General features: G+C 41.3%; 1 protein-coding gene and 1 pseudogene across 1 annotated transcript; both read left to right on the top strand.

The window, feature by feature from the left end:
- Nucleotides 1-33,999: 33,999 nt before the first annotated feature.
- On the top strand, nucleotides 34,000-132,207 carry LOC124620093 (annotated as a pseudogene).
- A 41-nt stretch (nucleotides 132,208-132,248) lies between these two features.
- Nucleotides 132,249-133,349, top strand: LOC124620092. Its single transcript, XM_047146761.1, has one exon. It carries the CDS (start codon nucleotides 132,249-132,251, stop codon nucleotides 133,347-133,349), a length of 1,101 nt encoding a protein of 366 aa, XP_047002717.1.
- The last annotated feature ends 10,830 nt before the right edge of the window (nucleotides 133,350-144,179 follow it).

Genomic DNA, 144,179 nt, shown 5'->3' with positions numbered 1-144,179 from the left:
AACCATCATTATTAACAGACGAATTTGACAAAACAAGTGCACAAAATTGGGAACAACTCAAACACAAGATTATCAAAACAGCTCAAGATCAAATTCCTTTACGAAAACACAAGAAACATGCTTGGTGGAATGAAAACTGTGATCATGCAATCAAAGCCAGACAAGAGACATTTAAAGCATGGAATAGCAACAAGACAGAAGACACATATGATACATTCCTGACAACTAGAAAAGACACTTCAAAACTAATTAGACAAACAAAAAGACAATATGAGAATAGTCAACTCTTAGAAATTGAAGAAGATTTTCAGAAATACAATACCAGAAATTTTTATGAAACTTTTAAAACCAAAATAAAGGGGTACCAACCCCAGAATCTTTGCTTCAAGAAGGAAAATGGACAGTTGGCTCTTAACAACCAAGAAAATTGCAAAGAACTTTCTAAATATTTTAAGGATCTTCTAAATTGCCCCGAGCCCACAGAAAGATTTCCACCAAAAAGTCCCCAACAATGCAATCCAGTTTCACTTGCACCAAATGAAGAGGAAATCATTAAAGAAATTCATAGGTTGAAAAACAACAAAGCATCTGGTGAAGATGGAATTGTTGCAGAACTTTTAAAGGCAGCTGGTCCAAAAACCGTTAAAGAAATTACTTCAATCATGCAAAACATTTGGCAAACTGAAAAAATTCCTGATGAATGGAAAACCGCCTTGATTCACCCACTTCATAAGAAGGGAGACAAAACTGATGTTAATAATTACTGAGGAATTTCTCTTCTTCCAGTCACATACAAAATCCTCTCTCAATGTCTTCTGAACCGAGCACAACAACAACTTGAATGGAAAATTGGCGAATATCAAGCAGGTTTCAGGCCAAATAGATCTTGCCCAGAACAGATTTTAGTCCTCAAACTAATTCTCAGACATCAAAAAATTTACAAAAAAAACTAGTCTGTACCTTTGTAGATTTTAGAAAGGCTTATGACTCAGTGGATCGTGAATCTCTTTTCCAAATTGTGAAAGAACAAGGCCTGGATCCTAAAACCACGGCAATTATCAGAGACACGCTAACTGGTACAAAATCAAAAGTAAAGTTCAGAGGAGAAATTTCAGAATCCTTTGAAATAAAAACAGGCGTGAGGCAAGGTGATGGACTCTCTCCGTTGCTATTTAACTGCGTTCTAGAAAAAGTAATACAAGAGTGGCGCGAACGAAAATTAGAGTTCAAAATTGACCAACCAGTGAAATTAGGACGAACAAATATTCGAATAGACTGTTTGGCCTTTGCAGACGACTTGGTTATTCTAACGCAGGACATCCAAATTGCTCAGAAACAAATAGAAATTCTTAAAGAAACAGCAGAAAGAGTAGGTCTCCAAATCTCATTTGAAAAAACACAGTATATGACTAGCAACAAACTGGCACCCAAACTTTTGGAAACTAAGTATGGAAAAATCAAAAGAGTTTCGCAATTCAAATATTTAGGTGAAACAATCTCAGAGACTGGTCTAGAAAAAATTGGAAATGAAATTCGTTGTCAAAAGATGGAGACAGCTTTTAGACTTACAAAAGACATCTACAACAAAAAATGTCTCTCGAGGTACTCTAAATTGAGACATTACAACACGGTCATAAAACCAGAGTGCCTTTATGGGGCTGAAACGCTAATTTTAAACAGAAAAAAGGACATTCAAGAAATCCAAAAAAGAGAAAGAAAAGTAATCAGAAAAATTCTAGGTCCAAAATATACTGAAGAAGGAACAGACAGGCTAAGAGCAAATAGTGAAATTCAACAATACACCAGCATATATTCGGATATGAAAAAACGCAGATTAAAATTTTATGGGCATATTAAAAGAATGGATGCTACCAGACTAACTAAACAAGTAGTGGAATTCTACGGAAATCGAAGTAAAGCTAAATTTGAGACAATAAAATGGATTGCTGCTATAAAAGAGGACATGAAAGAGGCAGATATAAAACAAGATGAAATTCAAGACAGAAAATTATTTGGGCAAAAAATTCATGACTGGGTAGTTGGTCAAGCTGAAAAACCAAAGAAAACTGGAACCACATGGTCTGATGAAAGGAAAAGAGCTCATTCCGAGAGAATGAAAACAATTTGGGCAGATATATATATATTCCACAAGCCACCGTACGTCACGTGGTGGAGGGTACCCTGTACCGCTAGAAGTCATTTCCTTTCCTGTTCCAATCGCAAACAGAGCGAGCAAAAAATATTTATTGTTGTGGCGTAGCAAGACAGCCACGCCACGGAAGTACCCGAAAGGCACGCGTTCTTGATGAGACAATTCATACGATAACTAGCAATTGCTATGGCGCCTTGCTAGGTCGTAGCCATTGACTTAGCTGAAGGCTATTCTAACTATTGGCTCGGCTAATGAGCAATGCTTCGTCCATGTAGTCGCTAGCAAAGTCGTCCGTACAACTGGGGCGAGTGCTAGTCAGTCTCTCGAGACCTGCCTTGTGGTGGCGCTCGGTCTGCGATCCCTGACAGTGGCGACACGCGGGTCCGACATGTACTAATGGACCGCGGCCTATTTAAAGCTACCATCTAGCAAGTGTGGTGTCTGGCGGTGACACCACATTTATCTATATGCCTCCTCATGAGTAATTTCTAATATCTTCATGGCCCTTAATCGCAACATATGTTGGCGGCAGTAGAATCATTCGCTAGTCAGCTAAAAATGCTGGTTCTCTGTATTTTCTCAACAGTGTTCTTCGAAAAGAACATCACCTTCCCTCCAGGGATAATCATTTGGGTTCCTGAAGCATCTCCTTAACACGTGTTGATCGAACCTACCGGCAGCTAATACAGCAGCCTGCCTTTGAATTGCTTCAATGTCGTCTTTCAGTCCGCTCTGGTACGAATCCCAAACGCACAAGCAGTTTTCATCAATAGGTCACATATGTGTCCTATGTGTGGTCTTCTTTACACATGAACCACACTTTCTTATAACTCTCCCAATAATCCGAAGTCGACAATTCGCCTTTACTACCAGAATCCTCACATGCTCATTCCTATTCCTATCGCTTGACATCGTTATGCCTAGATATTTATACAAACTGACTGTTGCAAGCTTCCTGATTTCTTTTGTAATCAGGACTTTAATAAAAATGGCACAGGTAATGTTAAACAGAACACGAGGAGGAGGTGTGATCTAAATAACAATAGATTTATTGATTTTTAACATCACAAGACAAAAAAATGGCTAAAGAAACGTCACACAAACATTTTTATTTGACAAACACTTTCACTAATATGGGGTCTATAGTGGACGAAGTGATCAGCTGGGGATCAACACACGGCACTAACCAGAACACAAATCTCTTCATCTGACATCATACACATGAATCCAGGGAATGGCAAAAAACTACGCCTCAGTCAAGTACCTATACTCACTATTCTTTAAAGAAAAATATGGTACCAAAGAACAGGGTGCTGAGAAGCATATACCGGAGCTCTCCGCCAAAGCAGTGAATACTTTACCCTCCTGCTAGTCAGGGCGGCACACCACGACGCGTTTAGCGACTGAAGTCATGGACGGCAGCAATCTGTTATTAATGGCGCGTGCCCGAAAAATGCAAGTATGGGGTCTCGCGTTCGGCTAATTCGCAGTGCAGGTACTTCCCTATGAGCCTCTGAAATCCCGGTGGATCCCAGAGTGCGGGTGGAGCCGTTTGCTGGTCTGCCAAACCAATTTGACTCCGTCCCATGACTATGCGGGATGGAATGTGTCAAATGTTTAGACGGCCAACTGAAAACAAATAAGTACACCCATACATCACTTGTTGTGTGAGTGATGCTAGAAGCAGCACCTCTGATTGTTCAGAAGGTGACTGGCACAGACTCTAAGTGGCACACTAGCGAAGTACACAAGTTTCACCATTTAGGTAAATACCAGCAGTTCTTTACTTATGAAGCGCCAGTACAAGAGTGACCTCTTCTCTTTCTCTCCGCTTTCCTCACCAACTCAGTACCAAAGCAGATTTACATCTTAGACTAATCCTACTTTATCACAAGCTAGTGACGAGCTGGAGCGCCGCATTCGAAGAGGGGAGACTGCCCCTTGGTCTGTATACACAGATTTGACCAATCAGAGACTTTAAAGTTAGTTGGGAGAGAAGAAAAAAAAATCAACTTTGCAGCTTCCTTCCCACATGGTTATGCCGCATCTTTTGCTAACAACATGACGTGGATGGAACCACAGCCCTCAATAAAAAGATTGTTATCTCCCCTGTTGCATCCATTTCGAACTTTCCAAAGAATGACCATAAACTCGCTAAAAGCCTCGTGCCTTCACAAATATGTTTCGTAACAGAGTCTGGACGTCTGGGCGCCAGTGACCTGTCCAACGGAAATTCGAAGAAAGCCCACAGTCGTCTCATCGGCTTCCTGCCTAACAAGGGCCCATCCTATGCTTCATTGCCGGTCTTCAATGCTCTGCCCATTGTGGCGGCGACTCCTCGGCTCCAGTCAGCCTACCTGGACGTGACCGCCGACCGACTGGTGCCATCCTACGTGTCTGCACAATGAGACCGCGGAACTCGGCAGTCTGCAGATGTTTTCACCCAGGTTTCGCAGAAAAATTCTCCCCTCGGTCCTCAGCTGCCGTACACTTTCATTGCAGTCATTTAAATCGGCACCCTATTCCTTTGAACGCAGGTAAAGCTAACCGCTATTCCTTCACTAGAGCACACAAGCAAGAGCGTTAACTACTGCCCACCATTTCATCATGGTGTATGAAGTCAGATCGTATCTAGGTATAGCAACCAAGTAATAAAGATCAACTCCCCTAAGAGCATTACGCACCTGAACACTGTATTAGAAGTGAGAGTGCCCTGCAGTCTCTCACACTGTGTCAAGCAGTACTCTACAGTGGTCCATCTGAACATCACAGGTTGGTTTTTCCAACTCCTCCGCGTTAACTTAGATTTTCCTACATCTACAGTTAACTGCGATTCATCAGACCAGTTAGAAAATTTGTCTAAGTCATCTTGTATCTTCCTACAGTCACTCAAACTCGATACCTTACCGTATATCACAGCATCATCAGGAAACCTGGAGACAGCTGGCCCCCCCTCCGCCCCCCCCCCCCCCCGCCAGCCAAATCATTTATGTACCAGGCGATCAAAAAGTCAGTATAAATTTGAAAACTGAATAAATCACGGAATAATGTAGATAGAGAGGTACAAATTGACACACATGCTTGGAATGACATGGGGTTTTATTAGAACCAAAGAAATAAAAAAATTCCAAAAATGTCCGACAGATGGCGCTTCATCTGATCAGAATAGCAATAATTAGCATAACAAAGGAAGACAAAGCAAAGATAATGTTCTGTATAGGAAAGGCTCAATATGCCCACTATCATTCCTCAACAATAGCTGTAGTCGAGGAACAATGTTGTGAACAGCACTGTAAAGCATGTCCGGAGTTATGGTGAGGCATTGGCGTCGGATGTCTTTCAGCATCCCTAGAGATATCGGTCGATCACGATACACTTGCGACTTCAGGCAACCCCAAAGCCAATAATCGCACGGACTGAGGTCTGAGGACCTGGGAGGCCAAGCAAGACGAAAGTCGCGGCTGAGCATACGATCATCACTAAACGACGCGCGCAAGAGATCTTTCACGCGTCTGGCTATATGGGGTGGAGCGCCATCCTGCATAAAGATCATACGTTCCAGCAGGTGTTTATCAGTCAGGCTGGGGATGACGCGATTCTGTAACATATCGGCGTAACTCTAACCCATCACGGTAGCAGTTACAAATCCAGAATGACGCATTTCCTCGAAGAAAAAAGGCCCGATAACGGCAGATGTGGTAAATCCAACCCATACCGTGACTTTCTCGTCGTGCAGTGGAGTTTCCACGACAGTTCTAGGATTTTCGGTAGCCCAAATTCTGCAGTTGTGGGCGTTGACAGACCCTCGCAGCGTGAAATGAGCTTCTTCGGTCCACAACACGTTACTCAACCAATCGCCATCTTCCGCCATCTTTTGAAACGCCCACACAGCAAATGCCCTCCGCTTTACTAAATCGCCAGGTAACAGTTCGTGATGCCGATGGATTTTGTACGGATAGCATCGGAGGGTACGCTTAAGTGCCAACCAAACAGTAGTGTATGAAATGCCTGTGCGATGTGCGACTGCACGAGCGCTGACTTCCTCGTGCATAGACGAACTCGCTACAGTCTCCATTTCTTCCTGAACTGTCTCAGCAGCATTATGCTTTGTGCTCGGTCAGCAACTACGGGGTCTATCGTCTCAACAACCCGTGGCTTCGAACTTCGAAACCATTCTCGCCGCAACTGCATTTGTCAACGGATCTTTACCCGTTCGAATCCCCTTCCTATGGCGATAGGATCGTAACGCTGAACTAGCACATTCCCCATTCTGATAATACAGCTTCACTAAAAGCGCCTTTTCAGGTAACGTCAACATGCCGCGACTGCTGGCGCATCTGATTCTCTCTCTCATTGCAGCTCCTTTTATACACGATTGTCATGCGCAGTCACTGACGTTTTGCTGTCCAGCGCCATCTGTCGGACATTTTGTGAACTTTGTTTTTATTTGGTTCTAATAAAACCCCATGTCATTCCAAGCATGTGTGTCAATTTTTACCTGTCTATCTACATTATTCCGTGGTTTATTAAGTTTTCAAATTTATACTGTCTTTTTGATCACCTGGTATATATAAAACAACAGCTGTCCTATTACACTTCCATGGGCACTCCTGACGATACCGTTGTCTCTAATGAACACTTGCCGTCGAGGAGAACATACTATGTTTTAAAACTTAAGAAGTCTTCGAGTCACTCACACATTTGTTAACTTATCCCATATGCTCATCAACAGCCTGCAGTGGGTACCATCTCAAATGCTTTCCATAAATTTAGAAATATGCAATCTGCCTGTTGCCTCTCATCCATAGTTCGCAGTATATCATGTGAGAGAAGGGCAAGCTGAGTCTCACACGAGCGATGCTTCCTAAAACCAAGCAGATACGTGGACATGAACTTTTCAGCCTCAGAAAAATTTTTGTATTCGAACTGAGGATACGTTCAAGGATTCTGCAGCAAACCAAAGTTATGGATATTGGTCTTTAATTTTGTGGGTGCGTTTTACATGGATACCTCCTAATAACTCGTCGAGCCTCCTTCTTCCCGTGTAGTGCAGTAACTCGACTTGGCATGGGCTCAACAAGCCATTGGAACTCCGCTACAGTAAAGTACAGCCATGTTGCCTCTACAGCAGTCCGTAATGTCGAAAGCGTAGCCGGTGCAGGATTTTGTGCAGGAACTGACCTCTCGATTATGTTCATGAATGGCTGAAAATGGTGTCCAGGTAGCTGAGAATAACCGATTCCCGCCAGAGGACGCAGTTCATTCCATGTAAGCACAGCACACACCATTGAGGAATTACCACGAGTTTACTTAGTGCCTTGTTGACAACTTGGGTCCGTGGGTTCGTGGGGTCTACCATAAGCTATTACCATCTAAACTGGGGGCTTATCTGACCAGGCTACGGTTTATCAGTCGTCTAGGGTCCAACCGTTATTGCCACTAGCCCAGCAGAAGAGCTGCAGGTGATGTGCTATTAGTAAAGGCACTCGCGTCGGTCGCCTGCTGCCATAGCCCATTAATGCCGAATTCGGCCACACTGTCCCAACGGACACGTTCATCGTACGTCCAAAATTAATTTCTGCTGTTATTTCAAGTACCTCTGCTTTTCTATCAGCACTGACAAATCTATTCAAACGCCGCTGCTCTCAGTCGTTAAGTGAAGGCTGTCGACCACTGCGCTGTAACACTCTTAACATTGTGGATCTCGGAATACTGAATTCCCTAACGATTTCCGAAGCTGAATGTCCCATGGGTGCAGCTCCTGCTGCCATTCTGCGTTCAACGTCAGTTAATTCCAGTTGTGCGCCCACAATCACGTCGGAAACATTTTCACACGAACCAGCTGAGTAGTAATGACAGCTCCGCCAGTGCACGGCCCTTCTATACCTTGTGTATGCGATATTACCGCCACCTGTATATGTGCATCTCGCTGTCGCACGGCTTTCGTCACCTCAGTATATAGTGCAACATATCATTTGAAATAGTGTTATCATGTTCCTAACTTATATCACATGGTAGTGCCAGAAAGTGAGCACAGGTGTGGACAGAAATATGGAAACAGCACCAGAAATGCACGCATTGACATAAATGCAGACGCTACGAAAGACTGCAGGTTACGCTGTACATTGTTCTCAATACGCTGCAACACATAGTTCTGTGTAGTTCTGAGTACGTTATGTCGAAGCTAACACACAAACCGTCAGCTGTCAAACACCAAACGTTGTGTGTAGATGGAGCATCAACCAAAACACCGATTCAGTTTGTGCAGTGTGCTGTCGTGCAGTAGAAGATGTGTAAACGGTAAACGGTAATTAAAAGCACCAACAGAACTACGGAGTATAGGGAAACCATATCTGTGAAATATAGACGCGAATAGTACTGGTAGGTGAGATGCTACAGCATCAGATGATTGTGCTGAAGGTCCCGATTTCCCTACCCACTACTAGCGGTTTTTTAAACGCGTGAAATTGTTATGTGGGAGAACATTTTTATGACCTCCAGAAGGATGTTTCGGAGTTTGTAGCAATGTTTTTTTGTCTGTCTGCTTTCGATTCCTTAGCTGAAAGTAGCAAACCTGTAGCGTACATTTATGTAGATAACAGCACACCTATCTGTACAAACGTACTCTACGGGTTTGCTACTTTCAACTAACGAATCGAAAGTAGATTATCAAAAGAACATTGCTACAAACTCTGAAACGTTCTCTTACAGAAAAATGCTCTTCCATATAACAATTTCACGTGTAATCTGTTTAAAAAAATCATTAGGTTTCGAACTCATTACCTTTATTTCAACGATCTGACACTCTGACCACTCACCTACCAGAAGCTTCTTCGAGTGCCAACGGTTTTCCTACACCGTATTAGGCATGGTAATGCTTTTGTTTTGCGGTGTTTCATATTTTTGTCCACCCCCCGCACCTGTTAAATTAGTTTCCCATTTAGCCTTATTTCAGAACGTAATAGGTACTTTCCTTTAAAAGCTATAAATTTAGTTTTATTTTCTGATATTTTTAAATTATAGTGTTTTCCTACAAGTCCAAGCGATACAGAGCAAACTGTAAATCATAGTCCATCTTTTGTAAAATTATTGGGTTACCAGATAAGAGTACGGTATTTAAATGTGTATTTTTAGGTATTAGTGATATTTCCGGTGTTTGTTTCCTGTTTATAATATCTAACAATGTCATCATTACAGTGTATATTAAATAAAGTGGGCGAGAGATTGCCGCCTAGTCGCACTCCTGTGTTAATTGCTACTGGTCCTGGTCTTTCTTTCCCTGTATCAACTAAAATTTCGTTATTTCAATACAAACTTCCTATCACAGGTATTAAATGTTTAGGATAATATCGTCCTTCCATTATATTTCACAGAAGATACCTATCCACTCTATCGGAGGCTCTTTCATAATTTGCAAATCCAATATAAGTCCTCGGCTTATGTTCTCGTCTCTTTTCAGTTATCTGCCGCTCTGTTGTAATATTGTCACTGCGTGATCGTCCATTTCTAAAACCATTTTATTCCTTCAGCAAGTGTGTGTCATTTTTTTCAGTTTGTTGTTAATTATTCGTGAGCAGAATTTGTAACTGGCGTTCAACAGAATTATTCCTCGCTAATTTTCGCGAAGATTTCTACTTCCTTTTTTATGGAGTGATATAACTTCCTCCGCTCTCCGAGAGTCACTTGTCGTCATCCGTCATCCATGTTCATCATTCACTTATTAAACGAATGTTGGAAATGGAACACTTTGACTTCTAATATTGATCCTCCATATAAGTTTTGCGTTAATATTATTAGGACTGATAGTCCGTTAGACCTTTTTGGCCACTTGAGCAAGTTGGTCAGGGAACAGGATTCTTTTCGTGAATGCTGCTGAACCTTCCCTCGAGATATTAGGTTTATTAACAAAACATTTACTACAATAAAGCTTCCATTTATTGCTACTTATGGTACACATTAGTAAAACTTCAGCTCGTTAACAAGATTCAATTAAAGGAAACACAATGAAGTAAATCCTAGTAACATTAAAACACAGTAAAATAATCAAAGGTATTAGCCTACGGCTATCTTTTCTTCTTTTCTTAATAAAAAATCTCAATTTCGTTTAACTGTTTGATTATCAAGCCACATAAGACATCTGACTATTAAACAACTTTCATGACACCTCTGTCCGTAATATGAAGTTACTGCTACAAATTCAAGCCACTCAATCAAAATTTTAATCGTCAGCAAACATCCACAAACGACCTTGCCGGATAGGCTTCTATCATTTTTAGGTAGTACCCCACATCAGACTTTATAAATACCAATCTAAGAATTATACACTGGCGTTAATTAAAGCTTCTAATCACTGACAGATGTCCCCAGTAATGTTAAAGAAATACGAAGCAGAAAAAAATATTTCTAGAAGTTAAAATCCCGTAAAATTTGGGTACCACCATTTACAGAACTGCAGCAAGAAAATGCACCATTCCGTGCCTGGACAAGAGTGGTCCAACCTGCCCCAGGCCGCTTGTATTTACAAACAATTCCGTGCTAGAATGAGATTTTCACTCTGCAGCGGAGTGTGCGCTGATATGAAACTTCCTGGCAGATTAAAACTGTGTGCCCGACCGAGACAATTTTAATCTGCCAGGAAGTTTCATATCAGCGCACACTCCGCTGCAGAGTGAAAATCTCATTCTGGAAACATCCCCCAGGCTGTGGCTAAGCCATGTCTCCGCAATATCCTTTCTTTCAGGAGTGCTAGTTCTGCAAGGTTCGCAGGAGAGCTTCTGTAAAGTTTGGAAGGTAGGAGACGAGGTACTGGCAGAAGTAAAGCTGTGAGTACCGGGCGTGAGTCGTGCTTCGGTAGCTCAGATGGTAGAGCACTTGCCCGCGAAAGGCAAAGGTCCCGAGTTCGTGTCTGGGTCGGGCACACAGTTTTAATCTGCCAGGAAGTTTCATATCAGCGCACACTCCGCTGCAGAGTGAAAATCTCATTCTGGAAACATCCCCCAGGCTGTGGCTAAGCCATGTCTCCGCAATATCCTTTCTTTCAGGAGTGCTAGTTCTGCAAGGTTCGCAGGAGAGCTTCTGTAAAGTTTGGAAGGTAGGAGACGAGGTACTGGCAGAAGTAAAGCTGTGAGTACCGGGCGTGAGTCGTGCTTCGGTAGCTCAGATGGTAGAGCACTTGCCCGCGAAAGGCAAAGGTCCCGAGTTCGAGTCTCGGTCGGGCACACAGTTTTAATCTGCCAGGAAGTTTCATATCAGCGCACACTCCGCTGCAGAGTGAAAATCTCATTCTGGAAACATCCCCCAGGCTGTGGCTAAGCCATGTCTCCGCAATATCCTTTCTTTCAGGAGTGCTAGTTCTGCAAGGTTCGCAGGAGAGCTTCTGTAAAGTTTGGAAGGTAGGAGACGAGGTACTGGCAGAAGTAAAGCTGTGAGTACCGGGCGTGAGTCGTGCTTCGGTAGCTCAGATGGTAGAGCACTTGCCCGCGAAAGGCAAAGGTCCCGGGTGTCTCGGTCGGGCACACAGTTTTAATCTGCCAGGAAGTTTCAATTCCGTGCTAGAACGCGTGCTAATGCACAGAGTATAGAACAAACAGAGAGGTGAAATTATTTAACTGGAATGACTTACACTTCCATATGTACCCCTTATTACCGCCTGAAACGTGCGTAGTGGACAATAACACAGGGAACCAGAACAGTCTCATACCTATTTTTACAAATTTTAACATGGCGTCTAGATATGTACACGGTGCTAAAAAAGTTTCTATGTGAATTTCTAAACTTAGCGAAGAAATTTATATTTCCTGCTTGAACCGGCCGTAAACGGAGATTAACGGTGTCAGTTAGAAGACAGGAATATTTGGAGGGCCACAAATTCAAAATTCAGCGGCTACAGCGAAGGCACTGTGAAATATTTGTAACGATCCGCAGCACAGTTCAGTGTTCCAGCTCACCGTAGTATCTGTCATTCAGAGCTGCCACAGAACGCTCCGCAACTCACAAGGACGTCCGCACACTCCGTCTCACCAAACCAAGGCGCCTCATGTGGTGCGCAACGCTCTCTTAAGGCCGGTTCCCACTAGAGCGCGGCAGCGCGGCGTGCGGCAACGGCAGCGGCAAGCGTTTTCCGCTTTGACGCGGCGGCTCGCGGAATTGGCGTTCTCATCTGGAAGCGGCAGACGCTAGCGGTAGCCAATGACGGACAGCTACTGAGGTACGGGTCGGGACCCACTGAAACTCCCGGTGCGTTTGAAAAACTATATCTTACACCTACATGGAGGTAAGACGAAGTTGGGTGAAGACATACCAATTTTTCATTTTCTGTACAATGTACTCTTTCACATATTCCATTATGCATGTTTTCTCATTTCACCATAAACAGATTTCGTGACTACCGTTCATCATTGTTCACTATCTAGCACATTGCTTAAGAATCATGAAAGAATAATACATATTTGGAACAAAGTTTCCGAAACCAGATTTTAAATTATAAGACATTTCCCGATGCAGACGCAAACCTACAATACTTTATTAGTTACGAGCTGCAGTTTACAACTAAAGAGACAGTAAATGGTAGCAAATGAAGGAAATGAAACTTGAATTAGTCAAGACCCACAGTTTTTCGATAACCTTAAAGTTATCGTAATGCAACGACTGACTGAAACAGGGGAAGGAATACGCTAGAATACGAATGGATATCTTTGAGAGAAGAAGTGGTGAATGCAGCAGAGTATGAGAACGGGAAGAAGGTACAGTAGAAATCGTTAGATAAAACGTGAAATATTAAATCTGACAAGAGGGAAAAATATAAAAATGCAGCAAATAAAGTAGGCCATTGGAAATAGAAATATCTAAACATGACGTTGACAGAAAGTCCAAAATTGCAACGTCATTTTGCACTTGGAAAACATAAGGGAATGAAAATGAGAAAGGACAAAGAAAACTTTGCTCAAAGGAGAAGCAACTGTCAAGAACTCATTTGGCAAGACAGAACTAAGCAAATAAGAGAAGGCTAGATAGTGGAAGGAATATGTAGACAGGAGAGGGGGAGGGGTTGTACAAACTAACATAAGTACAATGTTAGATTCCTGTGAGATGTCTGAACACGCAAGGCAATACTGATCCTACCACTTAACAAAGTAGACACACTAAAGAACAGCGAAACTGTGTTTATAGCATTTGCATGTTTAGATAAAGGTTTTGACAATCTTAATTAAAACATTCTTTGAAGCTCTGGAGATGTCTTCGATAAAACACAGGGACACAAGATTATCTACAACTTGTACAGAAACCAAACTGCATTCCTAAGACTTCAATGACTTGAAAGGGAAGCAGTAATTGAGAAGGCAGAAGTAGAGAGGATATAAAATGAAGACTGGATAGCAAGAAAAGCGTTCTGAAAAAGAAAATTTGTTCACATGCAATATAAATTGTAATGATTGGGTACTATTTTACGAAGGTATTTGTGTGGAGTGCAGCCTTGTAAGTGAAACGTGGGCGATGAACAGTTCTGTCGAGAAGACAATGGACACTTTCAAAACGTGGTGATCAATAAGAATGCTGAAGATTAGATATGAGGATCGTGTAACTAAAGAAGAGGTACGGAATTAAATAGAGTAGGAAGAGGAAATTACGGCACAACAAACCAAACAGGAAGGGGCATGAGGTGAACACACTGTAGTTACGGCTTCAAATCAGTGTTTTCGGTAAAATGTCTACAGCTACTGACAGAAGAAAAAAGAGCGAACATGAAAATGTGCTTATGTTCCATAATCTAAGTTTTAGTTCAACCTTCAGCATGTGACCAGGTGAGGGGAAACGTATATGTCCGCCAAAAACTCGATTCACTGTAAGTAATCAGTTATGCATTTAAAACAAAACTGAATCATTCCAGATTCCAGATTCCACCGAAAACGCCTTAAAGTAAAAGGCGAAACGCGTCTTGAACCACTAAAGTACACTCGATAAAGAAAAAAAAAACGTTTGTTACTTACCAAAGGAAATAATCAGTAGCTGTAGATACTTGGCAAATTACATCTTATGACATACCAGGAAATTAGTTTCTGTTTAACTTCTCATTCCACACGCTATTAAATGCTGTTTAAAAAAAATCATCTATCCCTTCTGAAAATCTGTAGTTTCTTTCGTATCTCGGTAGATAAACAGATTTTGGATATTTATCATGCGACGAAATACATGACTTTTTACAAGTAATCGTTTGCAAAAAAACGCTTTTAGATTTCTTGAACCGTTTACGAAATTTGCAGTTGATACAACCACATGGTTTACAACGAGCAGGACGAAGTATGGGTCGCGTCGCGAGCGACCGCGCGCGGTCACCGCACATTTTCGTCCGCTGACATATCATTCAATATCTCGAGAACGGTGATAGCTATCGTTCTGCTCTCAGCTTTAAAAGCAATTTCGATATGTTGACTAAATTTCATACGCAACAATGTATTACCTAAAATGAACTGTACGCAAAGTCCACGCAATGCGTTTTTACCTCTGCACACTCATTAAAATTTCGTGTAAAGGTTTACGTAAATGCGATACAGCAAGTAACCACGACGAATATCGAAAAGAAATTCGGTCCTTTATCGAGAGAAGATATCAGGCTGTAACATGCCCAAGAATCAAATTTTTCTACCAAATAGTTTCCTTGGAATCGGATGATAAGTATTTCATAGCTGCCGCCGCGTCCGCGCCAGCGGTTCGGCGATAGTTCTTGTGGCCCGGGGTTGCGTACCTGACGTCACGCTCAGCGCGTTCTGTGATTGGCGGCGCGCACCTGGGGCGCGTCACGCGGCAGCGGAAGCGGCTCGACATGGTCAAACCGCGACGCAGAGCCCGCCGCGCCGTGCCGCTGACGCCATTTCCATGGCAACCACGCCGCTGACGCGCGGTTTTGACGCGTGGCAGCCCTAGTGGGAACCTGCCTTTAGTGGCCGTTCATCGCAGTGACTCCACGCCGCCACAGAGCCACTGCCGCCACTATAGCTCCCCGCGCCTCCCCGGCGCAGCTTCCGGCTATGATCGTTTCTGTAAACCCAGAATCTAATATGTAGGAATCAACATGGATTCTGGAAACAGCTATCGTGTCAGACCCAACTCGGTTTATTTGTTCATGAGACCCAGAAAATATTATATACCGGCTCCCAGGTAGATGCCATTTTCCTTGACTTCCGGAAGGCGTTCGATACAGTTCCTCACTGTTGTCTGATGAACAAAGTAAGAGCCTACGGAATATCAGACCAGCTGTGTGGCTGGATTGAAGAGTTTCTAGCAAACAGAACACAGCATGTTGTTCTCAATGGCGAGACGTCTACAGACGTTAAAGTAACCTCTGGCGTGCCACAGGGGAGTGTTATGGGACCATTGCTTTTCACAATATATATAAATGACCCAGTAGATAGTGTCGGAAGTTCCATGCGGCTTTTCGCGGATGATGCTGTAGTATCCAGAGAAGTTGCAGCATTAGAAAATTGTAGCGAAATGCAGGGAAATCTGAAGCGGATAGGCACTTGGTGCAGGGAGTGGCAACTGACCCTTAACATAGACAAATGTAACGTATTGCGAATACATAGAAAGAAGGATCCTTCATTGTATGATTATATTATAGCGGAACAAACACTGGTAGCAGTTACTTCTGTAAAATATCTGGGAGTATGCGTACGGAACGATTTGAAATGGAATGACCATATAAAATTAATTGTTGGTAAGGCGGGTACCAGGTTGAGATTCATTGGGAGAGTCCTTAGAAAATGTAGTCCATCAACAAAGGAGGTGGCTTACAAAACACTCGTTCGACCTATACTTGAGTATTGCTCATCACTGTGGTATCCGTATCAGGTCGGGTTGACGGAGGAGATAGAGAAGATCCAAAGAAGAGCGGCGCGTTTCGTCACAGAGTTATTTGGTAAGCGTGATAGCGTTACGGAGATGTTTAGCAAACTCAAGTGGCAGACTCTGCAAGAGAGGCGCTCTGCATCGCGGTGTAGCTTGCTGTCCTGGTTTCGAGAGGGTGCGTTTCTGGATGAGGTATCGAATATATGCTTCCCCCTATTTATACCTCCCGAGGAGATCACGAATGTAAAATTAGAGAGATTCGAGCGTGCACAGAGGCTTTCCGGCAGTCGTTCTTCCCGCGAACCATACGCGACTGGAACCGCAAAGGAAGGTAATGACAGTGGCACATAAAGTGCCCTCCGCCACACACCGTTGGGTGGCTTGAGGAGTATAAATGTAGATGTAGATGTAGATGTACTTCTGCCGCTCTCTCTGTAGTCCGCTGTCCAAGAAAAGCTCAACCACGAGGCAAGTGTCCACAAGACACCTACTAGCGATATCGCTGGCTTCGATCGTGGTCAAGCAAAATCGATTGGGAGTCGTCAGATATCAGGTCCTGTTTATCGTTTCCTCATTTGCTCTAATGCTTCTTGTATCTTCTCCAATGTAATTTAGTCATATTGTTCTTTGTCCTGGTCTGTTTTCTTTAGTTCAGTTGTATCACTGTATTCTACAAATAATGACTGATACTGTTTTGTCCAAGTTCTTTGTCTATTATGCGCGATCGTGCAGAAGCATTTTCCTGTTTGTTATTTCCGGAGAATACTACACAAGAATTCTTGGTGAGCTTCTCTCACTACTTTTTTAGCATAGCTACGTTTTACCTTACACTGCGCTATTGTATTGTGCTATACAGGTTGGTCCATTGATAGTGACCGGTCCAAATATCTCACGAAATAAACGTCAAACGAAAAAACTACAAAGAACGAAACTCGTCTAGCTTGAAGGGGGAAACCAGATGGCTCTATGGTTGGCTCGCTAGATGGCGCTGCCATAGGTCAAACGGATATCAACTGCGTTTTCTAAAATAGGAAACCCCATTTTCATTACATATTCGTGTAGTACGTAAAGAAATATGAATGTTTTAGTTGGACCACTTTTTTTGCTTTGTGACAGATGGCGCAGTAATCGTCACAGACGTATAAGTACGTGGTATCACGTAACATTCCACCACTGCGGACGGTATTTGCTCCGTGATACATTACACGTGTTAAAATGGACCGTTTATCAATTTGGGGAAAGCTCGATATCGTGTTGATGTATGGCCGTTGTGATCAAAAGGCACAACAGGCGTGTGCTATGCATGCTGCTCGGTATCCTGGTCGACATTATCCACGTGTTCGGATCGTTCACCAGATAGCGACGAAGCGTCATTCACCAACAACGGTAACGTAAACCGGCATAATATGCACTATTGGGCAACGGATAATCCACGATGGCTGCGAAAAGTGGAACATCAGCGACCTTGGCAGGTTAATGTACGGTGCGGCATTATGGGAGGAAGGATAATTGGCCCCCATTTTATCGATGGCAATCTAAAAGGTGCAATGTATGCTCATTTCCTACGTAATGTTCTACCGATGTTACTACAAGATGTTTCACTGCATGACAGAATGGAGATGTACTTCCAACATGATGGATGTCCGGCACATAGCTCGCGTGCGGTTGAAGCACCATACCATGGCCCGCACGTTCACCGTATCTGACGTGGCTGGATTTCTCTGTGTGGGGAAAGTTGAAGGATATTTGATATAGTGATCCGCCGACAACGCCTGACAACATGCGTCAGCGAATTGTCAATGCATGTGCGAACATTACGGAAGGCGAACTACTCGCTGTTGAGAGGAATGTCGTTACACGTATTGCCAAATGCATTGAGGTTGACGGACATCATTTTGAACATTTATTGCTTTAATGTGGTATTTACAGGTAATCACGCTGTAACTGCATGCGTTCTCAGAAATGATAAGTTCACAAAGGTACATGTATCACATTAGAACAACCGAAATAAAATGTTCAAACGTACCTACGTTCAGTATTTTAATTTAAAAAACCTACCTGTTACCAACTGTTCGTCTAAATTTGTGAGCCATATGTTTGTGACTATTACAGCGCCATCCATCACAAAGCGAAAAAAGTGGTCCAACTAAAACATTCATATTTCTTTACGTACTACACGAATATGTAATAAAAAATGGGGGTTCCTATTTTAAAAAACGCAGTTGATATCCGTTTGACCTACGGCAGCGCCATCTAGCGGTCACGATCAATGGACCACCATGTAGATTAGTAGTGTTAGTTTTTCGTTTCTCTTTAATTGAATCTCCTATATCTGTAATTCCATATTTAGGTATCCATTGTCCTCCTAAATCTCTTTTTCTTCCTTATTACCTCCGTCCCACTTGGATCACGCAGGGTGTTATGTTCCGTATTTGTACTACTTTCTGTAAATTCATTTTGGAAATACTGTACGAGTAGCGGCTGAAGTAGACTTCTTACATTGTCATGTTGCAAAAGGCAGACTTCGTAAACTTCGCCTTCGAATTTACTCCTCGTAATTGTTTCTTCCACCCAGTAGTCAGGTTTACCTTGACAATCACCAGAAAATGACCCATCTCTATGTCGCTACGTATATGTACTCTTACGTTTTGTACTAGCCCACCTGCCTGTTCACTAAGGCATAGTCAATAATGGATCTATGGCCTCTTGCGTTCCATGACAATTTCTGAACACAGTGCAGAGAAAGATGAAACACAAAATAGGGGAACACAGTTGCGTGGCCCATTGGGAAACGGAAAGAGACAGAAGCGTACCTGACACAGGATGGAAGAAATTCCTTAAATGTCTGACACAGGGCTGGAACTCTCAGCTGGTCGTAGGTTGTGTTCCAAAAATGAACAGCATATGGACAGAAGTGCTGACACTTTCTGTGGGACCTGACCATCATTTTGCAGGACAATGCTACAATGCTCAAGCATGTACAGTGCAAGCTGTTACTGATTTGTTTGACTGATGGGGCTGCTAAGTGCTCTACCACCTACTGCATTCCCCTGACTTAAGCCCTCCCCCCGTATGTTCAACTCGACTTCTAAGCTGGAAACACTTCATGGCATTTGCTTCAGAACTGCTACAAATTCATCGCGTAATAGACTGCGCCGCTCGAACTGTCAACACAACTGGCACTGCTAAGAGTATCCTACGACTTCCACATCGCTGGCAACGGGTTATACACAATGCTGGTGACTACTCTGAAGGTAAGTAACACATTGAACACGTATCTGTTTTGCACGAGCTGTAAATAAACAGTTGCCACTATTGAAGTTCCAACCCTCGTACATTAACCTTTGGGAAAAAGTTATGAAGGCGATTTGACAAAGTACTTCAGCGTTTTGTTAAATGCCACTTGGCACTGAATTCTCCACAGAATACAGGTTAGCTTGTTCCAGAGACAGACAGCAGCGAAAGAGTGTGAGTTCACGAATATTTTTATTTCATGTATGGGCATGGCTAGGATAACAGACAGACTAGGTATTATCTTTCGGTTTTGATGGGATGACTGGGAATTACTACGGCCTGCTGAAAAGTAATGTCTCCGAATTTTTTATGTGAAACGTCTTAAAGCTTGTCAAATGAAACAAATGCTGATAACATTCTACATCTTAATTCTTCTTATCTGTATATTCACAGTGCTCTGCCGCCAGAGGGTTCCGAATTGTAGCATGTAACATGGTGGTGTGCAATGTAACTCTGTCGGTGCATGAGAAACAGCGAACTATAATCGTGTTTCGAATTCGAATAGTTCGTCCGCGCAGCACGACAACGCCAGACTACACGAGATCGCTGCGATATTTGCAACAATCCGACGCCTTGGACTTGTCATCGATCATCCTCCATACAGTCCTTGACTTGGCTGCGCCCCATGTTCATAATTTTTCCCGAAATTTAAATAACGCCTTCGGAGTGTTCACTTTGATAGTGGTGACACGGTGGCGCCGTCAACATAGTCAAAAGTTCTACTGTGACGGTATCTACAAAGTGGTCTCTCGTAACGAAACATTTGTTCGTCGCCAGCGTGACTACGTTCAGAAATAAATATGTAGAGATGAACAATAAAGATGTACGAGGATTACCTAGAAAGTAATGCACACATTTTTCTCCAACAATTCTTTATTGAACATAATGAGAATTACACACACGAAAGAATGGTGTTGTATCTGCACACCCTACTTTTCCACGTAATCTCCATCCCATCTAAGGCCTTCCTCCAGCACAAAACTAGGTGGTGGAGCCAGTCCTTCAATGTGTCATTCACCTCCTCAAAATGACTTCGATGAGTGGCATCTTTTAATGGCCCAAACAAGTGGTAGTCCGGGGGGGCTAGGTCAGGGCTGTAGGGTGGGTGGGGTAACACTGTCCAACCCTGTTTTGCGATGTGTTCAGCAGTCCTCAGACTTGTGTGGGGTCGAGCGTTATCGTGTTGCAGCAAGACATCTCCTGGGTTGCTGTGGCGCCGAATCGCCTGAAGCGTGTCTTGAGTTTTGTTAATGTGTTGACATATGCTTCTGAATTAATGCAACCGCCTCTTTGCATCACATCAATGAGAATCACACCTTCACAGTCCCAGAACACGGTGATTATGATCTCACTGGCGGAAGCAGTTGCTCTTAATTATTCTTCTGTGAGGAGTGGGCATGGTGCCACTCCATCGACTGTAGTTTAGTTTCGGGCTCAAAATGGTGAACCCAGGTTTCATCACCTGTCGAAATCCGGGACAAAATGGCCTACCCCTCAGCTTCAAACAGTTGCAACAAATCAGGACAAACGTTTTTACTTCGCGATTTGTGATCCGCCGTTAGACACCGCGGGAACCATCTTGCACACACTTTTCAATATCATAAAATGCAGATAATTGCATCCTTACTTACCTTGCTGACTGAAGATGCAGCGCCAACTGCCGAATCGTAATGCGTCTGACTTTGAGAATAACAACACCAGCTCGCTGCAACATGTCAGATGTGACAGCCGTCGATGGTCTCCCCCACCGCTGCAAATCGTGGAGCTCCGCCGAACCAGCTTCTGATGACTTCACCCTCCGTGCCCATCGACTAACTGTAATTCTGCCGACAGCAGATGCTCCAGAGATTTTGCACAAGCGTTTGTAAATATGCCCCACAGTTTCTTTCTCTGCAGTGAGAAATTCAATGACGGTACGTTGTTTGTAACGGACGTCACCTACAGACGCCATTTTGAAACTGTCCTACAGCTAAGCTCTCAGTCGGAAGTGAGGGAAACTTGGCGCGCTCACTCAGGAGACTTCAAACAGTAAATACATAACATTTGGAATTCGTAGCATTGTTTTCGCCTCAGAAAAAAAAAATGCAGTGAATTACTTTCTGGACAACCCTTGTACAATGGTAACAACGTTTGCTTTCCAGAATGAGATTTTCACTCTGCAGCGGAGTGTGCGCTGATATGAAACTTCCTGGCAGATTAAAACTGTGTGCCGGGCCGTGACTCGAACTCGGGACCTTTGCCTTTCGCGGGCAAGTGCTCTACCAACTGAACTACCCAAGCACGACTCACGGCCCCTCCTCCCAACTTTACTTCTGCCAGTACCTCGTTCTGGAAACATCCCCCAGGCTGCGGCTAAGCCATGTCTCCGCAATATCCTTTCTTTCAGGAGTGCTAGTTCTGCAAGGTTCGCAGAAGGTAGGAGACGAGGTACTGGCAGAAGTAAAGCTGTGAGGACGGGGCGTGAGTTGTGCTTGGGTAGCTCAACTGGTGGAGCACTTGCCCGCGAAAGGCAAAGGTCCCGAGTTCGAGTCTCGGCCCGGCACACAGTTTTAATCTGCCAGGAAGTTTCAACGTTTGCTTTATTTGTAAAGCGTTAAGAGTTTTCACATAAGAGATTCGGAGGAATTACTTTTCCGGAAGCCGTCATATATTCTTGTCCCTGTAGACATGACAATGACAGTTACAGTATACTTACCGGTTAATCCACAGAAATCATAAATCAGTGTATTTTGTGGAGAACCTCTCTGCGAACAACGCAAGTTAACCCGTTAGTGCTCGGTTCAAGGTAGGATTGCTGGCGGTCGGGGCGTTGGGCGCACTTTAAATATTTAGCATTCTGTTACGGCATAGTTCCTTATTTCACTTCCTGGGGAAAACTGGATAGGGGCGTGTTCGTCTTTCTCCCTTTTCCTCTCCTCTGTGTATGTGCTTGCGGGAGTGTATGTGTGTGTGTGTGTGTGTGTGTGTGTAGCAGAAAGGTGTCTGGGACGGGAGTGCTCTAAATCGAGGGCGAGGGGCCGAGGCGCAGTCGGCGAAAGCTGGAAGCTGCTAAATAATGCACGCTTCCATTGCATACAAACACGAGTAGCGAGAACGTAATGAAACAGCGGAAGTAAGGTCGGGGCTCGGAAGTTTCAATAAATAAAGGATTGCGCCCACTTCCGGCCACCTCTGTCTCACCGCCGACGGCCGCTGGCGTCTCACCTCGCTAACGGCGTGCTTTTCCGCTGTTAGAGGCTGATAAAATGCTACGAAAATTCCGCCAACACACAGTACGTCGCAAGGCTGAGTATTAGTCTACGCTAAATATCTTGAAATATTGTCAGCCAATATTCGTCGTTATTAGGCTTTACATCAAACCAAGAGTAACAAGAGGCAGAAATAAAAGATGGAGACGCAAAATGCACCCGTTTTAAATTAGAAGACATGCTATAAGAGACGCATTTCAAACGAAAAAAGACATCGTATGGAAATTTAGAACCAACAAGGAACCGAATATCTTATTTACCACAAATAGGTGCGAATTGAGTTATTACTAATATGAGTGTGCGAGAAAAATAATCTGAAGTCAATTGCTAGTATAGTAGGACACAAAAATTTATGAGGGGTGGTAGTTAATTTCGGAATGAGCACAAAGAGAAACCTAGAGGGAATCAAAGAGATTGAAATAGGGCATAGATGTTATTTGATAGAAACTATGAATGAGCTGCATCAGAAGTTTATCTCACTCACTGTTTGCTATTTACTTTTTGTCCTGTTAATTGCCTAGGATGGATGTCGTCAAATCCAAATTAATTTGGTCCTTCCGTGACACAGCCATGTGTCATACATGAAACTATTTAGTTTACCATTCGGTAATTTTTTTCCTGAAGTGCATTCTGTAAACTACTCTATAGGCTTTTTATTTTAGTTGTACAGATTAAGTCATTCGTATTTCTCTTTAAAAAGTTGACTTTTTCATCTGACTCTTTTCTCCCCCTTTCAAATGTCCGGCTGCAGAATTATTAAGAAGTGAGTAGAGACTAATCAGAATAGGACATCCTAACATCATTACTGAAATTCTAGAAATCAGCGCTAGCGTAACAGCACAGAGTTCCACGAAATTCAAATTACGCCGCACATTTATTCGTGTAATGCACTGTAAATCCAATAATTATCGTCTAAAAGCAGAATTACTGACTTGATTAAATCATCTACATATTTAATTATTTTCTGCTTATTACGTTTCTTTTCCAGTGTTGCAGTGGTACTTGTTATTATGCACACGAGAGTTAATACAATCCAGTGCCGTTTAATTAAGTTACAGACGACCAGAACTAGTCCACGAGGTCGTAGATCAGGAAAGGAAAACAAAAATTATCCTGAAGCCACTTTTCTCATCTATAACCCGATGTGCTTTGTATTCGTGTTGTGAAAACATATCGTGCAACTCTTTTCATTTTACCTATCTAAGCGCCACAAAACAGTTTTTTGAATTTTTTCTTGTATCGACACACAAAGCTGAAGTGTTTCCTGATGTAATTATTTGGAAAATCGTCCTCTCCAGCTTGTCTGCTGTTCATCTAATCGCCTTTGTTTCCACGGAACGTAATCAACTCTTCCCGTCTCGTGACAGGGCATGTTCGGTGCCATGGAATGCGGTACGACGATTTATTCGGCAGATGGCCAGTAATTCCAATTGTAATTAGCCTGTTTAGACACTATTATTTATTCTCCTTGTAAGCTCAATAATGCTTACGTATTACTTAAATTTACCTATTTTAGGTGCACTGTGTCAGAGTAAGGTGGTAATTTAAGGAGATGGGACCTGGATAAACTGACTAAACCAGAGGTTGTACAGAGTTTCAGGGGGAGCATAAGGGAACAATTGACAAGAATGGGGGAAAGAAATACAGTAGAAGAAGAATGGGTAGCTTTGAGGGATGACGTAGTGAACGCAGCAGAGGATCAAGTAGGTAAAAAGACGAGGGCTAGTAAAAATCCTGGGGTAACAGAAGAAATATTGAATTTAATTGATGAAAGGAGAAAATATAAAAATGCAGTAAATGAAGCAGGCAAAAAGGAATACAAACGTCTCAAAAATGAGATCAACAAGAAGTGCAAAATGGCTAAGCAGGGATGGCTAGAGGACAAATGTAAGGATGTAGAGGCTTATCTCACTAGGGGTAAGATAGATACTGCCTACAGGAAAATTAAAGAGACCTCTGCAGAAAAGAGAACCACTTGCATGAATATTAAGAGCTCAGATGGAAACCCAGTTCTAAGCAAAGAAGGGAAAGCAGAAAGGTGGAAGGAGTATATAGAGGGTCTATACAAGGACGATGTACTTGAGGACAATATTATGGAAATGGAAGAGGATGTAGATGAAGATGAATTGGGAGATATGATACTGCGTGAATAGTTTGACAGAGCACTGAAACACCTGAGTCGAAACAAGGCCCCCGGAGTAGACAACATTCCATTAGAACTACTGACGGCCTTGGGAGAGCCAGTCCTGACAAAACTCTACCATCTGATGAGCAAGATGTATGGGGCAGGCGAAATATCCACAGACTTCAAGAAGAATTAAATAATTCTAATCCCAAAGGAAGCAGGTGTTGACAGATGTCAAAATTACCGAACTATCAGTTTAATAAGTCACGGTTGCAAAATACTAACCCGAATTCTTTACAGACGAATGGAAAAACTGGTAGAAGCCGACCTCGGGGAAGATCAGTTTGGATTCCGTAGAAATGTTGGAACACGTGAGGCAATACTGACCCTACGACTTATCTTAGAAGCTAGATTAAGGAAAGGCAAACCTACGTTTCTAGCATTTGTAGACTTAGAGAAAGCTTTTGACAATGTTGACTGGAATACTCTCTTTCACATTATGAAGGTGGCAGGGTAAAACACAGGGAGCGAAAAGCTATTTACAATTTGTACAGAAACCAGATGGCAGTTATAAGAGTCGAGGGACATTAATGGGAAGCAGTGGCTAGGAAGGGAGTGAGACAGGGTTGTAGCCTATCCCCGATGTTATTCAATCTCTATATTGAGCAAGCAGTGAAGGAAACAAAAGAAAAATTCGGAGTAGGTATTAAAATCCACGGAGAAGAAATGAAAACTTTGAGGTTCGCCGATGACATTGTAATTCTGTCAGAGACAGGATAGTACTTGGAAGAGCAGTTAAACGGAATGGACAGTGTCTTGAAAGGAGGATATAAGATGAACATCAACAAAAGCAAAACGAGGATAATGGAATGTAGTCGAATTAAGTCGGGTGATGCTGACGGGATTAGATTTGGAAATGAGACACTTAAAATAGTAAAGGAGTTTTGCTATTTGGGGAGCAAAATAACTGATGATGGTCGAAGTAGAGAAGATATAAAATGTAGACGGGCAATGGCAAGGAAAGCATTTCTGAAGAAGAGAAATTTGTTAACATCGAGTATAGATTTAAGTGTCAGGAAGTCATTTCTGAAAGTATTTGTATGGAGTGTAACCATGTATGGAATTGAAACATGGACGATAAATAGTTTGGACAAGAAGAGAATAGAAGCTTTCGAAATGTGGTGCTACAGAAGAATGCTGAAGATTAGATGGGTAGATCACATAACTAATGAGGAAGTACTGAATAGAACTGGGGAGAAGAGAAGATTGTCTCACAAGAAGAAGGGATCTGTTGGTAGGACATGTTCTGAGGCATCAAGGGATCACCAATTTAGTACTGGAGGGCAGCGTGGACGGTAAAAATAGTAGAGGGAGACCAAAAGATGAATACACTAAGCAGATTCAGAAGGATGTAGGTTGCAGTAGGTACTGGGAGATGAAGTGGCCTGCACAGAATAGAGTAGCTTGGAAAGCTGCATCAAACCAGTCTCAGGACTGAAGACCACAACAACAACAGCGTGTCAGAGTATACTGTCACAGCGCTGTCAGCTTAGCAGACAAGATTCTTAGTAGAATTGAGTGACTCCAAGTGTTTCAGAGAATGATAGGCTTGAGTTAAAACCAATATATATACCTCATAACATAATTTAATGTATTCTGCGAGATGGTAACAAAACATTATTTACTCTCCTTCACTATAAAACTGAAGAAATTTTTCAGTAATGGAAATACAGCTGCGTAACTTTTAAAACCATTCAGGAAGCACTTCTTTTTATTGTGGCAATGTAACGTACAGTTATTTATGATGAGGTTACGGGATCAATTTATGTCCATAATTTTACATTTATAGGTAGTTAAAAGCATTCTCATCTTCTTGTTGGCAAATGAAGATCTAATTAAATTTTTAATGAGCCATATTGAAATTGCAACCTTCAGAGTCACTTTATACCGTAAGGCTTCCACCAGAATGTGAGCCGCATATTATTACTGTTGCAGTATCACATCAGTCATTCAGTACTCTTGTGCAAGATAGAGAGAAAGAATGACGACATACAGACGGAACACCAACAACGAGAGTACTAAGTTACTTTTTTTGGACCATTAATTAGAGTGTTTTGACACCTTTCTGTTATTTAAGGCCGTTAACACCAGTTTAATTCCTTAGTAAGTGGTCCAAAATAGTCTTTGGCTGATTTTTCATGGATCACAATGAAATTTTACCTTTTTAATTAGCTAGTTAGCGACATCAGACAGCAACACAGCATTCATGACGGTAATAACCGAACTGGTAATATAATTACAGTAATACCTAACTCATTTCAAAGGAATGTTGCTGATTGCAGTTACTGCTTTCTTCGAGTTTATTCCCTTTTCTATAAGCTTCATGAATGAATACCAGATTTACCATGGCAATAGTGCAGATGGTGATGGAACTAACTGACGGTTCTGTGTTTCTCAACAGACCATAGTTGTAGGGGAAGTAATTTCAACTATGTTTTGATATAATTGCTGTGTTGTCTTCAACTACTCTGTGCTATGATTTGAAAATTTCACTGCATAGTTCCTCATTCTTACAAATGAAAATTTGGTTATAAACTGCACCAGCAACATTTATTTCTGAATATTGTGACTCAGTACTTTCGGTTATTAAACGGAAAATAGCGTATTATGGAAGAAAATAATTTTTTATAAGTGACATTCAAAAGAGCGTAGAAAAAGCGATAGCCCCTGCAAAGGTATTAACTCATACGAGCAGTATGTCGAGTTGGTACGAGCCCACACGTCTGGTGAGATGACGAATTCTTTGCGCAATGGGAAAGTATTTCAAAAACCTTTGTATCTACACTGCTGAATATAGAATAAGTAATTTCCATACTTATTCAGTAGGCGTCTCGTCATTTATTCTCGGGGAAATTTCTCTTTGATCCAAACGCTTTGTAATTCTGCCCTTGTCTCCGCTTCATTTTCCTTCTTTTACTTCTTTGGTGGCAGACGTCCTTGTCAAGTCTTTAAAATTCACTGAAAACATAAATTCTTCTGCGGTGGAACTTTTGCACCATCGGAGCGAACGCCGAAAGAGAATCGCGAGAGACAATCATTTCAAAATAGCGCTTTCTCAGCTGACTTTTACTCATAGCTGTTAAGGTATGCATTTTAGCACACATGTTTACTGGATATTTTTTCTCTTTTTTTGGTTCATATTACCACTTCCCAAAATATGGAAAGCAAAGAGCTTGTAATAGAAGAGATTTGCTTAACTGTATTGATGATCAGGAACTGCTCATTGCTCTTAAGTCATGCGTTTTAGAGCCCATGTTTAGTTGACTTTATTGTTTAGAATGGTCATTCCTGTCATATCCCTGAAATTGACCATCATTTCTGAAACACCCTTTACAGACAAAGTGACTGAAGCGTTGCTGATAATCATTGGTCAGAAATCTCAGCAGTCACGTCATCCACAGTTTGTGCAACTGCTAATAGAGTAGGAGTATCTTTGGAATGAGTTCAACATGCTGCGCATGTCGAAGAACATCAGACAGGAATTTTTACCTCATTTCAATGTACCGCTGATTGTTTCTCTGTCTTAACACAGCTCACAGTTTTTTATTAGTAGCAACGATGGGATGGAGTTGTATCTGCTACCGATACGTATCGAAATAAGTCGTAGGACGAAATGATGCTTGTCGTAGATAAACACCAGACGGATCAGACTACAATTATCGTGATAATAAAAGGTGGTTTGTGAATGGAAAAGTACGGGTATACAATGTAATAAAGTGTTAATGTCATAGGTATAATTCATGGACGAGATGCTACACCGAAACCATTAATACGACAACTAACGCAGAGAACCGTAAAACGTGGGATCAAGAGCATCAGTCCTGGAAGGCTGATCAGTGGAAACACGTCACATTGGCCGACGTGTCAACGTTTTCGGTATGTGGGACATCGGGCCGTGTCTACCTCTGAAGAACGCCAAAAGAAGGGTACAATCCTGATTGCTTGATTCCAGCGGTTAAGCACGTAGGTGGAAGTGTGATAGTGTGGGCAGCCATATGAAGGTATTCTGCTGGTCCCATCATTACTCTCAAAGGCAGTGTTACAGCGAACGATTACGTGAACATTTTAGGTGATCAGGTGCACCCCGCGATTCAGGTGTTGTCTCCCAACAATGAAGCCATATTTCAGGACTATAATGCACCCATTCACACAGCTAAACTGCACGTCTTCCCTGGCCAACACAGTCCGCGGACTTTAACATTAACGAACCCTTGTGGGGGGTATTGGAGACCAGACTCCGGAGCAGATTTCCGCCTCCCTCGTCACTACAGGAGTCACAAGAGGTTCTGATCAAACAACGGCATAACACTCCACTGCGGACTATACAATCATTATATGCAAGTATTCCAAGAAGAAGCGCAGCTGTATTATGGGCAAATGGGGGTCCAAACCCTTATTAACGAACCAACCCCAAGTAAGTACAGGTGTGCACATTATTTTACCTATCCCCTGTACACTGACCAGAGCGTTAAGCTGCCGTGGACACCACAATACAAACGGCTGCATTCGGCGTTGTTCCGTGACCAGGAAACAAGAACTGCTGTGTATGCATCGCATTATGTACAGTCACGAACTGCGGCTCGGCGCTGACTGGATGACCATTGTTTGCCATTACGAACGGTAAATTGGATTCGTTTTTGTGATCATCTGTGTAATGCCCCCGTACTAGTAAAATGATGGAAAACGACATGGAAGCACTAGGCCCTTATTTTTCAAAGTAACAACAGGTCCCCTTTAAGAAAAATAGGTATGTAAATTCCAAGTTAATTTGCCTTGTTAAGTTTACACACTTGAAAGTGTGCAAAATGGTGAATAACACAGTCACTGAATTACAGTAATAATGAACTTAAGCAAGATGCTAGAAGATAATTTGTAATTCTGGCTTTAAAAAATTATATTTAAAAAATTTAAATAAACCATAAAAATAAAACAAATTAAAACTGAGTATTTGATAAATTTCTGCGAGCGAGCTTAAAACCAAGTATTAGGCACACACCCAAACGATAAATATTAACCATTTAACAAGATATAACAGTTCTTCAGTACGGCTTACTCTAAGGGTTTACACCAAATAATTTAAAACAAGACTTAGAGAAGAGTTACATTATCTATTAACCGGGACAATACCATTGAACGGCAAATTCCCCTTGCGGAAGCAATTAATCATGTAAACGCGTTTTTACCTACAGAAAAGTTTCATTTGGAGTGCATCTCAGATAACATAAGGTACTCATCTTGAGGGCAGACAGTCAGGATACGCAACTCCAAACAAATAGCAAGCCGCGCTAGGAAATGCTCGGGAGCCGTACACACACTCGCAAGCAAGCCAGGCCTATGTGGCAGTAAGCCGCCACAACGGAACGCACTCACGGCATCTTAGTTGGTGCTGTCAACCAAAACCGAACATAAAAATGACTCACTGAATTACACTACTATTGAAAGTTCTTCTTTAACCGAGATTGCCCTTATAGCACCTCTCCAATAAGGCCATGGGTCCTACGAAATAAGCCTTCCAAAAAGTGTGAGGCGTAAAAGAGAACTACTCAAAGGGAGCTGTAAATTCCTCCAGGAAGGAATACAAATAACAACTCGCTAAGGTCTTACCATTACCTGGAGGCCATAACTTAGGAAACTTAAAGGACTGAATAGTAATAATACCAGAGAGTACACCAGCTTGTGAAACACGGTGAAAAAAATATTAAAATTCAGAAACAGCTTGTTCTCTTGCATAGAACAACTTACATACAAGCGCAAAAATTAAGAAAAAAATCCGGGGCCAGCTTATTATCACAAGTCACATTAGAAGCACATTGAACCAGAGCAGACAGGACAATAATTTGGCCCTAGAATCACACAGTCACATCGTAAGATGCGAGCTAGAAGCTATCGATAGTGAGAACCTGAAATGAGACGCTAAAGCTCAATCACGTACACTCTGAACCCGCCAATTACCCATAAAGTTTCTTCTCCACTTATGGGAGCTGCATCTTTTTTGTCAGTCAGTATATTAATGAGACAAGTGCTTGAAAAATTGGGTAGTGCCAACAACAGGGACAGGGGCTGTTAGATTGTATATTTTAGGATGGTTATTACGACGCTACTATTACTATTATCAATCATTGAATGGAGTAACAAGTGTTGCTACTAATTATTCTTGTAGTGAGGAAAGTTTGATTTTTTGGGAATTTTGTTCATGTACGTGTTAGAGGAAAAATATCGAAACAACTAGACATGTATTGCACTTAGATTAGGGAAGTCGAATTAACTCTGCATTGGAAGAATCTACCGCTCATGGAAGTCAATCATCAGTCGACTGATCCATTAGCAGAAGTTTATAAGAAACAAGAGTTAATTTTTTCGACAATGCCCATAGTCCTGCAACGGGTAGGTGAAATTTCGTCAGACCGCTACGGTCGCAGGTTCAAATCCTGCCTCGGGAATGGATGTGTGTGATGTCCTTAGGTTAGTTAGGTTTCAGTAGTTCAAAGTTCTAGGGGACTGATGACCTCAGAAGTTAAGTCCCATAGTGCTCAGAGCCATTTGAACCATTTTTTTTAAGTTTCGTTACAGCAAGTGAATGTGTCTGCAGAGCAGAAAGACTTCAGAAAAGCCTAAGGTATTAGCGATGGAAATTTCGGGAAAAGAAAATTTTATACTCGAGCGAAATTTGTTCAAAGAAAGACGCTGTGTCAGAGCGATTATAAGCTGAAATTTTAGCATTGGAGTCAGCACAGGCGCGTCTGACAGAATTCGTGCAGAAATTGAACAATGAAGTCCTTAAAATCAAACAGGTGCAAAGTTACCATCTGAAACTGTTCGACAGCTCTCAGATTGGGTAAACCATGTTGCTGCCGAACAGGGAAATCAATACACGAACAGTATTGTTTACAACAACAAAAATTTACAGATGAATTAGCTTCCTGCATGTCGGGAAATGACTCATTGATCACTGAAAGAATACATACAAAGTTCCAAGAAGCAATCGGTTGAATGAAAAACGAGGTTACGTCTGAACAGGATCGTCCAGTCAGTTACGCAGAAATGGAACTGTAAAATGAAACGAAAATTAGAATAGCATTTGGAACTGTGGTACAACGCCATTAGTGAGTGTTGTGTACATAGTTCCGCGTAGTCAGCGCGTACACAACTTTCCCACTAGAGCGCGCCCCGCTAAGCACAACAGCGCAGGCGCAGCGCTCGTCCGTCTCCGCTCTACGAGATGGCGCTGCCATAAAGACGGACCAAATTCTGCTTCCGCCGATCCGCGTATTAATATGTAACGCAGCCAATGAGATTGCTGCTAACGTAGAACCTTTTCTCCTCGCGGATCACACTCGCACCGTGATACCTAAACGCGCGAGGTATTACAACGAGTGTACCGACCTCCGATTAGTCAGTCTGCATTAGTCTGCATTAGTCTAGAGTCAAGTTTCAGTCTGTGCCTAATAAGATTATCATATTCCTGTGCATAGCCATGAAGAGAAATGTATAGACACTTTGTCAAGTATCAGAGAGATGTGAGAATAAGGTTAACGTACCAAGACCAAAGGAACTTCAGATTGTCAATTGTAAACAGCATCCAGAATCAAGTTACGTAATATCTATGATTTTTATTATTTTAATAAACATGTGTGAAAATTAATCAAGTTCTGTTTAAAGTTGGTCACCGTCAATCTGCTACTCTAAGCGTGCAAGTGGCATTTCTATCGTCTGACCTAACGGCAGAAGATAAATACGCCACGATAAGACCACGAGACATATTGCTGACACTCGCCTACTTCGTTAGAGCGACAAGTCAGATAATCTGATGGTATGTGTGCCGAAGGTCTTACAGAACGCACACCACAGTAAGCAAATCAAAAACGAGAAAAAATAATTATCTGAGGTAAAGGACTGGCGCATGATAAGCAGGCAGTGGCACAGAGTTCGATGGGTATTCACAATTTTGAACCTACGTGGAGCAAGCTGCAGTGAGGCAATGCGAGATGTTGGCGTTACTGCTCGATGCACCAAGTAATATGGGGCTGCATCCTCGTTACTTCTGTGCTGCTGGAGGAAAATGTGAGCAGACATCGGCAATTGCAGGTGATTTTCTCTCACAAAAGAAATATTCATTTTGATCCAGCGGCCACTATGAATTAAGATAGAAGAATAACAGACATTGGCTGTGAGCTGGCAATGATTCAAATCAACGGGAAATTTGAAAATTTGTTGCGGACCGGGATTCGAACCCAGCTCTCATGCTTATTAGGCAGATGCGCTGACCACTTTTTTCATTTTGTGTAGTATTGTTGGCTGCGTTTGGCAGGGGCGGACGTCATGTGACACCCGGTCCAAGTTCATCGTTGATACTTTCACTCAGTTTCCTTTTATTTTTTATTTTTTTCTTATTACAGAGGCCAGTCTTGCCCTCTGACCGAAAACATGCTGAGCTTCCGCGCTGGCACCACTGAGCCATCCAGGCACAGTGTTCATTGCAACTGCACGGACTACTCTAGCACGCGGCCAATGTGTGTAATTGCATTGTGTTTTAACTCATGTCGCTGTGGGATCAAAATGGTGTCTGTTCTTTTGGACATATATAAGGAAGGTGAGGAGTACCAAAGATCTCTTCAGGGCTGATACACACCAGGTGCGAACTGTTACGGAAATCGGTGAAATGCCGCGAGTAACGAGGATAGTTGACATGGGGCACTGCGTTAGTTTTGTTTGGGTAAGATGAGAATTTGAGTCTGGTGTGAGACGTGTGAGGGTGGTCCATGCATTGTGTCTCGATGGCACAGTGTTCAGTGCATCTGCCCAATAAACAAGAGGCCCGGGTTCGAATCCTGGTCGAACAGAAATCTTCAACATTTCTATTGATTTAAATCAATCCCTGCTCACAGCCAATGTCTGCACTTCCTTTGTGTCTTAATACCTTGTGGCTGCTGATTCAAAATGGCGTCTGTTCTTTTGGACATGTTCGAAAGAATAGACACCACACACACACACACACACACATAGTAAGGCGAGGGCAGCCAGTGATCCCTTCAGTGCAGATGCACACCAGACTCGAACTGTTACAAGAACTGGCGAAAAGCTGCGAGTCAAGAGGATAATGTGTAAGGGGCTGAGTCAAAAATTTGGTTGTTGGGAGGCGTGCTAGGTGACTCCATGCAGTTGCGATGAATACCGTGTCTCGATGGCATTGAAGACTTTGGTAGGTTTTCCGAAAAGGAGGGTTGGGGAGTATTTTGTTTCTACATTTATATTTACATTTATATTTACTACAGTATTAAATGCCTCATCAGACGGTAAAACGCGCAAATGATGCCCTCAAAAAGTTTTTTTGAAAATTTGAAGGAGGAAATATTCCTGTATTTAAAGGCCTCTATAGAGAAGGAGTAACTCTCTTTGGTAACATTTAAAGAGGCAGTTGGAACATGGCAAGAAGATTTTGACAACGGCATTATTCCTCTTGTCGAAGATGAGCAGCCATCGTACATATTATACAGGTTGGACTCAAAATATACATCTGGCTATGGATGGGTAGTCATTAGCTGGTCGCCAGAAGAAGAACTAGCAGAACTCAAATGCACTGAAGTTGGTGTCAATGTTGACTCCAGAAACCAGACTGTGTCAGGAGTTGCCTTTCCCATCACAAAAGATGCTCGGCAAGCTATTTGTGGTATGCTTGATGACGCATACAACTATGTACAGGTAAGGATAGATCTCGCTGAAGAAAAGAAACATCTTGCCACTGCTAGAAATGTTCCTGTAGCTAAATTAAGCCAGAAAGTTATTACTAATAACGCCCGCTATCACTTATACAATTTCAAGCACACTCATGACGCGGATTACATGGAAACCATAGTGTTTCATATATTCAATGCCAGGGTACTAGTTTTCGATAAAGGAGAGAATGTTGTATTCAAGCTGCGAAGGTTCTCTTGTGGAAACGTTGAGACAGATATTGGTCTCTCGGTTACACAAAAGATGAAAATACATTGTCGAGATGAGCTCATGGAAGCTGCATTGTATGATGCAATTCATCCAAAAACAAATCTTCACCAGCTAAAATTCGCAAACCAAAGAGCCCACCAAACGGTGGAACTCCATTCCTAGGAAAATATGGCACATTGGTCAGCGCATCTGCCTAGTAAGCAAGATACAAGGGCTCGAATCTTGGCCCAGCGCAAATTTTCAAATTTCTCCGTTGATTTAAATGAATGCCCGCTCGCAGCCAATGTCCGTAATTCCTTTGTGTCTTAAATAAATGTTCATAAAATTCTGTTCATTTGAGCGTTCTGCAGAGCATTACCGTGTTCCTGGCACAATCCTCAGAAAACAGGTTTTGTTAGTGGTTACAGTGAGGGTCACGCCCTATTCTGGGCTACAGCGGTAGCCGAGTATTACCAGACACAAGACAGATTTGAGAAGTCTTTTGTAGCCAAACACTGGTCTGTGGGGATACAGGAACTACTCAACAGTGAGGATTTCAACACTAATCTGTTTCATGCCCGTCGAGGTAGCGTGTGAAAATACATCAACAAAAGAAGGTGCTGGGATATCGCCATGTCTCACCATGATATATTGAGAATATTAAGGACGAAACGGCCCAGAAACGTAAGAGGAAACTCTTATTTTTTCCCAATACAAATCTTGAGAAATTCCTGTCTGTACTTGAATCCTTTGCCCTCATTCATGGAGGGTGAATATACGGACACATAGTGTAAAATTTAAATACAGCGACACCAAAAGTCACAATTCTGGGCCAAATCAAGATGTAAATCCTACCAAGCTACACACTGTGCCAATAGGGCAGCACAATGGCAATAACAGCGACCATCAGAATCATTATAATCATTCAAGCAGATGCAGACTAAGATTCAATGACAGTAGATACTGCCCTGAACGCGCAAATAGCAGCACACAGTCAGTGGAAAAACTGACATAATGGGCATCAAACTGATGAAAACTGGGGAAATCAGGTTCTTGACAGAAATGTGGCAGAGAAAGGCAGTCGCCCATTTACAGCAGCACTGGGAAACTAATTGCGGTCTACTTGTACCCCGAGATGATGATCACGAAGTGGGGTAAGTGCAGTGACAAATCGATGTAGCTGGTACGATATGACGACACAAATGACATTAGAAATGAATTTCAGTCCGATGCAGTTCATTGTAAAGATCGACACAGAACAACGTCACAGTCGCCGAAACCTGCATATGTGGGTAACAGCCTGACAACAATAATGTGAAAGAATAAAGTTACAAAATGACACAAGGAGCCAGCAGAGAAAAACCATATTAAAACCAGGCCACCAAGTTGGTGACAGCGGACCAGGGAACTGCGTGATAAACTATTCTGCGACGACAGAAAACGCAGCCAATTCGTGAAGCAGCCTGCAGGAGTATTACGACAGAATTACGTTAGCCAGGGCATCACCGACCCATTCCAGATGATTTGGTGCGACACTCTAACCGTGGAAAACATCAGAAATCAGCACGAAGAAGCAGGATATTTGAACTAGCCCGTCATCACTGAACAGTTGAGCAGTGATATAATGTCGAGCCTATGGTACTCTGCGTCACGCCGATGATGCTAACGTTTATGCCTCACAAGACTGCTCACACCTGAGGCAGCTCCACACTTGGCCGCCATCCTATTAGTATGAGAGGAAGTTCCAGATATCTTTGTCCTTGCTGGGGTGCCTACAGTAGACCACTTCACCCCCAACACAACGTCCCTGTAGCTGTTGCAACCACCCACACTCAGTGCAAGATTCTGGGGACTTGAGGCACTGTTAATCTGGGAAATTTAGCAAAACAGTACATATTTCTACTTATTAATTCTTCGGTTGTAGATTGTATTTTACATGTAGATTGGTTCGACAAACGGATGAAAAGATTGATAGTTCTTCTAGGAAATGCCACTTTGTATTTGACTGTGCTGTGGTGAACGTGAAATTCATGAAAACAGTTACTGGCCGAGGTAAATATTACCGAGGCATAGAAATAAAACTGATCAGGAGTAAGACTAGTAGTACACATGGGTAGCACTTGAGATAAGTACCGTTATCTGTGTTAAGGGAGCAAACCGTTAATAAAGTAGATGAATCTAAATATTTAAGCGGTAATCAGCAGTCTGATTTAGCAGGAACTTTTTATCGTATTCAGAAGCCTTTGAAGGAAGGTCTAGTTAAATAGGAGGTTATAATTGCCACCTTCATATCATTCGACATGAAATCTTCTGTTATAATTGCTACTCCATTCCATGGGTAAAATCCCTGACATCACTAGGGTAATAAGCAAATTTGCTGAGTTGGAACGCAACTGAACCATCCATGAGCAGCAGCGAAATCAGGAGGGAATACCAGGCTAATTATAAATGCCCGAGCTGTTAATAAATTAGTAAGATCTTTGTACCTGTCTGGACCCAGCCAGAAGATACCGAGGAACAAATACAAAAATTCCATGGAATTAAATATCTAAGTAGTACAGATCTCTCTACGTCCAGTTCGCAAATTCCTCTATCTGAGGAGTCGTGGAAATATACTTACTTTGTCTATACAGGTAAAAACTATCAGTTGTCCTTCTTCTTAAACGCTAGTTCAGGTGTCTTTAATGCAGAGCCATAACTGTACTGGGTCCAGAGTTGGTTAATAGGGTATCCCTCTTTGTGAACAATGTCTTAATAGCGACAAAAATATGGCAAGATCATACTGAACTTATACACAGTGTATTACGTGAAATTCTGGATGCTGTCGTAAGTACCAACTTATGAAGATCAAAATTCGGATACTAAATTTTTCTTACAGCATATTGAAACCCAAGGAATACATCTGGGCTGCGTAAGAAAAATAATAAATGGGAACTCTATATACAAATCCATTTGAGATTGCTAACGTGCCAAACGATGGACCCTTTTTACTTAGATTCAGCCGACTGCATCCCATGTTGGATCTGAAAAGAAACTTCCAGTAGTGTGCTGTAGGTGTATGTGTAAGTAATTATGTGAAATGTAGAATTATGTACTGCGGAGTGAATATCTGTAACTGGAAGTTTTACCTGTAGCGTGAGAAGTTTTTAACCACTAGACAGGAACTGCTTTACACTTACAAAAGTATGCATTGTACAAGATGTATTTATATGTGGAATGAAGTTTATATGTCTATGTATTGATTAATGTGCATTCCACAGTGAAAGAAATCTAAAACGATTTTTAATTAATTGCTACTAGTAATTTGGTGGACTGTGTTTTCCCTATAGACAGATGAACTTTTGTAAGTAAAGAACAAATTTAATAGAGCCTGGACGCTGGGCAGAGATGTGTGTACATAGGTATAACAATGATTTCTGATACTGATTAAAAGACAACCGTTACTATTACTTGTGGCTATACAGTTACGTTAGCGTTGAATATGATGTAGGCTTTTGAGCACTAGACTGAAAAAGTTATTTTTGGCGCTGCTGGCACATGAGTTGTCTACGTTACTTAAATGAGTACAAATTGCAACAATGAGAAGGTATGAAATGAAATGTGCGTGTGGCTATGGTCTCGAGGACTTAATGATACGTTAAACGTTTTGCTGGGTTTTGAATAGTCTAAATTGAGCAAGGTAATATAAGTTAGGTGCAGTCTTAGTTCAGATTAAACTGATGTTAAAAGTTTTTCTGTTTGACTTATTGTTGACGTCAGTGCATGTCCTATTGTGCCTTGATGCTAGTAACGATGGTATCGAATACAATACGTAATAAGACGTGCGGTATTATTTACTGTGTAAGTTGTTTTACACAAGAACTATCTGGTCGCATTAGGATCCGAGCAAGGATATACATAAGACATCTCTGAAGCAGATGTGCCATATTTTTCATTCATATTTGTAGGCCATACAATGTATTCATGTTAATGTACTAACTCTATTTAATCACACGTATAATCTAAAGTTGCTTCTGGTTTGGAAAGACAGTCTTAAAAGTTGTATTGCGAGGTTGCGATATGAGTCTGTTGGAATTGTATTCTCAGGCGGTCAATATAAACATGCAACCCTTCGTTGATCAGACTACTTGTATGCGTACTGAAATGAGAGTGTGACTGACAGGAATGAACTTAAGCTATGCATGTTTAAAAGCTGAGAATAACACATACCTTCAAGCAGCAACTGTGCTATTGAGGATGAGAGCTTCCCTTGTATGTAATGAATTCGAGGCGACAGTTAAAATATCCAAACAGTGCTGTTAGTGAAATGGTGCGCATTAGGTATTTTCATAATATACAGTCTATAGGTTCTTAAAAACAGCGAAGACGCTATGTGAGTGCGCTTGTACATGGTATGGACAGTACTGAAGTAATATGAATTGTAGGTGCGTTTCGAGTCATAAGATGAACAGTGAACAAGTTAGGAGGAGACTGAGTTATTTATTACATTAGTGAAAAGTTAAGTCACGTAGGTATGATGAGATATCAAGCTGACTTATGAAGAAATACTAGTTCGTAAAAGTACTTATTATAAAATAAAGGGGATAAAGAGATGATAGGTATAAACATCTGTCAGTGGTATTCAAGACTTTCGGGAATTCAGTTTACAAGAGCATAGTTAACATAATTAGTTGTCAGACTCACAGCTACATTTCAAAAGAGGGTCATAAACAGAAAATGCGATCTGTTCTTTGTGTAGGCTGTACTATGCAGGACTACATGATAACCTGAGGACAGCAGGTATTTTCATTTATCTAACAAAAACGTAAGTTGGAACTTTATAGCGTCAGAGGAAACTTGAACAACAGTTCAAGCTTCTTCATCTCCCAGTACCTACTGAAACCTACGTCCTTCTGAATCTGATAGTGTATTCATTTCTTGGTCTCCCTCTACGATTTTTACCCTCCACGCTGCCCTCCAGTACCAAATTTGGTGATCCCTTGATCCCTCAGAATATGTCCTACCAACCGATCCCTTCTTCTAGTCAAGTTATGACACGAATTTCTCTTCTCCCCAATTCTATTCAATACCTCCTCATTAGTTGTGTGATCTACCCATCTAATCTTCAGCATTCTTCTGCAGCACGACATTTCGAAAGCTTCTATTCTCTTTTTGTCTACACTACTTATCGTCCACGTTTCACTTCCATACCTGGCTACACTCCATACAAATACTTTCAGAAAAGACTTCCTGACACTTAAATCTACACTCGATGTTAACAAATTTCTCTTCTTCAGAAACACTTTCCTTGCCACTGCCAGTCTATATTTTATATCCTCCCTACTTCGACAATCATCAATTATTTTGCTCCTCAAATAGCAAAATTCATTTACTACTTTAAGCGTCTCATTTCCTAATCTAATACCCTCAGCATATCCTGACTTAATTCGACTACATTCCATTATTCTCCTCTGGTTCTGTCAGTTTATCCAGATCCCATCTCCTTAAATTCCCCCCTTTTTGCAGTTTCTTTAGTTTTAATCTATAGTTCATAACCAATGCCATTGACAGGGAAATATATTTGAATCTGCCCTGGACGCCGGAAAGTTCAGGGCTTCACAGTGTTCCATTCATTGTCCACTGCTTTTCCTACTGTTTATGAACCATCAACCAATATCGTGGAAGGTAAATCAAAAACTTTTCTACATGCAGATGACACGAGTGTCAGTTTTATAGATGTGGAATGTAACATAGACGTTACGGCAAGAATGGTAGTGTGAAAGGTCAGGTAAGAAACTGATGCATAACTGCAACAACATGGAACTCAGAAGGTAAATTTTACTGTCGAAAGATGATCAAATTGTCAGTAACATCCAACACTTTAATGTTTCGGGACTGTTGATAGATGGAAACCTAATTTGGAAATATCGCTTTCGGGATCCAGTGTATTAACTAGATTTTGCTACGTTTATTATGAGAGTAATGCAATCAACTCTGGTACAGAAATGCTAAACTTCCTTATTTTTCGTACCTAAAACTTATTACATAGAGATTGAATGACGTAACATCCTATTCCATAATTTTATCCTATTTTTCACTACTCATTCTCAATATGGAATCCATGTTATTGTTGATTTACTTTTTCAGAAGTACAGGAAGATTTGTTCATTAACTTGTTCTCATTCATTTGTATGTACTATTATAAATCTTTTTGTTTGTTTTTGAGGTGCTTCCTGTGAAGTATTTAGTGGCTCGTTCCGTGAAATGGTAACTGAGGCTCTCATGGTCCCCACTAACTGCATGAATTAATTTGCGCGGTCTGTTGAATAAAGTTCTTTTCAGTTTTGTGCTTCTTGTTGTTGACATGGTCACACTTTGACACTGCTGCAGACAGACGTCGCGTGTGGTAACATAGAGGATGTGCTGTTAAGCATGCTACCACTTCATACTTGCTGGGGAGCTCTCTAGAAACAAGAGGTGCCTTTCTATCGGTCTCCAGTGACAAATGTTGCCCCTCCGGCAGAGAATCAACAGGCTGTAGCCTCGGCTTCAAAAATGGGTTTGTCGCCGACACAAGGGCTCTCGCAGCCGGCAGGTGTGTGAGATGAGATACTGGCGAGCCGCGGGCGCAGAGTCGCGCAGGTGCGATTATCGAGTTAGCCGGAGGCAATCGAAGCGCGGGCCGTTGCCACCTGTTGCGGTACAGCACACAGAAGCGCCAGAACTCAACTTCCTCGCCCCTCTGCACTCGTGCTGCCGACTGGCAGACGAGGAACTATACTGAGGCACCCCAACCGCAGTGATCGACTGCAGTGGAGTCGTTCAATGAGACTGTAACATAGTTGTCTGTTTATTTCCTACAGTCATTTCAAAATTATGTTTGTCTTATGAGCATGAGACAGATAAAATAATCCACTCCAAGTGCAGACTGCCAAATAATTACCTACAAAATTTATTAGCACTAGTATGGACACTATGTGATCAAAAGTATCTGGACACCCCCAAAAACATACGTTTTTCACATTAGGTGCATTGTGCTGCCACATACTGCCAGGTACTTGTAACCTCCCCCTCACTTATCGACCTTAATGACAGTGAAAAATTAAACCGCGTGTTCTAATGGAAATTTGGAAAAAGCAATCGTCACCGAAGTTAATTTGTTGGTAAAGAGGGAGGAAAGGGTTACATCTAAATAAAAAAAAAAGCAATTGAAATTGGTGGAAATTGATTTTGAGAAAAGTACAAAATTAATAAAGAAAGTAAATGTGCGGTCGTTACGTTAACAATTAATTGGTGTTAATTAGATATTTGAGATTTGGGGAAAATTACGGTCGCCAGTCCTATGGACAACTACTATAATAACTGTAAATGAAAGATTAATGCACATATAATTAGCACTAAAGGCGTGGCAACTGAAGGTTGACACGTGTTGTGTGAAAATTCAATGTTTGTCAGAAGTAATACATTTCGCTACACTCTGACTTAATTTAGCAAAAGAATTAATAAAACCGGAAAATTTAAAGTTAATTTAGTGACTGAAATTAATAGTGAGCTTTGTTTCTGAAGCACTACGAAATTTAGCAAAATAAGGTTAGTCTTGGGCTACCTCAACAATCATTTCAAAAGCTACTTGAAACTACGCAATTTAGAAATAAGAGATTTAACTTCGAACGTGAATTAAATGATTCTGAACAATTAACAATAGTAAAATTTAGTACGTACCAAGCTGAGCTGCAGTCACAGGTAAGCTAAAATATGGTAACAAAACTCGCACTCTTAATTTGTGCTTGTGTAATCTAAATATTGTAGCCAGCTATGGGTACCTTAACTGAACTTTGAAATTAAAGCAGTGAAATCGAATGATGTTACTTTAATGCTGGCGTTTGAATTTCAACGACACTAGGGTTCATTCCGGAAAAGGAAGGGACCCTGCTTGGTAACGCAATTGGGAGAATGAGCAATAAAGGTTCATGCTACGTTGCTGTAATTTAAAGAGGCAAATGGAACAATTTTAAAAGCTGAGGTCTGCTATACAGTTCTAAAACTTCACGTGCTTCCAGTCTTCCTTGTTGGTTGATTGAAGGTTTGAAGCCGTCGATCGAGGAGGTGGCGACAGTCACTCATTGTCGGCTGGATGTTGGCGCGCCTTCTTCTCGATACCGTCACCAGGCGAAACGGGCTCTTGATGTGCACCAGCTAATGCTTCCCGTCGCGACACCGTGTCAGAAACTATCATAGCAAGTCGAGCGCAATTACATGCTGCCAAACCCCGGAAGCGCGGCTACTCGCGGGAGTGTCACACAACACACCTACTCCACCGCCCTACTCCAGCCAGAATCTGCTCTGCCCGCGCTCCACGTGGCCGAGTTCGCACTACCAAAGATCCTAAACACTTTGGTTCTCCACACGACCTATCGATGTAATAGTTCGATAGCATAGTTTTCCCTAAGCCAGACTCTGCGTAAAAATACAAATAATATTTACAAAACAAACCAATTATACGTCGACATAAAACAAATAGTAAAACAATTACCATATATAAAGACACAGAAATGTTATATCTTCAGGTAACAAAATAAGGAAAAAAAATTATAGTACAATAGATGGAAATAGGAGGATATGCATTTCCGGCGTTACATACTCCATATCAGCGACCTCAGTAGTCATTAGACATCGTGAGAGAGCAAATGAGATGCTCTGCGGAATTCACGGCCTTCGAACGTGGTCAGCTGATTGGGTGTCACTTGTGTCATTCCGTCTGTATGCGAGATTTTCACACTCCTAAACATCGCTAGGTCCACTATCTCCGATTCGATAGTGAGGTGGAAACGTGAAGAGACTCGTACAGCACAAAAGCGAACAGGCCGTCCTCGTCTGTTGACTGACAGAGACCGCCGACAGTTGATCAGGGTCGTAAAGTGTAATTGCCAGACATCTATCCAGACCAGCACACAGGCAGTCCAAACTGCGTCAGGATACACTGCAAGTACTATGACAGTTAGGTGGGAGGTGAGAAAACTTGGATTTCAAAGTAGTGCGGCTGCTCATAAGCCACACATCACGCCGGTAAATGACAAATGACGCCTCGCTTGCTGTAAGGAGCGTAAACATTAGACGATTGAACAGTGGAAAAACGGTGTGTGGGGTGACGAATCACAATACATAATGTGGCGATGCGATGGCAGGGTGTGGGTATGGCGAATTCACGGTGAACGTCATCTGCCAGCGTGTGTAGTGCCAACAATAAAATTCGGAGGCAGTGGTGTTATGGTGTGGTCGTGTTTTCCACGGCGGGGGCTTGCACCCCTTGTTGTTTTGCGTGGTACTATCACAGCACAGGCCTACATTGATCTTTTTAGCACCTTCCGCCTTCCCACTGTTGAAGAGCAATTGTGGGATAGCAGTCGCGTCTTTCAACACGATCGAGCACCTGTTCATAATGTAAGGCTAGTGGTGGAGTGGTTACACAACAATAACATTCCTGTAACGGACTGGCCTGCACAGAGTCTTGAGGAGAAACATAGAACACCTTTCGGATGTTTTGGAACGCCGACTTCGTGCCAGGCCTCACCGACCGACATCGATATCTCTCCTCAGTGCTGCACTTCTTGAAGATCGGGCTGCCATTCCCCAAGAAACCTCCCAGCACCTGATTGAACGTATGCCTGCGAGAGTGGAAGATGTCATCGAGGCTAAGGCTGGGCCTGCACCATACTAAATTCCAGCATTACCGATGGAGGGCGCCACGAACTTGGAAGTCATTTTCAACCAGGTATCTGGATAGTTTTCATCACATAGAGGATATGTTGCATATAGTGGTTTGTTGTGTGGAATACAAGGTGCATCTGGAATGTTCGGTGAATGGTCTCAAAAAATAAAGGAAACAAGAGTTACAAACGAAGTACCTGTACTGGCTTTCAAAGTACTGACCATAAGGTACACCTCACTTATTGCATCGGTTGTATAGCTGTTGGAAACTGTCAGAAAATCCTTCTTGTGGATTTTATAGCTGCACCTTGCTCACACGTTGTCGGCTATCCACATCATTCCAGGAGATGAGACCTTGTGTGACCAAAACGTTCCAGAGACAAATTCTTACGAATTATCTGCGGCCCACGTCGCCTCTCCGCCCCTTGTTGCCATCATCCGTCTTGATTTTCCTCAACGATCGTAATTTTGCTTACATCGCCTCCTTCACATCACGTTTCCGGTTGCAACGTGATACCTTTCCTTCATCTGGGATGGTATCTACTGAAGTCTCCTATCTGGTATCTTGTCTTCATTTGTGCTATTCACATGGCCAAGCAGCATCAGTTGTATCGTCATTGTCCACGTAACCGCCGTAGAACCCATGCACCATTTTCGTAGATGTGATGAATTGTCCAACCAAAAACCATATAAATGCATCTAGATTCCACTACTACAATCACGGACGATTCTAGAAGTCGGTCAAAGGTGGGGGGGGGGGGGCGGGTTACTGGGGGGAGGAGGGGGTTTGGGTGAATGGAATATCGCTTAACAAAGGAGAGTTGGGGTCCTCCACCGACAAATTGGTAAAATTTGGTGTTGCTTAGACTAGTTTTTGGTAACTGTTTTGGAGTTCGGGTAACAACGTGTCTACAGAATGTGTGTACGAGAAAATAATACAATTTGACCCAGGTGTCCGGCGATTTCGAAGTTTTTGTCTCGGTTCAGCAGTTTACGTGTTGGTAGGCATACCCGGCATATTTAGCTTGCTTGATTATTGTAAGTGGTACTCGTACATTAATATACATCCAGTGTATATTAATAAATAATAAGACGCCCATTTAAGTTAAATTATATTTATTGGTTTAGATAGTAAGTTGTTGCTATTATTCTTTTGTTAAAATGTATTTGAAATACATTGCAACCTATATTGCTACATAATTATAAAAAATATTCGCTGACTTCTGAAATAATTTTATCCAGTGTAATATGATACTCCATTTGGGGGGGGGGGGTATAGCTCCCTTAGCCCCCCCCCTTGACACCACTCCTACCTGCAGTCATATACTCCTTCACCTACCCCACCTCTTCCTGTACCACGAATCCTCAACTAACTACTAGATGGGCTCCTCTAATCAATCAAATCTTTCACCACTTCTGCCTCTAACCACATCGCCACCAAACAAACCACCAAAGTCCGAAGCACTACTATCAGGATAATCATATGCAGTAGTAAACGTAGCACCATCACCAGTTCTGTCACGAACACCATTACCGTCTCTGTTTTCAGTGCCATCGGCCATCACAAGATACCCTCCCTCCCCCCCCCCCCCAAAAAAAAAAACTCAAGCATCGTTTGTGATTCAATCATTCTGTCCGAGACCTCCGAAACGGAATTCCATTGACCAACATCTAAACAAAAACGCAAAGAACATCCAGACGAGACAAGAAGATTTCACTAAATATTATGTGCATTCAACACCGACTTCTTCTTTAGTTTCAACCAACTGCTTCCACGATGTACGTTTACTTACTCTCCAAATCAGACCAATCCAGAATCTTGAAGCTTTAATCAAAGATATTAAAAAGTTTTCACTTGCGAAGTAACTCGCTCATATCATGCTTCATGAAGCTACTGTCCTTATTAAATCCAGAGATCCCAACTTTCGCACAAACCTATTCTGTCAATTTTTCACTCTTGGAAATCATTCCAATCTCTGTGCTTCGCATGCAAAGAAATTCTCTCTTTCACTGGTGCCCAGTGATCCATACTGCCAGGGCCTGGAATGGTAGTGACATGGAGGACATTGTGCAGGAAATTCGTTCTGTTCTTGTTAGGAACATCTGAACAGATGCAAGCGTAATCTGAAATTAATACGAGGCGTATTCCGAAATTAAGGTCGGATTAAGTGCAAAATGGAAGCCACCGTGCAAATTCGATGGAACTTTGCACAGATGTATTGGCCAGGGTCTTTACTGTGCCTGTCGATCGCTTCACCTCGTTCTTTTTAGTTCGGAGTGCAATGTGATCACGCAGAAATGTTTAAAACAACAGTTTCTCCCGCCAAGTATGTGAGTCTGATGAGATTTGGCCTTAAGCTATGCAGCCCACATAACATAAATGGCATGTGTTTCTTTCTTCAAGACAATTTTCAGCCGTATTCTGTTGGGGCAATGAAGACGCTCCTCCAGCGTTTTCAATGGAAAATGTCTGATGACGCACAATACAGCCTTTAATTGGCTCCCTTCGTTGTTCACCTCTGCTCACACGATCCGCTGGCTACGAAGACAACATTTTGGCACAAACAACGAAAGGCAGACCAGCCTAGAGAATTGGCAGAAAGCGCAGGAGGCTGTTTTCTGTGACGAGGGTACTGCAAAGTTTGTAAAAGGGCACGACAGACGTGTAAGTCGGAGCGGTGAGTATTTAGAGAGGTAGTTGGAAGGTGTGGCTAACTGTCGAAAACAAAAAATTTTTGATTTTCACTGTGGTTTTCACGTCGCCACCGATCGGAACTTATTTTCCGAACAGCCCTAGTAACAAATATTACCGAACATCCTTATGTTGCTTCTCTAATGTAGCCACTTCTGCTAAGCAATAACAAAACTTGACAAATAGAGAAATGAAACAGTAGTACACGGAATTACAGAGAAATGAAACAAACGTGTGCTGTAACATGAAAATATCAAAAGGCTACGCTTAACAAAACTCATAAAGTGCTAACCAGTAAAGGCATAGAAACCTGAGTGTTTTTGCACAGTGAAGAAGTCACCGGAATGTCCTCTGCTTAATATTCTGAGCAGAAAACAAGACACGAGGAGTAGCAGGCGTTTGTATGACGGGAAATAAACACTGCAACAGTCGCAATTTATCCTAACTTCGGATGTCAGTTCATCTCTCGAGGGGAAGACAATTTAACCTCTTCTGCTTTTATTAATATCATATCGCGTATATCCATTGTAGTACTGCCAGGGTGAAGCCGAACGTTATTTTAGCAAACAGATTCAGAACTTCGGAGGGCAATTAACTTCAGGTTTGAACAGAGAATCAATGTATGTAGTTAGGAAATTAGCTCATCAGTTCGGTGGAGGACTAGCGAGCGTCGGTGAGCAATTATTGCATCAGGGTCAACAATTCACAGTGGGAAGAGTTTCGTAATGGAAAGTTCAGTAAATAGGTTTAAAATCAATGGGATTTTCATTTCAGTGTGAAAGTATACTCCGAATATTTTAATACTTGTATAATGGTGAGGTCAGACCGTAATATGCGACAATCTGAGAAAATGAGAAATTTTGGCTGAAAGTATGTGAAGTTTAATAGATAATTAAATGTATGAAGCTCACGCTATACGATGTGAAATCATGTTAGCGATTGTTGAAACGATACGAAAGCGAGAAAGAAATCTATCTATATCTGGATCCCGCTCCAGCTACTGTCGGGTCTGGGTGCTGACGAGTCCTATCTATTTGGTTCGGTCCTCCCACCACTTTTCTTCCTTCACTTGCTGCCAGGTCACACCTCTCCTTTCAACAGACATTGTCACTCCCATTTTCCTCCGTGTTCTTGGGCGCCCTCTAGGTCTTTTCCCATCCATCTTTAGTTCTTCCATAATTTTGGGGAGTCTCTGCACATGCATCCTCTTAACATGCCCATTCCATCTTAATCACTTTTTTTTCAGTTCCTTCTCTCGTACTTTCTTCGTTAACGTCCATTCTAATCTCTACATTCCGAGCGGCCTAGGGCGCTGCAGCCATGCGGCTGGTTCCGGCGGAGGTTCGAGTCCTTCCTCGGGCATGGGTGTGTGTGTGTTTGTCCTTAGGATAATTTAGGTTAAGTAGTGTGTAAGCTTAGGGACTGATGACCTTAGCAGTTAAGTCCCATAAGATTTCACACACATTTGAACATTTTGAATCTCTACATTCCTTACTCTGTCCATTCTTGTTTTTCTCATAACTGCTTTGAGAAATTTCATTTCCCCTGCTTGCAGTCTGCTCCAGTCCATTTCTATTATTGTCCATGGTTCGCCACCGTAGGTGACAACAGGGAAGTAATAATTCTTATACATAAGGAGTTTTGCTTTTTCTGAAACTTCCTTATTCCAAATCAAGTGTTTTATTGGTTGGTAGAAATTTCCTCCCTTCTGTAACCTCCTATTAATTTCGTTAGTTATTCTTCCATCCCTAGATATTTCACTCCCTAAATAAGTGAAACTTTCTACCACTTTGAGGGGTTCTCCATTCAAGGTAATATTTCCGTTGATCCCTTTCTCTCTTCCAAGTACCATTACTTCTCTCTTACCTTTATTTATTTTTAATTCATACTTTTTTAATTATTTCCTACTCTCAATAAAATTTACGTACGCTATCGCTATGAATGTTGCGAATCTTTGTTAGCTTAGAAAACATTTGGTATACTTGAATTGTTATTCTAAATAACACAGCGATTATCACTGAATAAAACGCATCTGACTTTATCTGTTGGGCCAGTATTACGCTATCATTTTTTTGGGTCAAAGTTCATGTGCCAAATATTTATGGTGTAAAACGGAAGTTTGACAAATCTCGCCTGTCGTCAAATAAATATGATCAAATCTAGAGCCTCGCCGTAGATTTGATCATAAAAGTCGTTCATATTCTGTTCACTACAATGTGAAATGCAACCTGTTGGAGCGCTGGCGTCGCTACAGCTATTTGACGTCTCTGTGGTGTGTTTGTAAGAATAGGTTCAAAGTCGATGTGTTCCTTCAATTCGTTTTTTTCTTTAGTAAACTTACTTCGACTACATCTACATCTACATCTACATCTATACTCCGCGAGCCACCTTACGGTGTGTGGCGGAGGGTACTTATTGTACCACTATCTGATCCCCCCTTCCCTGTTCCATTCACGAATTGTGCGTGGGAAGAACGACTGCTTGTAAGTCTCCGTATTTGCTCTAATTTCTCGGATCTTTTCGTTGTGATCATTGCGCGAGATATATGTGGGCGGTAGTAATATGTTGCCCATCTCTTCCCGGAATATGCTCTCTCGTAATTTCGATAATAAACCTCTCCGTATTGCGTAACGCCTTTCTTGAAGTGTCCGCCACTGGAGCTTGTTCAGCATCTCCGTAACGCTCTCGCGCTGACTAAATGTCCCCATGACGAATCGCGCTGCTTTTCGCTGGATCATGTCTATCTCTTCTATTAATCCAACCTGGTAAGGGTCCCATACTGATGAGCAATACTCAAGAATCGGACGAACAAGCGTTTTGTAAGCTACTTCTTTCGTCGATGAGTCACATTTTCTTAGAATTCTTCCTATGAATCTCAACCTGGCGCCTGCTTTTCCCACTATTTGTTTTATGTGATCATTCCACTTCAGATCGCTCCGGATAGTAACTCCTAAGTATTTTACGGTCGTTACCGCTTCCAATGATTTACCACCTATGGCATAATCGTACTGGAATGGATTTCTGCCCCTATGTATGCGCATTATATTACATTTATCTACGTTTAGGGAAAGCTGCCAGCTGTCGCACCATGCATTAATCCTCTGCAGGTCCTCCTGGAGTACGTACGAGTCTTCTGATGTTGCTACTTTCTTGTAGACAACCGTGTCATCTGCAAATAGCCTCACGGAGCTACCGATGTTGTCAACTAAGTCATTTATGTATATTGTAAACAATAATGGTCCTATCACGCTTCCCTGCGGTACTCCCGAAATTACCTCTACATCTGCAGATTTTGAACCGTTAAGAATGACATGTTGTGTTCTTTCTTCTAGGAAATCCTGAATCCAATCACAAACCTGGTCCGATATTCCGTAAGCTCGTATTTTTTTCACTAAACGTAAGTGCGGAACCGTATCAAATGCCTTCCTGAAGTCCAGGAATACGGCATCAATCTGCTCGCCAGTGTCTACGGCACTGTGAATTTCTTGGGCAAATAGGGCGAGCTGAGTTTCACATGATCTCTGTTTGCGGAATCCATGTTGGTTATGATGAAGGAGATTTGTATTATCTAAGAACGTCATAATACGAGAACACAAAACATGTTCCATTATTCTACAACAGATTGACGTAAGCGAAATAGGCCTATAATTATTCGCATCTGATTTATGACCCTTCTTGAAAATGGGAACGACCTGCGCTTTCTTCCAGTCGCTAGGTACTTTACGTTCTTCCAGCGATCTACGATAAATTGCTGATAGAAAGGGGGCAAGTTCTTTAGCATAATCACTGTAGAATCTTAAGGGTATCTCGTCTGGTCCGGATGCTTTTCCGCTACTAAGTGATAGCAGTTGTTTTTCAATTCCGATATCGTTTATTTCAATATTTTCCATTTTGGCGTCCGTGCGACGGCTGAAGTCAGGGACCGTGTTACGATTTTCCGCAGTGAAACAGTTTCGGAACACTGAATTCAGTATTTCTGCCTTTCTTCGGTCGTCCTCTGTTTCGGTGCCATCGTGGTCAACGAGTGACTGAATAGGGGATTTAGATCCGCTTACCGATTTTACATATGACCAAAACTTTTTAGGGTTCTTGTTTAGATTGTTTGCCAATGTTTTATGTTCGAATTCGTTGAATGCTTCTCTCATTGCTCTCTTTACGCTCTTTTTCGCTTCGTTCAGCTTTTCCTTATCAGCTATGATTCGACTACTCTTAAACCTATGATGAAGCTTTCTTTGTTTCCGTAGTACCTTTCGTACATGATTGTTATACCACGGTGGATCTTTCCCCTCGCTTTGGACCTTAGTCGGTACGAACTTATCTAAGGCGTACTGGACGATGTTTCTGAATTTTTTCCATTTTTGTTCCACATCCTCTTCCTCAGAAATGAACGTTTGATGGTGGTCACTCAGATATTCTGCGATTTGTGCCCTATCACTCTTGTTAAGCAAATATATTTTCCTTCCTTTCTTGGCATTTCTTATTACACTTGTAGTCATTGATGCAACCACTGACTTATGATCACTGATACCCTCTTCTACATTCACGGTGTCGAAAAGTTCCGGTCTATTTGTTGCTATGAGGTCTAAAACGTTAGCTTCACGAGTTGGTTCTCTAACTATCTGCTCGAAGTAATTCTCGGACAAGGCAGTCAGGATAATGTCACAAGAGTCTCTGTCCCTGGCTCCAGTTCTGATTGTGTGACTATCCCATTCTATACCTGGTAGATTGAAGTCTCCCCCTATTACAATAGTATGATCACGAAACTTCTTCACGACGTTCTGCAGGTTCTCTCTGAGGCGCTCAACTACTACGGTTGCTGATGCAGGTGGTCTATAGAAGCATCCGACTATCATATCTGACCCACCTTTGATACTTAACCCAGATTATTTCACATTCGCATTCGCTAATAACTTCACTGGATATTATTGAATTCTTTACTGCTATAAATACTCCTCCACCATTGGCGTTTATCCTATCCTTGCGGTATATATTCCATTCTGTGTCTAGGATTTCGTTACTGTTCACTTCCGGTTTTAACCAACTTTCCGTTCCTAATACTATATGCGCACTATTTCCTTCAATAAGAGATACTAATTCAGGAACCTTGCCCTGGATACTCCTGCAGTTTACCAATATTACGTTGACTTTTCCTGTTTTTGGTCTCTGAGGACGGACGTTCTTTATCAACGATGATAATGTCAAGGCCAAGGATGGCCTCAGAACCTAAGCGGCAGGCGTCATTCGTTCCGACATGTGCTACTATCTGCAGCCGGTCACACCCAGTGCGTTCAATAGCTGCCGGAAGGGCCTCCTCCACATTACGGACGAGACCCCCCGGCAAGCACACCGAGTGCACACTGGCATTCTTCCCCGACCTACCCGCTATTTTCCTAAGGGGCTCCATAACCCGCCTAACGTTGGAGCTCCCTATAACTAATAGGCCCGCCCTCTGTGACTGTCGGGACCTTGCCGGAGAATCGGCCACTGGCCCAACAGGCGAGGCATCCTGTGGTGGCTCGGAAACGATGTCATCACCACTAGGAAGCACCCCGTACCTGTTGGAAAGGGGTAAGGCAGCTGCCACGCGGCCAGATCCCACCTTCGCCTTTCGGCCAGGCACGCGCGAGCCCACCACTGTCCGCCATTAACCCTGGAGTGATGGCTGACCGGTAAGATGCTCACTGCCGGAAGACGCAGCGACATCAGGGGTTCCATGCGATTCCAAGGCCACCGAAGTAGGCATAGGTCTCACCACAGTTGCCCCAACGCCACTACGAGCCGACGCCTGCGCCTCGAGCTCGATGAGCCTAACAGACAAAGCCTCCACCTGCCCCCGAAGAGTGGCCAATTCTCCTTGCGTCCGCTCACAACAACCACAGTCCCTACACATGACTATGTTTACCCTACAAGCGAACGGTGTACTCGCCTTATTAGCAGCAGGAAATCGAAGTGCTCTCTCACTGGCGGTCTAACCGACACTGAGCTGTTCTAACCAAACAAACAAAAGCCTGTACGATACGAGGGTCGATAGCAACGGCGATACTGTACACTACACTGTTTTTAAAATAAACGGTTGTGTCTAGTAGGCACTCCAACACGCAAGCAATTACAAAAATAAAATAGTAACTACCCAGATAACTGAAAATAAGTTGTACCTGTTTGAAGCTCGCAAAAATGTGTAACAAGCGAACGGTGTACTCGCCTTATTAGCAGCAGGAAATCGAAGTGCTCTCTCACTGACGGTCTAACCGACACTGAGCTGTTCTAACCAAACAAACAAAAGTCTGTACGATACGAGGGTCGACAGCAACGGCGATACTGTACACTACACTGTTATTAAAATAAAAGGTTGTGTCTAGTAGGCACTCAAACACGCAAGAAATTACAAAAATAAAATAGTAACTACCCAGATAACTGAAAATAAGTTGTACCTGTTTGAAGCTCGTAAAAATGTGTAACAAGCGAACGGTGTACTCGCCTTATTAGCAGCAGGAAATCGAAGTGCTCTCTCACTGACGGTCTAACCGACACTGAGCTGTTCTAACCAAACAAACAAAAGCCTGTACGATACGAGGGTCAGTAGCAACGGCGATACTGTACACTACACTGTTATTAAAATAAACGGTTGTGTCTAGTAGGCACTCCAACACGCAAGAAATTACAAAAATAAAATAGTAACTACCCAGATAACTGAAAATAAGTTGTACCTGTTTGAAGCTCGCAAAAATGTGTAACAAGCGAACGGTGTACTCGCCTTATTAGCAGCAGGAAATCGAAGTGCTCTCTCACTGACGGTCTAACCGACCCCACTAGGGTGGGGGGTGAGCAAGGGGCACATTCCATGCTATTAACTGTGTGTTGATGGGCAGGCGGAATATGCTGCAAGCGACTTCAATCACCGGTACAACCATCCACTTCCACATCTGGAAACATCCAGGCAGCTTTTCAGCAAGCCGGAATAGACGACATAGTCACGCTCTAAAATAAAAAATTCTTTCTTAACTTTCAATTCTACTTTGTCTATTTTTGAATTCTGGATGCCACAAGCTAAAAACCGCTTAATCTGTTTCGTACTTTTTATTAATTTTGTAGTTGTTGGAACACTAATCCATTAATTAAATTATTCAAAAATGAAAATAGTTCTTATTGTACGAAACATTTACTTACACATTCCCTCTTCAGTTGTTTATAAATCGCTTTACACGTTTCTGGGATTATTTTGGTTAATGGGCAAGGTGATATTCGAGTGCTGTGTTGTAAACTAGAGTAGCTCTCTCCTCTCTTAGGAAATCACAGTGCCACAGTTTGCCTGTCTTCTGCACGTATACAGTTTCTCAAGAGAGTATGCTGTTTTGTAATATGAGAAGGCACTTTGCTGACTAAATACTGAAATACACTCTCATACATTGCAAGTAATTTATATATATAAAACCTGACGTCCTCCACTTGCAGCTCTCCTAAAAAATTTTGCTCAATGGTTTTTCTATGTCGGCGTAATACATCTGGAAACATCCAGGCAGCTTTTCAGCAAGCCGGAATAGACGACATAGTCACGCTCTAAAATAAAAAATTCTTTCTTAACTTTCAATTCTACTTTGTCTATTTTTGAACTCTGGATGCCACAAGCTAAAAACCGCTTAATCTGTTTCGTACTTTTTATTAATTTTGTAGTTGTTGGAACACTAATCCATTAATTAAATTATTCCCCTTTTTCTGCTGCTTTTATTCCAAATATACATACAATGCAACTGTGGCGCTAGTAACTGCAGCACATAGTAACAAGTTGTTGTTCACCATTTTGAAATCTGACGAAAAATTTGAGGACAGTATTATACCCGTTGTAAGGGGAATTGGAACGCCCTATCCCGGCAATGTTAAGTTTAGTGACTTGGCTTCCCAGTATTTCAGGAACCACTGTAGCCATTGACATGAAACTTTTGCAGGACATTAAGCTATATGAGTCTACTGAACTACAATACTTGCATTTCTGCCTCTACTTGCGGAAATAAAATTTTTTAATTACACAGTTAAAATTTTGTGTACTTTTTTGTACGCTATCCTAAATCATTTTAATTATACATAACATTATATTCTTCTTTTTGTTCAGTAGACTCAGGATATGTATGTTATGACTCCCTGAAAATTTTAATACTCTACTAGAAGTGGTTTCTGAGATTTCGGAAAATTTATATTTTCAGGAACGGCTTCTAAAGTTTCAAAAGATTGTAACTCACTTAGAATATGCTTATTTTTTAAATTTTAGTCACTGAGAAGCACCCTGCACCATACTGTATATCATCCTCTTGATCTTTTTCCAAGTTTTTTCTTATTTTCTTGTTTCTGGACTCCTTAGTGGCCTACTGTGCTGCATACTCTGCTTTATCAATGCGAACCTTGTCCATCCGTTCAAGTACTCTGACGCAGTTTGCTCCAGGATTCATTCCCATATGCTGTATTACTTTCACCCTACCAATGTTGCCATCATTAAAAGCAATAACAGCATCACTGACCCCCCACCCCACCTCCTACTGTAGTGTTTTAATTCCAACAAATACATTATTGGTAAGCGAGTCTCTATAAGATTACTGAACGACTCATTGGGATTTTGAGTCCGACCATGCAGACACTCCTTCAATAATTCAAGATTTTCCAGGCCTCTGTAAATAGGTTTTATGATATCCATTACTGCTGCTGGGATGGAATGTTTATGACTGTATGAACTGTTTGAGTACTGGGCGGCCTAGACGAGCGTCGTCTTCAACTTCCGTCCGGCCTCTTTTAAATCGCGTGAAGCATTCGTAGCACCGAGTAATCGTGATCTCATCGAGCGCTCATCATCGCAGGTTTTCTGCATCATTTGGTGTCTGTGTAACGGTTGTCTTGAGTTTCACGTAAAATTTAATGCAGACGCGCTGCTCCTCTAAGTCTGCCATCAAGAAATTCTAAAGTGTGTGACACAACGTTCTACTCAATACGGCACTGAACAATAACAGACGTGCAGCAACAAAACTTCCGGCAGTTACACATTAAACATAAGCACGTGCAGGGATACCAACCACATATCGCTCCAACACACCATTGACGCGAAATTTGGAATGTTCTGGAAGTTTTTGAACAGACCTCGTATGTCACTCACATTAAACCTCTAAGTTTGTACAGGTATTATTATCGGAAACGCACTCTGACAATCACTGCGCCTGACTGCATTAACTACAACGAATATGAATTTTTTTGCGTAGTGGGCTCCTCGTCTGCTCTGCAGCCTCGTTTTTGTATGAAATAATGACCTGTCTGTAAAAATTAAGTTTCACTCGCCGTGCAATGTGCAATGCGAGACGGGCTTTCATCATTACTCAAAAATATCACTCAGCACACAACTCGCGACGTGAAATGCGAGTGCGCAGCCAAATAAAACCACGAATGCAAATGAAAAATACGGTAATAATCTCATCGACAGAGAAATAACAGAATCGACATTTTACGTTTTAACTGACCTTCATTAACTCATAGCTACAATACAATTTTCCACATTTCTCACACATGAACTAATTCGTAAAATTTAGCATTTATCACTGCAGTGAAGGACAGAACCATATAATTTCATTACAATAAACCTTACAGAAAATTTAAATCATAACCAGTTATAATGATCAACATGCTAAGTAATTACAAATATAACAAACCACGTTACCTTTAAATGTTCTGTTTTCTCATTCATACAATATTATAATCCTTCTGTTTGCTATCTCTCTTTAAACATGGTATTACTAAAACTGCTCTGAGTAATGCTGCCTCCACTTCAGAACAGGCCAGCTTCCATTTCAAACCAAGTACATTAACCACACAGTTGCTACTAGCACTCTCTGTCTCTCCTCTGACAAAGTAAAGCTAATCTTTCTGACCAACGTCTCTGGTTCGAACATAGTTCAGCCGGCCGTAATGGCCTAGCGGTTCTAGGCACTACAGTCTGGAACCACGCGAACGCTGCGGTCACAGGTTCGAATCCTGCCTCGCGCATGGATGTGTGTGGTGTCCTTAGGTTAGTTAGGTTTAAGTGGTTCTAAGTTCTAGGGGACTGATGACCTCAGAAGTTAAGCCCCATAGTGCTCAGAGCCATTTGAACCATTTTTTGAATATAGTTCCAAGGCGTATAATTATATAGCCAATGTCGAAGCGACATTACAATGCCTGAGAGCATTAATCAAATTAACAAATTAACTCGTACTAGTATCGCCTCTGGGTGAAGTTCGACCAGTTGCGCCAGTGGACCTGAGCTGTGATAGCAAAGGTCATGTGTGGTAAAGTGTTTGAAATTTTATCCGCAGAACTGATTGGTGGCAAATGCATTATAGCTACGTGTATCCTTGAAATAATTCTTTGATTTCTCTTTAGCTGTTCTATCATTTGAAGAGAGTTTTTGGTACACTGCGTTGAAAAATTAATTTTGTGTTAATGGAGGCAAACTAACTTTTCCCTTATGATTCGCAATGATTTGTATTACAAAATCTGCACCCTAAATTTATTAAACCGCAATTATATTTCTCAAAATTATTTGGAATTGCGTTAAGTGCACATTTAAATGTATGTTTCAGAACGACAATAGAATTATCGTTAACAACATCTGCATTGTTTGTATTCCTTCCTCTACACAAAAATTGTGTCTGTCTAGCTCTTCGTCTTTCAGTCCGACCCGTTAATGTTCTACTCTGAGGCATAGCCTAAAACAAATATAACTATATTAGTAATAAGGTACGCTGTAGTTACTCAAAATGAAGATATTGAAAATTAGGAACACACTAAATTTTTTGGTGACACCGGCAAACGAACACAGAGTTTGTTCCGATTACTCGTAGGTCGAAGTAAGTGATAAAGTGACTCTAATAAACAACGTTCGATGTCGCCGACGGTAATTACGTTTCGTTTTCCACTGTCGGCAAAAGCAACGACGTACTATTTGCGGCGTTGTAGCTGTCCGGTATAAGTGCGTTACTGAAGATGAGCTACCTGCAGTATATAAACATGAACGTCCCTAGCATGCAGCTTCAAGAAACTTTATTACTTTCGTGCGTCATTTCTACCATAGCACCCGATCGTTACGCGTGGCAGAAGTCTGAAGCACTGTCGGAGGAAAAGAAAAACTTTTCACATGTGTGTCTCTACTTCCTTTGACCTCTCCTAATGGCTATGTGTAAACACGATTTTTCTCTTCTACACATCTGCAGTGAATTTCTATTCGAATTGTGTAAGTTTCATTGGCCTCCTTCTATAATTAATTTTAAAAATCGGTGCTTCAATTTTCGATGCTCGCGTATTAATATTATGATCGTCAAATAAAACAGATACATTACCGTTATGAATGTCCACATTGCTATTACTTTTTCTACGAAAAAATTGTCTCTCTGCGTCTTTCACTCTGATCCGTTGGCATTCTTCTTCTAGGCATACCGGTACCATAAAAAATATAGTTTCCGCATAATAAGGGAAGCTGGAAGTTGTAGTTATTCAAAATGAAGAATTAGGAACTTGCTTGAAATTTTCTGGTAGTGGCAGCAAATGACCACATAATTACTCTTAGAGAAAAGTAAGCAAAATAAGACGCCAATATACAACGTTATTTTCAGACTTCGTTACTGTGATGTGTTGATTTGTACTGCTCACATCATCGACCTGGCAGTTGTACGCATGTTTTACTGCAAATGAACTATGTTAACATGAAAGCCCCTAGAATGCGACTACACGAGATTTTATTACTTTTGTGTGTTATATGTAGCATAGCGCCTGATCGGTGCGCATGGCAGAGATAGGTAGCTCTTCAGTTTTCGATGTTCAGATATTGGAGATTTTCAGGAATGATAGAGGAATGTAAGAGTGTTGAGAGGAGCAAATTTGGACTCTGATCACTACCTCTTCAAAATAAAGCTGGGATTTCTGCCTAGGAACACTAAGAGAACCAAGTCACTCAAGCTTACTAAGTTTGATATAGAGAAACTTCCAACTTGCAACCAGTTCGCAGGAAATTGGAATCACTGGAAAGTAGAGAGTGGGAAGAATTGAGGAAGAACATAGTGAAAGTTGCCACAGAGACTGCACCATTACTGAAACAATAGAGACATGCCTGGTGGACAATTGCCTGTGAGGAAGAAGTGATGCTGGGATAGATGCCCTGGCTGAAGTGGAACACGCAGAAGACACAAGAGAACAGATACAAGTTCATAGAACAATGAAAGTTATCTGTCAGAACCATCAGGCAAGTAAAACGGCAGGTCAAAAAAGACCAACTGACACAACTGGATGACGACTTCAAGAAAAACAACACCAGGAATTTCTACAGAAGTTTTAAACGGAACCAAAGTCACTACAGACAGACAGAGGACCAGATGGGAAGCGCGCCTACAACGATACAGACAACTGCCATCTTCTAGCCACGTACTTCGAGAATCTCCTGAACTGTGAATCAGCTGACACATTCTTTGATTACCAGGGCAGCACCATGCATCCAAACTCGCAACCACCGACGAAAGAAAAAGTAATAGAAATCATCCAGTGACCTAGTGACGGGACCTTTGCCTTGATTCATCCCTTACATATTAAAGGGGACTTGACAGACATCAGTAACTATTAAGGAATATCATTGGTACCTGTCACATACAAAATTTTTTCCGAGGCCTTATTAAACAGAGCCGAACCTCAACTGAAGCCACAGCTAGGGGAATACCAGGCAGAATTTAGAAAAGGACGCTCTTGTACTGAACAGATGCTGAACCTGCAATCAGCGCTACGACAGGAAGGAATGACTGGTAAGAAGTATGTCGTTATTTTCGTTGCCTTCAAGAAGGCATGCGACTCAGTTGATAGACCTACTCTCATGAAGATCATGCAAGAACTAGGGTTATATGAGTAGACCGATGCCTTATCCAACAGACTTTAAGCAACACCAGGTCACGAGTGAGGTTCAGAGCAACCCTCTTCGACTGTGGAAAAGGTAATAAGAGAGTGGCGGAAGGAGTCAGCTCGAGAGGGATTCCAAATAGTATCTCTCTGGAAGATACGTGCAGTGGACTCAGTGTTGATTGCCTGGCATTTGCAGATGACCTAGCACATCTATCACATACAGTATAAACTTCAGTGTAACAACTCAGCGTTCCCAGACAGCAAGCAGCAAGGATTGGGTTCCATGAATCACTTGAAAAAAAGCAGTACATCACGAACATAGGTGAATCTCCTAGTACACTGCATCTAGGCCAGGGAGAGATCAAGAAAACCAACAGGTTTAAGTAGTTGGGAGAATGGCTGGAACCTAATCTATCTGTAGGAACAGCACTAACTCGAGTCAACAAACAAGAGTTGGCATACCAGCTAACCAAGATAACTTATAACAAAAAATGTCTCTCCCGTAACACCAAACTGAAGCTCTACCAGACAGTCATCCGTCTTGAAGCCTTATATGCTTCAGAATGTTTAATACTCAGTAGGAAGGGACTTACTGAAAAGGTTGAAATCCAGGAGAGAAAGATAATGAGGAAGATACTGGGGCCAGTCATGGAAGGCGACAATATTATAAAAGGCGACCCAAGCGAGAGCTCTAAGAGTGCTGTGAAAGAATCAGAGATGTAACTAGGAAAAGATGTCTAACATTTTATGGACACTTTTACAGGATGCATCTTGACATATTGGCCAGCCAGCTTCTCTGTTAGTGGCAAAAGCGGAAGACCAAGTCAGCATGGTTGATGGAAATGGAGAAAGATCGTCAGGAACTTGGAATAATAGAAAGAAACTTGAAGGGTTGGACAGTACCCAGGAAGAAGCTTAGACAAAAGAGGTGCCAGGACAGACTACCAAGAAAGAAGACTGCTGCCCTCTGGACATAGGACAGGAAGGAACAACACATGCCGAGGATACGCAACTAATGGGCAAACATCAAAGCCCACTCCAAACGCAATAGTTGAATGTCGTGGTCCTTAGATGGGCTATACGACATAAGAAGAAGATAGAGATTGTAACACCAGTGTTATGAATGTGAGAGCTTCACTTCCTATTACCACTGTTAAAGACTACGTACACACATTATTTTTGCTTTGTGCACATCCGTGGCAAGGTACCTTTCGAATCATTAAAGGATTGCTGGTCTCATTGTGCAATTCAAATTGAAAATAAGTACTTCAGTTTTCGTGTTCACGTATTAAGATTATGATTTGTGGTCCCTGACATATTCAGTATTGTCATAGCAAATAGTAACGCCAACTTTGGAATGATTATGCCGAAGCCTGTTATTCAATAATTATAATGAAATAGCTACTACTACTACAACTACTACTGCTACTAAGTCATCGTTTGCAAAACTGAAGTGCATGTGACGCTGTTGGTATATATTAGCATATACAATGTGACGCAAGTCCGTTAACATTTGATAATGCACAAATTGATGGAATAATGTAGGCTGAGAGATAAAAATTGACACAAATGCCTGAAACGACATTAGGTTTTATTGAAACCGAAAACGAGTGCAAGAACTGGCCGACAGATGGCGCTGGACAGCAACGAGTCAGTGGTGCTGCCTGACAACCATCGATAAAATGAGCTGTAGGGACATAGGGAGACAATTGCGCCAGCAATCGGGCTGACTTTGTCAGAAAAGGCACTCGTCGTAAAGCTTTACCATCTGAACGCTACTGCAGCTTTACTATCCTATCGCCACATGAAGGGTATTCGAATGGGTACAGGTCCTGTGATAAGTGTCACTGTGAAGAGAGTGATCACTAGGTTCGAAGTCACGGGTTATTTACACGATCGGCTCCGTAGTGGGTGACCTGATACAAATGTTGCTGCTGCTCGGACAGTTCAGGAGGAAATGGAGTGTTCAGCGAGTTCATCTTTTCGTGGGGTATTCAGCGCTCGTAAAGCCGCACGTCGCACCGGCATTCCACACGCTACTGTTTGGAGAGCACTAAGGTGTACCCTCCAATGCTATCTGTACAAAATCCGGCGTCAATATAAACTGTTAGCGATTTTGTGACGCGAAGGTCATTTGCGTTGCGGGCACTTGAAATAAATAGAGGAAGATGACGATTGATGGAAAATCCTAGACCTGCCGTGTATAACACACTGCTGTGGTTTGGACTTACCACATCAATCGTGATCGGAGCCTTTGTCTTCGAGTAAATGCGGAGTCCTGTTTATGTGACAGGTACGACGTCTGTTTTAGAATCACAAGATCCCTAATCTGGCTGATGAAACACCTGCTGGAAGCTACGACTTTTTTAGCGGATGGCGCTCCATTTCATATTGCTACACTCATGAAAGATCTCTTGCACACATAGACCGGTGAGGATCGCGTGCTGAGCCGCCACTTCCGTCACTCATGGACTTCAGGTTACCCGTGTGAGTGTCTCAGGTTACTGAGTAAGCTGCAGTTGCAAGTCTACTGCGTCCGACCACGTCAGGGATGCTACTTAGGGTTGCTACAAGACAACGTTAGACGGCAATTTCTCACTATAATTACAGATACGCTGTACCGTGTTGATTACAGCTTTGTCCCTCGAGTACACATATTGTTGATGAATGATGACCGACATGTTGAGCATTTGTTATAAAGAACATCGTCTTTGCTAAAAATCAGGAGAGCCTCACTGCAGTGTGATAAGACGTTTTATAATATATAGATGTTCTTGTGGATAATGTGAGAAGCTCCATGTGGCTGTTTGCGGATGATGCCGTTGTCCATAAGGAGGTAGCTACGTCAGAAGACTGTATTGAACCGCAGGAGGAGCTGCAAAGGATTGGTGAATGGTGCAGGGAATGGCGGTTGACCTCGACGGAAATAAACGTAGCCTACTGCGCATGCACTACTGTACAATTAAACGTTGGGCGACAAATCGTTGTAAACAGCAATTACCGTAAAATACCTTGTAGTAACCATATGGATTGACCCAAAGCGAAATAACCACACAAAACACGTAGCAGGAAAATTAGATGTCAAGCTGAGTTTCACAAGAAGAATCAATAGGAAACGTAATTCATCGACGAAAGAAGTGTCTTACAGAACACTTCTTCGACCAGTCCCTGAGTAATGCTCATTAGTCTGCGAGACTTATCAGGTTCAATTCGTTGACGGAATTCACAACATCCAACGAAGAGCGGCGTTTTCCGTCACGCGATCGTTTAGTCGGCGGGAAAACACTACGAAGGAGCTCAACTAATGTCCAGCGACAGACGCTACAAGAGAGGCATTGTAATTCATGAACTAGTCTACTAACGAAAGTTCGAGACAGTACCAGGAGGCGCATAACATACGTCTACATCTACATACTTACTTCGCAAGCCACCGTGCGCTTCATGACGGAGGAAACCTTGTACTACTAATAGCAACTTCTTTCCCATTCTACTCGCAAGCAAAAAAATGGTTCAAATGGCTCTAAGCACTACGGGACTTAACATCTGAGGTCATCAGTCCCCTAGAACATAGAACTACTTAAACCTAGCTAACCTAAGGACATCACACACATCCATGCCCGAACCTGCGATCGTAGCAGCAGCGCGGTTCCGGACTGAAGCGCCTAGAACCTCTCGGCCACAACAGCCGGCACACGCAAACAGAGCGAGGAAAAAACGACTGTCCATATTCTTTCATACAAGCCCTAATTTCTATCATCTCTTCGTGGTTCTAATGTGCAAGTTACGCTGTCGGCGGTAGAAAGATTCTGCAGCCAGCTTCAAATGCCGCTTCTTTAAATTTTCTCAATAGCGTTTGGCGAAAAAAATGTAGCCTTCTTTCCGGAGATTCACATTTGAGTTCACGAAGCATCTCAGTAATACGTGAGTGTTGATCGACCGTACCAGAAACAAATCCAGCTGAGGATCCCAAACACTTGAGGAGATGGGGAATCCAGGCACGTTTCCACAAACATCACGGAACGAGCTGAGTAAACTTCTGAGCGTGAAGAACATATTTATGTTTTTAGGCAAGGTGAGAAAATTTTGTTACTCAAATATCGAAGCTCCTTGTGACCATACCTTTTAGAATGGGGAATAGATGAATATACTTTCGTTTGCAGGAACTTATTCTATTTTACAAAGTGCATTTGTATAATATGAAAGCCTGAAAGTTGCTACTGTAATTTCAAAACCAACTAAAACATGGCGATGGCGAACACTTACGCAGTCCTCCTGGGACATGTCCACGCACTGTTTTGCATTGACGTCCTAACTGATACCACGGTGAAGGAAACTTTAAGACAACAGTAGCTGGAAACGAAACTAAAGAAAATAAGGCACAGGAGAATACAAAGCAGAATTTGCTAATAAAGCTATTTGAACCTAATGAGTGTCAAGCAGAAATAATTAATTCTATGAAAACACACAGAGACAAGTGCAAGAAATTACTAGAAGCAAGAACAAGGAAATATGTGACTTGGCTTCTTCTGATGTCAACTTTAGTGTACTGCCCAAAGTTGGATTCTCACGTAGTAGCTCTCCATGCAATCCTGTTTTCTGCCACCCCCTTCAGGTCTGCGTAATCGCCTTTCCCTTTTATGTCGTTCGTCATCTTGTATCTAATGGCTCTGAGCACTATGGGACTCAACTGCTGAGGTCATCAGTCCCCTAGAACTTAGAACTAGTTAAACCTAACTAACCTAAGGACATCACAAACATCCATGCCCGAGGCAGGATTCGAACCTGCGACCGTAGCGGTCTTGCGGTTCCAGACTGCAGCGCCTTTAACCGCACGGCCACTTCGGCCGGCCATCTTGTATCTCCTCCTTGCTCTAAATCTCCTTTCACAAACTTCTTCTTCCAAAGCGTCTGTTACTAAGCACTCTCGTCTTAATGAACGGCCTATTTATTTCTTCATCGTTTCTCTTATAACTCGTAGCATTCTGATAAAGGTGGTGAAAACTGGCATTGTATCTGCTGCTTGAAACGAGGCAACCAATCAAAAGAAATCAAGAAGGGGTCCAATGACTTCCTTATGTGTAAAAGGTGGGTTCACGACGATTATGCCACAGGAAATACATTACTTTCTTGTGCGCATTAATAGCAACTCAGACAATGATGGGGATAAGGGCTTTAATTAACCTTTAAACTTCTCTATAGACATTTACAGTAACAGGTGGAATTGGCCAAAAGATTTGATGACTAGACGAAAAATATTTCTATTTTACCACGTTAATTGGTGAAAACAAGCTTGTAATTTCGTGTACTGCAGATAAACACGTTTTGAAAATTTTGGTACTGGATTTTGTTCACACATTATGTCCCCACTGATGTGTAAACTTGCCCCATGCCCGGCACACGTTTAAGCACTCGACTTGAGCTGAATTCGATCGTTATTAGACTGGCATTCCTAGTCATATGCATTAACTTACCTTTACCTACATTTAAAGCAAACTGCCATTCATCACATCAAATAGATATTTTGTGTAGTCATCTTGTATCCTCCCTCCGTCACTCAGCGACGACATATTCCCGTAGACCGCAACGTGGACTTTTTAGGGATCGGATTTTCATGCAGTGACAGTCCCTTAAATACGTATGCATTTATACACCAAAAAATCAATACTAAGCATATAAAATATGCACGTAACATGTTCGCATAAAATGATGTAAAAGCTGAAATGGAATCGTTTTAGTACAAAAAGGACTTACTTAAATGACTGTGAATCATTCACAGAGAAACGTAAACAAATCATGCAATAGAACTAGTATTTCGTATTAATTTACGGAAAGCTACCGTACTCACAATTAGTTTTCCGCTTCCCTTCTGTTACACTTAAGCATCGCTCTACGTTTTAGGTGTTCGAAAGCAAGCCGTCTACTGTTCTCTCGTAAAACGTGCTTGTGGCTGGAGGAACTTTTCTCTACCTCACAGGAAGAGTGTGTATTAATCATATCCCAAGCTTGCCATTCTTGACTGAAATCGATAGTCTGACGACAGTTTCTTTGTGATCATTGATTGGAATTGTTGTTGTTGTTGTGGTCTTCAGTCCTGAGACTGGTTTGATGCAGCTCTCCATGCTACCCTATCCTGTGCAAGTTTCTTCATCTCCCAGTACCTACTGCAACCTACAGCCTTCTGAATCTGCTCAGTGTATTCATCTCTTGGTCTCCCTCTACGATTTTTACCCTTCACGCTGCCCTCCAATGATAAATTTGTGATCCCTTGATGCCTCAGAACATGTCCTACCAACCGGTTCCTTCTTCTCGTCAAGTTGTGCCACAAATTCCTCATCTCCCCAATTCTATTCAATACCTCCTCATTAGTTATGTGATCTACCCATCTAATCTTCAGCATTCTTCTGTAGCACCACATTTCGATAGATTCTATTCTCTTCTTGTCCAAACTATTTATCGTCCATGTTTCACTTCCATACATGGCTACACTCCTTACAAATACTTTCAGAAACGACTTCCTGACACTTACATCTATACTCGATGTTAACAAATTTCTCTTCTTCAGAAACGCTTTCCTTGCCATTGCCAGTCTACATTTTATATCTTCTCTACTTCGACCATCATCAGTTATTTTGCTCCCCAAATAGCAAAACTCCTTTATTACTATAAGTGTCTCATTTCCTAATCTAATTCCCTCAGCATCACGCAATTTAATTCGACTACATTCCATTACTGTCGTTTTGCTTTTGTTGATGTTCATCTTATATCCTCCTTTCAAGACACTGTCCATTCCGTGCAACTGCCCTTCCAAGTCCTTTGCTGTCTCTGACAGAATTACAATGTCATCGGCGAACCTCAAAGTTTTTATTTCTTCTCCATGGATTTTAATACCTACTCCGAATTTTTCTTTTGTTTCCTTTACTGCATGCTCAATATAGAGATTGAATAACATCTGGGAGAGGCTACAACCCTGTCTCACTCCCTTCCCAACCACTGCTTCCCTTTCATGCGCTTCGACTCTTATAACTGCCATCTGGTTTCTGTACAAATTGTAAATACCCTTTCGCTCCCTGTATTTTACCCCTGCCACCTTTAGAATTTGAAAGAGAGTATTCCAGTCAACATTGTCAAAGCTTTCTCTAAGTCTACAAATGCTAGAAAAGTAGGTTTGCCTTTCCTTAATCTATTTTCTAAGATAAGTCGTAGGGTCAGTATTGCCTCACGTGTTCCAACATTTCTACGGAATCCAAACTGATCTTCCCCGAGGTCAGCTTCTACCATTATTTCCATTCGTCTGTAAAGAATTCGCGTTAGTATTTTGCAGCTGTCACTTATTAAACTGATAGTTCGGTAATTTTGACATCTGTCAACACCTGCTTTCTTTGGGATTATAATTATTATATTCTTCTTGAAGTCTGAGGGGTACTTCGCCTGTCTCATACATCTTCCTCACCAGATGGTAGAGTTTTGTCAGGACTGGCTCTCCCAAGGCCGTCAGTAGTTGTTTTGGAATGTTGTATACTCCCGGGGCCTTGTTTCGCCTCAGGTCTTTCAGTGCTCTGTCAAACTCTTCACGCAGTATCGTATCTCCCACTTCATCTTCATCTACATTCTCTTCCATTTCTATAATATTGTCCTTAAGTACATCGCCCTTGTATAGACTCTCTATATACTCCTTCCATCTTTCTGCTTTCCCTTCTTTGGTTAGAACTGGGTTTCCAACTGAGCTCTTGATATTCATACAAGTGGTTCTCTTATCTCCAAAGGTCTCTTTAATTTTCATGTAGGCAGTATCTATCTTGCCCCGAGTGAGATAAGCCTCCACATCCTTACATTTGTCCTCTAGCCATCCCTGCTTAGCCATTTTGCACTTCCTGTCGATCTCATTTTTGAGACGTTTGTATTCCTTTTTGCCTGCTTCATTTACTGCATTTTTATATTTTCGCCTTTCATCAATTAAATTCAATATATCTTCTGTTACCCAAGGATTTCTACTACCCCCCGTCTTTTTACCCACTTGATCCTCCGCTGCCTTCACTACTTCATCCCTCAGATCTACCCATTCTTCTTCTACTGTACTTCTTTCCCCCACTGCTGTCTATTGTTTCCTTATGCTCTCCCTGAAACTTTGGACAACCTCTGGTTTAGTCGGTTTATCCAGGTCCCATCTCCTTAAATTCCCACCTTTTTGCAGTTACTTCAATTTGAATCCGCAGCTCATAACCAATAGATTGTGGTCAGAGTCCACATCTGCCCCTGGAAATGTCTTACAATTTAAAACCTGGTTCCTAAATCCCTGTCTTACCATTACGTAATCTTTCTGATGCCTTTTAGTATCTCTGGGATTCTTCCATGTATATAACCTTCTTTTATGATTCTTGAACCAAGTGTTAGCTATTATTAAGTTAAGCTCTGTGCAAAATTCTACCATACGGCTTCCTCTTTCATTTCTTCCCCCAATCCATATTCACCTACGATGTTTCCTTCTCTCCCTTTTCCTACACTCGAATTCCAGTCACCCATGACTATTAAATTTTCGTCTCCCTTCACTATCTGAATAATTTCTTTTATCTCATCATACATTTCATCAATTTCTTCGTCATCTGCAGTGCTAGTTGGCATATAAACTTGTACTACTGTAGTAGGCGTGGGCTTCATGTCTATCTTGGCCACAATAATGCGTTCACTATGCTGTTTGTAGTAGCGTACCCGCACGCCTACTTTTTTATTCATTATTAAACCTACTCCTGCATTACCTCTATTTGATTTTGTATTTATAACCCTGTATTCACCTGATCAAAAGTCTTGTTCCTCCTGCCACCGAACTTCACTAATTCCCACTATATCTAACTTTAACCTATCCATTTCCCTTTTTAAATTTTCTAACCTACCTGCTCGATTAAGGGATCTGACATTCCACGCTCCGATCCGTAGAACGCCAGTTTTCTTTCTCCTGATAAAAACGTCCTCTTGAGTAGTCCCCACCCGGAGATCCGAATGGGGGACTATTTTACCTCCGGAATAATGTACCCAAGAGGACGCCATCATTATTTAACCATACAGTAAAGTTGCATGCCCTCGGGAAAAATTACGGCTGTAGTTTCCCATTGCTTTCAGCCGTTCGCAGCACCAGCGCGGCAAGGCCATTTTGGTTATCGTTACAAGGCCAGATCAGTCAATCATCCAGACTGTTGCCCCTGCAACTACTGAAAAGGCTGTTGCCCCTCTTCAGGAACCACACGTTTGTCTGGAATTGGAATTAAGGAAAATAAATTCTGTACTTCCTGGAATACTGTCCTTGTCCGGGATACGTCTTAACTTATTGCGTGAATATCGCTGCTGTTCGTTCTACTCGTAGCAATATAACTCTTCTAACAAATTCCAGCGTTACCACCAACTATGTCGCCACTAAATATTCCGAATTGAACTTTACGCCACACAACACTTCATAGCGACACACTGTAAACTAGTGCTCTCGCAACTGTATAGCAAATAATATCCTTCGGGTAAGGAGGAGTCTTCGATACGAGTCGTTGGCTTCGGCAAGTGACGTAATAAACATGCGACAAACGAGGTTAATATTACGCCTAATGTGACGTCATATATTGATTTCTCCATTGTGATAGAAACAGTGAGTAAAAAAATTAAATAACATTATAAAATAAATAGAAATAAAAAATTAACAAAATCGCAGTACAAAAACTTCGAACTACGAGTATTGTAATAAAAGATATATATAAAGATCATTTCACTACGGATTTACAAGCACTGTAGATGAACTGTTAGAAACTAAATCTAACCATAACAGAGAACTATAACAACGGATATGTGTTGAAAAAGCAAGAAATTATAAAAGTAAAAAATATACATTAATTTTCTCAAAATACAGCTCAAGTAAGGGAAAAAACCATGCTACTAAACGAAAGAGTCGAAACTATCACACATAAATGTAAACTAGAGATACAGTTATAGTCTCAGCGACTTTTACAAAGTTTTATACCTTTGAAAATGGCTTCCATGATACTCGGAAATAATACTTTTGTCGAGAATAACCGTAGCTAATAATATACACTGAACAGCGAAATATTTCTAATAAATAATTCCTAATAAAAAGAGTCATATTCAGAACTAAGTCAAACAAGTATCACAAAACATAAAATTGTTAGTATGCTGTCAGCCAATGACATTATTCATTCGTAGATAATATCAGCTGCAGTTTTCAACTAATAACTCTTAATTGGTCCACATAGTCCAAATTTCGGTGAAATAGTAAGTACAGGTAGAATGTTGCGAAGAGCATCGTATATCACGACAACCGATACATATCTCGCCCAGGTACCGTACATTCGTGTTGACAAGAAAACTGTTGAATTATAACCTAATCAAGAGCAGAGGTTACGCTACAAATCAGCCTGTGACCACAGAAAGCCTTACCGTTGTCAGACTAGTAGGCAATTCACACCAAACTGTGGCATTCCAACCTAACCTGGACCTCAGTCTGTCACCACAGAAAGCTTTTCCGCTGTCACATTCGTTGGCTTCTCCAACTTACAACCAAACTGTTGCATTCCATCCTATCTAACCTAGACGTCGGGTTACGCTACATGTCAGTGTGTCACCATAGATAACTTTTCCACTGTAAGATTCGTCGGCTTTGGCAATTTTCATCCCAGTCGTCACATTTCATCCTAACGTAAGCCCCAGGCTAAACCAGTCCATTATCGTGGTATTAAGCTGGTCTGTTCCCTCACGAGGTAACCGGTCTCTCGGAAATTCGGAACTTCTTCAATAATTCCAAAAAATACACCTCTCTTTCCACTCCATCTTCTTCTCGATATGTACCCAACTGCTATCTACCAAGTCGCTAACACCAACGTCAAACAATTACCAACATCAGCACACAGTGGAAGAGCCACTGCACAGCAAGCCACATAGATAAAACAAATATAAAAATGAAAATTATTGTAACAGGGTACGCACCAGTACTTACCAATAGCAGATTAGTTTCCCCAGTAGGTTGACGTCCAAGAAATCAAGGCTACCTACGAACTATTGAAAAGATCCTAATTCTTGAAAACCAAACGTGGAACAAAATTAACGAAATAAAAGTAAATGCAAAAATTAAAATAAAAAACGAAAAATGCACCTCCCTTCCAAAATAGAAACTTAACTTTCTTTCTTTGGCACATCCTTTCTCCACACACTTTCCGAAAATAACTTAAGCACCGACTTTGTGGAACATTCTTCCTCCAGATACACTAACCTAAATAGCTACGTGGTACTGGAACTTTCCTTTTTCCTCGCTCAATAACACCTTTTATTGCCCCCAATACCCTTCACCTGTGTTTCTAAGTGCCCCGTTTTTTGTCTCTAACTTCAGCAGAATAATTCATAGCCAAATGCACGCACCCAATGTCGTCTAATCCCTTATAACTAGCCCACCCATCTCACATTATGATTGACCCATCTGCTACTCCTGTTTAAAATCTGAAACCTCCTTCTAGTTTTCTTTCTTTAATTACCTTAAAAATAATGTTTGGAGAAGAGAGATTCATTGAAACAACTGCTCCCCTCTCCCCCAGACACACATTGTCCAACAACATCATGCCCCCCGCCCCACTTTTTTTTCAAATTACGATTCGTCAATAATTGTAATAATACTCGGCCCACCACTTTGCCCCTTATCATAACAAAATCGGAACAAACTTTCTGGCAAGACGAATACAAGTCTAAAACAGTTTTTCGGTCTGTTGCTGTGTCATGAGTAGAAAGCCAAATATGAGATCCTAAACAAAGAAATAAGAAAGTGAAAAAATAATTCTCATAAGAAGCCTTGATTTCTCAAACCGTGTCCCTCTACGAACAGACCGCCACACACGATCTTTTGCACAGCGCCTCATACACAAGTCGCTCTTGCGTTTCTTCGAAACACTACACAATGTCATATCTTTGCAACAAACACTATACTCACAACAGCAAACAATTAAACTCCCACTATTTTGCAATCTTCAAAATCAGGAACAGAACTTGGCCCGCATTTGCCTCCATATTTCGCGATGCTACTAATACTTGAAAAGCAATTTCAAATCCCCGCAAAGATTAACAACTTACTTTCTATATAAACCAACGAGATTACAGTCGATAGATTGTAAGACTACACAGAAATTCAATTCAGAATACGTACCACAACGTGACCTCTCAACAGGGATTACGTCATAGGTCAAAGCTGATGGGTACCGTCGGACGTTCCTCTAGACCCGATCCTTGTTTCCGTTCCGACTTTCTGTTCGGACTAATACTGAAGTTCGGTCACTGAAACAAATGCAAAATATCATTCAGAGTACGACATTCTCAAATGACTGAGAAATCCTGACACTAATAAAATGTGTTAAGGGGAGTACCTATATGTATGGATGTTTCCTGCCATGTTCACTTTAGAAAACAATATTTTGTATAAGCATGTCTCATTCAGGATACGTATACAGAAGTTAAACAAGAAACGAGAAAGCTTGCCTGTTTTGTGTACACATCTTTCAGGTTACAAAAGCTATTTTTACGTTTATGTAAATTCATCGCATTCTACGTACAAAGTTTTCGTATTTTCTATGAGTCACACAATATTCATTTTTTTTTTCTTTGGCCAGTTCTTATCACGTAGTTGCACTAGACGAAATCGAATGTGTATGAAACGGCTGCAGTCTCCCCGTCCTTGAGGTGAAACTGCCAGCCTAATCTGTTTGATATTCACGCCCTCTGCCAAACTTCCAGCAGGCGCGTCGCAGGCACATACTTCTTGCGGAATGAGCGGAACCACGTATCTATGGAAACGCTTCAAAGAAATTGGATTATCCAGAAGGGCTTCCCTTATCTTCATTCGGGGCAGATTGGATGGGTTATTTTAGGTATACGCCCTCCTTTCCTTCCCGTTCCGCGCAGGAGGAAGCAGCGGCCACCGCAGGTCGATCGTCTATCGAGCGCTCCCGCATCGCATCGCATCGCATCGCGCCGTATTCCCATGCGCCGGGTTGCGCGCTTTTACACGGCCAGCATACTGTGTAGCTTCAGCAGGCAGCACGGGTAGCCGCTCCATCCAGGGGCTGCACTTATGGAGGCGCGGTTACCGTAGACTGCGCGGGGTCTTCAAGGTGAGTCCTAATTGCACCGACCACATTCTAGAGGTTACTCAGAGAAGTACACTACTGGCCATTAAAATTGCTACACCAAGAAGAAATGGACAAATATATTATACTAAACTGACACATGATTACATCTGGATGCATAGATCCTGAGAAATCTGTACCCAGAACAACCACCTCTGGCCGTAATAACGGCCTTGATACGCCTGGACATTGAGTCAAACAGAGCTTGGATGGCATGTACAGGTACAACTGCCCGTGGAGCTTCAACATGATATCACAGTTCATCAGGAGTAGTGACTGGCGTATTGTGACGAGCCAGTTGCTCGGCCACCATTGACCAGACATTTTCAGTTGGTGAGAGATCTGGAGAATGTGCTGGCCAAGGCAGCAGTCGAACATTTTCTGTATCCAGAAAAGCCCGTACAGGACCTGCAATATGCGGTCGTGCATTATCCTGCTGAAATGTAGGGTTCCGCAGGGATCGAATGAAGGGCAGGGCAACAGGTCGTAACACATCTGAAATGTAACGTCCACTGTTCGAAGTGCTGTCAATGCGAAAAAGAAATGATCGAGAAGTGTAACCAATGGCACCCCATACCATCACGCCGGTTGATACGCCAGTATGGCGATGACGAATACACGCTTCCAATGTGCGTTCACCGCGATGTCGCCAAACACGGATGCGACCATCGTGATGTTGTAAACAGAACCTGGATTAATCCGAAAAAATGACGTTTTGCCATTCGTGCACCCAGGTTCGTCGTTGAGTACACCATCGCGGGCGCTCCAGTGTGTGATGCAGCGTCAAGGGTAACCGCAGCCATGGTCTCCGAGCTGATAGTCCATGTTGCTGCAAACGTCGTAGAACTGTTCGTGCAAATGATTGTTGTCTTGCAAACGTCCCCATCTGTTGACTCAGGAGTCGAGACGTGGTTGCACGATCCGTTACAGCCATCCGGATAAGATGCCTGTCATCTCGACTGCTAGTGATACGAGGCCATTGGGATCTAGCACGGCGTTCCGTATTGCCCTCCTGAACCCACCGATTCCATATTCTGCTAACAGTCATTCGATCTGGACCAACGGGAGCAGCAATGTCGCGATACGATGAACCGCAATCGCTATAGGCTACAATCCGACCTTTGTCAAAGTCGGAAACGTGATGGTAAGCTTTTCTCCTCCTTACACCAGGCATCACAACGTTACACCGGGCAACGCCGATCAACAGCTGTATGTGTATGAGAAATCGGTTGGAAACTTTCCTCATGTCAGCACGTTGTAGGTGTCGCCACGGGCGCCAACCTAGTGTGAGTGCTCTGAAAAACTAATCATTTGCATATCACAGCCTTCTTCTTCCTATCGCTTACATTTCGCGTCTGTAGCACATCATCTTCGTGGTGTAGCAATTTTGATGGCCAGTAGTGTGTTTTAGTATACGCTAATCGTGGTCTCCAGTGGCTCGTTGCAGACTACGAGGGTAGCTTGGAAAAATAAAGATACGAATAAAATTCTTTATTTATTAGCAGATAGGGTACACCAAAATCTGTATCGAAAAACACCTTATGGCGGATGGTAGAGGGTACCTCCTCCCTCTGACAGTATATCTGTTTCCTTTTCCACTCTCAAGAGAAGCGGCTGTCTACGTCGTTCCTCATAAACCCTGATTTACCTTGTCTTCGCCGTCTCTACACTGCTGTTTGTTGGTGGAGGTAGAACCGTTGTGCATTTCATCGCAACTGCCCGTTCTCGAAACTTTCTCAATACTGCTTCGCGAAAAGAACATCTTCTTTCCAGCGATTCCTATTCAAGGTCACCGAAAATTTCATTAACTCTCGTACGTTATTAGAAACCTATGATAACAAGCAACAAATTTAGTGCACGCGTCTGATTGGCTTCGATGTCTTCGTTTACTTCGTCCTGGAGGGCATCCCAGACACTCCAGCAGTGCACAAGGATGGGTCACAAATGTGTCCTGTAGTATATATTCTGTTTATAACGGGTAATCGAATGAAAACGAGACAGATGGAAATAAAAATCTGGATACGTAAGAACAGCACTCGTGCAAAGAGGGTTCCATATAAACTTACTTGTATATCAGATAATTTGTCCCTCGCGAGAATAGACAATTTCTATGTTTTTTGCCTGATAGCAGTACTGATAATGGCAAGAAGAACTATATGAGGTAAATCGCATTGACGTAGAAGCTTAAGATTTTTACACCACTTAGGATCCGTAGGTGAAATAAAATTCAATTTGATCGTCCACCCTTTCGTGAGAAAAAGGGCTGTTAACAAACGGAGAGACAGACAGTCGAATAAAAAATTACAAAGAAAAAGGATTCGGATTATTCAGGCCAAATTAACGTTTCTTGTACTGCGAAACCTTTCATCTTGCCCAATTCCATGACTGTACATCAACGCGAAATATCCTATATGTTTCGATCAGTTTGTATCAAAATATCTGACGTAAATTGTCATACCTTTTGATTGCATTCACTTAAGCTTTAAATTATTTACACCACCAAGGGACCGTAGATCCTAATATGTTACCAGCTTTCATGCTTTCATTTGACTGCCCCTTATATAAAAGCCATAGTTTGCATGAATTCTCCCTGTAAACCGAGGTCGACCAACCGAATTCCGAAATGTAAACTTTCGCGGCTGTAAATCTCACGCTCACTAAAATATTCCGGGCTATTACGCCAGTGTCTGATGAATTCATTATTTAAATCCAACGCTACATCCCCTGCCGTGGAAGACATCTTTAAGGGTGATGGCAGCCGCCTAGCCGAGAGGACGCGCAACAGCAGGTGCAGTACTTATCTGAGAAACAGTAAATTAATTTAGTCTTTGTTTCTTTTCCACATGCTTCTGCAAAGAAGTGAACTACACGTGCGCGTTTTACGGTGCACACTAGTGATTAGAAAATTAATCATAGTTTTTGTTTTTGCTTAAGTCTTGTGAATATCCTTGTGCAGGGCGCCTTCCTAGTGTGAAATTTCCCGTCGCCAGAAACCCCGTCACGCCACTGAGTTTTACTTTTGGCTAGTAGACAGCATACAGTCTAGATTAATGCATCCTAGTCTGAATATTTAACTCGTGCAGTAACTCTTCGGTGAACAGGACTTTTAATAACAGGTATCTGTAAATACATCAACTTCAGTAGAGAAATCTATTTCTGTTTCACCTGCCAGAGTAGTTGAGAGCGCGAATGCGCTGCTTCCTGGACTCAGGGTAGGCGCGCTGGTCCCGGATCGAATCCGCTTGGCAGGTTAACGACGAGGGCCGTTATGCCGGCCAGCTTGGATGTGGTTTTTATCCGGTTTCCCTCATCCCCCTAGGTGAATACCGGACTGCTCCTCACGTTCCGCCGCAGTTACAAGACTCGCAGAAAAAAACGTTCCCACTATTCCATGGCTTACACTGCACGCAGACAGCTAGTGTACACTAATTCCGTCCCAGGGAGTTCGGGGGGGGGGGGGGGGGGGGGCAGGAAGGGCATCCGGCCACCCTCTGCAACTAACGCTGCCAAATCAATAGTGACAAGGCCGACCCCTCACTGCAGCTGGCATAAGGCCTCGAGAAAATGATGAATGAGCTTGCGCTCTAAGAGTGCAGCGAGAAATCTGCACAGCAACGTTTAGTTCTCCTTTGGTATATTTTTGTTTACATTTCAAACTCAGTAGCGCCATTTCAGACCTTATATCTATTTTATACACAGTAGGATATGGCTAGGGTCCGTGCTTGTTGTGACGTATACAAGGAGAGTTGGCTGCTGTCCGTAAACAACTGGAAGCTGCGTAGGCCACCGCCTACAAGCTCCTAGATAATGCTCAAAGTTGCGACGATGTCGGAACGCAAGTCACGAGACATGCGACACCTATGGTGCCTCCTGGTGAGCTGGACATCGCTGCGGCTTCTGATACGCAACGTCTGACCGGTCTGTCCCCCCTCCAGAGCGGGTGGCAGACAGTGGTGGGTTCGCGTGTCACTGGGAGGAATGCGAAAGAGGGAGCAGGCCGTGCGGCTGGCTCCCTACGTCCTAGCAACAGGTACGAGGTGTTACCCAGAGTTGATGATAATTCTGAGCCAGCACGGAATGCTTCTCCCAATGCTAGGTGTATGATAGAACCCCTCGGGGAGATTTCAGGCAAGGCGGGAAAGAACTCCAGTGTGCATTCAGTATGTTTGCCGGGATGTCTCATCTGTGATGTGGAGGAGGCCCTGCCGGCGGCTGTCGAGCGCAGTGGGTGCAACCGCCTGCATGTAGTGGGACATGTCCGCACGAATGACGCCTGTCGCTTGGGTTCTGAGGGCATCCTCGGCTCTTTTCAGCGGCTGGCTGATTTGGTGAAGGCAACTAGCAACGCGCGCGGGGTGCAGGCTAGCTGTCTATTTGTAGCATCGTACCCAGGGTTGATCGCGGTCGTCCGGTTTGGAGCAGAGTATAAGGTCTAAACCAGAGGCTCGGGCGATTTTGTGACGGTTGTTGTTGTTGTGGTCTTCAGTCCTGAGACTGGGTTGATGCAGCTCTCCATGCTACTCTATCCTGTGCAAGCTTCTTCATTTTCCAGTACCTACTGCAACCTACATCCTTCTGAATCTGTTTAGTGAATTCATCTCTTGGTCTCCCTCTACGATTTTTACCCTCCACACTTCCCTCAAATACTAAACTGGTGATCCCTTGATGCCCCAGAACATGTCCTACCAACCGAGCCCTCCTTCTCTCAAGTTGTGCCACAAACTCCTCTTCTCCCCAATTCAATTCAATACCTCCTTAGTTTTGTGATCTACCCATCTAATCTTCAGCATTCTTCTGTAGCACCACATTTCGAAAGATTCTATTCTCTTCTTCTCCAAACTAGTTATCGTCCATGTTTTACTTCCACACATGGCCACGCTCCATACAAATACTTTCAGAAATGACTTCCTGACACTTAAATCTATACTCGATGTCAACAAATTTCTCTTCTTCAGAAACGCTCTCCTTGCCATTCCCAGTCTACATTTTATATCCTCTCTACATCGACCATCATCAGTTATTTTGCTCCCAAATAGCAAAACACCTTTACTACTTTAAGTGTCTCATTCCCTAATCTAATTCCCGCAGCATCACCCGACGTAATTCGACTACATTCCATTATCCTCGTTTTGCTTTTGTTAATGTTAATCTTATATCCTCCTTTCGAGACCATGTCCATTCCGTTCAGCTGCTCTTCCAAGTCCTTTGCTGTTTCTGATAGAATTACAATGTCATCGGCGAACCTCAAAGTTTTTATTTCTTCTCGCAGGATTTTAATACCTACTCCAAATTTTTATTTTGTTTCCTTCACTGCTTGCTCAATATACAGATTGAATAACATCAGGAAGAGGCTACAACCCTGTCTCACTCCCTTCCCAAACACTGCTTCCCTTTCATGTCCCTCAACTCCTATAACTGCCATCTAGTTTCTGTACAAATTGTAAACAGCCTTTCGCTCCCTGTATTTTACCCCTGCCACCTTTAGAATTTGACAGAGAGTATTCCAGTCAACACTATCAATAGCTTTCTCTAAGTCTACAAATGCTATAAACGTACGTTTGTGACGGTATCTGATGTGAATTTCTCGACCTCCGCAGATTTGTAACGTTCCCCTTAATAGTTCAGGCGTGCACTACATGCAGGATGCGGCTACTAGCGTAGCGGAGTACGCGAAGCGTGCAAGAAATCAAATGGCTCTGAGCACTATGGGACTTAGCTTCTGATGCGCTCTGTATGAAAATCACTGGGTGTGCTGTGTGCAGTCTGTGGCTGGTTGGCATTGTTGGAATATTCGCTATTGTAGTGTTGGGCAGCTGGATGTGAACAGCGCGTAGCATTGCGCAGTTGGAGGTGAGTCGCCAGCAGTGGTGAATGTGGGGAGAGATATGGCAGAATTTTGAGAGCGGACGATCTGGACGTGTGTCCATCAGAAAGAGTAAATTTGTAATATTGGATATCATGAACTGACATATATATGATGACTTTTGAACATTATATAGGTAAATACATGGTTTGTTCTCTATCCAAATCTTTCATTTTCTAACTATGCCTATCAGTAGTTAGTGCCTTCAGTAGTTAGAATCTTTTATTTAGCTGGCGGTACTGGCGCTCGCTGTATTGCAATAGTTCGAGTAACGAAAATTTTTGTGAGGGAAGTGATTCATGAAAGATATAGGTTATTGTTAGTCAGGGCCATTATTTTGTAGAGATTATTGAAAGTCAGATTGCGTTGTGTGTCAGTTTAGTGATGATCAGAATAGAGAGAATAAAGAGAGAAATGTCTGAGTACGTTCAGTTTTGCTCAGCTGTTTGAAAATCAAATAACGTAAGAGGTTTATCAGCACTGTAATTGATAAATTTTTCTAAGGCGAAGTGTCACTGCTTAAAGCTAACCAACCTAAGGACATTACACAGATCCTTGCCTGAGGCAGGATTCGAACCTGCGACCGTAGCGGTCGCGCGGTTCCAGACTGTAGCGCTTCGAACCGCTCGGCCACATCGGCCGGTGTGGCGTGCACATAGTGCTCTTTTAGGTTAGATAACCCCACCATTGGGATCAAAGACGATTTGCCTGTTAAATCAGCCTCAGTGACCTCAGGGAATCTTGATCCTCGCAGATCACAGACAGAAAAGATTAATATGATTTTAGTAAACTGCAGGAGCATCTAAAGAAAGGTCCCAGAACTAGTATCGCTTACTGAAAGTTGTGATAGACAGATAGTAATGGGAAAAGAAATCTGGTTGAAACCAGACGTCAATGACAATAAAATCCTAAGTTCAGATTGGAATGTTTATCGTAGGGATAGATTAGTCGCCGAGGGTGGTGGTGAGTTTATTGCAGTAAAAAATTCGATAAAATCGAGCGAGGATATCACGGATTCCGAATGTGAATTAATCTGGGTGAAACTGAGTGTCAAAGAGCAGTGAAAACTGGTGATCGGATGCTTTTATGGATCACCTGAGTGGGGAGCTGTAGTTGTAGAGCGCTTCAGACAGAACTTGCAGAATATCATTAGAAATTTTCCTGATCATGCCGTTGTAATAGGGGGTGACATCAAAATTGGTGCCAGAGACAGGGATTTGTGTGGCATTGTTCTGGATGACTTGTTCGAAATTTACCTTGAGAAAATAGCAGAGAGCCAAGTCGTAAGGGTAGCGTCTTAGACCTACCGAAAAAAAAAAAAAAACCAGACGTGAACTTATCGATCAGTTAGCTTAGAGGAAGTTATCAGTGATCCTAAGGCTGTGACAGCATCTGTGACGACGTGTCCTACAAGGAATGTTAAGAAAGTTAGGAAGATATACTTGCTCAGCAAGGGTGACAGATAGAAATTTGAGAATGTCTCAACAGTCAGCATCAAATATTCGGATATGAGGACGAAGACGTGGAGAACAAATGGAAAAAAATTCAAAGGCATTGTTCAATATGCCCTAGACAAGTATGTTCTGGCTAAGGTTTTAAGGGATGGGAAAGATCCACCATGGCTTAATAGTCGTGTTAGAAAAGCGCTACGAAAACTAAGAGCACTTTATCTCAGTTTCAAGAGAAGTAAAACCCTAGCTGCCATACAAAAGCTGAACAAAGCGAAATGAGCGTAAGGAGAGTAATGAGAGAAGCGTTCAATGATTTTGAAAGTAAGACACTGTCAACCGACCTGAGTAAAAACCCCAAGAGAATTTGATTGTATGTAGAATCAGTAAGTGGGTCAATATCATCTATTAAGTCTCCCAGGGACCACACCGGCACCGAGACGGAAGATAACAGAGAGAAGGCCGAAATACTGAATTCGGTCTTCTGAAGTTGTTTCACCGCGGAAGATCGAAACACTATCCCTCCTTTCAATAGTCGTACGAACGTCGAAATGGCAGATATTGAGATAACCTATCGCGGAGTTGAAAAGCAGCTACAGTCGCTTAGGAGGGGAAAGGCTTCAGGACCAGATGAGATACCTATAAGATTTTATAAAGATTATGGGAAAGAACTTCCTCCACCCCCTTTGTAAGTAGGCTGTTTAGGTTTTTATGTTGGTAACGCCACGTAGCGTTCTGTATGAAAATCACTGGCTGTGCTGTTTGCAGTCTGTGGCTGGTTTGCATTGTTGTTTGCTATTGTAGTGTTGAGCTGTTGGCTGTTAACAGCGCGTAGCATTGCGCAGTTGGAGGTGAGCCGCCAGCAGTGGTGGATGTGGGGAAGTGAGATGGCGGATTTTTGAGAGCGGATGATCTGGACGTGTGTCCATCAGAAACAGTACATTTGTAAGAATGTCATGAACTGCTATACATACTATGACTTTTGAACACTATTAAGGTAAATACATTGTTTGTTCTCTACCAAAATCTTTCATTTGCTAACTATGCCTATCAGTAGTTAGTGCCTTCAGTAGTTTGAATCTTTTATTTAGCTGGCAGTAGTGGCGCTCGCTGTATTTGCAGTAGTTCGAGTAACGAAGATTGTGTGAGGTAAGTGATTTGTGAAAGGTATAGGTTAATGTTAGTCAGGGTCATTCTTTTGTAGGGAATTTTGAAAGTCAGATTGCGTTGCGCTAAAAATATTGTGTGTCAGTTTAGTGTTGATCAGAATACGTAAAGAGCGAAATGTCTGAGTACGATCAGTTCTGCTCAGCTGTATGAAAATCTAATAATGTAAGAGGTTTATCAGCACAGTAATTCATTAATTTTTCTGAGGGGACGTTTCGTATGTCGACCCTTAGCCGAGGATACCTGACTGGAATCTTCAGATTTTTTTCTTGTAGTTTGTGTAATTAGTGTAGCTATTGTTTATTGCTAGCGCGTAATCATAGAGAGAATTTCCTTTGTAGTTGTAGTTTTTCGTTGTTGTACAGTAAAACAGTTGTGGCATGCATGTAGATTTGCACCAAGTACTTCGAGGCTGCGCTTGCAATTAACTAGATATTATTGTCAGTGCTATGTTAATGTGTTTTCTTATTTTGCTCTTCAAATTGTGCTTTTCTGTGTTATTGTGTGAGATATTCTGACAATAATGGCGTGTGAAAAACGTAACACTAGGCTCCAACGTAAACTGAGAAATGACAGTGAAGACGAAAGCAGTGTGTTAGCGCCACCGGTTACTGAATTAACTAGTGTTAAAAGTAGTAATTTGGTAATTGTGCATAGGGAAATGGAGCGGGCGGCAAATTATGGCGTAGACAGTGAAACAATTAGTGAACAGGGAAGCATTATCGATCGATCGGTCGGCAACACCTCGCCTCAGGAATCCGAAATGACAGGACACAATCTCGCAAATACTGTAGATTCAGGTTTTCGGTCCTCACCGTTTTCTCAAATAAGTCAAGGCACATTTTCTGCTTGTCAAAATGTGAATGTTACCGGTGCAAATTCACTGCCAAAAAGCACCGAGGAACATGTTTCAGAGACCAGTGCATTGTTATTACAATTAATACAACAAATGGGACAAACACAGCAAAAGCTTCAAAAGTTAGACACAATGGAACAAAATCTTCGAAAGTTAGACACAATAGAACAAAATCTTCAAAATTTAGACACAATGGAACAAAATCTTCAAAAGTTAGACACAATGGAACAAAATCTTCAAAGGTTAGACACCACACTTGAACAAACACATTAAGATTTAACTACTAAGTTACATAAAATCGAATCGAAATGTCAAAAAGTCTGTAATGACATAAAAACACAAATTTGTGAGCATTTCCAACCTATTTTTTCGCGGCATGAAAATACATTACAGAATCACGAAGCAGCCATAAAAAAACTGCATACTATTGTTCATGAAAATCATGACACCTTGCAAACTAAGATTGACTCAGTTGCATCTACTGATTCGGTTACGCAACTTGCAAAAACTCAGGATAACTTAAAGGACACAGTAGATACGATTTGAACACAAATGGACACTCTGGAACTTGGTTCAGAAAAACACACTGAGGAAGTAAGTTCACTATCGGAGAAAGTAGCCGAACTTTCGGATCAGTTCACTATCTTATCTATAATCTGAATGACACAAGACCTGTAGCCTTCACTGACACAGAAGAGAACGAACAAATTAGGAAATTCAAACAAAATAAGAATCAAAGTAACACGCAACACCAAAGAGAAATCCGGGAAGTACAAGATCAGTTGACACAGATAATACAAGAATTACATACACTCCTGGAAATTGAAATAAGAACACCGTGAATTCATTGTCCCAGGAAGGGGAAACTTTATTGACACATTCCTGGGGTCAGATACATCACATGATCACACTGACAGAACCACAGGCACATAGACACAGGCAACAGAGCATGCACAATGTCGGCACTAGTACAGTAAATATCCACCTTTCGCAGCAATGCAGGCTGCTATTCTCCCATGGAGACGATCGTAGAGATGCTGGATGTAGTCCTGTGGAACGGCTTGCCATGCCATTTCCACCTGGCGCCTCAGTTGGACCAGCGTTCGCGCTGGACGTGCAGACAGCGTGAGACGACGCTTCATCCAGTCCAAAACATGCTCAATGGGGGACAGATCCGGAGATCTTGCTGGCCAGGGTAGTTGACTTACACCTTCTAGAGCACGTTGGGTGGCACGGGATACATGCGGACGTGGATTGTCCTGTTGGAACAGCAAGTTCCCTTGCCGGTCTAGGAATGGTAGAACGATGGGTTCGATGACGGTTTGGATGTACCGTGCACTATTCAGTGTCCCCTCGACGATCACCAGTGGTGTACGGCCAGTGTAGGAGATCGCTCCCCACACCATGATGCCGGGTGTTGGCCCTGTGTGCCTCGGTCGTATGCAGTCCTGATTGTGGCGCTCACCTGCATGCCGCCAAACACGCATACGACCATCATTGGCACCAAGGCAGAAGCGACTCTCATCGCTGAAGACGACACGTCTCCATTCGTCCCTCCATTCACGCCTGTCGCGACACCACTGGAGGCGGGCTGCACGATGTTGGGGCGTGAGCGGAAGACGGCCTAACGGTGTGCGGGACCGTAGCCCAGCTTCATGGAGACGGTTGCGAATGGTCCTCGCCGATACCCCAGGAGCAACAGTGTCCCTAATTTGCTGGGAAGTGGCGGTGCGGTCCCCTACGGCACTGCGTAGGATCCTACGGTCTTGGCGTGCATCCGTGCGTCGCTGCGGTCCGGTCCCAGGTCGACGGGCACGTGCTCCTTCCGCCGACCACTGGCGACAACATCGATGTACTGTGGAGACCTCACGCTCCACGTGTTGAGCAATTCGGCGGTACATCCACCCGACCTCCCGCATGCCCACTATACGCCCTCGCTCAAAGTCCATCAACTGCACATACGGTTCACGTCCACGCTGTCGCGGCATGCTACCAGTGTTAAAGACTGCGATGGAGCTCCGTATGCCACGGCAAACTGGCTGACACTGACGGCGGCGGTGCACAAATGCTGCGCAGCTAGCGCCATTCGACGGCCAACACCGCGGTTCCTGGTGTGTCCGCTGTGCCGTGCGTGTGATCATTGCTTGTACAGCCCTCTCGCAGTGTCCGGAGCAAGTATGGTGGGTCTCACACACCGGTGTCAATGTGTTCTTTTTTCCATTTCCAGGAGTGTATTTCAGAGGACACTCGCGCTCCAATACGGGAAGGTACACCGAATTTTGAGATGGAACCGCCGAAACGACGTAACAATGACCGACATGCGACTCGCCGACATGATGATTTTGACTATAAGCTACACGTGAATTTAAACATTTAAGAATTCTGGCAACGACATTCATCCACAAGCATGGCTCCATCAATTCTCTCATTGTTCTCCTCCCAACTGGTCATTAGATCACAGATTAGAATTTATGTGTGGCTACTTAGAGAATGAACCAGCTGTAAGAATGCGATCGGTCATTCTCGATTGCCACAGTGAAGGAGAATTTTACCATGCCTTCCTCTCAGCATATTGGTGTCAAGCCACACGAGACCGAGTAAAACATAACATCATAGCAACATTTCCAACAATCTGAATTTTCCAGTCTTGTGAAATATTTTGAAGACATGTTGCACAAGAATCAGTACCTGTCAAACCCTTACAGACCCTCAGAACTCATCCGCATTTGCTTAATCAAATTGCCTGAACATTTACGACATATTATTTTGGCAGGACGTTGCAAAGACGACATTGAAGCTTTTCAGGGACTGTTACAAGAATTGGAAATTGATACTGACAATCGCGGAACGCGAAAACAGGAGCACAACAATTACAGGTCACATCCGTCACAATTCCGCGATGACAGAAATAATAAATGGACACGACAAGGCTATTCTTACAACGTAAATCGTGACCAAAACAGACACCATCCGTATGACAACCGTTGGCAGAGTAGTAATAATTACAGGGAAAGATCACCTCTCCGTGGTAATGACTATCACAGAGACAATCAGAAAAACAGACAATATGGGAACCAAAATAATTATTATCAAGGGAAACACAATAACTTCAGACGCAAGGGTCCTCCGCGCAGTTACGACTCAGGGAGAAGTTCTCCACCATGTGACCGACAAGAGATTAATTACAGAAATTACCGACATGACGACAGACGATATAATCATTACGACAGACCTGAATTTCATCGGAACTGGCGAGATTCAAACAGGGTTGGGCCCTCTCGAGAAGGTGAATTTGTAGGAGCTAGGTCTCCTAATCCTAATAACGACGCGCGCCAACAAAGAGACAGACAATGACTCGCACCGCAGGCAGCCGCGTGCGCCGGCTGGCTCAGAGAAAAATAACATAGACGCTAACCTACAGAAAAATTCCAGTATTCTTTACCGACGTATACCGCATGATAATTGCGTTCAAGTTGAAACTCTGGGTACTATGAAGAGTAAAGGATTGCACCACGTTTCACGTGTAAAAGCGTTTATTGAGAGATAATTTGTTTTTTTTAACCTAGTCTTTGCTATAAAATGTTTCACTTTACATTACTAGTATGCTTTGTCAGACTTAGAATCTGTTAGCATGCAATAATGTTGAAGTTAAATATTCAGTCAAGAACCAAGAGATCTTATTTAAACAGAAATTACGAATGCATTGTTGTAGTGAACAGAGGACACGGTGTTATTGTGTGTGTACATTCTTGCTTGTTAATTTCACGATTATGCAATGAATATAAGGCTTACATACTTAGAACATATACTGCTAATGAGATTTTCATGCAACACTTTGGTTTACTTGAAAAGACATTCTTTATTTGAAGTACTTTCTGTGAGATTAAAGATGACTTAGTATTTGGTTTCTTTGACAGCTACACGATTATATCACGATGCTACTAATGTGTGACACAATTTACATTGTTGATTTTGCTGTGTATCTGTTTTACATCTGCACAGTTTTTATGTATTATTCTGGAAAGTAAAACGTTTTAGTAGTAACTTTGTGGTATAGCTACAATGAGACAGCCTTTTCCGTAGCACAACAATACGTTACAGTACAGTACTTTCTTCATCACAGCAATAAGCATAATAACTACGATATCTATACGCAAAGCATTTCACTTTTGTTTATGATGAGGTGTGAGGTGAGTACATTGACTTCAGCAGAACTTTGCTTACAGAGGACGATAACTACGACACTTCCAAAGAATTATCTTACAGCAAGACGCACATTTAGCGCTATAGGACACGCATTTGAGTGTTTAATTTTGTACTTAAAACATTTATTTTTAAAAATTTTTGAATTACAAAGAAAGTTTTCCGTGATACATTTCATTGCATTGCTGTAATCTGTAACACCTGAGGGTATAAATACATTAATCCTTAGGAGGGTACACGCTTACTTTGTGTACCATGTGTTTGGCAAGCACAAGGAGCCCTAGCTTATATGGTATTTGCTTATACAACTTTACACATCGGTACCATATTTCTCTAACACTGAATTACACAGCTATCTGATTATTTAAAAGAGAAACAATTTTTTTTTTTACTATGTCAGTGACACATGTGTACGAAATTACACAGTTGGATAACTTCACACTTATGAAATTGTATTTTGTCTGTACTTCGTGAACTCTTTGTATTTTTTCAGAACCATTGTGATACTATGAGAGCTTTGAATGATGTATTTGGTATGAGATCATGATTTTTAAAGTACGATTGAGGTAGATGATACTACTGAAATGAGAAGAGAATTTTCTTTAGGTTTTGAAATTATTGCAGAAAGCTACGACGTTTTTGAGATTTGGCTGAGTTTTTATGATGTTATTATTATGATGACAATGTGTATTAAGCTGTTGAGGTATGTTTATGATCAATAAGCTGATGCTATATGAGGAATTTGATAATGCTACATATTTATTATTATGAAATATTGAAGAAGTGTCGACGAATATGTATATGTGTAATAAGGTAAGGAATAATGAGTAGTTAACCTCGCTATTGACATTCCTTTGTCGAAAGCATCGCAAATATGACACGCTATTACTTGGAAACATATGATTATACTGTGGAGCACGTACTTTGTGCTACTTACTGAAATGCTTATGAATTGATGGGAAATACTCTTACATCTGCACACTTGATTATGACAAGTGTCTTCACCTTGAAGTATTACTTGGTTCTTTCAATTTGACATCAGTTATTGATTTTCCTACACACGTGGTTCAGGAAAGCAGCAAACTGACAAACAATGTTTTCACAGACCAAGATAAATTCAATGAAATAAAAACTTTTCCTGTTAAGAATGGTCTGTCTGATCATGTTCCACAGCTAATTACAGTATACGATATAGCTCCATACAGTAATGCAAAACATTACCACAAAATAGTGCATTCAGTTAACGATTTAACAATTGAAAATCTTAGAGAAAGCTTGCAACAGCTGGGATAAAGTGTACAGGGAACCCGATGTTAATTTAAAATTTAACCTATTTAATGATAACTTTGTGGGTATATTTGAAAACAGTTTCCCTAAGGAAACAGTGAAGTATAATTGTAAGAAAACATGTAAAAAGCCATGGCTTACTAAAGGGATAAAAATATCTTGTAAACAGAAAAGGGAAATGTATCTTATAGCTAGGAGGAGTAATCATTCTGAAACAGTGAAACATTGTAAAAACTACTGCACTCTATTAAGAAAAGTTATTAAAAAGTCCAGAAATATATGCATATACTAGCAGGGTGCTGTGTACATAGTTCTGCGTAGTCAGCGCGTACACAACTTTCCCACTAGAGCGCGTCCCGCTAAGCACAACAGCGCAGGCGCAGCGCTCGTCCATCTCCGCACTACGAGATGGCGCTGCCATAGAGACAGATCAAGTTGTGCTTCCACCGATCTGCATATAAATATATAACGCAGCCAATGAGATTGCTTCTTACGTAGAGCCTTTTCTCCTCGCGGATCACACTCGCGCAGTGACACATGAATGCGCGAGATATTATAACGAGTGTACAGACCTCTGATTAGTCAGTCTGCGTTGGTCTGTACCAGTCTGCACTACTCTGTACCAGTCTGTATGAGTTCTACATTTGTCTGTACCAGTCTATAGTCAAGTTTCAGTCTGTGCCTCATAAAATTACAATATTCCTGTACATAGCCAAGAAGATAAATGTATAGACACTTTGGTCAAGTATCAGAGATATATGTGAGAATAAGATTAACGTACCAATACCAAAGGAACTTGAGATTGTCAATTGTAAATGGCATCCAGAAGAAAGTTAAGTAATTTTTTATGCTTGTTATTATTTTAATAAATGTGTGTGAAAATTAATCAAGTTCTGTTTAAAGTTGGTCACCGTCAATCTGCTACTCTAAGCGTGCAAGTGGCATTTCTATCGTCTGACTTAACAGCAGAAGATAAACACGCCACGATAAGACCACGAGACATATTGCTGACACTTGCCTACTTCGTTAGAGCGACAAGTCAAATAATTTGATGGTGTGTGTACTAAAGGTCTTACAGTACGCACACCACACCATGACTGCAGCGCCTTACACCTGTCCAAGGGAATCACGTTTTGTGGTAAAGCGGACGTATGAAGGTGGCCGTGTACGGTGTGAAACGTCCGAAATCAAACACCCTACTACAGTAGCCTAGAGGGTCCAGGCCGGAGGAGGGGGTTTGGAGAATATTTTAGTGACATTCCCTGGATTATTTTATCATTCTGGAAGGCAAATGGATCACTACATGTATGCATCTATCCTTGAGGGATAACGTCCACCCCTACATGGAGTTTATTTTTTTATCGGCATCATGACACCTACCAGCAGGACAATGCAACTTGTAACACAGCTCTCATTGTACGTGGGTGGCCCGAAGAGCACCAGGACGAGTTTCCGGCACTCCCCTGGGCACCAGACTTCTCAGATTTAGATCCTCATCGAGAATCTGTGAGACCACACTGATCCAGCTGTTGGCGACATGGATTCTCAACGGAGTAACATACCGCAGCTGTCTACGACACTGCAGTTAGCGTGGCTCTACATCCCTGTCTGTACCTTCCCAACCATCACTGACTGTTACTGCACGTCCTCCAGGGGTTCGCCCTGCAATTGTGGTTACTCATGTATATGAAAGCTGGTTACAGTAATGTGACTGTACCATATATTTTAGAGGCTTCTTACCTTGGTTTTGATTTTAATTAATTATAATGCTTCTTGCATTTTGCCATGACTGAGAGGCATTACTCTATTGCTGAATATCTGTTGTTATTCAGCCACTTGTTGTATCGTAACAAGTTTATATGCCAACTAGCTCTGCAGATGATGAAGAAATTGATGTACTTGAGGACAATATTATAGAAATGGAAGAGAATGTAGATGAGGATGAAATGGGAGATACGATACTGCGTGAACAGTTTGACAGAGCACTGAAAGACCTTAGCCGAAACAAGGCCCTGGGAGTAGACAACATTCCATTAGAACTACTGACGGCCTAGGGAGAGACAGTCCTGACAAAACTCTACCATCTGGTGAGGAAGATGTATGAGACAGGCGAAGTACCCTCAGACTTCAAGAAGAATGTAATAATTCCACTCCCAAAGAAAGCAGGTGTTGACAGATGTGAAAATTACCGAACTATCAGTATAATAAGTGACAGCTGCAAAACACTAACGCTAATTCTTTACAGACGAATGGAAAAACTGGTAGAAGCCGACCTCAGGGAAGATCAGTTTGGATTCCGTAGAAATGTTGGAACACGTGAGGCAATACTGACCCAACGACTTATCTTAGGAGAAAGATTAAGGAAAGGCAAACCTACATTTCTAGCATTTGTAGACTTGGAGAAAGCTTTTGACAATGTTGACTGGAATACTCTCTTTCAAATTCTAAAGGTGGCAGGGGTAAAATACAGGGAGCGAAAGGGTATTTACAATTTGTACAGAAACCAGATGGCAGTTATAAAAGTCGAGAGGCATGAAAAGGAAGCAGTGGTTGGGAAGGGAGTGAGACAGGGTTGTAGCCTCTCCCCAATGTTATTCAATCTGTATATTGAGCAAGCAGTAAAGGAAACAAAAGAAAAATTCGGAGTAGGTATTAAAATCCATGGAGAAGAAATAAAAACTTTGAGATTCGCCGATGACATTGTAATTCTGTCAGAGACAGCAAAGGACTTGGACGAGCAGTTGAACGGAATGGACAGTGTCTTGAAAGGAGGATATAAGATGAACATCAACAAAAGCAAAACGAGGATAATGGAATGTAGTCGAATTAAATTGGGTGATGCTGAGGGAATTAGATTAGGAAATGAGACACTTTAAGTAGTAAAGGAGTTTTGCTATTTGAGCAGCAAAATAACTGATGATGTTCGAAGTAGAGAAGATATAAACTGTAGACTGGCAATGGAAAGGAAAGCGTTTCTGAAGAAGAGAAATTTTTTGACATCGAGTATAGATTTAAGTGTCAGGAAGTAGTTTCTGAAAGTATTTGTAAGGAGTGTAGCCATGTATGGAAGTGAAACATGGACGATAAATAGTTTGGACAAGAAGAGAATAGAATCTATCGAAATGTGGTGCTACAGAAGAATGCTGAAGATTAGATGGGTAGATCACATAACTAATGAGGAGGTATTGAATAGAATTGGGGAGATGAGGAGTTTGTGACACAACTTGAGAGAAGAAGGGACCGGTTGGTAGGACATGTTCTGAGGCATCAAGGGATCACAAATTTAGCATTGGAGGGCAGCGTGGGGGAAAAAATCGTAGAGGGAGACCAAGAGATGAATACACTAAGCAGTTTCAGAAGGATGTAGATTGCAGTAGGTACTGGGAGATGAAGAAACTTGCACAGGATAGGGTAGCATGGAGAGCTGCATCAAACCAGTCTCACGACTGAAGACCACAACAACAACAAGGCTGTTTCCGACATAAAATTTCTGCCATTTTGTTAAATAAAGGTTTCACAATTCTGGTCACTCACCGCCCAACCCAGCCCTACCGCTTCATGTTACGCCATAGGCAAACGTCGAAAGGCTCGATACAGCGGCGTCCCTTGGCTTGACAGCCCCAAGTGACGTTGTTTGCATTGCAACAGCCAATTCCGGGCTCCTTACCTTTAAATTTAAGGTCTCCGTTTGGATACTTTTGCGAAAATTTCGAACACCAACACTAAAAAATATTATATCACTGTAACATTGTTTTCAACAGCTTTCCACTGAAGTTATAAAACTGCGTTCCACTAAAAAAAAAAAAAAGAACATATTTGCTTCACTACCTCGTTTGTTACAAGACAGGGTAGCACGGGCTTCCTTTCTTACTATCATTTGCCGAAAATTATGAGTCTATATTTTGAAAAAGTCTTAAAATGAAAGAGTGTATGTTTTAAGTTAATCCGATCTGTAGATATGATGTTACAAAAGTGCTTCAAAAATTCTGGTGACAGGTTGTATACCAGATAACGAAATAAGTAGGGTCAGATTAACACTTTTCCGAAAATCCTTCGCTTTCGAGTTATCAATGAATGTTTACAATTTGGGTGATTCGAGCTCAACAACTCATAAACTCATAATAAATGTTCAAAATGCCCTCCTCTTTCTTGTAAATACGCATGCACCCGTCGAATCATGGAATTCACATTCACTTTCAAATATTCCCTCACAGTTTCGAATGGTTTCGTAGGATTCCATGGAACTTCGATGAAGAGTTTCTGTACCTGGATGTTGTGCTGCATAGACCAATTGTTTAAGGTTCTCCAGAGATGATAATTAAAGGAGTGAAGTTAGAAAATCGTGCAGGTCATCGAAATGGCTCTTTTTTACCTATTCATTTGTCGTGGTAGATAGGACCTAGTGCACTTTCGAATTCTGAGACGTGCTGGAGCTATCGTGCATTAAATTACTTCTTATTTGCAAGGTGCACATCTTCTGGTTGCTCTTGAAGGACGTTCTGAATGAGTCCCAGCAGACTGCGTCTATAAGAGGTTGTGGGAGAACGTGTGCCGTTACCAGACAGTCGCATGCAGCTCCAGTCCACATATTAATCTTACATTGATGCTGATGTCTGGCCTATACCTGTTGGTTGTAGACATTCGTTATTCCATATGTTCGAAACCTTGCCTCGTCTGAAAATAAAACTGTATATACAAACAACAGACTGACCGTTTATGTAACAAGCCATAGCCAAAAGTTCTCCAATGGTGTGTTATCAGCAGCCGTAAGGCCCTTCACGTGATGCAGATGATACGTCTACATGTGTTCCTTGCTAAGTATCCTCCATGATGAACTTGGAAATGTATCCCATGCCAGGGCACATGTCCTGCGATGGTACCAGGCCCTTCTTCGACAGCCCGTAGAAAGCGCTCTTCCTGGTCAGGCATACGACCAACACACGGCTTCCTCGGTCAATAGTCTGTGGTGCTACGGATCCTGTCTCTGCAATGCGACGGTACACAACACCGAAGGCAACCTCGCGTCCACTAACATTCGTGGTGCCATACCTAAAAATCATGTACGCCTGCTCACGAAATGATTAGCCTGCCGTGTTTGAACGGAGCAGTTTCACTTAGCGCACCATGTGCGGTACATGTACACAATGAACACGTTGTTGAAAGATTAATGGCGAATTTTAACATGTCTCCCGTAAAAAAATTCCATCAAGTATACGGTGAGTCAAACAGGTGCGTAGGTAAGTGAAGTTGTTCCGCTGTACCTGGAAAGCCGTTTGACGTCAAATTTCATTAATAGCTCGAGAACTAAAGATTTTCGGGCATATGTTTCCATTAACTATTTTTTCTTGTTTTGGAATAAGGATCCTGTCCCTAATGTTTGTAAATGTATTTTTGATGCACCCCATATGTAACTGAATAGTAATAATAAACTAAATGGTGTAATCTGGTGTAATCGTTCCCTCCCACACATCACTAGAAAATTTTCAGTCTCTTCATTAGTTTCAAAAGCTTCGAGAGACGTAAGATATACAATTTTTTTTTAATTATCTTCATTTTCTCGTCGTTGTCTGCAGTACGTCTAGGGGTAGTTTCTTGAGGCTGAAATTTTGACATGGTGGGTTCCAGTTGACGTAATAATTGATGAAGTACTTTCTGTTTCTATGACTTTTTTAATTTTATCCCATTCTTCTATATCACATTGACTTCACAATCTCCATTTTCATAAAATCCAAAAATTACATTATTATTGCCAAAATTAAAAACACATTCGTTTCCGTAAGAGGCATGCCCACTACTAATAACTCGTTCTGCGGTACTAACACATTCCAAAGGGTTTGCTAAACAAAAGAGTTTACAAGCTTTCTTGACAAAATAAGAATCATCTCCAACCTATATCATTATTTTGTAGATGAATCCAGAAATTAATTTAATAATTAGCGTTGGATGGTGCAATTAATAATATTATTTTTAAGTATGCTAGATATTTCATAATTTCAAATATTTCTAAAAGAAGAAGAATTTTAGCTATGCAAATAGAGCTAGTAAATATCGATTGTAAACAACTATAGATTTTAAGCTGAAATACAACACATCGTATACAAAATCATATGAAATTCTTTCAATGACACAGCCGAGATAATGTTCACCTATAAGAGATTCGAAAATATCCCTGGTATCGGCTATTTCTATAAAGAAAGGTAATGTTAGAGGAGGGTATCCCACTACAAGGAGTACTCTTAAAATGCTGAGTAGTGTCAGCAGTTGTATGTCTTCCTCATTATACATAACTCTTATTCTGAATTATTAAGCTTATTCTTTACTTGGTTGCATAATGAGTATCGATGGTCAAGCAGCAACCAATGGTTGAGGCGTATGCTGCAGTAAAAATAATCTTTGTCTGCTGGCAATGTTTTATGGATTATCGTAATCGTTGGCGATGTGTCCGCTTTAGGCATAATATTTAACTCACTAATAGCAATCCACAGGCACTTAGCTGTGTGTTTCAGGTATGACCGTAATGGAATTACCGCTATCTCGAGAATACGTTCAGGTTCGTGTCACGTTTACAGTATTGTCGAAGTTTCAATGTGAAGAAATTCCTTATGTGTTATGCCATAATGGATGTCTCCGGATCAAAGAGTTACTTGAATTGGTTTCTGGAGAATGAACAACTTGAAAGATTAAACAAACAAGACTACAAGAGAAAGGATCACAACTAATGGGTAATAACATCACAGGTGAAGGAAACACGGCCCAGAAACTATGTTAACGTCTTTATTTTTTTCTGACTGTTTTGATGTGCCACGACACGAATCCCTCTCCTTTGCCAACCTCTTCATCCCAGAGTAGAACTTGCGATCTATGTCAACAATTAGTTGCTGGATGTATTCCAATCTCCATCTTCCTCCACAGTATTTTCCCTCTACAGCTCCCTCTAGTAAAATGGAAGTTATTCCCTGATGTCCTGTCATCTTGTCCCTTCTCCTTGTCACTGTTTTCCACATATTCCTTTCCTCTTCGGTTCTGCGCAGAACCTTCACATTCCTCACCTTATCAGTCCGCCTAATTATCAACATTCGACTATAGCACCACGTCTCAAATGCTTCGATTCTCTTCTGTTCCGGTTTCCCCACAGTCCCTGTTTCACTACCATACAATGCTGTGCTCCAAACGTACATTCTCAGAAACTTCGTCCTCAAATTTGATACTAGTACATTCTCTTGGCTAAAAGTGCCCCTTTTGCCAGTGGCACTCTACTTTTGAGGTCCTGCTTGCTACGTCCGCCAATGGTTATTTTGGGGCCTAAGAAGTAGAATTCTTTAACTTCATCTATCCTGATGTTAAGTTTCTGGCTGTTCTCATTTCTACTCCTTCTCATTACTTTCGTCTTTCTTCGATTTACCCTCTCCGGCTGGTGTGGCCGTGCGGTTCTAGGCGCTTCAGTCTGGAACCGCGTGACCACTACGGTCGCAGGTTCGAATCCCGCTCGGGCATGGATGTGTGTGATGTCCTTAGGTTAGTTAGGTTTAAGTAGTTCTAAGTTCTAGGGGACTGATGACCACAGATGTTAAGTCCCATAGTGCTCAGAGCCATTCGATTTACCCTCAATCCACATTCTGTACTCATTAGACTGTTCATTCCATTCAGCAGCTCATGTAATTCTCCTTCACTTTCACTCAGAATGGAAATGTCGTCAGCGAATCTTTTCATTTATATCCTTTGACCTTAAAATTTAATTCCACAGCTACACTTTTTTTATTTCCGTCATTGCTTCTGTACAGGTTTGAAAGTAGGGGCGAGAGACTATATCGCTGTCTTACACCCGTTTTAATCCAAGCATTTGGTTATTGGTCGTTCACTCTTATTATTCCGTCTTGGCTCTTGCACATATTGTATATTACCCGTCTCTTCTTATAGCTTACCCCAATTTTCTCATAATTTTGAACACACTGCACCATTTTACATCGTCGAATGTTTTTTATAGGTCGACAGATCCTATGAACGTGTCTTGAATTTTCTTTAGTCCTGCCACTAGTATCAAACGCAAAGTCTCTGGTCCCTTTACCATTCCTAAGGCGAAACTGATCATCATTTAACACATCCTCAATTTTCTTTTTCATTCTTCTGTATGTTATTGTTGTAAGCAACTTGGATGCATGTGCTGTTAAACTGAGTGTGGAATAATTCTCGAACTTGTCTCTTGCAGTCCTCGGAAATGTGTGGATGATATTTTTCCGCAAGTCAGTGGTACATCGCCAGACTCACACGTTCTACACCCAATGTGAATAGTCGTTTTGTTGCCACTTCCCCCAAGTATTTTAGAAATTGTGATTGATTGTTATCTGTACATTGTGCCTTATTTGATTTTAACTCCTCCAAAACTCTCTTAAATTCTGATTCTAATACTTGATCCCCTATCTCTTTCTGTCGACTCCTGTTTCTTCTTCAACCACGTTAGACATATAGTCGCCCTCATAGAGACCTTCAACGTACTCTTTCCACCTATCCGCTCTCTCCTCTGCATTAAACAGTGGAATTCCCACTGCACTCTTAATTTTACCACTGATGGTTCTTTTGACTTTCCTATATGCTGACTCAGTCCTTCCGACAACCATTTCTTTTTCGATTTCTTTATGTTTTTCATGCAGCCATTTGGTCTTAGCTTTACTGCACTTCCTATTTATTTCAGTTCTCAGCCATTGGTATTTCTTTATTTCTAGATTTCCCTCAACCTATTTGTACTTTCTTCTTTCATCGATCAACTGATGTGTTTCTTCTGTTACCCATAGCTTCTTCAGAGCTATCTTCTTTGTATTTATGTTTTTCTTTCCAACTTCTCTGACTGCCTTTTTAAAGATTTCCAGTCTTCTTCAGATGTACTGCGCATTGAGATATTCTTTATTGCTGTACCTGCAGCCTTAGAGAACTTCAAGGCTATCTCGTCATTTCTTAGCACTTCCGTGTCACACTTCTTTGCACACTGATTCTTCCTCACTTGTTATTAAACGTCATCACTACTACATTGCGACCTGAGTCTGTCTCTGCTCCTGGTTACGCCTAACAGGTCAGTATCTGATTTCGGAATTTCTGTCTAACTATGATGTAATGTAACTGAAATCTTCCCGTATCACCAGGCCTTTTCCAAGTATAATTCCCCCTCTTGTGATTCTTGAACAGAGCATTCCCTATTATTAGTTGAAATTTATTACAGAACTCAATTAGTCTTTCTCTTCTCTCATTACTTCTCCCAACCCCATATTCTCATGTAACATTTTCTTCTGGTCCTTCCTCTACAACTGTATTCCAGCCTCGTGTGACTATTAGAGTTTCCTCTCCCTTTACATTCTGTATTACCCTTTCAATATCCTCATACACTTTCTCTATCTCTTCATTCTCAGCTTGCGACGTCGGTATGTGTACCTGAACTATCGTTGCCGGTGCAGGTTTTCTGCCGATTCTGATAAAAACAACCCTATCACTGAACTGTTCACAGTAACACACTCTCTGCCCCATATTCCTATTCATAACGAAGCCTACTCCCATTATATCATTTTCTGCTGCTGTTGATGTTACTCTGCACTCATCTGACCGGAAATGATTGTCTGCTTTCCGTTTCACTTCACTGATACCTACTACATCTAGATTCAGACTTTGCAGTTCCCTTTACAGGTTTTATAGCTTCCCTGCCACGTTCAAGCTTCTGACATTAGACGCCTCGACTCGTCTGCATCTTTGATCATTGCTGATTCTTCCGTCAAGGACAACTAACTGCCCTGAACCTCTTTCCTCTCCTCCGCCCTCTTTGACAAGACCGTTGGCAGAATGAGGTCACCTCTAATGCTGCTGTTCAGTTATGCCCTATACTCATCTGGCCAGAAATCCTTCTCTTCCTTCCATTTCACTTCACTGACCCGTACAATATTTAGACTGAACCTTTGCATCTCCCTTTGCAGATTTTCTAGCTTCCCTACCATGTTAAAGCTTTTAACATTCCACGCCCCGAAACGCAGAATGTTATCCGTCCGCTGGTTATTCTTGCTTTTTCTCGTGGTCACCTGCCCCATGGCAGTCAGCTACCGGAGATCCTAATGGGGAACTACTCCGGAATCTTTTGCAAATGGTGAGATTATCATGACACTTTATTCAATTACAGGCCACACGTCCTGTGGATACACGTGACGTGTCTTTGATACAGTGGTTTCCGTTGCTTTCTGCATTCTCATGCCACTGTCATTCCTGATTCGTCCGCCTTTAGGGGCAGTTTCCCACCCCAAGGACAAGAGAGTGCGCTGGACCTCTGTCCGCTCCTCCGCCCTCTTTGACAAGGCCGTTGGCAGAATGAGGCTGACTTCTTACGACGAAAGTCCTCGTAGCAGTGGAGATTCATGTGCATCTACATTTGCAGGGATGCTCTACAAATCATCCTTAAGTGCATGGCAGAGCCTTTATCGAACCACCTTCACAATAATTCCCTTTTATTTCTATCTCGAGCAGCGTGCGGAGAAAACGGACACCTGTATCTTTCCGTGCGAGTTCCGATTTCCCTTATTTAATCATGGTGATCGTTTCTCCCTTTCTAGGTCGGCGTCGGCAAAATGTTTTCGCATTCGGAAAGTTGGTGATTGAAATTTCGTGAGTAGATTCCGCCGCAACGAAAAATCGCCTTTGTTGTGATGTCCACCCCAAGTCATGCCTTATGTCAGTGACATTCTCTCCTCTATTTTGCGGTAATACAAAACGTGCTGCTCTTTATTGAACTTTCTCGATGAACTCCGTTAATCACATGTGGTAAGAATCCCAGTCTGCGTAGCAGTATTCTAAAAGAGGACGGACAAGCGCAGTGTAGGCAGTCTCCTTAGTAGGTCTGTTACATTTTCTAAGTGTCCTGCCAATAAAACGTAATCTTTGGGTAGCGTTTCCCACAGGATTTTCTATGTGTTCTTTCCAATTTAAGTTTTTCGTAATTGTGATTCCTAGATATTTGGTTGAATTTACGGCCTTTAGATTTGACTGATTTATCGTGTAACCGAAGTTTAACGGATTACTTTTAGCACTCATGTGGATGACCTCAGAGTTTCATAATTATGGTCAATTGCCAATTTCCGCACCGCACAGATATCTTTTCTAAATCGTTTTGAAATTTGTTTTGATCTTCTGCTGACTTTAGTAGACGATAAAGGACAGAACATCGACAAACAAACTAAGACGGCTGCTCAGATTGTCTCCTAAATTATTTATATAGATAAGGAAACGCAAAAGGCCTGTAACACTACCTTGGGGAACGCCAGAAATCACTTATGTTTTAATCGATGACTTTCCGTGAGTTACTACGAACTGTGAAACCTCTGACAGGAAATCAGGTATCCAGTCACATAGAGACAATATTCCACAAGCACGCAATATCAGTACAAGCTGCTTATGTGGTACCGTGTCAAAAGCCTTCTGGAACTCTCGAAATACGGAATCAATTTGAAATCCCTTGCCCATGGCTCCCTTGACGTGGCATCACCCATAACATTCAAAGACCGGAACAGAAATGTGCGGAAGGGCCAGTCCAGTGGATGGAAGGAAACCGCAAAAATCTCTGTGCCTACTTCCCAACGAATCCTACCGGACAAAATTCGGATAGAAATCTCAGTGGTAACTTCTACAGTTTTCCATTTTGGCTCTAACTTGCCCTGTCGGATGATACTCTTAAGAAATGTGGGTAGCTCTTTGCCTACGCTCAGTTCAGGCAGTAAGCCAGCAGGGAACAATAAGATTCAATTGAAAATTGCAGAGACTCCACAAAGAAGAAATAAGACAAGCCACCCTGAATTTCCGTTACAAATAAATGCCCAATTATGCATTCATTCTAAAATTACAGCGCTTGTTTCTGAAGGGAAACACTATAAAAAGTTGCCACAGGATGCTAATGTGAGACGTAGTGAAAAGAGTAATATGTTCAGTGGATCCATAGGCAAGCTTTATCCCAACTCTCCTCCATACGTCCATACTAATATTATAAATGCGGAAGTAACTCTGTCTGTTACCTTTCTACGACTACACTGCTGAACCGACTTTGATGAAATTTTATATGGAGTTTCTTTGAACCCTGAGGTGTGAACGTAGGCCACTTTGTGACGTGTGTAGTGGAGAAGATTTATTAATCTGAGCAATAAGATGCGAATTAGGGAAACATATTTACTCTCTTAAAAACTATTTAGACTCTGACGTTTGAACTTTATGGGTAATGCTCTTTTCACAACAGTTCCCATAAAACGTGACACCATTTTAATGTCACACACAGTATCGACGACCGCATGATCGGCTTCGACTTTGTGACAACGATGAATATAAATATTATTACTCCTCGATTCACTCTCAGCAATTTAAGCTGTTGTATCAGGTTCCTGCTTAACCGCACACTAGGAAGTCGCTACATACTGTATTTGGAAATAAAAAGACAAATGTTTATGAGAAGAAAATACAAATTTTGTTGCTGCTCGTTTTAGTCGCAGCAATTGAAGCTGTACTCTTAGGTTTCTGCCTAACCACACACTCGGAAATCGCTAAATATTTATTTCGTCCTCCGTTCTCAGATCACACTCAATGCAAGAAACATACAATATTGCAGAACATACTTGCATGACATTCATAAGAAAGTAACAGAACGTGATAACTTCCTTAACCTGAAAAAAATACATGTAATGGGATGCGAACCAACTACTTTCGAGTCCAGAAACCACGACGTTATTCATTACACTAGCACTTAAACATTCGATATTTAATTCCGGTCTTGGTTATCGTATTGGATCTTTAAGGCTTGTATCGTTGATGCGTTATTAAGTGACATTTAATGATAATGGTAATGTATTTGTGATGAATTTTCAGTGCTGAAACGGCGAACTGCAAAATAGAAACGAAGTATATTCCGTTCGTAACTTGTAAATTATTGACGATAGTAACTCACTTTAGCGCATCACTCTTATATGAGGGCATTAACTGTCGGTAAATCACTACGTGACATTTTATTATACGAATAATTACAATAAATCGTTCCAAGAATAACGTGTTTGCGTGACTCTGCGATACGCGCGCATGATACCTTGCAAGAGGTCCGTATCGAATGCTAGCCGATCATGCTGTCGCCGATATTGTGTATGTCGTCACAATGAAGGGGTCATCCAAATGGGAGGGAATTCGGTAGACTAGATGTACAAGTATACACAAATAAATGTTTACAGTATCAAGAGAATCGCAAATTGAGCAAGTCAGTTACGATTTTGTCCACCTCTGACTCTTATTCAAGTAGTTATCCGACTTCGTATTGATGGATACAGTTGCTGGATGTTCTCTTGAGGCCTGTCGCACCAATTTCTGTCCAACTGGTGCGTTAGTGAAAATCCCGAGTTGATTGGAGAGCTGTTCCCATAACGCTAAATTGGGGTGAGATCCGACGACCTTACTAGACAAGAAAAGCACCAAGAGAAACAGAAGAAACTCTCGTCATACGCAGGCTGGCATTATCTTTCTGAAATGTAGGTCCAGGGCCGGCCGCGGTGGCCGAACGGTTCTAGACGCTTCAGTCCGGAGCCGCGCGACTGCTACGGTCGCAGGTTCGAATCTTGCCTCTGGCATGGATGTGTGTGATGTCCTTAGGTTAGTTAGGTTTAAGTAGTTCTAAGTTGTAGGGGACTGATTACCTCCGATGCTAAGTCCCATAGTGCTCAGAGCTATTTGAACCATTTTTTGAAAGTCCAGGATGCGTAGAATAACATCAACGTACCGTGGATGTAAACCAAAAGAATGCTACTGTGAAAATAAATGTCACCCCAGACCCTTGCTCTTGCTTGTCGGTGCGTATCGCGGACGAGAGTCGGACTGGTATCCCACCGCTGTCTCGGGCGTCTCTAGACACGTCTTCGGCTCGCTCGCACCCGGCGAGGGTTTCTGCTGCTTGTCTTCGTGTTTGCACAGCACAGCCGTGGGCAGTAAGGTAGAGGAATGTCCTCTCAACTGACAACATTTGGAGCATTGTGCGTCGTGCCCTCCATCCAGCTCGGATGTAGAAGATCTAACGCGCAAGTTATACAAAATTAGGCCCGATGTTCCTCAGGCGGATGCCCAACAACTCTACCAATCAATGACGAACTGGGTAACAGCTTGCATTATTATAACCTTAGGGTGTATGCGATGCAGATAGCTTGAACCCTTAGCGAGAACACAGGCTGCTTTAGAAAATAAGAATAAAATGTGCGTTTGAGAGGACGAAGTAGAAATTGGTACATCTGTTTTTAGGTTAACGAACACAAACCATGTTAAACGTAATTAAATTTGTAGCATAGGCACATGTATAGTGTATAGCTACTTAAATAGCCAATGATTAGATGCGTGCTTCTGTCCAGTCACCGCTCGTTAGTGATACTACGTATGGCGCCACGATGCGCATTGGGTAAACCTATTTCTTTTGCATTTGAGGGGACGAAGTAGAAATTGGTACATCTATTTATATGTTAATGAACATAAACATAGTTAAATGTAATTAAATTTGTAGCATAATCACATGTATAGTGTATAGCTACTTAAATAGCCAATGATTAGATGCGTGCTTCTGTCCAGTCACCGCTCGTTAGTGATACTACGTATGGCGCCACGTTGCGCATTGGGTAAGCTTATTTCTTTTGCCTTTGAAGGAACGAAGTAGAAATTGGTACATCTATTTTTATGTTAATGAACATAAACCATGATAAATGTAATTAAATTTGTAGCATAAGCACATGTATGGTGTATAGCTACTTAAATAGCCAATGATTAGATGCGTGCTTCTGTCCAGTCACCGCTCGTTAGTGATACTACGTATGGCGCCACGTTGCGTATTGGGTAAGCTTATTTCTTTTGCCTTTGAGGAGACGAAGTAGAAATTGCTACATCTGTTTTTTCGTTGATGAATATAAACCTTGTTAAAAGTAATTAAATTCGTAGCATAAGGAAATGTATAGTGTATAGCTACTTAAATAGCCAATGATTAGATGCGTGCTTCTGTCCAGTCACCGCCCGTTAGTGATACTACGTATGGCGCCACGTTGCGCATTGGGTAAACTTATTTCTTTTGCCTTTGTGGGGACGAAGTAGAAATTGGTACATCTGTTTTTTCGTTGACGAACATAAACCTTGTTAAAAGTAATTAAATTCGTAGCAGAAACAAATGTATAGTGTATAGCTACATAAATAGACAATGATTAGATGTGTGCTTCTGTCCAGCCACCGCTCGTCAGTGATACTACGTATGGCGCCACATTGTGCATTGGGTAAACTCATTTCTTTTGCCTTTGAGGGAACGAATTAGAAATTGGTACATCTATTTATATGTTAATGAACATAAACATTGTTGAATGTAATTAAATTTGTAGCATAAGCACATGTATAGTGTATAGCAAATTAAATAGCCAATGATTAGATGCGTGATTCTGTCCAGTCACCGTTCGTTAGTGATAATACGTATGGCGCAATGTTGCGCATTGGATAAGCCTATTTCTTTTGCCTTTGAAGGGACGAAGTAAAAATTGGTACATCTATTTTTATGTTAATGAACATAAAACTTGTTATATGTAATTAAATTTGTAGCATAATCACATGTATAGTGTATAGCTACTTAAATAGCCAATGATTAGAAGCGTACTTCTGTCCAGTAACCGCTCGTTAGTGATACTACGTATAGCGCCACGTTGCTCATTGGGTAAGCTTATTTATTTTGCCTTTGAGGGGATGAAGTAGAAATTGGTACATCTATTTTTATGTTAATGAAAATAAACCTTGATAAATGTAATTAGATTTGTAGCATAAGCACATGTATAGTGTATAGCTACTTAAATAGCCAATGATTAGATGCGTGCTTCTGTCCAGGCACTGCTCATCAGTGATACTACGTATGGCGCCACGTTGCTCATTGGGTAAGCTTATTTCTTTTGCCTTTGAGGGGATGAAGTAGAAATTGGTACATCTATTTTTATGTTAATGAACATAAACCTCGTTAAGTAGAATCAATTTTGTAGCATAATCACATGTATGGTGTATAGCTACTTAAATAGCCAATGATTAGATGCGTGCTTCTGTGAAGTCACCGCTCGTTAGTGATACTACGTATGGCGCCACGTTGCGCATTGGGTAAGCTTATTTCTTTTGCCTTTGAGGGGATGAAGTAGAAATTGGTACATCTATTTTCATGTTAATGAACATAAGCCTTGTTAAATGTAATTAAATTTGTAGCATAAGCACATGTATAGTGTATAGCCACTTAAATAGCCAATGACTAGATGCGTGCTTCTGTCCAGTCACCGCTCGTTAGTGATACTACGTATGGCGCCACGTTGCGCATCGGGTAAGCTTATTTCTATTGCCTTTGAAGGGACGAAGTAGAAATTGGTACATCTATTTTTATGTTAATGGACATAAACCTTGATAAATGTAATTAAATTTGTAGCATAATCACATGTATAGTTTATAGCTACTTAAATAGCCAATGATTAGATGCGTGCTTCTGTCCAGTCACCGCTCGTTAGTGATACTACGTATGGCGCCACATTGCGCATTGGGTAAGCTTATTTCTTTTGCCTTTGAGCGGACGAAGTAGAATTTGGTACATCTATTTTTATGTTATTGAACATAAACCTTGATAAATGTAATCAAATTTATAGCATAAGCACATGTATAGTGTATAGCTACTTAAATAGCCAATGATTAGATGCGTGCTTTTGTCCAGTCACCGCTCGTTAGTGATGCTATGTATGGTGCCACGTTGCGCATTGGGTAAGCTCATTTCTTTTGCCTTTAAGGGGAAGAAGTAGAAATTGGTACATCTGTTTTTTCGTTGATGATATAAACCTTGTTAAAAGTAATTAAATTCGTAGCATAAGGAAATGTATAGTGAATAGCTACTTAAATAGCCAATGATTAGATGCGTGCTTCTGTCCAGTCACCGCCCGTTAGTGAAACTACGTATGGCGCCACGTTGCGCATTGGGTAAGCTTATTTCTTTTGCCTTTGAGGGGACGAAGTAGAAATTGGCACATCTATTTATATGTTAATGAACATAAACCTTGTTAAATGTAATTGAATTTGTAGCATAATCACATGTATAGTGTATAGCTACTTAAATAGCAAATGACTAGATGCGTGCTTCTGTCCAGTCACCGCTCGTTAGTGATACTACGTATGGCGCCACTTTGCGCATTGGGTAAGCTTATTTCTTTTGCCTTTGAGGGGATGAAGTAGAAATTGGTACATTTATTTTTATGTTAATGAACATAAACCTTGATAAATGTAATTAAATTTGTAGCATATGCACATGTATAGTGTATAGCAAATTAAATATCCAATGATTAGATGCGTGCTTCTGCCTCGGCATTGCTCGTCAGTGATACTACGTAAGGCGCCACATTGCTCATTGGGTAAGATTATTTTTTTTGCCTCTGAGGGGACGAAGTAAATATTGGTACATCTATTTTTGTTAATGAACATAAACCTTGTTAAATGTATTTAAATTTTTAGCATAATCACATGTATAGTGTATAGCTACTTAAATAGCCAATGATTAGATGCGTGCTTCTGTCCAGTCGTCGCTCGTTAGTGATACTACATATGGCGCCACGTTGCGCATTGGGTAAGCGTATTTCTTTTGCCTTTGAGGCGACGAAAAAGAAATTGGTCCTTCTATAATGATGTTAATGAGCATAAACCTTGTTAAATGTAATTAAATTTGTAGCATAAGCACATGTATACTGTATAGCTACTTAAATAGCCAATGATTAGATGTGTGCTTCTGTCCAGTCACCGCTCGTTAGTGATACTACGTATGGCGCCACGTTGCGCATTGGGTAAGCTTATTTCTTTTGCCTTTGAGGGGACGAAGTAGAAATTGGTACATCTATTTTTATGTTGATGAACATAAACCTTGATAAATGTAATTAAATTTGTAGCATAAGCTCATGTATAGTGTATAGCTACTTAAATAGCCAATGATTAGATGGGTGCTTGTGTCCAGGCACTGCTCGTCAGTGATACTACGTATGGCGCCACGTTGCGCATTGGGTAAGCTTATTTCTTTTGCCTTTGAGGGGAAGAAGTAGAAATTGGTACATCTGTTTTTTCGTTGATGAATATAAACCTTGTTAAAAGTAATTAAATTCGTAGCATAAGGAAATGTATAGTGTATAGCTACCTAAATAGCCAATGATTAGATGCGTGCTTCGTTCCAGTCACCGCTCGTTAGTGATACTACGTATGGCGCCACGATGCGCATTGGGTAAGCTTATTCCTTTTGCCTTTGATGGGACGAAGTAGAAATTGGTACATCTATTTTTATGTTAATGAACATAAACCTTGATAAATGTAATTAAATTTGTAGCATAAGCACATGTATAGTGTATAGCAAATTAAATAGCCAATGATTAGATGCGTGCTTCTTTCCAGGCACCGCTCGTCAGTGATACTACGTATGGCGCCATGTTGCTCATTGGGTAAGCTTATTTCTTATGCCTTTGAGGGGACGAAGTAGAAACTGGTACATCTGTTTTTTCGTTGATGAACATAAACCTTGTTAAATGTAATTAAATTGGTAGCATAATCACATGTATAGTGTATAGCTACATAAATAGCCAATGTAATTAAATTTGTAGCATAAGCACATGTATAGTGTATAGCAAATTAAATATCCAATGATTAGATGCGTGCTTCTGTCCCGGCACCGCCCGTTAGTGAAACTACGTATGGCGCCACGTTGCGCATTGGGTAAGCTTATTTCTTTTGCCTTTGAGGGGACGAAGTAGAAATTGGCACATCTATTTATATGTTAATGAACATAAACCTTGTTAAATGGAATTAAATTTGTAGCATAAGCACAGGTATAGTGTAAAGCAAATTAAATAGCCAATGATTAGGTGCGTACTTCTGTCAGTTACCGCTCGTTAGAGATACTACGTATGGCGCCACATTGCGCATTGGGTAAGCATATTTCTTTTGCCTTTAAGGGGACGAAGTGGAAATTGGTACATCTATTTTTATTTTAATGAACATAAACCTTGTTAAATGTAATTGAATTTGTAGCATAATCACATGTATAGTGTATAGCTACTTAAATAGCAAATGACTAGATGCGTGCTTCTGTCCAGTCACCGCTCGTTAGTGATACTACGTATGGCGCCACTTTGCGCATTGGGTAAGCTTATTTCTTTTGCCTTTGAGGGGATGAAGTAGAAATTGGTACATTTATTTTTATGTTAATGAACATAAACCTTGATAAATGTAATTAAATTTGTAGCATATGCACATGTATAGTGTATAGCAAATTAAATATCCAATGATTAGATGCGTGCTTCTGCCTCGGCATTGCTCGTCAGTGATACTACGTAAGGCGCCACATTGCTCATTGGGTAAGATTATTTTTTTTGCCTCTGAGGGGACGAAGTAAATATTGGTACATCTATTTTTGTTAATGAACATAAACCTTGTTAAATGTATTTAAATTTTTAGCATAATCACATGTATAGTGTATAGCTACTTAAATAGCCAATGATTAGATGCGTGCTTCTGTCCAGTCGTCGCTCGTTAGTGATACTACATATGGCGCCACGTTGCGCATTGGGTAAGCGTATTTCTTTTGCCTTTGAGGCGACGAAAAAGAAATTGGTCCTTCTATAATGATGTTAATGAGCATAAACCTTGTTAAATGTAATTAAATTTGTAGCATAAGCACATGTATACTGTATAGCTACTTAAATAGCCAATGATTAGATGTGTGCTTCTGTCCAGTCACCGCTCGTTAGTGATACTACGTATGGCGCCACGTTGCGCATTGGGTAAGCTTATTTCTTTTGCCTTTGAGGGGACGAAGTAGAAATTGGTACATCTATTTTTATGTTGATGAACATAAACCTTGATAAATGTAATTAAATTTGTAGCATAAGCTCATGTATAGTGTATAGCTACTTAAATAGCCAATGATTAGATGGGTGCTTGTGTCCAGGCACTGCTCGTCAGTGATACTACGTATGGCGCCACGTTGCGCATTGGGTAAGCTTATTTCTTTTGCCTTTGAGGGGAAGAAGTAGAAATTGGTACATCTGTTTTTTCGTTGATGAATATAAACCTTGTTAAAAGTAATTAAATTCGTAGCATAAGGAAATGTATAGTGTATAGCTACTTAAATAGCCAATGATTAGATGCGTGCTTCGTTCCAGTCACCGCTCGTTAGTGATACTACGTATGGCGCCACGATGCGCATTGGGTAAGCTTATTCCTTTTGCCTTTGATGGGACGAAGTAGAAATTGGTACATCTATTTTTATGTTAATGAACATAAACCTTGATAAATGTAATTAAATTTGTAGCATAAGCACATGTATAGTGTATAGCAAATTAAATAGCCAATGATTAGATGCGTGCTTCTTTCCAGGCACCGCTCGTCAGTGATACTACGAATGGCGCCATGTTGCTCATTGGGTAAGCTTATTTCTTATGCCTTTGAGGGGACGAAGTAGAAACTGGTACATCTGTTTTTTCGTTGATGAACATAAACCTTGTTAAATGTAATTAAATTGGTAGCATAATCACATGTATAGTGTATAGCTACATAAATAGCCAATGTAATTAAATTTGTAGCATAAGCACATGTATAGTGTATAGCAAATTAAATATCCAATGATTAGATGCGTGCTTCTGTCCCGGCACCGCTCGTCAGTGATACTACGTATGGCACCACGTTGCGCATTGGGTAAGCTTATTTCTTTTGCCTTTGAGGGGAAGAACTAGAAATTGGTACATCTGTTTTTTCGTTGATGAATATAAACCTTGTTAAAAGTAATTAAATTCGTAGCATAAGGAAATGTATAGTGTATAGCTACTTAAATAGCCAATGATTAGATGCGTGCTTCGTTCCAGTCACCGCTCGTTAGTGATACTACGTATGGCGCCACGATGCGCATTGGGTAAGCTTATTCCTTTTGCCTTTGATGGGACGAAGTAGAAATTGGTATATCTATTTTTATGTTAATGAACATAAACCTTGATAAATGTAATTAAATTTGTAGCATAAGCACATGTATAGTGTATAGCAAATTAAATAGCCAATGATTAGATGCGTGCTTCTTTCCAGGCACCGCTCGTCAGTGATACTACGTATGGCGCCATGTTGCTCATTGGGTAAGCTTATTTCTTATGCCTTTGAGGGGACGAAGTAGAAACTGGTACATCTGTTTTTTCGTTGATGAACATAAACCTTGTTAAATGTAATTAAATTGGTAGCATAATCACATGTATAGTGTATAGCTACATAAATAGCCAATGTAATTAAATTTGTAGCATAAGCACATGTATAGTGTATAGCAAATTAAATATCCAATGATTAGATGCGTGCTTCTGTCCCAGCACCGCTTGTCAGTGATACTACGTATGGCGCCACGTTGCGCATTGGGTAAGCTTATTTCTTTTGCCTTTGAGGGGAAGAAGTAGAAATTGGTACATCTGTTTTTTCGTTGATGAATATAAACCTTGTTAAAAGTAATTAAATTCGTAGCATAAGGAAATGTATAGTGTATAGCTACTTAAATAGCCAATGATTAGATGCGTGCTTCGTTCCAGTCACCGCTCGTTAGTGATACTACGTATGGCGCCACGATGCGCATTGGGTAAGCTTATTCCTTTTGCCTTTGATGGGACGAAGTAGAAATTGGTACATCTATTTTTATGTTAATGAACATAAACCTTGATAAATGTAATTAAATTTGTAGCATAAGCACATGTATAGTGTATAGCAAATTAAATAGCCAATGATTAGATGCGTGCTTCTTTCCAGGCACCGCTCGTCAGTGATACTACGTATGGCGCCATGTTGCTCATTGGGTAAGCTTATTTCTTATGCCTTTGAGGGGACGAAGTAGAAACTGGTACATCTGTTTTTTCGTTGATGAACATAAACCTTGTTAAATGTAATTAAATTGGTAGCATAATCACATGTATAGTGTATAGCTACATAAATAGCCAATGTAATTAAATTTGTAGCATAAGCACATGTATAGTGTATAGCAAATTAAATATCCAATGATTAGATGCGTGCTTCTGTCCCGGCACCGCTCGTCAGTGATACTACGTATGGCGCCACGTTGCTCATTGGGTAAGCTTATTTCTTTTGCCTTTGAGGGGACGAAGTAGAAATTGGTACATCTATTTTTATGTTAATGAACATAAAACTTGTTAAATGTAATTAAATTTGTAGCATAATCACATGTATACTGTATAGCTACTTAAATAGCCCATGAGTAGGTGCGTGCTTCTGTGTAGTCACCACTCATTAGTGATACTACGTACCGCGCCACATTGCGCGTTGGGTTAACTTATTTCTTTTGCCTTTGAGGGGATGAAGTAGAAATTGGTACATCTATTTATATGTTAATGAACATAAACCTTGTTAAATGTAATTAAATTTGTAGCATAAGCACATGTATAGTGTATAGCAAATGAAATAGCCAATGATCAGATGCGTGCTTCTGTCCAGTCACCGCTCGTTAGTGATACTTCTGTAAGTAGGCTGTTCAGGGTAAGTAGGCTGTTTAGGTTTTTTTATTGGTAACGCTACCTCTGTATGAAAATCGCTGGCTGTGCTGTGTGCAGTCTGTGGCTGTTTTGCATAGTTGTAATACTCGCCATTGTAGTGTTAGGCAGCTGGATGTGAACAGCGCGTAGCGTTCCGCAGTTAGAGGTGAGCCACCAGCAGTGGTGGATGTGGGGAGAGAGATGGCGGAGTTTTGAAATTTGTCATGAACTGCTATATTTATGTATGATGATATCAAATTAAATACATTGTTTGTTCTCTATTAATATCTTTCATTTGCTAACTATCCCTATCAGTAGTTAGTGCCTTCCATAGTTTGAATCTTTTATTTAGCTGGCAGTAGTGGCGCTCGCTGTATTGCAGTAGCTTGAGCAGCGAAGATTTTTGTGAGGTAAGTGATTTGTGAAAGGTATAGTTTAATGTTAGTCAGGGCCATTCTTTTGTAGGGAATTTTGAAAGTCAGATTGCGTTGCGCTAACAAAATATTGTGTGTCAGTTTAAGCACAGTCATGTATAATTGTTCAAAGGGGACGTTTCATATGTCGACCCTTAGCCGAGGATACCTAACTGGAATCTTCTGATTTTTTCTTGTAGTTTGTGTCATTAGTGTAGCTATTGTTTATTGCTAGCGCGTAATTGTAGAGAAAATCTCCTTTGTAGTTGCAGTCTTTCATTGTTGTACAGTAAAACAGTTGTGGCATGCATGTAGATTTGCACCAAGTATTTTGCAGCTGCAATTAACTAGATATTATTTTCAGTGCTATGTTAATGTGTTCTCTTATTTTTGATCTTCAAATTGTGTTTTTCTGTGTTGTCGTGTGAAATACTGTGACAATAATGGCGTGTGAAAAACGTAATACTAGGCTTCAAAGTAAACTGAGAAATGACAGTGAAAATGAAAGCAGTGTGTTAGCGCCACCGAGTAATGAATTAACTGATGTTCAAAGTAGCAATTTGGTAATTGTGCATAGGGAAATGGAGCGGGCTGCAAACAATGGTGTAGACAGTGAAACAGGTAGTGAACAGGGAAGCATTATCGATCGATCGGTCGGCAACAGCTCGCCTCAGGAATCCGAAATGACAGGACACAATTTCGCAAATACTGTAGATGCAGGTTTTGGGTCATCACCGTTTTCTCAAATAAGTCAAGACACATTTTCTGCTTGTCAAAATGTGAATGTTGCCGGTGCAAATGCACTGCCGAAAAGCGTAGAGAAACAGATTCCAGACACTAATACATTATTATTGCAATTAATGCAACAAATGGAACAAAATCAGAGACAAATGGGACAAAATCTTAAAAAGTTAGACACAGTGGAACAAAATCTTAAAAAGTTAGACACAATGGAACAACACCAGAGACAAACACAGCAACAGTTAGACACAGTGGAACAAAATCTTAGAAAGTTTGACACAATGGAACAACACCAGAGACAAACACAGCAACAGTTAGACACAATGGAACAAAATCTTCAAACACGTGAAGATTTAACTACTGAGTTACATAACATTGAATCGAAATGTCAAAAAGTCTGTAATGACGTAAAAACACAAATTCGTGAGCATTTTCAACCTATTTTTTCAAGGCATGAAAATGCATTACAGAATCACGAAGCAGCCATAAAAGAACTGCAAACCATTGTTCATGAAAATCATGAGACCTTGTGGGCTAAAATTGACTCAGTTGCATCTACCGATTCGGTTACGCAACTTGCAAAAACTCAGGAAAACTTAAAGGACACAGTAGATTCGATTTCAACACAAATGGACACTCTGAAACTTGGTTCAGAAAAACACACTGAGGAAATGTGTTCACTATCGGAGAAAGTAGCCGAACTTTCGGATCAGGTCACTAACTTATCTACAAAGGTAGATGATGATCTGAATGACACAAGACCTGTAGCCTTCACTGACACAGAAGAGTATGAACAAATTAGAAAATTCAAACAGAATCAAAATCAAATCAATACACAGTACAAAAGAGAAATCCGGGAAGTACAAGATCAGCTGACACAGGTAATACAAGAATTACGTATTTCAGAGGATACTCGCGCCCCAATACGGGAAGAGGGACACAGAAATACGGAACAGCCACAAAATAATAACACAGGGCATTTCGGAAGTTATGAAAGAAATTGGCAATGTGCACCGAATTTTGAGATGGAACGGCCGACACGACCTAACAATGACCGATATGCGACTCGCCGACATGATGATTTTGGCTATAAGCTGTTCATTACTACACGTAAATTCAAAACATTTAATAATTCTGGCAACGACATTCATCCACAAGCATGGCTCCATCAATTCTCTCATTGTTTTCCTCCCAACTGGTCGTTGGAACACAGATTAGAATTTATGTGTGGCTACTTAGAGAATGAACCAGCTGTAAGAATGCGATCGGTCATTCACGATTGCCACAGTGAAGGAGAATTTTACCATGCCTTCCTCTCAGCATATTGGTCTCAAGCCACACAAGACCGAGTAAAACATGGTATCATAATGATGAAACATTTCGAACAATCTGAATTTTCCAGTCTTGTGAAATATTTTGAAGACATGTTGCACAAGAATCAGTACCTGTCAAACCCATACAGCCCCTCAGAACTCATCCGCATTTGCTTAATCAAATTACCTGAACATTTACGACATATTATTTAGGCAGGACGTTGCAAAGACGACATTGATGCTTTTCAGGGACTCCTACAAGAATTAGAAATTGACACAGACAGCCGCGGGATGCGAAAACAGGAAAACAATCACTATAGGTCACATCCGTCGCAATTCCGCGATGAAAGAAATAATAACTGGACACGACAAGGCAATTCTCACAACACAAATCGTGACCAAAACAGACACCACCCATATGACAACCACTGGCAGAGTAATAATAGTTACAGAGAAAGATCGCGTTTCCGTAGTAATGACTATCACAGAGACAATCAGAGAAACAGACAATATGGGAACCAAAACAATTATTATCAAGGGAGGCAGAATAACTTCAGACGCAACAGTTCGGCGCAGAGTTACGATTCAGGGAGAAATTCTCCACCACATGACCGACAAACAAGAAACTATGTAAACTACCGACAAAACGACAGATGTGAATTTCATCAGAACTGGCGGGATTCTAACAGAGCTGGGCCCTCTCGGCAAGGCGAATTTGTAGAAGTTAGGTATCCTAATCCCAATAACAACGCACGCCAACAAAGAGACAGACAATGACTCGCGCCGCAAGCACCCACGTGCGCCGGCTGGCTCAGCGAAAAATAACATAGACGCTAACATTAAGAAAAATTCCAGTATTCTTTAACGACGTATACCGCATGATAATTGCGTTGAAGTTGAAACGCTGTGCACTAGAAAGAGTAAAGGTTTACACCACATTTCACATGTAAAACCCTTTATTGAAAGATAATCTGCTTTTTAACTTTGTCATTGCCATAAAACTTTTCACTTTACATTACTAGTATGCTTGTCAGACTTAGAATCTGTTAACATGCAACAATGTTTGAAGTTAAATATCCAGTCAAGAACCAAGAGAACTTATTTAAACAGAAATGACGAATGCATTGTTATAGTGAACAGACATCACAGTGTTATTGTGTGTGTACATTCTTGCTTGTTAGTTGCACGATTATGGAACGACTATAAGGCTTACGTACTTAGAACATTTTCCAGCACTGCTAATGAGATTTTAATGCAACATTTTGGTTTACTTGAAAATATATTCTGGATTGAAAGTACTTTCAGTGAGATACCAGATGGCACAGTGGTTAGTTTATGTGACAGCTACACGATTTTATCACGACGCTACTAATGAGTGACAATTTACAATGTTGCTTTTACAGTGTTTCTGTTTTATATCTGCACAGTTTTCTGTTTTATTCTGGAAAGTAAAACAGGTTTTAGTAGTAACTTTTGTGGTATAGCTACAATGAGACTGCCTTTTCCGTAGCACAACAATACGTTACAGCACAGTACTTTCCCCATCACGGCAATAAGCGTAATAACTAAGACATTTATACGCAAAGCATTTCACTTTTGTGTATTATGAGGTAAGTACATTGACTTCTGCAGAACTTAGCTTTCGGACGACGATAACTACGACACTTCCACACAGATTATTTTGCAACAAGATGCGCATTTAGCGCTACAGTACACGTATTTGAGTGATTAATTTTGTACTTAAAACATTTATTTTTAAAGATTTTTGAATTACAAAGAAAGTTTTCCGTGATACATTTCCATTGCTGTAATCTGTAACACCAGAGGGTATAATTACATTAATCCTCAGGGGGGTACACGCTTACTTTGTGTACCATGTGTGTGGCAACCACAAGGAACCCTAGCTAATATGGTATTTGCTTATACAACTTTACACATCGGTACCATATTTCTCTAACACACAAATTACACAGCTATCTGATCATTTAACTGAGAGATAAACATTTTTTTACTACATCAGTGACACATGTTTACGCAATACACAGTTGGGTAACTTCACACTTACGAAACTGTATTTTGTCTGTACTTTGTAAACTGTTCATATTTTTTCGGAATCATTGTGATACTATGAGAGCTTTGAATGATGTATTTGGTAAGGGAGCATGATTTTAAAGTACATTTGAGGTAGATGACACTTTTGACATGAGCAGAGAATTTTTTTTAGGTTTTGAAATTATTGAAGGAAGCTACGACGATTTTGAGATTTGGCTGAGGTTTTATGATGTTATGATAACGATGTGTATTACGCTGTTGGGGTATGTTTATGATCAATAAGCTGATGCTGTATGAGTTATTTTATTATGCTACGTATCTGTGATGATGAAATATTGAAGAAGTGTCGACGAATAAGGTAAGAAACAATGAGTAGTGGTTAGGGACGCCGATTTGTGAAAAAGGTTGTTGGAAACCAAGAATCGTACTTTAAGAGTTATGAAATATGTATACATGCATGAATGTATCTCAATGCCGACGAAAACGTTTTGAACACTGTTATATTCGTAGGATTTTGTATCTACACATTTGCAACGAAAATTCTCGACCTCTGAAATTTTTTATATGAGACTGCCACTGTAGCGGAAACTGCTGTCGTAAATATTTCCGTAAGAAAGTTAAGTGACCACCTGCACGTAATGCGTCGTGGGCACCCAGCTGTGTCAGACGCCGGGAGAACAAGTCATTAGTGAGTGCGTCATCAGAAGCACAGGTAGAAAAAAAGAAAGGGGAGGCCATTGTCCTCGCTATTGACATTTCCTTGTTGAAAGCATACTGTGGAGATCGTAATTTATGAAATTTACTAAAATGCCTAATGAAATGATTAGAAACATTTTACATCTATTGTGTTTGTAGTTAAGAGATTGCTTATTTCATTTGATATCTGTTTTCCAGCTGTGTTACAGGATTAGTTTTATAAAATAAACTTAGATGCATTTGCTAATGTGAACACTTTCTGTCAACAGATCAATTAAATGATAATTTTGTAATCCAAATTCTTTAAAATAAAGGAGCACTTGGAAAGGAAAGAACAATAAGAAGGGACTAGTAACAGTAACTGGACACATAATTTTCTTTTCAAGTACTTGGTAATTTCTTTTGTAGAATAATTTGTGGTGCACCACTTTAATTACTTAGACATTAAGGTGTGATTATACATTTCCCTTATCTGCATTGTTATCTTTAGTGTACTATTTTTTCTGCTTGAGCTGTGTCATGTTTAGATATAAGCTGCTGTTTGCCAGGCATAGTGCTACTGAGCTTTAATTTGTGTTACTCTGCTAAGCCAGATTTATTTTTTGTTTGCTGTGCTTTGCCTCATATTAGTTGTAATGTTGAATTGCTTGGTAATTTAGATTTACTGTAGCTTGCTTTGCGATTTTCCAATTTTTTTCATTGCTGTTTATATTAATAGTTTTATGTGCTGCTGCATTGCCTCGTCCCTTAGTTTAGCATCTGAGCTCAGTAGATTTAAGTTAGCTTAAGAGGGGGTAGACTATATAAGAAACTGACTATGGAGAATAGGTAAAGAATGCATTGCGAAGTTATATGAAAAAGATTTGGGCCCAAATGAGTATTGTACAATCAGAAATAATTATTTTGAAAGAAATATGAACAAAATACAGAAAGCATGCTTAGATAGAATTTTTTTTGGTGGAAACGAAGGATGAAATAAGAGGAAAGATATATGAAGTTTTGGGTTGGACTGCAGTACCACATGTTACACTGAAAACGAACCCTGTCCTTTCCTATTGGTGTTATCCCACTATGTGTTTGTGTACCCTTGTGTATTTGCTTTCTTCCTGTCTCTGTGTAGTTTCATAGAATTTTTTCTTCTTTTAATATTAAGCTACATTCACTATGATGAGGAATACTTGTATCCTCGAATATAATTGGCATTAATAATATGTTATTTTCTTTGTAAAGATGTTTATACATTATTTATTCTGTTCTGTCTTAATGTTCATGTGTGAAGTTGGTGTTTCGAAACTTATTCTGATCTTTTATGTATGTACTCATGTCATAATTCCTGGAACACTGACGTATATGTTATTTCGATTCTTTTGTAAAGCCTGTACTACAAATGTTCTCTGTATTGTTATGTTCTTTAATGATGTATTTTGTACCTTTGTTATTGTATTTTTATGTTATCAAATTGTAATTGTTACCAGTTCTTCAAATTAAGTATTTCACTGCACCCGTTTCTGTTGGCCATAATATATGCACAGTATGTGAGTAGTTGGGACTGTTAGTGTTTGCACGTGTGTTAATAATTTGTTAACAATTCAGCAAGGGACTGGATAACAGCATTGCTGGTTCTAAGGACAATTTCAAAAACTTTGTGAGTGCACAAGTGGTGGTTTATGGACTTGCTATATTGTCCGCAAGACTCTTCGATGGTGATTGTGCACCTGCACAGTCGCAACAGATGGCTGCTGGCGTCTCTACAAGGACTGCAGTGGGTCTGCATCTTTGATGGCCCACCATTACTATAATCTCTACAAGGACTGCAGTGGGTCTGCATCTTTGATGGCCCACCATTACCATTATTTCTACAAGGACTGCAGTGGGTCTGCACCTCTGGTGGCCCACCAATACCGTAATCTCTACCAGGACTACAGTGGATCTGCTCTGTGATGATCTACCTACCAATATTCTTCAAAACTTCGAATGACTCTGCTGTGGGTTTGCTCTGTTGTGGCGCATTACCTGTCTGCATGTCGAGAGTCAGCACTGTCTTTCCGTTGGGAGGTCAACACTACTTCTTGAAGACTGCATGGAAATCCACTACTTCTGTGTGCATTTTCTTTTACTGCTCAGACTTTGAGAAAAACACTGCAATTTTACTGTGACGAATGATGAGGACTGTCTTTATGGACTGTGAGAAAATTTGAGCTTTTGACCAACATTGTATCAATAAGTGTGTGCATTTGATTTCTTTGTTATTGTAATTATGAAAAATTTCTTCAAATCTGTATTGGCCACTGCCCAAACCAATTTGTAAAATTTTTTTGTGGGGAGCATGGGGGCTATGCAAGTAGGCTGTTTAGGGTAAGTAGGCTGTTTAGGTTTTTTTATTGGTAACGCCACCTCTGTATGAAAATCACTGGCTGTGCTGTGTGCAGTCTGTGGCTGCTTTGCATTGTTGTAATACTCGCCATTGTAGTGTTAGGCAGCTGGCTGTGAACAGCGCGTAGCGTTGCGCAGTTGGAGGTGAGCCGCCAGCAGTGATGGATGTGGGGAGAGAGATGGCGGAGTTTTGAAATTTGTCATGAACTGCAATATTTATATATGATGATATCAAGGTAAATACATTGTTTGTTCTCTATTAATATCTTTCATATGCTAACTATCCCTATCAGTAGTTAGTGCCCTCCATAGTTTGAATCTTTTATTTAGCTGGCAGTAGTGGCGCGCGCTGTATTGCAGTAGCTTGAGCAGCGAAGATTTTTGTGAGGTAAGTGATTTGTGAAAGGTATAGTTTAATGTTAGTCAGGGCCATTCTTTTGTAGGGAATTTTGAAAGTCAGATTGCGTTGCGCTAACAAAATATTGTGTGTCAGTTTAAGCACAATCATATATAATTGTTCAAAGGCGACATTTCACTACGTATGGCGCCACGTTGCGCATTGGGTAAGCTTATTTCTTTTGCCTTTGAGGGGACGAAGTAGAAATTGGTACATCTATTTTTTTGTTAATGAACATAAACCTTGTTAAATGTAATTAAATTTGTAGCATAATCACATGTATAGTATATAGCTACTTAAATAGCCAATGATTAGATGCGTGCTTCTGTCCAGTCACCGCTCGTTAGTGATACTACGTATGGGGCCACGTAGCGCATTGGTTAAGCTTATTTCTTTTGCCTTTGAGGGGACGAAGTAGAAATTGGTACATCAATTTTTATGTTAATGAACTTTAACCTTGACAAATGTAATTAAATTGGTAGCATAATCACATGTATAGTGTATAGCTACTTAAATAGCCAATGTTTAGATGCGTGCTTCTGTCCAGTCACCGCTCGTCAGTGATACTACGTACGGCGCCACGTTGCGCATTGGGTAAGCTTATTTCTTATGCCTTTGAGGGGACGAAGTAGAAATTGGTACATTTTTTTTTTCGTTGATGAATATAAACCTTGTCAAAAGTAGTTAAATTCGTAGCATAAGCAAATGTATAGTGTATAGCTACTTAAATAGCCAATGATTAGATGCGTGCTTCTGTCCAGTCACCGCTCGTTAGTGATACTACGTATGGCGCCACATTGCGCATTGAGTAAACTTATTTCTTTTGCCTTTGAGGGGACGAAGTAGAAATAGGTACACCTATTTATATGATAATGAACATAAACCTTGTTAAATGTAATTAAATTTGTAGCATAATCACATGTATAATGTATAGCTACTTAAATAGCCAATGATTAGATGCGTGCTTCTGTCCAGTCACCGCTCGTTAGTGATACTACGTATGGCGCCACGTTGCGCATTGGGTAAGCTTATTTCTTTTGCCTTTGAGGGGACGAAGTAGAAATTGGTACATCTATTTTTATGTTAATGAACATAAACCTAGTTAAATGTAATTAAATTTGTAGCATAATCACATGTATAGTGTATAGCTACTTAAATAGAGAATGATTAGATGCGTGCTTCTAAATGGTTCAAATGGCTCTGAGCACTATGGGACTTAACATCTCTGGTCATCAGTCCCCTAGAACTTAGAACTACTTAAACCTAACTAACCTAAGGACATCACACACATCCATGCCCGAGGCAGGATTCGAACCTGCAACCGTAGCAGTCGCGCGGTTCCGGACTGAGCGCCTGAACCGCTAGACCACCGCGGCCGGCAGATGATGCGTGCTTCTGTCCAGTCACCGCTCGCTAGTGATACTACGTATGGCACCACGTTGCGCATTGGGTAAGCTTATTTCTATTGCCTTAGAGGGGACGAAGTAGAAATTGGTACATCTATTTTTATGTTAATGAACATAAACCTTGTTAAATGTAATTAAGTTTGTAGCATAAGCACATGTATAGTGTATAGCAAATTAAATAGCCAATGATTAGATGCGTGCTTCAGTCCAGTCACCGCTCGTTAGTGATACTACGTATGGCGCCACATTGCGCATTGGGTAAGCTTATTTCTTTTGCCTTTGAGGGGACGAAGTAGAAATTGGTACATCTATCTTTATGTTAACGAAAATAAACCTTGCTAAATGTCATTAAATTTGTAGCATAAGAATATGTATAGTGTATAGCAAATTAAATAGCCAATGACAAGATGCGTGCTTCTGTTCAGTCACCGCTCGTTAGTGATACTATGTATGGCGCCACATTGCGCATTGGGTAAGCTTATTTCTTTTGCCATTGAGGGGACGAAGTAGAAATTGGTACATCTATTTTTATGTTAATGAACATAAACCTTGTTAAATGTAATTAAGTTTGTAGCATAAGCACATGTATAGTGTATAGCAAATTAAATAGCAAATGATTAGATGCGTGCTACTGTCCAGTCACCGCTCGTTAGTGATACTACGTATGGCGCCACGTTGCGCATTGGGTAAGCTTATTTCTTTTGCCTTTGAGGGGAAGAAGTAGAAATTGGTACATTTAATTTTATGTTAATGAACATAAACCTTGTTAAATGTAATTAAATTTGTAGCATAATCACATGTATAGTGCATAGCAAATTAAATAGCGAATGATTAGATGCGTGCTTCTGTCCAGTCACCGCTCGTTAGTGATACTATGTACGGCGCCACGTTGCGAATTGGGTAAGCTTATTTCTTTTGCCTTTGAGGGGACGAAGTAGAAATTGGTACATCTATTTTTATGTTAATGAACATAAACGTTGTTAAATGTAATTAAATTTGTAGCATAAGCACATGAATAGTGTATGGCAAATTAAATAGCCTATGATTAGATGCGTGCTACAGTCCAGTCACCTCTCGTTAGTGATACTACGTATGGCGCCACGTTGCGCATTGGGTAAGCTTATTTCTTTTGCCTTTGAGGGGCGATGTAGAAATTGGTACATCTATTTTTATGTTAATGAACATAAACCTTGTTAAATGTAATTAAATTTGTAGCATAAGAACATGTATAGTGTATAGCAAACTAAATAGCCAATGATTAGGAGCGTGCTACTGTCCAGTCACCGCTCGTTAGTGATACTACGTATGTCGCCACTTTGCGCATTGGGTAAGCTTATTTCTATTGCCTTTGAGGGGATGAAGTAGAAATTGGTACATCTATTTTTATGTTAATGAACATAAACCTTGTTAAATGTAATTAAGGTTGTAGCACAAGCACATGTATAGTGTATAGCAAATTAAATAGCCAATGATTAGATGCGTGCTTCAGTCCAGTCACCGCTCGTTAGTGATACTACGTATGGCGCCACATTGCGCATTGGGTAAGCTTATTTCTTTTGCCTTTGAGGGGACGAAGTAGAAATTGGTACATCTCTCCTTATGTTAACGAACATAAACCTTGTTAAATGTCATTAAATTTGTAGCATAAGAATATGTATAGTGTATAGCAAATTAAATAGCCAATGATAAGATGCGTGCTTCTGTTCAGTCACCGCTCGTTAGTGATACTATGTATGGCGCTACATTGCGCATTGGGAAAGCTTATTTCTTTTGCCTTTGAGGGGACGAAGTAGAAATTGGCACGTCTATTTTTATGTTAATGAACATAAACCTTGTTAAATGTAATTAGGTTTGTAGCATAAGCACACGTATAGTGTATAGCAAATTAAATAGCAAATGATTAGATGTGTGCTACTGTCCAGTCATCGCTCGTTAGTGATACTACGTATGGCGCCACGTTGCGCATTGGGTAAGCTTATTTCTTTTGCCTTTGAGGGGACGAAGTAGAAATTGGTACATTTAATTTTATGTTAATGAACATAAACCTTGTTAAACGTAATTAAATTTGTAGCATAATCACATGTATAGTGTATAGCAAATTAAATAGCGAATGATTAGATGCGTGCTTCTGTCCAGTCACCACTCGTTAGTGATACCATGTACGGCGCCACATTGCGCATATTGTAAGCTTATTTCTTTTGCCTTTGAGGGGATGAAGTAGAAATTGGTACATCTATTTTTATGTTAATGAACATAAACCTTGTTAAATGTAATTAAATTTGTAGCATAAGCACATGAATAGTGTATAGCAAATTAAATAGCCAATGATTAGATGCGTGCTACTGTCTAGTCACCGCTCGTTAGTGATACTACATATGGCGCCACGTTGCGCATTGGGTAAGCTTAATTCTTTTGCCTTTGAGGGGCGATGTAGAAATTGGTACATCTATTTTTATGTTAATGAACATAAACCTTGTTAAATGTAATTAAATTTGTAGCATAAGAACATGTATAGTGTATAGCAAATTAAATAGCCAATGATTAGATGCGTGCTTCTGTCCAGTCACCGCTCGTTAGTGATACTATGTATGGCGCCATGGTGCACATTGGGTAAGCTTATTTCTTTTGCCTTTGAGGGGACGAAGTAGAAATTGGTACATCTATTTTTAAGTTAATGAACATAAACCTTGTTAAATGTAATTAAATTTGTAGCATAAGAACATGTATAGTGTATAGCAAATTAAATAGCCAATGATTAGATGCGTGCTACTGTCCAGTCACCGCTCGTTAGTGATACTATGTATGGCGCCACGTTGCGCATTGGGTAAGCTTATTTCTTTTGCCTTTGAGGGGACGAAGTAGAAATTGGTACATCTATCTTTATGTTAATGAACATAAACCTTGTTAAATGTAATTAAATTTGTAGCATAATTACATGTATAGTGTATAGCAAACTAAATAGCGAATGATTAGATGCGTGCTTCTGTCCAGTCACCGCTCGTTAGTGATACCATGTACGGCGCCACATTGCGCATATTGTAAGCTTATTTCTTTTGCCTTTGAGGGGATGAAGTAGAAATTGGTACATCTATTTTTATGTTAATGAACTTAAACCTTGTTAAATGTAATTAAATTTGTAGCATAAGCACATGAATAGTGTATAGCAAATTAAATAGCCAATGATTAGATGCGTGCTACTGTCTAGTCACCGCTCGTTAGTGATACTACGTATGGCGCCACGTTGCGCATTGGGTAAGCTTAATTCTTTTGCCTTTGAGGGGCGATGTAGAAATTGGTACATCTATTTTTATGTTAATGAACATAAACCTTGTTAAATGTAATTAAATTTGTAGCATAAGAACATGTATAGTGTATAGCAAATTAAATAGCCAATGATTAGATGCGTGCTTCTGTCCAGTCACCGCTCGTTAGTGATACTATGTATGGCGCCATGGTGCACATTGGGTAAGCTTATTTCTTTTGCCTTTGAGGGGACGAAGTAGAAATTGGTACATCTATTTTTAAGTTAATGAACATAAACCTTGTTAAATGTAATTAAATTTGTAGCATAAGAACATGTATAGTGTATAGCAAATTAAATAGCCAATGATTAGATGCGTGCTACTGTCCAGTCACCGCTCGTTAGTGATACTATGTATGGCGCCACGTTGTGCATTCGGTAAGCTTATTTCTTATGCCTTTGAGGGGACAAAGTAGAAATTGGTACATCAATTTTTATGTTAATGAACATAAACCTTGTTAAATGTAATTAAATTTGTAGCATAAGCACATGTATAGTGTATAGCAAATTAAATAGCCAATGATTAGAAGCGTGCTACTGTCCAGTCACCGCTCGTTAGTGATACTACGTATGTCGCCACTTTGCGCATTGGGTAAGCTTATTTCTACATCTACATCTACATCTATACTCCGCGAGCCACCTTACGGTGTGTGGCGGAGGGTACTTATTGTACCACTATCTGATCCCCTCTTGCGTGTTCCATTCACGAATTGTGCGTGGGAGGAACGACTGCTTGTAAGTCTCCGTATTTGCTCTAATTTCTCGGATCTTTTCGTTGTGATCATTACGCGAGATATATGTGGGCGGTAGTAATATGTTGCCCATCTCTTCCCGGAATGTGCTCTCTCGTAATTTCGATAATAAACCTCTCCGTATTGCGTAACGCCTTTCTTGAAGTGTCCGCCACTGGAGCTTGTTCAGCATCTCCGTAACGCTCTCGCGCTGACTAAATGTCCCCATGACGAATCGCGCTGCTTTTCGCTGGATCATGTCTATCTCTTCTATTAATCCAACCTGGTAAGGGTCCCATACTGATGAGCAATACTCAAGAATCGGACGAACAAGCGTTTTGTAAGCTACTTCTTTCGTCGATGAGTCACATTTTCTTAGAATTCTTCCTATGAATCTCAACCTGGCGCCTGCTTTTCCCACTATTTGTTTTATGTGATCATTCCACTTCAGATCGCTCCGGATAGTAACTCCTAAGTATTTTACGGTCGTTACCGCTTCCAATGATTTACCACCTATGGCATAATCGTACTGGAATGGATTTCTGCCCCTATGTATGCGCATTATATTACATTTATCTACGTTTAGGGAAAGCTGCCAGCTGTCGCACCATGCATTAATCCTCTGCAGGTCCTCCTGGAGTACGTACGAGTCTTCTGATGTTGCTACTTTCTTGTAGACAACCGTGTCATCTGCAAATAGCCTCACGGAGCTACCGATGTTGTCAACTAAGTCATTTATGTATATTGTAAACAATAAAGGTCCTATCACGCTTCCCTGCGGTACTCCCGAAATTACCTCTACATCTGCAGATTTTGAACCGTTAAGAATGACATGTTGTGTTCTTTCTTCTAGGAAATCCTGAATCCAATCACAAACCTGGTCCGATATTCCGTAAGCTCGTATTTTTTTCACTAAACGTAAGTGCGGAACCGTATCAAATGCCTTCCTGAAGTCCAGGAATACGGCATCAATCTGCTCGCCAGTGTCTACGGCACTGTGAATTTCTTGGGCAAATAGGGCGAGCTGAGTTTCACATGATCTCTGTTTGCGGAATCCATGTTGGTTATGATGAAGGAGATTTGTATTATCTAAGAACGTCATAATACGAGAACACAAAACATGTTCCATTATTCTACAACAGATTGACGTAAGCGAAATAGGCCTATAATTATTCGCATCTGATTTATGACCCTTCTTGAAAATGGGAACGACCTGCGCTTTCTTCCAGTCGCTAGGTACTTTACGTTCTTCCAGCGATCTACGATAAATTGCTGATAGAAAGGGGGCAAGTTCTTTAGCATAATCACTGTAGAATCTTAAGGGTATCTCGTCTGGTCCGGATGCTTTTCCGCTACTAAGTGATAGCAGTTGTTTTTCAATTCCGATATCGTTTATTTCAATATTTTCCATTTTGGCGTCCGTGCGACGGCTGAAGTCAGGGACCGTGTTACGATTTTCCGCAGTGAAACAGTTTCGGAACACTGAATTCAGTATTTCTGCCTTTCTTCGGTCGTCCTCTGTTTCGGTGCCATCGTGGTCAACGAGTGACTGAATAGGGGATTTAGATCCGCTTACCGATTTTACATATGACCAAAACTTTTTAGGGTTCTTGTTTAGATTGTTTGCCAATGTTTTATGTTCGAATTCGTTGAATGCTTCTCTCATTGCTCTCTTTACGCTCTTTTTCGCTTCGTTCAGCTTTTCCTTATCAGCTATGATTCGACTACTCTTAAACCTATGATGAAGCTTTCTTTGTTTCCGTAGTACCTTTCGTACATGATTGTTATACCACGGTGGATCTTTCCCCTCGCTTTGGACCTTAGTCGGTACGAACTTATCTAAGGCGTACTGGACGATGTTTCTGAATTTTTTCCATTTTTGTTCCACATCCTCTTCCTCAGAAATGAACGTTTGATGGTGGTCACTCAGATATTCTGCGATTTGTGCCCTATCACTCTTGTTAAGCAAATATATTTTCCTTCCTTTCTTGGCATTTCTTATTACACTTGTAGTCATTGATGCAACCACTGACTTATGATCACTGATACCCTCTTCTACATTCACGGAGTCGAAAAGTTCCGGTCTATTTGTTGCTATGAGGTCTAAAACGTTAGCTTCACGAGTTAGTTCTCTAACTATCTGCTCGAAGTAATTCTCGGACAAGGCAGTCAGGATAATGTCACAAGAGTCTCTGTCCCTGGCTCCAGTTCTGATTGTGTGACTATCCCATTCTATACCTGGTAGATTGAAGTCTCCCCCTATTACAATAGTATGATCACGAAACTTCTTCACGACGTTCTGCAGGTTCTCTCTGAGGCGCTCAACTACTACGGTTGCTGATGCAGGTGGTCTATAGAAGCATCCGACTATCATATCTGACCCACCTTTGATACTTAACTTAACCCAGATTATTTCACATTCGCATTCGCTAATAACTTCACTGGATATTATAGAATTCTTTACTGCTATAAATACTCCTCCACCATTGGCGTTTATCCTATCCTTGCGGTATATATTCCATTCTGTGTCTAGGATTTCGTTACTGTTCACTTCCGGTTTTAACCAACTTTCCGTTCCTAATACTATATGCGCACTATTTCCTTCAATAAGAGATACTAATTCAGGAACCTTGCCCTGGATACTCCTGCAGTTTACCAATATTACGTTAACTTTTCCTGTTTTTGGTCTCTGAGGACGGACGTTCTTTATCAACGATGATAATGTCCTCTCTGGTAAGCCGTCAGGTATTTTATCGTTTCGCCCAAGGGGGGGTCCCTCTAACCTAAAAAACCCCCGTGTGCACGCCACACGTACTCTGCTACCCTAGTAGCTGCTTCCGGTGTGTAGTGCACGCCTGACCTGTCTAGGGGGGCACTACAGTTCTCCACCCAATAACGGAGGTCGATGAATTTGCAACCATTATAGTCGCAGAGTCGTCTGAGCCTCTGGTTTAGACCCTCCACACGGCTCCAAACCAGAGGACCGCGATCGACTCTGGGCACTATGCTGCAGATATTAAGCTCAGCTTGCACTCCGCGTGCTATGCTGGTTGTCTTCACCAAATCAGCCAGCCGCCGGAAGGAACCAAGGATGGCCTCAGAACCCAAGCGGCAGGCGTCATTCGTTCCGACATGTGCTACTATCTGCAGCCGGTCACACCCAGTGCGTTCAATAGCTGCCGGAAGGGCCTCCTCCACATTACGGACGAGACCGCCCGGCAAGCACACCGAGTGCACACTGGCATTCTTCCCCGACCTACCCGCTATTTTCCTGAGGGGCTCCATAACCCGCCTAACGTTGGAGCTCCCTATAACTAATAGGCCCGCCCTCTGTGACTGTCGGGACCTTGCCGGAGAATCGGCCACTGGCCCAACAGGCGAGGCATCCTGTGGTGGCTCGGAAACGATGTCATCACCACTAGGAAGCACCCCGTACCTGTTGAAAAGGGGTAAGGCAGCTGCCACGCGGCCAGATCCCACCTTTGCCTTTCGGCCAGGCACGCGCGAGCCCACCACTGTCCGCCATTCACCCTGGAGTGATGACTGACCGGTAAGATGCTCACTGCCGGAAGACGCAGCGACATCAGGGGTTCCATGTGATTCCAAGGCCACCGAAGTAGGCATAGGTCTCACCATAGTTGCCCCAACGCCACTACGAGCCGACGCCCGCGCCTCGAGCCCGATGAGCCTAACAGACAAAGCCTCCACCTGCCCCCGAAGAGTGGCCAATTCTCCTTGCGTCCGCTCACAACAACCACAGTCCCTACACATGACTATGTTTACCCTACTCTATACGGTGACAAATTCCCAAGATAATCTTCTGATGAGCTACTCTGATAATCAAGAAACACTCACTGAAATACGAGACGCGAAAACTACGCTAGGTTTTCCCAGAAGAACTATTTAAAAGCTAAGCGCAGCAAATAAGTACAAAAACGCTTTATACAAACAGTACTCGCTGCTGCTGGTGCTCTCGCTCTGGCTGTCACAAGACAACTGCTGATTCAAGTGACTAGTGGCTAACGGCCGCGAAACAAACAAAAGACGGTTTTAGCGCGCTTTCTGTTCTAAACGATCAAGAAAACACTAAGAAATCTACAACGAAAACTACGTAAAGTTTTATCTAGAACAGTTAGTTACTATGCAGAGCAGATAAACACAAATAGAATCCCTTCCTTAGTGGATGGTCGTAAACAAAATGCAAAATAAACGCTTTATACAAACAGTACTCGCTGCTGCTGGTGCTCTCGCTCTGGCTGTCACAAGACAGATTGCCTTTGAGGGGACGAAGTAGAAATTGGTACATCTATTTTTATGTTAATGAACATAAACGTTGTTAAATGTAATTAAATTTGTAGCATAAGCACATGAATAGTGTATAGCAAATTAAATAGCCAATGATTAGATGCGTGCTACTGTCCAGTCACCGCTCGTTATTGATACTACGTATGGCGCCACGTTGCGCATTGGGTAAGCTTATTTCTTTTGCCTTTGAGGGGACGAAGTAGAAATTGGTACATCTATTTTTAAGTTAACGAACATAAACCTTGTTAAATGTAATTAAATTTGTAGCATAAGAACATGTATAGTGTATAGCAAATTAAATAGCCAATGATTAGATGCGTGCTACTGTCCAGTCACCGCTCGTTAGTGATACTATGTATGGCGCCACGTTGCGCATTGGGTAAGCTTATTTCTTTTGCCTTTGAGGGGACGAAGTAGAAATTGGTACATCTATTTTTATGTTAATGAATATAAACCTTGTTAAATGTAATTAAATTTGTAGCATAAGCACATGTATAGTGTATAGCAAATTAAATAGCCAATGATTAGATGCGTGCTACTGTCCAGTCACCGCTCGTTAGTGATACTACGTATGGCGCCACGTTGCGCATTGGGTAAGCTTATTTCTTTTGCCTTTGAGGGGACGAAGTAGAAATTGGTACATCTATTTTTATGTTAATGACATAAACCTTGTTAAATGTAATTAAATTTGTAGCATAAGAACATATATAGTGTACAGCAAATTAAATAGCCAATGATTAGATGCGTGCTTCTGTCCAGTCACCGCTCGTTAGTGATACTATGTATGGCGCCACGTTGCGCATTGGGTAAGCTTATTTCTTATGCCTTTGAGGGGACGAAGTAGAAATTGGTACATCTATTTTTATGTTAATGAACATAAACCTTGTTAAATGTAATTAAATTTGTAGCATAAGCACATGTATTGTGTATAGCAAATTAAATAGCCAATGATTAGATGCGTGCTACTGTCCAGTCACCGCTCGTTAGTGACACTACGTATGGCGCCACGTTGCGCATTGGGTAAGCTTATTTCATTTGCCTTTGAGGGGACGAAGTAGAAATTGGTACATCTATTTTTATGTTAATGAACATAAACCTTGTTAAACGTAATTAAATTTATAGCATAAGCACATGTATAGTGTATAGCAAATTAAATAGCCAATGATTAGATGCATGCTACCGTCCAGTCACCGCTCGTTAGTGGTACTACGTATGGCGCCACGTTGCGCATTGGGTAAGCTTATTTCTTTTGCCTTTGAGGCGACGAGGTAGAAATTGGTACATCTAATTTTATGTTAATGAACATAAACCTTGTTAAATGTAATTAAATTTGTAGCATAAGCACATGTATAGTGTATAGCAAATTAAATAGCCAATGATTAGATGCGTGCTACTGTCCAGTCACCGCTCGTTAGTGATACTACGTATGGCACCACGTTGCGCATTGGATAAGCTTATTTCTTTTGCCTTTGAGGGGACGAAATAGAAATTGGTACATCTATTTTTATGTTAATGAACATAAACCTTGTTAAATGTTATTAAGTTTGTAGCATAAGCACATGTATAGTGTATAGCAAATTAAATAGCCAATGATTAGTTGCATGCTACTGTCCAGTCACCGCTCGTTAGTGTTACTACGTATGGCGCCAAGTTGCGCATTGGTTAAGCTTATTTCTTTTGCCTTTGAGGCGACAAAGTAGAAATTGGTACATCTATTTTTATGTTAATGAACATAAACCTTGTTAAATGTAATTAAATTTGTAGCATAAGCACATGTATAGTGTATAGGAAATTAAACAGCGAATGATTAGATGCGTGCTACTGTCCAGTCACCGCTCGTTAGTGATACTACGTATGGCGCCACGTTGCGCATTGGGTAAGCTTATTTCTTTTGCCTTTGAGGGGATGAAGTAGAAATTGGTACATCTATTTTTATGTTAATGAACATAAGCCTTGTTAAATGTAATTAAATTTGTAGCATAAGAACATGTATAGTGTATAGCAAATTAAATAGCCAATGATTAGATGCGTGCTTCTGTCCAGTCACCGGTCGTTAGTGAAACTATGTATGGCGCCACGTTGCGCATTGGGTAAACCTATTTCTTTTGCCTTTGAGGGGACGAAGTAGAAATTGGTACATCTATTTTTATGTTAATGAACATAAACCTTGTTAAATGTAACTAAATTTGTAGCATAATCACATGTATAGTGTATAGCAAATTAAATAGCCAATGATTAGATGCGTGCTTCTGTCCAGGCACCGCTCGTTAGTGATACTACGTATGGCGCCACGTTGCGCATTGGGTAAGCTTATTTCTTTTGCCTTTGAGGGGACGAAGTAGAAATTGGTAGATCTATTTTTATGTTAATGAACATAAACCTTGTCAAATGTAATTAAATTTGTAGCATAAGCACATGTATAGTGTATAGCGAATTAAATAGCCAATGATTAGATGCGTGCTACTGTCCAGTCACCGCTCGGTAGTGATACTATGTATGGCGCCACGTTGTTGTAACCGCAGGAACAAGCCAAGTCTAATTGCAGTACCTTAAGAATAGTACGTGGGACGAAGTTAAAATTGTAGCGTGGGACGCCAGGCGTGGCAGAAGGGCCAGCCGAGGCGGCACTCGAGCTGCAGGGCAGCTGGGTGCTTTGATAAGAAAGTAAACAGCCGGTAGATACAAACGAGGGTCTGTGCAGGGACTCATGATAAGCATTCATTTAAGAATATCAACAGTAAGCATTCCTGGCTAGAGAGAGAGGTCTGGGAGTGGAGAGAGAAAGAAAGAGGGCCCTTGGTGGGGACCGCACTACGTCATGAGGAGCCAATGAAGGGCTCAGGACGCAGTGCGTGACCATGTATGGAGAGGCGCCTCTGCCCCTCCACTCAGCCTCTGAAGAACAATAGCAACAACAATGTTTTAACGATACCAAATAAGGGCACGTTGCCTTCGACGCTACGTCAGGCCAAGCGCTGGCGGGGTCGAAGGGGAAACGCTAACAAAACCCGAGAGCACGCCGCTCTGGGGAGGTAAGTCTTGTCGTGTCGGGTGAGGGCGAAGAGTTAGATAGCAGCAGCCGACTTGGGCTGGGGAACGGGCTGTAGGCAGGCAGCCGGAGATAGTCGCTGGAGAGCGTCAGGGCGTAGCCGCGGGACTCTAACGTAGGGTGTTAAGAAACGTTGCAGACCTTCTAGTAGGCAGTCGGAACGGTGGAGTCAGTCACCGTCTCTGTGTTAGACTTGGCCTTCCTGTGAGTGCAACCTCCGTCAGATAGGGCGATTTGTATTCACTTAGAATAAACTGCAATTTGTTAAAGTTATCACGACTTTAATTTCTATCACCCTCCTAGCCTTGTGAAAACCAGGGATTATACATCTTAGCCAGATCAAAAGTCTCCCTCTCATTACGGTCAACCGGCTAAAATCCCATCCACGAACCGTGTCGCCCAATCCCTCGCAATACCCACGCTTGGGACGCGACATAAATAAAAACTTTTTGGTGCCAGGTGTGGGGTTATCACAAAGGCGCATAGGCAAATAGGAGGCAGAGACATTAGATTTTGCTACAGCGACTGTGGCAATTGGCAGGAAGTTGTGGCGACTCGCAACTTTCAGCATTAGTAGCACCAGTACGTTAGAGTCCAGAAAGGTAGTCCTCGCGGGTGCAGGGCAACGCAGGACAGCGGCAACGCGACGCGGAGCGACGAGACACAGAGGTGCCTGAGCAGCCAGTGTTCGAGTCCGAGGGTCCGGGCCGAGCAGCAGCAGAAGCGGCAGCAGCCGTAGCAGCGGCAGCCGAGGAGAGCGACGGGGTCGGCACAGCCCAGCAGAGCGGCGGCCGGCGCATCGCAGCAGCGCGGGACAGCGCGGGGGCAGAGACAGCAGAGACAGCGCGGAGCAGTGCGGAACAGCGCGGAACAGCGCGGGCACAAGGAGAGCGCGAAGCAGCGCAGGACGACGCGAGCCAACAGAGCAGACGGCGCACCACACGAGAAGCGGTAATTGTAAAACTGTATTAAGAATATTGTATTTTGTTGTGTAAAGTGTTAACTTATTCAAGATGCCCCTAAATAATGAAGTTGCGTCATCCTCCACTAGTGGTAAAATGTCAGTGAAAGAGGCCCTATGTATTGTGTCGAAAGTGTTCGAAGGGAACAAGAAGGAATTAAGAGAATTTATCGAAAATGTCGATGCAGCTTTTGAATTAGTAAAGCCTGAGGAACACGAAACGTTATTGAAGTTCGTGAAAGCAAAGATAACCGGTGAGGCCAGGTCGAGATTGCAGGTGCGTGAACGCACAGGTACGTGGCAAGAGGTGAAACACGTTTTAGAGGAAAATTATGCCAGTAAGCGTACTATAGACTACTACGCATGTAAAATTTTCCAAGCCAGACAGGGACAAGGGGAACCGATAGCAATGTGGGCAAGCAGAATTGATGAAATGCAGAGAGACTTTCGCGAAGCGGTAAACAGAGTTACGGCCAGAGAAAACTTGAAAGGTGCAATAGAACTAGTTGACTCCTTAGGAAGAGCGTGTTTTATTCAGGGTTTAAGTAATGACAGAATACAAACCATAGTGAGAAGTAGAGGCGATGAAATCACGTTGGCAGCAGCAGTGGAGTTGGCACTGCAGGAGGAGAGTGCGATATTGTCCATGAGAGAGCGGGGACTAGCCCCGAGGGTAACGTACACTAGAAATAAGGAAGCTGTAAAAAACGTGAGAGAAAGTAAAGAGTTAAAATGTTTCAATTGTGGGCTGAGAGGTCACATAGCGAGCAAGTGTAGGAAAAGCAGGCCAGAGCATAGAGTACGAGCCATGACAGGTAAAGAATTTACAAACTTTTGCTATGGGTGTGACAAGCCGGGACACACAGACATGGAATGCAGGGCGCGGTTAAGGAAAGTTCACCCGATAGATGTAAGGGAATTCAGAGGGAATCATAGAGAAACCGATGGAGGGTTACGAGAGTGGAGATGTCCACAGTGTAATTTACCAGGGAACTGCGGAGTTCCGTGCACAAGAGTAAAAGATGTTGCATGCTTTAAGTGTAAGCGGCAGGGCCACTGCGCGAAAGACTGCCACGAAGGGCCCTGGCACGCCTGGAGAAAAGGCAGGGTGCCAGTATCGAGCAAAACAGGAAAGGTAGTACAGGGAAACTAAGAGGCGGCAAGGCCGCGCAGTCGGGCCTTGTTGCAATAGGTAAACCCATAGTGAGGGTAATCGACTGTGCAACAGAAAACGACGTGGTAATGTTGTACTGCGTAGAACTAAAGAAGTATTTAAAGTTGCTAATAGACACAGGAGCACAATTGTGTTTATTAAAGAGGACGAGCATTCCGGTAAAGAGTAGGCTGGGAATCAATGAAACAGAAAAGCTTCGGTTAAAAGGTGTAACGAGTGAAGCCGTTAGCACAATAGGCACGGTACAAATAAACTTAAGTATAGACGGATCTGAAAAGGTGAAACAGAAATTTCACGTGTACGGTAGAGGTTTAGAAATTCCGTACGACGGATTGATAGGAAGAAATTTCTTAACACAGCATAGAGTCAAGCTGGACTATGCGGGTAAAGTAATAAGACTAAAAGGGCGAGATATACCCTTAGTAGTAGAGGAAGAACCAAAGGGACAAGAGATAGAAGCAGATTCAGAAATAGGCGGGGAGATAGGGCCCCGGGAAGAAAGAATAATGTTGTTGAAAGTGGACGGAAAGGTACCACGGGGAATCGAAAGAGAAATGGTCATACCGAGGCAGGAGATTGCACAAGGGGTACATGTACCAGAGTCCTTAGTAAAAGTGCGAAATGGGAAATGCATAGTAAGTGCATTAAACGTGTCAGAGGACAGAGTTCGACTAGGAAATGTCAGATTCGTAACGGAAGAGTTAGAAAGAATAGCGAAAGTACGCGAAGTAAAATGTAGCACTGAAGCAGTAGGTAAGACGGAAAGTCGTGCTAGTGTATTGCGAAGGCAACTCAGAATGGTTCATTTGAATGTCGAAGAAAAGAGCGCTCTAGCAGAGGTCTGCACGGAGTACGGAGATGTATTTCATCTACCAGGGGACAAACTGTCCTATACTTCTGCAGTGAAACATAGAATACCGATTGCGCCAGAACACGCGGGGAAGGTAGTGAACGCTAGACCGTACAGGATCCCTGAAGCGCAAAAGGAAGTGCTAAGAGAGCAGATAGAACAAATGCTGAAGGATGACATAATTGTCGAAAGCAAGAGCGCATGGAACGCACCGTTACTGTTAGTTCCAAAGAAGTTGGATGCAAGTGGCAAGCAGAAATGGAGAATAGTAGTGGACTACCGACAATTAAATGACATCACGGTAGGCGATGCGTTTCCACTGCCGAATATCTCCGATATCCTGGATCAATTAGGGCAAGCCAAGTACTTCTCGACGCTTGACCTCGCAAGCGGGTACCATCAAATATTGACGGACGAGAAGGACAGAGAGAAAACGGCATTCAGCTCAAACTATCAGCATTACGAATACAAAAGAATGCCGATGGGACTGAAAGGAGCCCCAGGATGTTTCCAGAGACTGATGAACACAGTATTGGCAGGTTTACAAGGTGTTAAATGTTTTGTCTATTTGGGCGACATAGTATGTTATGGGAAAAACCTGCAGGAGCATAACGAAAAACTCCGGGAAATATTTGACAGGTTGCGAGAGCACAATTTGAAGTTGCAACCGGACAAGTGTGAATTTCTGAGGAAGGAGGTAATCTTCCTAGGTCATTGTATCACGGATAAGGGAATATCACCGGATATGGCAAAGGTGGAGAAGGTGAAGTTCTTCCCACAGCCGAGAACAACAAAAGAACTAAAAGGGTTTCTAGGATTGATAGGGTACTATCGACGTTTCATTGCAAATTTCAGCAAAATTGTGAAACCTCTCCATGAGCTCTTAAAGAAAGGAGTAGAATACCAATGGGGAGAACGACAGAAGAATGCGTTCGAGGAACTGAAAGAGAAATTAGTGAATCCTCCGTTACTTCAGTATCCCGACTTTACGAAACCGTTTATAATCACAACGGATGCGAGTAACGCAGCGTTGGGAGCCGTGTTATCGCAAGGGAAAAAGATTGGCGAAGACTTGCCGATTGCATATGCATCCAGAGCACTGAACAAAGCAGAACTGAACTATAGTACAACAGAAAAAGAGTTGTTGGCTATAGTGTACGCGGTAAAGCAGTTCAGACCATATGTGTATGGACGGAAGTTCACAGTGGTGACAGACCATAAGCCACTAACATGGATATTTAGTGTGAAGGATCCGAGTTCGAGGCTCCTAAAGTGGAGACTGAAGCTCGAAGAGTACGACTACGAGGTAGTATATAAGCCAGGAAGGCTAAATAGTAATGCGGACGCGTTAAGCCGGATAAGGCAGGAAGGAAAGGAAGAGATAAGTTTAAAGCGAAATGTGGAGGCAGAAAGAACCTCCGTAGCACAAGAAAAGGCGGAACAGAGTTCCGTAAACGTGCGGCAAGCGCAAGTGTCAGGTGAGATAGACCAGGAGACAAATAGTAATGAGGAAATTAGCCCCGAAGAAAAGGAAAGTATATTAAAGGAGATGCACGATAATCCTTTGGGAGGGCACCAGCAAAAAGAGGATAAAAGCGTACAAGCAGTGGCGCGGAATGAAGCGGGACATTGAAAATTATATTAGGAAGTGTCCATCATGTCAAAAGAACAAAAACACACAAATGAAAACAAGGATGCCTTTAGAAATTACAGACACAGCTGAAACAGTATTTGAAAAATGTGCAATGGATATAGTGGGTCCACTAGATGTATCTAGTACAGGGAAAAAGTACATGCTAACATTCCAAGACGATCTGAGTAAATTCACAGTAGCAGTCCCTATTGGCAAGCAAGACGCTGAAACTGTAGCAGAAGCATTTGTAGAAAATATAGTATTAAGGTATGGGATTCCATCAGTTTTGTTAACAGATCAAGGATCAAATTTTCTGAGTGATGTGTTTAAAAGTGTATGTAAATTGTTGAAGGTAAAACGTATAAATACTACAGCGTACCACCCTGAGTCAAATGGTGCTCTAGAAAGGAGCCATAGAACAATTGTAGAATATCTCAGACACTTTGTAACAGGAGATCAAAGTTCATGGGACAAATGGGTGCCGTATGCAATTTTTGTGTTCAATACTACACCACACAGTAGCACAGGTTATACACCATTCGAGTTAATGTACGGAAGAAAGGTTAACATACCAGGAGTACTGCAGCAAGAAACACCGCAGGTAAGTTACGATTATGATTCGTATGTAAATAAGCTAAGAGCACGAATGCAGGAAGCCCATCGAGTGGCTAAAGATTCTATTATAAGGAGTAAGATAATCAGTAAAGGACAGTATGATTTGAAACAGAATCCAAAAGAATTTAATGTAGGGGACAAGGTGTTATTACACGACGAATCAGTGAGACGTGGTAGATCTCGGAAACTGGATTCGCAATGGAGAGGTCCATTTGAAGTGTTAAAAGTGGAAGGTCCTAACGTAGTTATAAGAGTTAAGAGAAACAAAGAAACAAAAGTACATGCCAACAGGCTGAAACAGTTCTTTTAAAATTTCAGGTATGGCATTCAAGTGGCAAGTGGTGCAACTCATCATAGTGGTAGCAACATACAGCTTCGTTGCATCAGGATAAGAAACGAACGAATTCAAAGTAACCTCAATACCAAGTTCATCAGGACTGTATTACGATCACGTAGGACAAATAGAGATATACAGTACCACATGGAGAATAGTCACATATGTTAACTTAGATGTAATAACAGAAAGATTTCAAAAAGCAGAGAGGTACGGTAAGGCAGCGGTACAGAGGTGCCGTGACACATTGAAACAACTAAACGTTGGATTAATAGAATGTAGAGTATTAGATCAGCAAGTTACACACCACGTAGAAAAGATTACAGGGTTACAGCAACTCGTACAGCAACTCACAAAACACGAAACCAGAAGAAAGAGAGGAGTATTCAACTTCGTCGGACAGGTAAGTAAGATACTGTTCGGGACATTGGACGAAGCAGACGCAGCATACTATAAGGAAAGAATAGATGCTATGGAAAAGAACTCTGAAGGGTTGCTGAGGTTAACTAAGGAACAAGTGGCAGTGGTAAGGGCCACATTAGCAGGAGTAAACAGAACAGTATATACACTAGAATCAAACGAACACATTCTAAGAACAGGCATGCAGAGACTAGAAAGGTTCATGAAGGAATACGTAAAGGAGACAGATATAGGTTTCAAACGGGTAGCAACTTTTGCCACTGTAACGGAACAAGTATTGCAATTAGCGGCAGTGTTTGGCCAAATCGAAGAAGAGTACGAGCAAATGATAAATGCCATTGTAAATGCTCAAAAGGGAGTACTTCAGCCTCACATCATTAATCCAGTACAAATTGTGAAGTATCTAAGTTTAATCCGAGACGAATTAAAGGACGTGAAGTTTCCTGTTCCTCTCGCGGAGTCATGAGGCTACCTCTTGTTAAGAATAATCGATCTAGATGTTTTTATTTCCGGTAGCATACTAGGGTACGTAATTAATATCCCCTTAATAGACAATAATAATTTCAATTTGTACAGAGTTCTTCCATTACCAAAGGAGATCCCAAATATGAAAGGGAGGTACATATACATACAGCCAGAGAAAGAATTTCTACTGATAGATGAATCCAAAAGGCAGTACGCGAAACTTTCTGCGGATGATTTGAAATGTAAAGAATTGAGTAAGAACAAAAAACTGTGCAGACAGTCATTCGCGTTGCTATCGACATTCGACCATGAGGAATGCGAAGCCAAGTTATTACAACCGGTAAGAGAAATTCCGGAAGATTGTGTGCGAAAAATAGTCGCACTGAATCAGAGCCTTTGGACCCATCTAAACAGTAACGAATGGCTATATGTAGCTCCTAAGGAAGAAGGACTGACAGTATTATGTGGAAAAGAACCCCCGAAGGATTTATTAATGAAAGGGGTAGGAAAGATAAGTTTTTATAGCAAATGTAAAGGGTATGGAACGAGAGTGTTCATACAAACAGATAGAGTAATTCATAGTAACATAACAAAGAAGGATATAATACCTCAAATTAATTTAGAATTTGACTGTTGTGTAGTAAACGAAGAAAAGAAGAATGTATCAATGTTAACGCTAGATTTACCACTAGAGCAGGTAGTAACACAATTAGACGACTTGAAAGTCGCTGGGAAAAGGTTGGACGATGTCCAGTGGATGGCCGAAAGGCAGAAGGAGGAACTAAAATACTCCAGATACTTTACCCATTACTCAGTAACTACATACATAGCTATAGCAATAGTCATTGTTATTGTAATAACATGTTGTTGTAAAAATTGTAAATGCTGTAAGAAATGCTTCAATAGTTTGTGGAAGTACTTTGACGATAGTAACTGTTGTGGAAAAGTATGTATAAGAAACACTATAGTAAATCAATATCCAGAGACTAGCTTAAGCAGAAGGCAAGCTAATAAAGACACAGAAGAGGTAGTAATATACGAAAGATGTGGGAAAAACCAAGAAGATTCAGTTCTGTTCAGAAACAGGCGTTAAGTCAAATCAAAAGGTAAAATATATTAGAGGTGTCTTATGAAAAGGTGTAATCAATTTTAGTGTTTTGTCCATTTTGGAAACTGTACGTATTTGTTGAATGAAAATGGTATTTTGTATCAATGTTTAAAAATGTGCCTTGATTGTAATTGTATCAATGACTGAAAAAGAAAAATGTACCTTGATGAATGTATGTTTGATAAATAATTGTTGTAGCAATGAATTGAAGAAAAAAAAAAAAGAAAGAGAAGAAAAGTGTATCTTGATAAATGTATGTATAAAATGATTGTCTCACAAAGAACTTAATGGAATTAAGTGTATATGAAAGAAAAAGAAACATATGAAGTGTTGATGTAACTAAGAAAATGTAATCAAATAAAATGAGAGAATCACAATTGACGGTACTCTGAGGAGTAACGCCAATTTCCCTGGCGGGGGAGGTGTTGTAACCGCAGGAACAAGCCAAGTCTAATTGCAGTACCTTAAGAATAGTACGTGGGACGAAGTTAAAATTGTAGCGTGGGACGCCAGGCGTGGCAGAAGGGCCAGCCGAGGCGGCACTCGAGCTGCAGGGCAGCTGGGTGCTTTGATAAGAAAGTAAACAGCCGGTAGATACAAACGAGGGTCTGTGCAGGGACTCATGATAAGCATTCATTTAAGAATATCAACAGTAAGCATTCCTGGCTAGAGAGAGAGGTCTGGGCGTGGAGAGAGAAAGAAAGAGGGCCCTTGGTGGGGACCACACTACGTCATGAGGAGACAATGAAGGGCTCAGGACGCAGTGCGTGACCATATATGGAGAGGCGCCTCTGCCCCTAAACTCAGCCTCTGAAGAACAATAGCAACAACAATGTTTTAACGATACCAAATAAGGGCACGTTGCCTTCGACGCTACGTCAGGCCAAGCGCTGGCGGGGTCGAAGGGGAAACGCTAACAAAACCCGAGAGCACGCCGCTCTGGGGAGCTAAGTCTTGTCGTGTCGGGTGAGGGCGAAGAGTTAGATAGCAGCAGCCGACTAGGGATGGGGAACGGGCTGTAGGCAGGCAGCCGGAGATAGTCGCTGGAGAGCGTCAGGGCGTAGCCGCGGGACTCTAACGTAGGGTGTTAAGAAACGTTGCAGACCTTCTAGTAGGCAGTCGGAACGGTGGAGTCAGTCACCGTCTCTGTGTTAGACTTGGTCTTCCTGTGAGTGCAACCTCCGTCAGATAGGGCGATTTGTATTCACTTAGAATAAACTGCAATTTGTTAAAGTTATCACGACTTTAATTTCTATCACCCTCCTAGCCTTGTGAAAACCAGGGATTATACATCTTAGCCAGATCAAAAGTCTCCCTCTCATTACGGTAAACCGGCTAAAATCCCATCCACGAACCGTGTCGCCCAATCCCTCGCAATACCCACGCTTGGGACGCGACAACGTTGCGCATTGGGTAAGCTTATTTCTTTTGCCTTTGAGGGGACGAAGTAGAAATCGGTACATCTATTTTTATGTTAATGAACATAAACCTTGTTGAATGTAACTAAATTTGTAGCATAAGAACATGTATAATGTATAGCAAATTAAATAGCCAATGATTAGATGCGTGCTACTGTCCAGTCACCGCTCGTTAGTGATACCATGTATGGCGCCACGTTGCGCATTGGGGAAGCTTATTTCTTTTGCCTTTGAGAGGACGAAGTAGAAATTGGCACATCTATTTTTATGTTAATGAACCTAAACCTTGTTAAATGTAATTAAATTTGTACCATAAGCACATGTATAATGTATAGCAATTTAAATAGCCAATGATTAGATGCGTGCTTCTGTCCACTCACCGCTCGTTAGTGGTACTATGTATGGCGCCACGTTGCGCATTGGGTAAGCTTATTTCTTTAGCCTTTGATGGGACGAAGTAGAAATTGATACATCTATTTTTATGTTAATGAACATAAACCTTGTTAAATGTAATTAAATTTGTAGCATAAGCACGTGTATAGTGTATAGCAAATTAAATAGCCAATGATTAGATGCGTGCTTCTGTCCAGTCATCGCTCGTTAGCGATACAATGTATCGCGCCACATTTTGCGCATTGGGTAAGCTTATTTCATTTGCCTTTGAGGTGACGAAGTAGAAATTGGTACATCTATTTTTATGTTAATGAACATAAACCTTGTTAAATGTAACTAAATTTGTATCATAAGAACATGTATAGTGTATAGCAAATTAAATAGCCAATGATTAGATGTGTGCTTCTGTCCAGTCACCGCTCGTTAGTGATACTATGTATGGCGCCACGTTGCGGATTGGGTAAGCTTATTTCTTTTGCCTTTGAGGGGACGAAGTAGAAATTAATACACCTATTTTAATGTTAATGAACATAAACCTTGTTAAATGTAACTAAATTTGTAGCATAATCACATGTATAGTGTATAGCAAATTAAATAGCCAACGATTAGACGCGTGCTACTGTCCAGTCGCCGCTCGTTAGTGATACTACGTATGGAGCCACGTTGCGCATTGGGTAAGCTTATTACTTTTGCCTTTGAGGGGTCGAAGTAGATATTGGTACATCTATTTTTATGTTAATGAACATAAACCTTGTTAAATGTAAATAAATTTGTAGCATAAGCACATGTATAGTGTATAGCAAATTAAATAGCCAATGATTAGATGCGTGCTACTGTCCAGTCACCGCTCGTTAGTCATACTACATATGGCGCCACGTTGCGCATTGAGTAAGCTTATTTCTTTTGCCTTTGAGGGGACGAAGTAAAATTGGTACATCTATTATTATGTAAATGAACATAAACCTTGTTAAATGTAATTAAATTTGTAGCATAAGCACATGTATAGTGTATAACAAATTAAATAGCCAATGATTAGATGCGTGCTTCTGTCCAGTCACCGCTCGTTAGTGATACTATGTATGGTGCCACGTTGCGCATTGGGTAAGCTTATTTCTTTTGCCTTTGAGGGGACGAAGTAGAAATTGGTACATCTATTTTTATGTTAATGAACATAAACCTTGTTAAATGTAATTAAATTTGTAGCATAAGCACATGTATAGTGTATAGCAAATAAAATAGCCAATGATTAAATGCGTGCTTCTGTCCAGTCACCGCTCGTTAGTGATACTACGTATGGCGCCACGTTGCGCATTGGGTAAGCTTATTTCTTTTGCCTTTGAGGGGACGAAGTAGAAATTGGTACATCTATTTTTATGTTAATGAACAGAAACCTTGTTAAATGTAATTAAGTTTGTAGCATAAGCACATGTATAGTGTATAGCAAATTAAATAGCCAATGATTAGATGCGTGCTTCTGTCCAGTCACAGCTCGTTAGTGATACTATGTATGGCGCCTCGTAGCGTATTGGGTAAGCTTATTTCTTTTGCCTTTGAGGGGACGAAGTAGAAATTGGTATATCTATTTTCATGTTAATGAACATAAACCTTGTTAAATGTAACTAAAATTGTAGCATAAGAACACGTATAGTGTATAGCAAATTAAATAGCCAATGATTAGATGCATGCTTCTGTCCAGTCACCGCTCGTTAGTGATACTATGTATGGCGCCACGTTGCGCATTGGGTAAGCTTATTTCTTTTGCCCTTGAGGGGACGAAGTAGAAATTGGTGCACCTATTTTTATGTTAATGAACATAAACCTTGTTAAATGTAACTAAATTTGTAGCATAAGAACATGTATACTGTATAGCAAATTAAATAGCCAACGATTAGATGCGTGCTACTGTCCAGTCACCGCTCGTTAGTGATACTACGTATGGCGCCACGTTGCACATTGGGTAAGCTTATTTCTTTTGCCTTTGAGGGGACGAAGTAGAAATTGGTACATCTATTTTTATGTTAATGAACATAAACCTTGTTAAATGTAACTAAATTTGTAGCATAAGAACATGTATAGTGTATAGCAAATTAAATAGCCAATGATTAGATGCGTGCTTCTGTCCAGTCACCGCTCGTTAGTGATACTATGTATGGCGCCACGTTGCGCAATGGGTAAGCATATTTCTTTTGACTTTGAGGGGACGAAGTAGAAATTGGTACATCTATTTTTATGTTAATGAACATAAACCTTGTTAAATGTAATTAAATTTGTAGCATAAGAACATGTATAGTGTATAGCAAATTAAATAGCCAGTGACTAGATGCTTGCTTCAGTCCAGTCTCCGCTCGTTAGTGATACTATGTATGGCGCCATGTTGCGCATTGGGTAAGCTTATTTCTTTTGCCTTTGAGGGGACGAAGTAGAAATTGGTACATCTATTTTTATGTTAATGAACATAAACCTTGTTAAATGTAATTAAATTTGTAGCATAAGCACATGTATAGTGTATAGCAAATTAAATAGCCAATGATTAGATGCGTGCTACTGTCCAGTCACCGCTCGTTAGTGATACTACATATGGCGCCACGTTGCGCATTGGGTAAGCTTATTTCTTTTGCCTTTGAGGGGACGAAGTAGAAATTGGTACATCTATTTTTATGTTAATGAACATAAACCTTGTTAAATGTAATTAAATTTGTAGCATAAGCACTTGTATAGTGTATAGCAAATTAAATAGCCAATGATTAGATGCGTGCTTCTGTCCAGTCACCGCTCGTTAGTGATACTATGTATGGTGCCACGTTGCGCATTGGGTAAGCTTATTTCTTTTGCCTTTAAGGGGACGAAGTAGAAATTGGTACATCTATTTTTATGTTAATGAACAGAAACCTTGTTAAATGTAATTAAATTTGTAGCATAAGCGCATGTATAGTATATAGCAAATTAAATAGCCAATGATTAGATGCGTGCTTCTGTCCAGTCACCGCTCGTTAGTGATACTATGTATGGCGCCACGTTGCGTATTGGGTAAGCTTATTTCTTTTGCTTTTGAGGAGACGAAGCAGAAATTGGTATATCTATTTTTATGTTAATGAACATAAACCTTGTTAAATGTAACTAAAATTGTAGCATAAGAACACGTAAAGTGTATAGCAAATTAAATAGCCAATGATTAGATGCGTGCTTCTGTCCAGTCACCGCTCGTTAGTGATACTATGTATGGCGCCACGTTGCGCATTGGGTAAGCTTATTTCTTTTGCCCTTGAGGGGACGAAGTAGAAATTGGTGCACCTATTTTTATGTTAATGAACATAAACCTTGTTAAATGTAACTAAATTTGTAGCATAAGAACATGTATAGTGTATAGGAAATTAAATAGCCTACGATTAGATGCGTGCTACTGTCCAGTCACCGCTCGTTAGTGATACTATGTATGGCGCCACGTTGCGCATCGGGTAAGCTTATTTCTTTTGCCTTTGAGGGGACGAAGTAGAAATTGCTACATCTATTTTCATGTTAATGAACATAAACCTTGTGAAATGTAACTAAATTTGTAGCATATGAACATGTATA

The sequence above is a fragment of the Schistocerca americana genome, chromosome 6, assembly GCF_021461395.2.
Source record: "Schistocerca americana isolate TAMUIC-IGC-003095 chromosome 6, iqSchAmer2.1, whole genome shotgun sequence".
Taxonomy (NCBI): domain Eukaryota; kingdom Metazoa; phylum Arthropoda; class Insecta; order Orthoptera; family Acrididae; genus Schistocerca; species Schistocerca americana.
This window is presented reverse-complemented; position numbering and strand designations above follow the sequence as displayed.

Bases quoted from the DNA above. Each gene is read 5' to 3' on its own strand.
- LOC124620092 (XM_047146761.1), top strand. From the start codon at position 132,249: ATGCCCCTAAATAATGAAGTTGCGTCATCCTCCACTAGTGGTAAAATG.